We start from the raw sequence: 122,894 nt of genomic DNA on the forward strand, positions 1-122,894 counted from the left end.
CTGGCCCTGATATTTATTTGATATTGTAGGAAACCCTCAATCCTCATACGTGACATTACTTCAGAAATGATAATAATATCTGCAACAAATCATTAATTTTTGAGCCAAGCACCATTAATTGTAGCAGCATCCAATTTCTCTCATTATTTGCAATGCATAAATGGACAAGAATTAGTCATCATGCCCCAGGTGCAAATAAGAAGCAAACGTTCCTTTAATTTCTCTGCTTGCTTCTTAGCAAAGGCTGACTGAAGGATGTGCAAGTAAAATGCTGGTTTGAGGAATGAATTGAGCGCGATGGTTTTGTCCCTCTAACAGCCTCTTATTGTTATGAAAATTAACAAGCTGCTTCAGCAACGAGATTAGAAAGCATGTTATTTGCATGGATAATTCATTCTGTTCTGATGTATGCCTCTTCAGAGAACATGGTGCATCAAGATAAATTTTAATTTGGAAAATTATTATAAAATTGCCCTGTCTCCATGATTACAGCAATTACAGCCCAGAGAATAAACCCAATTCAGATTAGCTCAGAGCAAACAAGCGGCTGTGTATTTACAAACAGAATCTTTATTATTAACTGTTCATGTAACCAAGTAACCACAACAACTGCCCCTTCTGCCATTGGATGTCTGGTTCAAGCAGGGGTTGATCCTAATTGGAAAAATATTTGTGATGGACAGCCGATGTCTGAATGATTAAAAATCCATCACCATGTTGAATGGCCTCCAAATCAAGGTCATGGGAAAGGCACTCCCACCTGTGGAGTCTCTGTGTGTCCGATTATGGAGTGCACACTCTCTCCCTGTAGGGTCACCGTGTGCCCATTATAGAGTTACACTCTCTCCCTGTAGGGTCACCGTGTGCCCATTATGGAGTGTACACTCTCTCCCTGTAGGGTCACCGTGTGCCCATTATAGAGTGTACACTCACTGTAGGATCACCGTGTGTGTCCCATTATGGAGTGTACACTCTCTCCCTGTAGGGTATCTGTGTGCCCCATTATGGAGTGCACACTCTCTCCCTGTAGGGTCACTGTGTGTCCCGTTATGGAGTGCTTACTATCTCTCTGTGTCCCATTATGGAGTGTAGACTCTCCTCGTAGAGTCATCATGTCCCACATTATGGAGTTCACACTCTCTCCCTGTAGGGTCACCATGTGACTATTATAGAGTGCACATTCTCTCCCTGTAGGGTCACTGTGTGCCCCCTTATAGAGTGCACACTCTCTCACTGTAGGGTCACTTTGTGCGCCATTATAGAGTGCGCACTCTCTCCCTGTAGAGTTTCTGTCTGGTCCATTATGGAGTGCATACTCCCTGTAGAGTCTGTTCTGGGGCGACTGAACCAGTAGATGAAGATTCAGAGCTATTCTCCGCCCAAGAATGCAATATCTATGGATAATTTCAGAGTAAAAAAAGCCGTGCTAGAATTCCTGCAGCCATGTAACATAGACATAGAGATGACTGAAATGTTGAGATTAGTGCTGATTATAGACAGTACGTACTGAGTATTCACTGCTGGGCTAAGTGTACTGACTGCCCAAGCAGTCTATGGGCTGTACTTACTATTCAATGCACGGCTTGTACGTTCCGAACACTGCCACTTCAACAGATATACTGTCAGTCACCGTCATTCCCACAATAACCCAGATTCCTGTTTGCAAAGTTTCTTCCTTTTATTTTGTTTGTTCAAATATGTTTAATTTGTTTAAAGTATAACACAAATAAAGAATTAATACAGTTACAACATAATAGTAATTAACAAAAAAAAGCAACACTGAGCGAGAATTTCACATTACTCAGTGCTCAGTGAGGTACCACATGCATAACCAGAGGGTTTATAGAACAAGAAAAGATTTAGTTTTGAAAATATAACAATAAATCTGAACAATCTAATCATGGCAAATGCTGAGTATTAAATATCTCCAAGTAACGGGGGCAAGTGTAAACACGAGAGACACTGGACACAGAATGGAGATAAAGCAGAATTTAGTTCAGCTTCACTATATATGCAGTTTCATATCAAAGGACCGTATAATTAGCTGTTGGCTTGCAAAGAGAATTATTTTTATACTCCATTTTGTAATCAAAAGCACCTGATTCCACAAACGAACTGTAAAGGATTGTAACGCAGGCTTTGCTGGTGTAGGACAGATCACAGAACAGTGACTGTGACTTAAATCTTAATCTTCCAGATTTGCAATTCCTCTATCTTCCCTGCTCGACTATTAGTGTAAAGAAGTGAGGGAGAAAGCAATCCAAGGGCAGGACTTTTTAATTCAAGAAACAATATATCTGGTCATTTGATTATAATTTTACAGATGACTTCTCTTAACTCCATTTTTTTTCTGTAAAATGGAAAAGTACTTTGAATAAGAAGTCCTCTCGCTAGCTTTGTCATCCTCTTTAAATGTTTACGCTGGGACTTGCTCACATCATTCCAGTGAGCAGAGATTGGTATAGGATGAAAACGTGAAGATTAGCACTGCCATCTGCAGTCCAGTACCCACCCAGTGAGGTATGTCCTGCTTTTCACCCAGTGTTCATTGACACAATGTTGAATGAGGAGAGACAATATAACCTAAATGCTACTGTTTCAAAGGAGATCCAGGAGCAGAGAGACCTGGGGGTTTACGTACACAAATCTTTGAAGGTGGCAGGACAAGTTGATAAATCTATTAAAAGAGCATGCAGGATCCTGGGCATTAGAAACGGCGGCATAGAATACAAAAGCAATGAAGCTATGCTAAATAAGAAGAAACTGTTTCCACTGGCAGGAGGGTTGGTAACCAGGGGACACAGATATAAGATAATTGGCAAAAGAACCAGAGGAGAGATGGGAATATCTTTATACAGCAAGTTGTTGTGATCTGGAATGCGCTGTCTAAAAGGGTGGTGGAAGCAGATTCAATAGTAACTTTCAAAAGGGAATTAGATACTTGAAAAGGTGAAATTTGCAGGGTTGTGGGGAAAGAGCGGGGAGTGGGACTAATTGGATAGCTCCTTCAAAGAGCCAGCACAGGCACAATGGGCTGAATGGCCTCTTTCTGTGCTGCAAGATTCTTTGATTCGATGACTAAGGACTAATAGACCTTTACGCAGAAAAAATGTTGATCTGAGAATGTGCTGAAAATGTAGCTCCTAGTTTGAAAGTGATAGCAGGAAGGGATTGATCCAGGGATTGATCCAGGATGGGCTTGATCCTGGGTGGGTTTGATCCCAGGAAAGGTTTGATCCGGGATGGCTTTGAGCCCCCGGAGAGGGTTTGATTGAGCCCCTGGGTGGGTGTGAACCTGGGGAGGGTTTGAGTCCGGGAATGGTTTGTGCCCAGGGAGGGTTTGATCCTGGGGAGGGTTTGAACCCCCGGAAGGGTTTGATCCCTGGGAGAGTCTGATTTTTTCTGGGGAGCGTTTGAGCCCCCGGGAGGGTTTGAGCCCCCGGGTGGGTTTGATCCCGGGGAGGGTTTGATCCCGGGGAGGGATTGAGCCCCCAGGTGGGTTTGAGCCCTGGGGAGGGGAAGGGTTTGATCCCGGGAAGCTTTTGATCCTGGGAAGGGTTTGAGCCCCTGGGAGGGTTTGAGCTCCCGGGAGGGTTTGAGCCCCCAGGGTGGGTTTGTGCCTGGGGTTTGTGCCCTGGGTGGATTTGAGCCCCAGGTGGGTTTGAGCCCCTGGGTGGGTTTGAGCACGGCAGAACCGTTTATTCCACCTGTCTTGAGCTGCTGTTCTATAACTACACCTGCGCAAAGGGGTGAATGTCCGTGAGGTTCTCCTTCCCTCATCTGCCCTAACTTCAGCAGAAAAGCTGTGGATACTGTTTGAAAAACTGATTAAACGTCATTTGCACTATGGTTCTAAGGTCTCTTCATCTGAAGTTACAGGGGTGGGAGGAGTGGGGAGACTCCCACGGACATTCACTCCTGAATTATTGGACACCGTGCCCCCACCCCCCACCGCCGCACTGTCAATATTTAACCCAGCTCTACATAGGTTTACAGAAGCAGCTCAGCAACATTATTTCAAACCCCAAACCCTTCTCAGAGAGCAAAATTTACAGTGCTTGCTAGATCTCGGAATAAAGTGTTATTGCACCAGACTAAAGTTGTTCCTTCTGAAGGCTATGAGTTAGCCCAGTGTAGGAAACAATCAACCACAGGTATGTCATGAATGTGTACTCATAACATGGTCCCAGTGAGTTGGTAAAATTGTACAAACTGCAAGTGCCAGCAAAATGTACTGATGGTGGGGGGCTGTGTTGACAAACTCGATAGCATAGTAGTTTATGGTAACCTAGTGGTTATGGTACTTCACAATTAACACAGACATCAAGAGTTCCAATCCCACTCTGGCAAGTTGTGAAATGGAATTCAATAAACCAGAAAAGTGACGGTGAAGCTGCCAGATTGTTATAAAAACCCAACTGGTTCATTAAATGTCCTTCAGCAATGGAACCTACAACCTCTAGCCAGCTTGGCCTACACGTAACTTCAATCGTATACTATGGGGGTCCTTTCGACTTTGAGGGATAGTGTGAAATGGGCAATATCGATTCAGCTACAAGTTAAACATCCCTTCCCGTTTTTAATTTCCATTGAAGTCAGTGACATATAACGTGCAGCTGATTCGTGGAAACATAGAAAATAGGAGCAGTAATAGGCCATTCGACCCTTCAAGTCTGCACCGCTATTCAATATAATCATAGCTGATCCTCTATCTCAGCACCATATTCCCGCTTTTCCCCCATACTCCTTGATGTCTTTTGTGTCTAGAAATCTATCTATCTCCCTCTTAAATATATTCAGTGACTTGGCCTCAACAGCTTTCTGTGGTAGAGAATTCCACAGGTTCACCACCCTCTGAGTGAAAAAATGTCTCCTCATCTCGCTCCTAAATTTCCTACCCCGTATCCTGAGACTGTGACCCCTTGTTCTAGACTTCCTAGCCAGGGAAAACATCCTCCCCGCATCCAGTCTATCCAACCCAGTCAGAATTTTATACGTTTCAATGAGACCCCTCTCATTCATCTAAACTCTAGTGAATACAGGCCTAGTCGACCCAATCTCTCCTCATACGACAGTCCTGCCATCCCAGGAATCAGTCTGGTTAACTTTCGCTGAACCTATGGTAAGTATATCCTTTCTTAGGTAAGGAGACCAAAACTGCACACAATACTCCAGGTGTGGTGTCACCAAGGCCCTGTATAACTGTAGTAAGACATCCTTGCTCCTGTACTCAAATGTATAACTGTAGTAAGACATCCTTGCTCCTGTATTCAATATTGCCCGCTTTACACTATCGCCCAAAGTCAAACTTACTCTCATGTGACTCTTACAGCCCTTAGGCCAACTATGGCTGGGGAATAAATATCACCTCGTCCCCATTCCAAGAGCGATTTTTTTTTAAGTGTCAGTAAAATCTAAAAAAAGCCACGGCAATGTTTCTAATTCTGGCTGTTTTCCTTCATTAACTGAAGTTCACAAACCCGGGGAGAAGTTCCGATTTCTCCAGGTGTCTGGTCTCATGGTCAGTCTGTGTCACATCATGTCTGGTGGTGGAAGGTTCTGATTCAACTAATGATGTGCCTTTGAGGTAGAGTTCTTGTTCCTGCTCTGTCTGTCTGCCATGTAAGGCGAGTCCATTCTCTGAGTTTGGACTGTAAGTCTGTGAGTATTCACTGGATTGTAGTGATGACAAAGCTAGCTGGCTGTCAGCTTTCTGCAGGCAGTCACTCTTAGCTCCTGGGTGTCCATTGGCACTGACCTCCATAATGGAGAGTGGTGTGGTTCTGTTGCTTGGTGTCTGCACTATGGAACTTGCACCTGACTGTAAATAAAAGTACAATTAAAGCACTGTAGAAATTCTGGGCCTATAGTTTCTTGTTCCTTTCAGTTACCCGTCACCTCCCTGTATTTTCCTTTATGGTCATGGTGTATCTCAGCTCAGATTTGGAGTTGCAAATTCTTAGACATTGGAGTGGAGTATTTGTGGATTTCTCAGAGACATCTTAAATTCTCTTTCCCCGTTGATACTTACAAAACTTTTATTATAATCTCAGCAGAAATCAAAGAATTTATTCTAACACCGGAAATTCTTATCCATTTGTTTAGGGAATGTGAGACAAGATTCTGAAAATATACAATTCAACTTGGTACAGAAGAACTCAAAGGCTGGAACCCTTTCTCCCCTGTAATGGAATCTTTGGACGTCCTCTCACAGGGCATAAATCCTAACTGTAGATGAACTTGATCAAAGAAATTTGTGAGACTGTCCCAATTGTGCTTTCTCATGTATTATGCTTTATTTATATGCACTAAACAAAAATGGCAGCACTCTGCTCACTGTGGGCATTGGTGTTCCAGGGTTGTTCCAGAACAGTGGAATGTTAACATCCAGGAAAGGATGAATTATAAGCAGGTTCTGTGCTGATGATTCCAGTGATTTTTCTTATAGCCATATTGTAGTGCTAAAACCCTTCCCCTGGCCCCCCTGACCCAAAACATCCTGCTCATCTCCTGCAAGTGACTCTCTCTTTGGCTCCTGGGGACAGTGGGGATCCTGAATGTTCTTGTGGAGCCCGGGCAGGTACTTGTAGACCCTGGTCTCACGCAAGCTGGAGGGAGGGCCACAGAATGTTCTGTTTTTGCAGGCAACTTCCAAGGCCTGTTGCAGCCAAAAGCCCCCCTCCTCATTTTGGCAGGACTGCCTCACGGAGACAGGGAGGGAGTCTACCTCAAATATGGTAATGACCCTGGGGTGGAAATCAGCCAGGGAAAGGACCCATCTCTGTGGCAGGTGGAAGATACAGTCCACCAGAGACAAGCCCCCATTTTGATAGCAGAGAATCTAAGCTCCTGTCTCTCATGTATCACAACCTGCAGTAGCTCTAACTAGGCCAGGACTGCCACCTACTGGAATTATCTGGAACAATTTATAGGGGAAAGTTCTTTCACTGAGGACAGGAACTAAAGCTTTCATGTAATGTGTCTAAAATGATTTGTTCCTTTTTGGTAGAATTGTTTATAGCTGTAATTGAAGCCAAGCCTAAAGATTTTAGCTGCTTTTGGAAAAAGCCATACAAAACATATGTTTTTTTATTGGGCAAGTGATGCTGTGTTCTGTGCAAGTAGGGCTGGCAGGTACTCCTATCTTACTTTTGAAGGACTCCTGATGTCATCTGGCTCTGGCTAAACTGGTAATGTGTGGGAAGCAAAAAACTGCAAATGCCAGAAATCTGAAATAAAAACCGATTGAGTAGATTGGGCCTATATTCTCTGGAGTTTAGAAGAATGAGACATGATCTAATTGCAACGTATAAAATTTTTGGAGAGCCTGACAGGGTAAATGCTGAGAGGCTGTTTACCCTGACTGGAGAGTCTGGACAAAGAGTCATAAGGCGAGAACCTCCACTTTTTTTCCCTGCTTAACGCCCATTTAACCGCTGAAATAACGTATAATGCCCAGATAGTGCCCATTTTGGCACAAAATGGAAATTGACGGGCTTTTTTTTAGGAGACTTATCGCCGAGCGTTATTTTCCCCATGTGCTTAAAGCCGAGAAAAAATATTACCGCTCTCCCGCATTTTTGAGGCGGAATCAGCAGAATGGGCGATTTCAACAGCCATATTATCGCCCAGCGTAACTTTCCTCACGGACTTAACAACGAGATTCAATAATAACGCCCTGCGACTGTTTTTTGTCGTAAAGAGCATATTCACTCAAACTAGCGGCCATGGAGATCGCCCACCGTCAATTTTACCACCTCGCACACATATCGCCCAGAATATCGCCCGCTCAAAAAAACGTCCACAAAAAGTGGAACTAACCGGGACGGATGCCAGCGGTGTGGCTGGCATTTGTTAAATCCCACTCTTACATGAGGAGCTGATATTGGAAAGATTTGCCTGAAAGAGCGCTGATGTGAGTGACAATGCTGACACACTGCTGTGTGTGTGCAGCTCAGACATCAATGGTGCCCATCACCTTGGTGCCAGTTAAAGTTTACATTGATTGATGTAAAGTTGTATTTAACCCTTTCATGGTAAGAAATCACCAGTGTGTAACGGTCCACCTATCTGAGACAATGCGCAACAAGGTTATGTTCAGTAACAAAAGTTTAATACCAACATTAGTCTGAAATCATAAGTGACACAGCCAATAACACCCAACCCCCACCCACATCCCACTTTTTCCACCAATGACATAAATCACATGGTCAACATGTCCAGAATACAAAGGCAAAGCAGGAGCGTGGTCTCCAGCCCCCATACATTGCAACAAATTGCATACACCCAGATGGAGATATAACACAGCCATTACCTGCGCACATGCACCTCACTTTCCTTCCCCCCTCTCCCCACCTCTATCCCTTCCCCTCGTCGCTCCACGGCGCCTGGCCGAGAAGCTCCTCTGGCGGTGCCTCATTTGGGGGGATGAAGGCAGATGCGGTGGGTGCATGGGTATAAGAGTGGGGTGTGCCAAGGGAGCAACATTCTCTGATGCAGAAGCAGGATCTTGGTCCTTGCTCTCATCTGTCATTCGCAATAGTGGTGCGGAACCTAGGGGTGGAGTGCCGCGCTCAGGGACCACTGAGAGCCCTCTGCCACCACTGTTCCTGGCTACCAGCTCCAGGGTCTCCTCCATCCCATGTTAGATATTATTTGTTGGACAAAAACTTGGTGCCAACTATGTTCTTGGTGCTTAGTAGGCTTTTTGCTACTGGTGAATCTCCGTCGTGCCTCCCACAATAGCCAGACAAGCACACACCACAGCCACACACGCTTTCAGTGTCTCTGAGCTCCCCATCTCTCTGTCTCCTCTTCTGCGCATGATATGATGACCCTTGACCTCCTGAATCGCGGGAATCAATCGTCGCCATGCCGTTGCTAAGGACGGCCACACTTTATGGCAAAAGGTCAGAAAAATTTAACGCTACCGCCCATTTGATATCGTTCACGGTAACGCCCATTTTCAAAAATGTAAACTAGGTGTTTTGAGAATGGGCGCAAAGCCGGTGATCTGAAAACTATTTTTTACTGCCCACACCGGAAATAATGCCCATTTTTGGGCGATAAGCTCAAAAGTGGAGATTCTAGCCCATAGTCTCAGAATAAGAGGTCGGTCATTTAGGACTGAGATGAGAAGATATTTCTTCATGCAGAGGGTTATGAATCTTTGGAATTCTCTACCCCAGAGAGCTGTGGATGCTCAGTCATTGAGTATATTCAGAACAGAGATCGATAGATTTTTAGACACTAAGGGAATCAAGGAATATGGTGTCCGGGCAGGAAAGTGGAGTTGATGTAGAAGTTCAGTCTACTGCTCCTGCTTCTATTTATTATGTTTTTATGTTCTTAGAAAATGCTGGACCCACTGAGCAGGTCAATCAGCATCTGTGGAGAGAAGAGATAAGTTGACATTTCAGAATGTTTCATTAGGAGGGTCCACACCTGAGATATTTACTTCTCTGTACAGGAGTTCACTAACCTGCCTTCTCTGTTTTTATTTTTGGTAATGGTCTCTGGTGTTGTAATTATGCCACCAACTGAATGAAGTGTTTTGTGTTTAGTTTTCACAGATGATGAATACAGTATTGAAATGTTACCAGATACAGTGAGAGTTAAACAATTTGTTTTGACAATGGTTCACCACCGTGGATTTATCATTACCTGCTCTCACCTGTTGTACTGATGACATACTGTCTCCATTTTCATTTTTCTTCTTGATGCGTGGGTTCCAGTGACAGACCAGACTGTCATTCTGAACGCTGTAGTTCTTGTTCCCAATCAGCCAATACGTTTTCATTTTCCCCTTTCCCTGTCAGAGAGGCAGACTCAAGCCTATTAAAGGAAACTCCAAGAAAACAACTTGAAGCTCATATTATATATCACCTTACCAACATTCCTCTATTATTCCAGTATAACATGCCCCACTGTATTTTACATCACACCGCATTGTGTGTCTCACCCAAGTAGCCATTTTTCCTCCCTAAACCTAGGCAGTGAATGTTGGTCTATTTGAATGTGAAAGGCATCACAGCCAAGCTCAATCCCATTCTTGCCCAGTAGCAGATTTTGAATGGTAGTCAACAGCAGTAGCCGAGGCAAAGTGACAAGGGTTAGGGAAATGGAGTTTACCTGCACTGGGACAGACCTGGGCTTGGGAACAAGAACTACAGTCCTGGGCTTCAAGGTCAAATAAGGATGACACTGTGGGGCTGAAATTCAGGGTCCCAGGAAGGACCATTACCGCTGGTTTTCGGCAGCCATTCGGCAAAATCAACTAGCTGCTGCGTTCCGGTCGATTAGCCCCGTGGCGCATATTCAGCGTGGGAGTTTTTTGGCCGGTGTGCACTTCCGCTGTGGTATAGGGCTTGCGGCCGTACTGACGTCATCAGGGTGCGTGCCACTGATGTCATCAGGGTGCACGCCTGAGGAAGAGAGTGTTCAAAGATCAGGCCCTCAAATCTGCCACCAAGTTCATGGTCTACAGGGCTGTAGTGATACCCGCCCTCCTGTATGGCTCAGAGTCATAGACTATATACAGTAGACACCTCAAATCGCTGGAGAAATACCACCAACGATGTCTCCGCAAGATCCTGCAAATCCCCTGGGAGGACAGATGTACCAATGTCAGCGTCCTCAATCAGGCCAACATCCCCAGCATTGAAGCACTGACCACATTCGACCAGCTCTGTTGGGCGGGCCACATTGTTCGCATGCCTGACACAAGACTCCCAAAGCAAGCACTCTACTCAGAACTCCTACACGGCAAGTGAGCCCCAGGTGGGCAGAGGAAATGTTACAAGGACACCCTCAAAGCCTCCTTGATAAAATGCAACATCCCCACCGACACCTGGGAATCCCTGGCCAAAGACCGCCCTAAGTGGAGGAAGAGCATCCGGGAGGGCACTGAGCACCTCGAGTCTCGTCACCGAGAGCATGCAGAAAACAAGCGCAGGCAGCGGAAGAAACGTGCGGCAAACCAGTCCCACCCACCCTTTCCTTCAACCACTGTCTGTCCCACCTGTGACAGAGACTGTAATTCCCGTATTGGACTGTCAGTCTCATAAGAACTCACTTTTAGAGTGGAAGCAAGTCTTCCTCAATTTCGAGGGACTGCCTATGATGATGATGCGCACCGCTGCTACGTGGCCAAGCCACCCAAATTCACCATAAAAAAACTGAGCTTTTCTTTTTCCTCAGTGCCCTGCCAGTTTTTTGGGTCAGAGCACTTTGCCGTGCTACTCGACACCGCTGGAGGAGGAGAACAGAGGATTACCGCTATCGGATATTTCTGTTCATAACTTTTTTTGTTGCTTTCTGTGCATTTGGTAAATCTGCAGAGTACTGTTCATAAGTTTTGGAGAGTTTTGGAGATTTTTTAACTTTCAGTGATTTGTGGAGACCTGTAGGCCTCATTCTCTGCTCCACAGAGGCCTGCTTGTGAGGGTCCACCTTCTGAGACGCAGAGTGGCACGTAGGCCCGTGTTGGACCCAGCCGTGAACGCAACACTGAGATGTTGAGTGGCATCGAGCTGAAACTGCATGAGAGCTGCCAGTCTCAAAGCCAGCAGACATGACAGCAGTTTGTCGTTCCATGGCAGCAGTAAGACGCTCCGTGGCCTGTTGTCCAGAGTGCATAAGAACATTCTGAGCTTCCAGGGCTGCGGCCATCCTCTCCAATCCAGCACCAATGCGCTCGTTCCCTCGTGCTTGTGCTGAAATGGCAGCTGCCACATCACCTGCAGGTTGTGGCATCACAGCTGGATCCGCACGGACCATCTGGGAGTCCACCGTCACCTGCACATTGGCAATAATAGTCGACAGCTCTGCGCATACCATGGAGCCTATGTGGGAGGCAGACTCCACCACACTCCTGACTACTTCTGACAGCTTCCCTGGCACCCTTGCCAGTGCCCCCAACATCTGCGAATGCATGGCCTCCACCCTTCTCTCATAAGCCACAACATCGATGGCATCTGAGTCCTCCTCGGCAGAACTCCGGTGCAGACTCTCCCCCCAGAGAGAAGGCACCTGAGGTTGCCTAGCCCCGTCACCATGCTGCAGCCCGCTAGGCCCCAGTGCAAGACCCAGCGCAGACCCCTGTACTACCTCAACTATATCAGACCACGCACTCCCAGTATCTGAGCTGGCGCATGTGGGTGGAAGCAGTGACGTGTTGGTGCCATCAGTGTCCTCTTCTTCCTCATCCTCATCAGTCACATCCCCAAACAATGGAGTGCGCTCGACACTGTCACCAAGGCTTGACCCCTCAATGTCGTCACTGCTCTCATTTGACATCTCTGTAGGGATGTTGTGAAGGGTCTCATCCAGGCCTCCAGTTGGTCTGCGAGATCTTTCCTCGCTCTCCACTGTGCTGGGTGTGCTGCCACTGCTGCCACTCAGTGTCTCATCTGCAAGAATAAATGGGAGAAGAGCTGCCATGAGGGGGAGGTAGGGGATTGATGCATGGAGCCTGCAAATAGCAGACTTCCAGAAGGAAAGGCACAGTAGGCGCTGGCGCATTCAAGGAGAGCACACATTAAAGGAGGGCCTTCACTTACCCACATCGCCGTCAGCAGTACTGTGGCCCACAGGAAAGGCACCATGTCCACCCACGAGAGCCTCAACCCTCTCCTCCTGTGAGGACCTGGATCTCTGCCTCACCGCCACCAGTCATCCTCTGCTCCATGCGATTGTGAGCAAGTTTGACTTGCAAAACAAAGAATGGTTGGTGAGTACCACTGTGATGACGCATCAGAAATGAGTGCACAAGTGTTTGTCCCTGACATGCAGCTGTAAGTGTGAGATGAAAGGGAGCCTCCATTGCGAGAACACACACATATATATATATAGATAGATAGATAGAGGCATCAACAATGAAATGCTGCTAAACAGTGAGGGTGGGAAATAAGAGAATGTTGAAGGAGACGCTCGCAGATGCAAGGTCAGCAGTTGGTGGAACAGGTACTCACTTTCATAAGACGGATGATATCATTCAAACATTTTCTGCACTGCATCGCAGTCCGGCTATGAATGGAGGTCCCTGATTCCTCCCCAGCAATCTCCCTCCATGCATTGGTTAAGACCTCACAAGTGGGTCTCCCCACGTCTGGATAAATCATCTCTATTTGCCCTCGACAGCCTGCATGAGGGTTTCCAGCTACACATCAGTAAATCTGCTTGCCCTCTTTAGTCCACTAGCACCAGCCATCCTGCAACTCAAATCCCTCCCTCCTCAGGGCCTAACTGCAAACCCTGGCCTGGAGCAGCTGCATTGTTAACTACACATTAGCACAATGCTGAATTTCTCCATGGCGACACCGCTTCAATCAAGCCACCCACACCACTGCAACTGGCATTTCCAGCTGCTCCTTACTGCAAGACGCCATTTTTTTTGGCCTAAATTTCGATCAGGAGCTCGCAAAAGTCAAGAGGTGCGCCGGGTTTGTGGCGGCCCTGAATTTCGGCCCCTGTATCTCCTCTCTCTTTCTTATGGCTCAATACACTTTCTGATATCATTTAAATACCAGCTAAAGCTACAACACTGTAATGTGAGCTTTGTGTATGAATGTACCTTGGCCATACAATCCCGTCGTGCTGTTGTATGATATCTGCTCTTATTAAGAGTTGGTGTGTGAAATGGATCGGTCGTCTCTGCGAAATAACATGACTGAAAAAGGAACAGTTTGGGTAAACATTACAACAAACCCACAGATCTTCCCATATGAAGCAGAGCTATTGGGTTTTACCTTGACCTCAGTTTCACCTCGCAGTTCAATTTCATAGGCATCATCCTTCATCAGGGCAGAGAACGTAACTGAACTAATGTGAATTTTCTGAGCTGCAAAAGAAGAAACAGCACATGACATAACATAACCCACTGCACAGCATCGTGACACACCGCACAGCATCATGACACACCGCACAGCATCGTAACCCACTGCACAGCATCGTGACACACTTCACAGCATCATAACCAACCGCACAGCATCGTGACCCACCACACAGCATCATAACCAACCGCACAGCATCGTGACACACTTCACAGCATCATGACATGCCGCACAGCATTGTGACACGCCGCACAGCATCATGACGTACCACAAAGCATCGTGACATACCGCACAGCGCCCTGACACACCGTACAGCATTGTACACACCGCACAGAACCGTAAACCACTGTACAGAATCGTAAACCACTGCATCCACTGGGTACAGACAACAGTTCATAGGACAATCATCATTATAGGAGCTCCCTCGAACAAGGATGACTTGCTTCCACAAGAGTTCACAGATGTTTCAATGAAGGACCCGATGTTCCAGTCCTGAACTCCAATTGATGGGGTGTAAAATGCCTGCGGTGAATTTTTTTAACGTGTGGTGACCGTTGCACACCAGCCACCATACGGGCTTGACAGAGCTAGGCCTTTATCCAGTGGCAAGGGTTAACCAGGATGACTGGAGAACCACTCTGCTGCACGGACCTAGTGCGCACACATATCGCAGTGTGGGCAGGCCCGTGCTGCCCCATGGTCCTCGGCTCTTCTGGACCCGGACCCTCATTCGCTGCACCTTCGTCCAAGTGGTTCAAGGGCTCGGTGCTCCAGCTCTATTTATAGCCCCGTCCTGCGGTGGTGTTCTCACACAGGTCGGAACGGCCCACGATGTTCCAGGAAGACCATTGCAACGCTGGAGGACCAGAGTTTGCTCCAAGCCTGTGTCGGTGTGTCAGTGAAGCAGTTCTGGCAGCGTTCATACTGGCAGGGAAGAGGAGCAGCAGGTGAATCCGCCCCGGTACATGTCACTCTCTCTCTCTGTCACTGTCTCTCTCTCTCTCTCTGTCACTGTCTCTCTCTCTCGCTCGCTCTCTCTGTCACTGTCTCTCTCTCTCTCTCTATCTCTGTCACTGTCTCTCTCTCCCTTTCTCTCTCTCCCTCCCTCTCTCCGTCTCTCCCTCTCTCTCTCTCTTTGTCTCCTTTTCTCTGTCTCTCCCTCTCTCTCCATCGTTCTCTCTCTCTCTCTCGGATGATTGTTATTAATGATTGCCCCGTATTACTCCCAGTGGTGGGGCTGCTGTATTATCCACGTGTTGGGCCTGTAGCTCTGTGTTAACCTGCCATGGGTCCTGGTGCTATTTCCGTGTTGTACACTGAACTCCGCCTCACTCCCTACCTGACATAAACTCTCCCAGTGACAGTCCTCCCTCAGCCACGGAGAGCCAAGTGGGACCCAATTAACCATGTCCGTACACTGCCTGCCGTGTACCCACACCGTCAGACCCTTCCCACCAGGCCCATCTTTTCATCCCTCCTTGCACAATGTCCCCAAGACCCCCTCTCCCGAACATCACATTCCAGCGTAGCCCTCACTGACACGGTAAAGTGGAGCTGGTGAAACGGTTGTGGTGCTTGTCACTCTGGGAGGGTTCTGTCCCGGTGTGGAGACCCTGGTGTATCTCCGGAGAGCTCTCCCATAGGACAATAACAGACAGATGAAAACAGCGCTGATTGAAGGGTTTTACCGGGGGAGGGGGCTGGGATGGGGATGGGATGTGGGTGGATGAGATGGGCTAGGGTGTGGGGTGCGGTAGGATGGAGTCAGGGTGTGGGTGGGTGGGATAGGATGTAAGTTTCACTTGCAGCCGTTCTCCACATCAGGTCCTCAATGGCGGCCAAGAGCCCCGACTAAATGATGCAGAACTGCCCGGTTCTGGAAATCAGGCAGGGTCAGAGGCAAGTCACTGGGTAACACTTCTACCTTGACTAATGTGTGCAATGCTGCCCTGTGAGCAGCCTAACGTAACATTGTTTTAATAGGCGGCAGTGGTGACTTACGCATGCTGGTGGACTCCATGCGAGATGCAGTATTCACCGTATCTCCAAATAGACAATAACGAGGCATCTTATATCCCACGACTCCAGCCACACAGGGACCTAGAATACAGTGTTACTCACATCTCAACAACACCATCCTCCTCACGAGACGGCCTGAGGTTGCAAAAGGCGCTATATAAATGCAACTCTTTCTTTTTCATGGGTCTGCCTTGAACCTTTCTAGTCTCTCTTTGATTTTAGCACCCGTCTGTCCTACTGATCCTGCCTGCAATAATGTGGCTTTGAAGAAACAAGTATCGCAAATAATTGTCTTTTAGTGAAAGTAATGCAGTCCATAATACTTAAAAACATATTGAAAAGATCAAAAGGTAGCTTTAAAAGAACTTAAGCTTGAAGGGGGGAAAATAATGCATTTTTTTTGTTGTAAGATCTAGTTACTTGCGGGGGGCGGGGTGGGGGGGGGGGGGGGGGGTAAATGTAGTGTGGTCATACACAGCCTGGAGCCTCGCCAGGTCCGAGAGATTGGTAGGTAGCTCGGCACATACAGTACATGGGTCCTTATATACTGGTAGTCACAATTAATCATTAGTTTACTAAAAAAATCTTATGTAGATTGCTCACTGACTGTCCACAAACTGTACTTCCTGTTGTCACATTGTCCAACTCAGTGGGACTGCCCTCACTTGGTTCGACTCTTACCTGTCCAATCGTAACCAGAATATTTCCAACAATGGCTTCTCTTCAAGCCCTACCACCATCACCTCCAATCTATTCTTGGCCTCTCCTCTTCCTCACTGACATACTGCCCATTAGCAACATTATCCACAGACATGGGGTTAGCTCCCACATGTACGCAGATGACACCCAGCTCTACCTCACCACCGCTTCTACCGAACCCTCACTGCCTCTGTGTTATCAGCCTACTTGCCCAACATCCAATCCTGGATGAGCCGTAATTTCTTCCAAACAAATATTGGGAAAAACAAAATCAGTGTCTTCGGTCTCTGCCACAAACCTTTTGCCCTTGGCAACAACTTCATCCCCCTGCCCAGCCACTGCATCAGGTTGAATCAGACTTTTCACAATCTAATTGACCCCGAGTTGAGTTTCTGATTCCATATCCTCTCCATTACAAGGACCACCTATTTCCACCTGAATAACATCATCCGTTTCCGTCCTAACTCAGCCCATCTGCTGTTGAAACCCTCATCGATTTCTCAACTACGCTCTACTGGCCAGCCTCTCCCCGAGGGTTTCCAGCTCTAGTTGAATGGGGGTTTCATCACATGACCTCCTGCCTCTGACTGCCCCACCCCCACACTCCCACCTTTGTTTGCCCGACATGTCCATTCCCACGGTGCCCCGCCTTCCCAGCCAATTGGAAAGTGAAAAGACTTATTACCCGATTGGATGATTTTTGACTGTCAGTCAAACTGCCTTTTTTCCCCATCTCCAATATTTTTATAATTAATAAAGAGCAGTATTCAAAGAATTTTTTTAAAAGCACACAATGTTTTTAATGCTCCTATGATTTTTCTCCTGAATTCCTCGCAGCATAGTCCTGGAGATTAATCTTCAATTCCTGGAGACTCCAGACCAATCCTTGAGGGTTGCCTGCCCTACTCCCGCCTTAATAAGAACATAAGAACATAAGAATTAGGAACAGGAGTAGGCCATCTAGCCCCTCGAGCCTGCTCCACCATTCAATAAGATCATGGCTGATCTGGCCGTGGACTCAGCTCCACATACCCGCCCTCTCCCCGTAACCCTTAATTCCCTTATTGGTTAAAAATCTATCGATCTGTGACTTGAATACATTCAATGAGCTAGCCTCAACTGCTTCCTTGGGCAGAGAATTCCACAGATTCACAACCCTCTGGGAGAAGAAATTCCTTCTCAACTCGGTTTTAAATTGGCTCCCCCGTATTTTGAGGCTGTGCCCCCTAGTTCTAGTCTCCCTGACCAGTGGAAACAACCTTTCCGCCTCTATCTTGTCTATCCCTTTCATTATTTTAAATGTTTCTATAAGATCACCCCTCATCCTTCTGAACTCCAACGAGTAAAGACCCAGTCTACTCAATCTATCATCATAAGGTAACCCCCTCATCTCCGGAATCAGCCTAGTGAATCGTCTCTGTACCCCCTCCAAAGCCAGTATATCCTTCCTTAAGTAAGGTGACCAAAACTGCACGCAGTACTCCAGGTGCGGCCTTACCAATACCCTATACAGTTGCAGCAGGACCTCCCTGCTTTTGTACTCCATCCCTCTCGCAATGCAGACCAACATTCCATTTGCCTTCCTGATTACCTGCTGCACATGCAAACTAACTTTTTGGGATTCATGCACAAGGACCCCCAGGTCCCTCTGCACCTCAGCATGTTGTAATTTCTCCCCATTCAAATAATATTCCCTTTTACTGTTTTTTTTCCCCAAGGTGGATGACCTCACACTTTCCGACATTGTATTCCATCTGCCAAACCTTAGCCCATTCGCTTAACCTATCCAAATCTCTTTGAAGCCTCTCTGTGTCCTCTACACAACCCGCTTTCCCACTAACCTTTGTGTCATCTGCAAGTTTTGTTACACTACACTCTGTCCCCTCTTCCAGGTCATCTATGTATATTGTAAACAGTTGTGGTCCCAGCACCGATCCCTGTGGCACACCACTAACCACCGATTTCCACCCCGAAATGGACCCATTTATCCAGACTCTGCTTTCTGTTCGGCAGCCAATTCTCTATCCATGCTAATACATTTCCTCTATCTTCTGCAGTAACCTTTTGTGTGGCACCTTATCGAATGCCTTTTGGAAATCTAAATACACCACATCCATCGGTACACCTCTATCCACCATGCTCGTTATATCCTCAAAGAATTCCAGTAAATTAGTTAAACATGATTTCTCCTTCATGAATCCATGCTGCGTCTGCTTGATTGCACTATTCCTATCTAGATGTCCCGCTTTTTCTTCCTTAATGATAGTTTCAAGCATTTTCCCCATTACAGATGTTAAACTAACCGGCCTATAGTTACCTGCCTTTTGTCTGCCCCCTTTTTTAAACAGAGGCGTTACATTAGCTGCATTCCAATCCGCTGGTACCTCCCCAGAGTCCAGAGAATTTTGGTAGATTATAACGAATGCATCTGCTATAACTTCCGCCATCTCTTTTAATACCCTGGGATGCATTTCATCAGAACCAGGGGACTTGTCTACCTTGAGTCCCATTAGCCTGTCCAGCACTACCCCACTAGTGATAGTGATTGTCTCAAGGTCCTCCCTTCCCACATTCCTGTGACCAGCAATTTTTGGCAAGGTTTTTGTGTCTTCCACTGTGAAGACCTTGCACCCTCCGTAAACATCAGCTCATCAATCCTTGGTTCCCGTATTCTTTCCCGCACCAAGGTTCGTTCAGAAGAATAGAGGAAAAGTAGGACAGAAGTAGTGAGGGGATGGAAGACAAACAGGGCAAGTGAGCAATGGAGATGGCAACAGCGAAATGAAGGAATGTGGTACTCAGGAAACAAATGTGCAACAGGACATTAAACCGCCACCCTCTTCCCCTTTGTCTCTGGTACCACCCTGCACCCTCACCAATCCCCTCCCCTTACGGACCCAAAACCTACTGCAGCCCTTGACACATCCTTTATTATTTCCATACCCAAAAAGCTAGTCTCTGATCTATGCTAAATGCCCCTCCCCGTACATACCTCCTGTCACCTGCAATCCACAGCTCACCCTACCACTTGTCACCACAAAGCCTACCTGACACATGACCTATTAACTCATATTGTATTTAAATTTGTTCTCAGATTGTAGAATGTCTGGCAAGACCACATCCCTGAAGAGCTGAGTGGCTACCTTAGAAGCTGTGAAGAGTCAACCACAAGGTATCGAATTGGAGTACAGTCCCCACCACTTACACGGTCTCCACATATCCCGGATTGCCACCTATATCGGGTGCTAATCATTAACCAATACCATAAGGGTCAATTACAAAGGCTATGCTTATACCACAGCAGCTCTTCACATAATCTCTTCCTTTACCATCCCACTTATTCCCTATTTCCAACAAATTGAAATTAACACATTACAAACTTTTCGGTGACAAACATGAGAGATTGGACTCGGTCTATTTAACGCACCCTCTGGCTGTAACAAACAACTTGTAGTCCTGCACAACAGCCCTACTGCTTCCAGTCCCCCAGGATCTCCAGAACTCCTGCTAGCACTTCTTAACAGCTTGTTGAGCTCCTCGGTCATTGCAGGGGTTGCCTTCCAGCTCTAGGCCTTGACCCTTTCACACGGGCTTGAGGAAGCTGACCGCGACTCCGGCCCTGACACCAACCCTTTCATACAAGCTTGAAGACCCTGGCCCAAACCTCGACTCTCTGACATGGGCTTGAAGACCTCGACTCCAACCCCAAGCCTTTGACACGGGCTTGAGGACCCCAACCCTTTCACACAGGCTTTCTTAGTTACAGTGTCCACCATGTATAGCGGACAAACTGTACCCAATAAACTCCCTGGCTGTCTCCCTCCCCTCACCTGCCAGGTAAAAGTTCCTACCCAACCAGCACCCTGCAACTGTCATTAAAAAATAGACAGACATATGTATGAGACAAATTGCTTCCTGCAACTTCCCTTGGGAATGCCATGGAACATTCACTAATTTTCTTTTAAAGAATAATACTGATCAGGCAACCTATTCAGAAAGATAAGAATCTCAACCCTCCTACAGAAAAAACTGATGATTGCATTTATATAGCACCTTAACACATTGAAAACACTCAAAGCGCTTCACAGAACAAATTCAATGTGGGAAGCATCAATTATACTCGGAATAAATAGAAGGTAATTTTTGCTATCTGATTCTATACTCCAGAAACTGCAATGTAAACAACTGATGGGGTTCAAGCCACAATCTATTAGAAGCAAAATCTATTAGTCAAAGACACAATCCATAGGGAATGATGGGATAGAGTCAAAGACATAATTCAGAGGGAATTACGGGATAGAGACGCGATCAATAGGGAATGATGGGATAGAGTCAAAGACATGAACTAGAGAGAATGTTGAGATAGAGTCAAAGATATGATCTATAGGGAATTATGAGGTTGTCAGACATGAACTAGAAGGAATGATGGGAGAGTCAAAGACACAATCTATAGGGAATTACGGGATAGAGACATGATCTATAGGGAATGATGGGATAGAGTCAAAGAAATGATCTAGAGGGAATGATTGGATAGAATCAAAGACATGAACTCGAGGGAATGTTGAGATAGAGTCAAAGATACGATCTATAGGAAATTATGAGGTTATCAGACATGAACTAGAGGGAATGATGGGATAGAGTCAAAGACACAATCTATAGGGAAGTGATTGGATAGAGTCACAGGCACATTCTATAGGATTACTGCCAGAGTTGTAGACCTGTGTGAATGCCAGCCCGCAGCTGCAGTCTTTCTGTTGGCATGTGAGGAATTGGCACCTGTCGTACGGCTGCTACTAGATCTAGGGCCATCTTTGCAATCTCATCGGCATGCTTGGTCCCTTTCCGTTCGGGGAGGCCACTTACCACCATGTAAGCATCTCCAATAGTTTCCACCTTGATCAGGAAGAAAATTAAGTGAATACAAATGTGATTATAAAATAAATTGAGTTGTTGGTTATAATGCTGGTAAACACAGAGAGTACATTGGGAAACATGAAGGAGATAACACGAGGGCAGGGATGATGAGTGAGCAGGATTTTTTGCAGAGCATGATATGGACGGCAGAGTTTTGGATGAGTTTATGGAGGGTGGAGGATGGGAGGACAGCCAGGAGAGCATTGGAATGATCAAGTCTGGAGGTGACAAAGGCATGGATGAGGGTTACATCCATGGAGATGGACCAGGGAGAGAGCACCTAATCAGGTAATAAGGAAACAGCAATAAGGAGAGGGCATATGGGCAAACCTGGGGTAGCCTTTTAAGACTGAGATGAGGAAGATTTTTTTCACTCAGAGGGTTGTGTATCCTTGGAATTCTCTACCCAAAAGAGCTGTGGATGCCAAGTTGTTGAGTATATTCAAGGCTGAAATTAATAGATTTTTGGACTTTAGGGGAAATCAAGGTATATGGGGATCGGGCAGAAAAGTGGAGTTGAGTTCAAAGATCAGCCATGATCTTATTGAATGGTGGAGCAGGCTCGAGGGGATGTATGGCCCACTCCTGCTCCTAATTCTTATGTTCTTATGTTCGAACATTAATGAGATGGGCACAAGGGTAAACATTAATATCATTAGCATTTACAGGGACCACTGCTGAAATTAGTTTTGAGAGAAAAGGATCTTGGTGTTATTGTGCACAGATCTATCAAGGTTAATGATCAAAGCAGAGAATTTGTAGCCAGAGGAATGTAGAGATCTCGGAGGGTTGTAGAGCTGGAGGAGGTACAAAGATAGGGAAGGTCAAAGCCATGGAAGGATTTGAACATAAGGATGAGAATTTTAAAATTGAGGTGTTGCCGGACCGGGAGACAATGTAGGTCAGTGATGAGTGAATGGGACTTGGTGTGGGTCAGGATGCAGATAGCAGAGTTTTGGATGAACTGTATTATATGGAGGGTGAAAGATGGGAGGCTGGCCATTAATAAAAAGCACCATCAGCTGGCCATGGCTGCGGACTTGCTCCATGCTGGAATATGCTTGGCCATTTTAGACAGACATTCAGTGGTCACATGACCCTAATGATATCATGTAAAATATTGAGGAATTGTTACACAGATTGTCATGCAGCGATCACATGCTTGCTGGTTAGCTGAAAGAACATGCTTATCTGACAACCCCTCTCCCTTTAATTTACAGATACATGATCTCAAAGTTATCAACATTTTTAAAACTAATAACCTGATAAAATTGTTACAAAACTTGGGTTTATATTCATTCACATTTTAATGTCCTTCCCTAACTTTTCATCATATCTGTGGCACATTGGGTCTTTGTTTCAAGGAACCTGCATGTTATTTGCCTGATAATGGGCCAGGCTCCATCTCACCTCACTCCTGGGATTGGAGTCCAGCATCTTCATAAAGTCAGGAGTAGGTTATGGTCAGCCCCATGAATGGAGATATTCAATGTGCTCATGAATTTCCATTAGATATAGTGTACAATGTAAAATTGACTATGGTCTAGCCCCAGATCATTGCCTTAAATGTCTTGTGTTGGCATTAATGATTCTGACTTTAGTTATCAACTCTTGTTGACTTTGTACCTTGTATACGTCGTATGATTCGATCCTGGTGTCAAAACACATGTACAAGTTGTTCAACATCTGCACCACCTGTAGAGGTGTACATGAGGCAGCGATGGTAGTGAATCCGACAATGTCTGAGAAATAAATTGTCACCTGCCAATAATTTAAAACAAAATGTAAGTTTGTACAGATACTAAATTAAGAAGCTTATGTTATTTCCTAGTTCCACCTTGTACACACGCTATGAAGAATTGTCTTGAGTTGAGCCTGAACATCAGCAACACATCAATCTACGTTTATACGATTAGCAACATTCGCATTGTGGGAAGAGTAAAGGAGCCGTTCCCTGCATGGTTTAATTCGCAGAACACCAGCTACGGGTGGACAGTGCCCAAAATTGGACACATTACTCAAACTGAGGCCTCACCAGATTTATAAAGGTTTACTATAACATCATTGCTTTTGTACTCTATGAATCTATTTATAAAGTCAAGGACTCCATGGACTGGATTTTCGCTTCTGCTCATTTCGGGGCGGTAATGGCGGCGGGGCGGTAAGGTTTGCGCCTGGGAACAGTTTGTGCCTCAGTCGGCAAAATTCATCAGCTGGGCCCTGAGCGGGGTCAGAGCACTAAGGGAGGCGATACACACCTCTCTTAGGGCGCCAGGCTGGTGGAGGAAGCAAAAATCCCGAGCTAAACAGCGGCCTTGGAGCGCATAAGAGAGGCTCTGGGGGCAGGGGGTGGGGGGGAAACCTGAAAAAAACACCAAAAACATTCCCAATACATTACTCACGCCACCACAACATAAATTGCAAAAAAAATAATCACACTTACCTGAGGTCGACATTACTTACTGTGGCCTCTACAGCTCAGACCGCCAGCTTTCACAGGCGGTCCCAGTACTGTACAGTGCTACAGATCAGGCAGCAGCCAAAAATCGAGCTGGTGTCACAACCAGGGGCATTGCACACCGGCTCACCTCTTCTGGCCAGTAATAGGCCGCGCCCTATCGAAACCAGCACCAAAAGTCCCAGCGGGGCAGTGAAAGCTGGCCGCCCGCCCAGAAGTGCTTACCGCCGCCATTGCTGCCCCTCCGGGGTGCCAACAGGGGAAGCAGAAATCCGAAAATCCAGCCCCAGATGTTTTTATAACAGCCTTAATAACTTGTTCTGCCACCTTCAAAGATTTGTGAATGTGAATATGCTTCCTTTTTCTCTCACTATTACTGAATTTTGAGTCACTTAACTTGTAATCCAGCAAAAAGAGCAGGTTCATCACTGCACTGATACCAGTGTGGAGTGGGACCCCATGGGGCTTCAACGATTTCCTTTGACAGTACCCCTCATCTCCAGTCAGTGTTGCCTCGATCATCCTGTCCGTGAGAGAGAGCTGAGGATCTGAGGGTAATGATGGCAGTGTGCTATGTTTATGCAGCACCCACTAGCTGAGCTGTAACTGCAGCACCTTGTGTGTTGTTCCGGAAAAGTTAGAAAAATACCCGTCCCCCACCCGAGACTCCAGGATGGTATGTTGCCTCCCTGGTGCAAGGGTCAAGGATGTCTTGGAGCGGGTGCAGGACATTCTAAAAAGGGAGGGAGATCAGCCAGTTGTCATGGTGCACATTGGTACCAACGATATAGGTAAAAAAAGGGATGAGGTCCTACGAAACGAATTTAAGGAGCTAGGAGCTAAATTAAAAAGTAGGATCTCAAAAGTAGTAATCTCGGGATTGCTACCAGTGCCACGTGATAGTCAGAGTAGGAATCGCAGGATAGCGCAGATGAATACGTGGCTTGAGCAGTGGTGCAGCAGGGAGGGATTCAAATTCCTGGGGCATTGGAACCGGTTCTGGGGGAGGTGGGACCAGTACAAACCGGACGGTCTGCACCTGGGCAGGACCGGAACCAATGTCCTAGGGGGAGTGTTTGCTAGTGCTGTTGGGGAGGAGTTAAACTAATATGGCAGCGGGATGGGAACCAATGCAGGGAGACAGAGGGAAACAAAAAGGAGGCAAAAGCAAAAGACAGAAAGGAGATGAGGAAAAGTGGAGGGCAGAGAAACCCAAGGCAAGGAACAAAAAGGGCCATTGTACAGCAAAATTCTAAAAGGACAAAGGGTGTTAAAAAAACAAGCCTGAAGGCTTTGTGTCTTAATGCAAGGAGTATCCGCAATAAGGTGGATGAATTAACTGTGCAAATAGATGTTAACAAATATGATGTGATTGGGATTATGGAGACGTGGCTCCAGGATGATCAGGGCTGGGAACTCAACATCCAGGGGTATTCAACATTCAGGAAAGATAAAATAAAAGGAAAAGGAGGTGGAGTAGCATTGCTGGTTAAGGAGGAAATTAAGGCAATAGTTCGGAAGGACATTAGCTTGGATGATGTGGAATCTATATGGGTAGAGCTGCAGAACACCAAAGGGCAAAAAACGTTAGTGGGAGTTGTGTACAGACCTCCAAACAGTAGTAGTAATGTTGGGGAGGGCATCAAACATGAAATTAGGAGTGCGAATAAAGGTGCAGCAGTTATAATGGGTGACTTTAATATGCACATAGATTGGGTTAACCAAACTGGAAGCAATACGGTGGAGGAGGATTTCCTGGACTGCATAAGGGATGGTTTTTTAGACCAATATGTTGAGGAACCAACTAGGGGGGAGGCCATCTTAGACTGGGTGTTGTGTAATGAGAGAGGATTAATTAGCAATCTCGTTGTGCGAGGCCCCTTGGGGAAGAGTGACCATAATATGGTGGAATTCTGCATTAGGATGGAGAATGAAACAGTTAATTCAGAGACCATGGTCCAGAACTTAAAGAAGGCTAACTTTGAAGGTATGAGGCGTGAATTGGCTAGGATAGATTGGCGAATGATACTTAAGGGGTTGACTGTGGATGGGCAATGGCAGACATTTAGAGACCGCATGGATGAACTACAACAATTGTACATTCCTGTCTGGCGTAAAAATAAAAAAGGGAAGGTGGCTCAACCGTGGCTATCAAGGGAAATCAGGGATAGTATTAAAGCCAAGGAAGTGGCATACTAATTGGCCAGAAATAGCAGTGAACCCGGGGACTGGGAGAAATTTAGAACTCAGCAGAGGAGGACAAAGGGTTTGATTAGGGCAGGGAAAATGGAGTACGAGAAGAAGCTTGCAGGGAACATTAAGACGGACTGCAAAAGTTTCTATAGATATGTAAAGAGAAAAAGGTTAGTAAAGACAAACGTAGGTCCCCTGCAGTCAAATCAGGGGAAGTCATAACGGGGAACAAAGAAATGGCGGACCAATTGAACAAGTACTTTGGTTCGGTATTCACTAAGGAGGACACAAACAACCTTCCGGATATAAAAGGGGTCGGAGGGTCTAGTAAGGAGGAGAAACTGAGGGAAATCCTTATTAATCGGGAAATTGTGTTGGGGAAATTGATGGGATTGAAGGCCGATAAATCCCCAGGGCCTGATGGACTGCATCCCAGAGTACTTAAGGAGGTGGCCTTGGAAATAGTGGATGCATTGACAGTCATTTTCCAACATTCCATTGACTCTGGATCAGTTCCTATGGAGTGGAAGGTAGTCAATGTAACCCCACTTTTTAAAAAAGGAAGGAGAGAGATAACAGGGAATTATAGACCGGTCAGCCTGACATCGGTAGTGGGTAAAATGATGGAATCAATTATTAAGGATGTCATAGCAGTGCATTTGGAAAGAGGTGACATGATAGGTCCAAGTCAGCATGGATTTGTGAAAGGGAAATCATGCTTGACAAATCTTCTGGAATTTTTTGAGGATGTTTCCAGTAGAGTGGACAAGGGAGAACCAGTTGATGTGGTATATTTGGACTTTCAGAAGGCTTTCGGCAAGGTCCCGCACAAGAGATTAATGTGCAAAGTTAAAGCACATGGGATTGGGGGTAGTATGCTGACATGGATTGAGAACTGGTTGTCAGACAGGAAGCAAAGAGTAGGAGTAAATGGGTACTTTTCAGAATGGCAGGCAGTGACTAGTGGGGTACCGCAAGGTTCTGTGCTGGGGCCCCAGCTGTTTACACTGTACATTAATGATTTAGACGAGGGGATTAAATGTACTATCTCCAAATTTGCGGATGACACTAAGTTGGGTGACAGTGTGAGCTGCGAGGAGGATGCTATGAGGCTGCAGAGCGACTTGGATAGGTTAGGTGAGTGGGCAAATGAATGGCAGATGAAGTATAATGTGGATAAATGTGAGGTTATCCACTTTGGTGGTAAAAACAGAGAGACAGACTATTATCTGAATGGTGACAGATTAGGAAAAGGGGAGGTGCAAAGAGACCTGGGTGTCATGGTACATCAGTCATTGAAGGTTGGCATGCAGGTACAACAGGCGGTTAAGAAAGCAAATGGCATGTTGGCCTTCATAGCGAGGGGATTTGAGTACAGGGGCAGGGAGGTGTTGCTACAGTTGTACAGGGCCTTGGTGAGGCCACACCTGGAGTATTGTGGACAGTTTTGGTCTCCTAACCTGAGGAAGGACATTCTTGCTATTGAGGGAGTGCAGCGAAGGTTCACCAGACTGATTCCCGGGATGGCGGGACTGACCTATCAAGAAAGACTGGATCAACTGGGCTTGTATTCACTGCAGTTCAGAAGAATGAGAGGGGATCTCATAGAAACGTTTAAAATTCTGACGGGTTTAGACAGGTTAGATGCAGGAAGAATGTTCCCAATGTTGGGGAAGTCCAGAACTTGGGGTCACAGTCTAAGGATAAAGGGTAAGCCAAATAAGGACCGAGATGAGGAGAAACTTCTTCACCCAGAGAGTGGTGAACCTGTGGAATTCTCTACCACAGAAAGTTGTTGAGGCCAATTCACTAAATATATTCAAAAAGGAGTTAAATGAAGTCCTTACTACTAGGGGGATCAAGGGGTATGGCGAGAAAGCAGGAATGGGGTACAGAAGTTGCATGTTCAGCCATGAACTCGTTGAATAGCGGTGCAGGCTAGAAGGGCCGAATGGCCTACTCCTGCACCTATTTTCTATGTTTCTATGTCCTCCACCCGAGATACTCCATTCCTCACCCAGGATACATTGAGTTGTGAATACGGCTGCTGTCTGCAGACACAAAATGGAAACCTATTCAGTCTCCCAGAACAGGCATCTACATCTCCACCACATACAAAAGCAACTTATTAATCTGCTTTTGGACTACATCAAGGTAGCTGCTTATTTATCACTCCATACTCTGCTTTTTTTCTCTATTACTGAAATTGTTAATTGGCTAATTATTTGTAATTATTTTCTGAGAATGATGCCTATGAGCAGCTTTCAGATGCAAATAAATGCGCTTGTTTGGCCACACCTGACAGTAATTTAAAGCTCTAAAAAGGAGGTTTGGGCCTGCAATTAGAAACGGCTCCTCCAGCTCACTCCGTACAACTCCTGCACTCTTCAAAACTGAGCTTCTTTCAGACTGTGCTCCAGAACTGAGCCCCTTCTTGTCCCCATGAATTATGTTTTACTTTCCAGTCTCTGGGAGATTTAAAACAGCAACTTTATTTAAAAATTGCCAAACACTTTTAGAAATTCAGTAAAGATTCAGTATGCTAGTCACGAAACATTTATGTATAATTTGTTGCCAATGCTTCTGGTGTTTTGGTTGAGGTGTCTTTCCAGATATTGTCGAGATATTACTAAAGTTGTAGATAAATTACATTGGGTTGGGACTTCAGCGTCCACTCTAAGCCTCTTCATAAGGACACGGAAATGAAAGTATAACTGGATCCTGAAACACAGCAACCATAGTCTGTGTCAAGGTTCCTGAAAATATCTCCACCAAGGGTCAGATACCAATTCTACCTAATCATCCTAATTAAGTAGATTCATTCTCCTTCCAGGTGAAACAGCGATTTACTTGCAATTTTTTCAATTTAGTTTATTGTATTCACTGCTCATCATGTGGTTTCCTCTACATTGGGGTGATGTGTAATGAGAAGGGACTAATTAGCAATCTTGTTGTGTGAGACCCCTTGGGGAAGAGTGACCATAATATGGTAGAATTCTTTATTAAGATGGAGAGTGACACAGTTAATTTAAAAACTAGGGTCCTGAACTTAAGGAAAACTAACTTCGACGGCATGAGGAGTGACTTGGCTAGAATAGACTGGCAAATGATACTTAAAGGGTTGACGGTGGATAGGCAATGGCAAACATTTATAGATCACATGGATGAACTTCAACAATTGTACATCCCTGAATGGAGTAAAAATAAAACGGGGAAGGTGGCTCAACCGTGGCGAACAAGGGAAATTAGGGAAAGTGTTAAATCCAAGGAAGAGGCATATAAATTGGCCAGAAAAAAGCAGCAAACCTGAGGACTGGGAGAAATTTAGAATTCAGCAGAGGAGGACAAAGGGTTTAATTAGGAAGGGGAAAATAGAGTTCGAGAGGAAGCTCGCCGGGAACATAAAAACTGACTGCAAAAGCTTCTATAGATATGTGAAGAGAAAAAGATTAGTGAAGAAAAACGTAGGTCCCTTGCAGTCGGACTCAGGTGAATTTATAATGGGGAACAAAGAAATGGCAGACCAATTGAACAAATACTTTGGTTCTGTCTTCACGAAGGAAGACAGAAATAACCTGCCAGATGTACGAGGGGACCGAGGGTCTAGTGAGAAGGAGGAACTGAAGGATATCCTTATTAGACGGGAAATTGTGTTGGGGAAATTGATGGGATTGAAGGCTGATAAATCCCCGGGGCCTGATTGTCTGCATCCCAGAGTACTTAAGGAAGTGGCCCTAGAAATAGTGGATGCATTGGTGATCATTTTCCAGCAGTCTATCGACTCTGGATCAGTTCCTATGGACTGGAGGGTAACTAATGTAACACCACTTTTTAAAAAGGGAGGGAGAGATGAAACGGGTAATCATAGACCGGTTAGCCTGACATCAGTAGTGGGGAAAATGTTGGAATCAATTATTAAGGATGAAATAGTAGCGCATTTGGAAAGCAGTGACCGGATCGGTCCAAGTCAGCATGGATTTATGAAAGGGAAATCATGCTTGACAAATCTTCTAGAATTTTTTGAGGATGTAACTAGTAGAGTGGACAAGGGAGAACCAATGGATGTGGTGTATTTGGACTTTCAAAAGGTCTTTGACAAGGTCCCACATATGAGATTGGTGTGCAAAATCAAAGCACATGGTATTGGGAGTAATATACTGGCGTGGATAGAGAATTGGTTGGCAGACAGGAAGCAGAGAATCGGGATAAACGGGTCCTTTTTGGAATGGGAGGCAGTGACTAGTGGAGTGCCGCAGGGCTCAGTGCTGGGACCTCAGCTCTTTACAATATACATTAATGATTTGGATGAAGGAATTGAGTGTAATATCTCCAAGTTTGCAGATGACACTAAACTGGGTGGCGGTGTGAGCTGTGAGGAGGATGCTAAGAGGCTGCAGGGTGATTTGGATAGGTTAGGTGAGTGGGCAAATGCATGGCAGATGCAATATAATGTGGATAAATGTGAGGTTATCCACTTTGGTGGCAAACACAGGAAGACAGAATATTATCTGAATGGCGGCAGATTAGGAAAAGGCGAGGTGCAACGAGACCTGGGTGTCATGGTTCATCAGTCATTGAAAGTTGGCATGCAGGTACAGCAGGCGGTGAAGAAGGCAAATGGCATGTTGGCCTTCATAGCTAGGGGATTTGAGTACAGGAGCAGGGAGGTCTTACTGCAATTGTACAGGCCTTGGTGAGGACTCACCTGGAATATTGTGTTCAGTTTTGGTCTCCCAATCTGAGGAAGGACGTTCTTGCTATTGAGGGAGTGCAGCGAAGGTTCACCAGACTGATTCCAGGGATGGCTGGACTGACATATGAGGAGAGACTGGATCAACTGGGCCTTTATACACTGGAGTTTAAAAGGATGAGAGGGGATCTCATAGAAACGTATAAGATACTGATGGGACTGGACAGGTTAGATGCGGGAAAATGTTCCCGATGTTGGGGAAGTCCAGAACCAGGGGACACAGTCTTAGGATAAGGGGTAAGACATTTAGGACTGAGATGAGGAGAAACTTCTTCACTCAGGTTGTTAACCTGTGGAATTCCCTGCTGCAGAGAGTTGTTGATGCCAGTTCATTGGATATATTCAAGAGGGAGTTAGATGCCCTTACGGCTAAAGGGATCAAGGAGTATGGAGAGAAAGCAGGAAAGGGTACTGAGGTGAATGATCAGCCATGATCTTATTGAATGGTGGTGCAGGCTCGAAGGGCCGAATGGCCTACTCCTGCACCTATTTTCTATGTTTCTATGTTTCTAAACGCAATTTGGGTGACTGCTTTGCGGAACACTCTCCTGTCCTGTGACAGTTGGAACTGGTGCTCTCCACTCTCCCGTCCTGCGACAGTTGGAACTGGTGCTCTCCACTCTCCCGTCCTGTGACAGTTGGAGCTGGTGCTCTCCACTCTCCCGTCCTGTGACAGTTGGAACTGGTGCTCTCCACTCTCCCGTAGGAGGGAGGGCTTTAGTTTCCTGAACAATTGGGACCGCTTCTGGGATAGGTGGAATCTGTACAAGTCGGACAGCTTACACCTCAACAGAGACGGGACCAATGTTCTCGCGAGTGGTTTTGATGGTACGGTTGGGAGGGCTTTAAACTAGCTTGGCAGGGGAATGGGAATCCAGGAGAGGGCTTTGAGCTAGTTTGAGTGGGTGAGAGCTCAGATGAACAGAACCCCAAGAAAGAATGCAAAAGGCAGGAGGCAACAGAGCAGAGTAGCACTGGGGTAAGTGTAAACCACAAGGTGATAGGAAGGGACAATATGTATGAATATAAAAGGGCTGCAGGAGAGGTTGAAACTAAAAATCATGGTTTAAAAACTAGTATTAAAACACTTTACCTAAACGCACGCAGCATTCGAAACAAAGTAAATGAGTTGACGGCACAAATCATTACAAATGGGTATGATTTGGTGGCCATTACTGAAACGTGGTTGCAGGGTGGCCAAGACTGGGAATTAAACATACAGGGGTATCTGACAATTCGGAAAGATAGACAAGAAGGGAAAGGAGGTTTTAATAAAGGATGATATCAGGGCAGTTGTGAGAGACGATATTGGCTCTAATGGACAAAATGTTGAATCATTGTGGGTGGAGATTAGAGATAGTAAGGGGAAAAAGTCACTGGTGGGCGTAGTTTATAGGCCCCCAAATAATAACTTCACGGTGGGGCGGACAATAATCAGGGAAATAATTGAGGCATGTGAAAAAGGAACGGCAGTAATCATGGGGGATTTTAACCTACATATCGATTGGTCAAATCAAATCGCACGGGGTAGCCTTGAGGAGGAATTCATAGAATGCATACGGGATTGTTTCTTAGAACAGTATGTTACAGAACCTACAAGGGAGCAAGCTATCTTAGATCTGGTCCTGTGTAATGAGACAGGAATAATAAACGATCTCCGAGTAAAAGATCCTCTCGGAATGAGTGATCACGGTATGGTTGAATTTGTAATACAGGTTGAGGGTGAGGAAGTAGTGTCTCAAACGAGCGTACTATGCTTAGACAAAGGAACTACAGTGGGATGAGGGCAGAATTGGCTAAAGTAGACTGGGAACACAGACTAAACGGTGGCACAATTGAGGAACAGTGAAGGACTTTTAAGGAGCTCTTTCATAGTGCTCAACAAAAATATATTCCAGTGAAAAAGAAGGGCGGTAAGAGAAGGGATAACCAGCTGTGGATAACCAAGGAAATAAAGGAGAGTATCAAATTAAAAACCAATGCGTATAAGGTGGCCAAGGTTAGTGGGAAACTAGAAGATTGGGAACATTTTAAACGACAGCAAAGAATGACTAAGAAAGCAATAAAGAAAGGAAAGATAGATTACGAAAGTAAAGTTATGCAAAACATAAAAACAGATAGTAAAAGCTTTTACCGATATATAAAACGGAAAAGAGTGACTAAAGTAAATGTTGGTTCCTTAGAAGATGAGAAGGGGGATTTAATAATGGGAAATGTGGAAATGGCTGAGACCTTAAACAATTATTTTGCTTCGGTCTTCACAGTGGAAGACATAAAAACCATGCCAAAAATTGCTGGTCATGGGAATGTGGGAAGGGAGGACCTTGAGACAATCACTATCATTAGCGGGGTAATGCTGGACAGGCTAATGGGACTCAAGGTAGACAAGTTCCCTGGTCCTGATGAAATGCATCCCAGGGTATTAAAAGAGATGGCGGAAGTTATAGCAGATGCATTCGTTATAATCTACCAAAATTGTCTGGACTGTGGGGAGGTACCAGCGGATTGGAAAGCAGCTAATGTAACGCCTCTGTTTAAAAAAGGGGGCAGACAAAAGGCAGGTAACTATAGGCCGGTTAGTTTAACATCTGTAGTGGGGAAAATGCTTGAAACTATCATTAAGGAAGAAATAGCGGGACATCTAGATAGGAATAGTGCAATCAAGCAGACGCAACATGGTTTCATGAAGGGGAAATCATGTGTAACTAATTTACTGAAATTCTTTGAAGATATAATGAGCATGGTGGATAGAGGTGTACCAATGGATGTGGTGTATTTAGATTTCCAAAAGGCATTCGATAAGGTGCCACACAAAAGGTTACTGCAGAAGATAAAGGTACGCGGAGTCAGAGGAAATGTATTAGCATGGATAGAGAATTGGCTGGCTAACAGAAAGCAGAGAGTCGGGATAAATGGGTCCTTTTCAGGTTGGAAATCGGTGGTTAGTGGTGTGCCACAGGGATCAGTGCTGGGACCACAATTGTTTACAATATACATAGATGACCTGGAAGAGGGGACAGGGTTTAGTGTAACAAAACTTTCAGATGACAAAAAGATTAGTGGGAAAGCGGGTTGTGTAGAGGACACAGAGAGGCTGCAAAGAGATTTAGATAGGTTAAGCGAATGGGCTAAGGTTTGGCAGATGGAATACAATGTGGGAAAATGTGAGGTCATCCACCTTGGAAAAGCAACAGTAAAAGGGAATATTATTTGAATGGGGAGAAATTACAATATGCTGCGGTGCAGAGGGACCTGGGGGTCCTTGTGCATGAAACTCTTTTTGGAGATCCCAAAAAGTTAGTTTGCAGGTGCAGCAGGTAATCAGGAAGGTGAATGGAATGTTGGCCTTCATTGCGAGGGATGGAGTACAAAAGCAGGGAGGTCCTGCTGCAACGGTATTGGTGAGGCCGCACCTGGAGTACTGCATGCAGTTTTGGTCACCTTACTTAAGGAAGGATATACTAGCTTTGGAGGGGGTACAGAGACGATTCACTAGGCTGATTCCGGAGATGAGGGGGTTACCTTATGATGATAGATTGAGTAGACTGGGTCTTTGCTCGTTGGAGTTCAGAAGGATGAGGGGTGATCTTATAGAAACATTTCAAATAATGAAAGGGATAGACAAGATAGAGGCAGTGAGGTTGTTTCCACTGGTCGGGGAGACTAGAACTAGGGGGCACAGCCTCAAAATACGGGGGAGCCAATTTAAAACCGAGTTGAGAAGAAATTTCTTCTCCCAGAGGGTTGTGAATCTGTGGAATTCTCTGCCCAAGGATGCAGTTGAGGCTAGCTCATTGAATGTATTCAAATCACAGATCGATAGATTTTTAACCAATAAGGGAATTAAGGGTTATGGGGAGCGGGCGGGTAAGTGGAGCTGAGTCCACGGCCAGATCAGCCATGATCTTGTTCAATGGTGGAGCAGGCTCGAAGGGCTAGATGGCCTACTCCTGTTCCTAATTCTTCTGTTCTTATTATGTTCTTACGGCTAAGGGGATCAAGGGCCATGGAGAGAAAGCAGGAAATGGGTACTGAGGGAATGATCAGCCATGATCTTATTGAATGGCGGTGCAGGCTCGAAGAGCCGAATGGCCTACTCCTGCACCTATTTTCTATGTTTCTAACACCTCCGTTCAGTCCTCAAGTGTGACCCCCCAGCTTTGGGTCACCTGTCACTTTAATTCTCCGCTCCACTCCCACTTTCTGTCTTTGGCCTCCTACACTGTTCCAACGAAGCTCAACATAAGGTCGAGGAGCAGCACAACCTCATTCGATTAGGCACTTTACAGCCTTCGGGACTCAACATCGAGTTCAACAATTTCAGACCATAACCCCTGCCTCCATTTTTTCCCATGACAGCTGTTGATGATTCTGCTATTCCCTTTTACACCTCTTCTAGACCCATCTTTTGTTTCTTTACTTGTCCCATTACTATCTCTTTTTGCCTTGCACCATCATCACTTCTGTCTTTTAATCACTTCTGCCTTCCACCTTATCACAGATCTTCCCTTTTGTCCTTTCCTCCTCTCCCGCTTTCCCTGCCTCTGCACTTGCTTAAAACCTGTTATATCTGTATAACTTTTTCCAGTTCTGACGAAGGGTCATCGACCTGAAGCATTAACTCTGTTTCTCTCCCCACAGATACTCTCTGACCTGCTGAGTATTTCCCACATTTTCCGTTTTTATTTCAGATTTCCAGCATCTGCAGTATTTTGCTTTTCTAATTATCCTACTATTTCTTTTAGCCAATTGCTAAAACATAATTTGTTTACGATGATCTCGATACGGCTGGCAGACTGTGTCATTTAATGACCTCTCAGAGAACTGAAGATTTATAATTTCCTTCTTGCATACAGCAGTGTACTGTCTCCCAGCCATCACCTGTAATTGATGCCGAGGTTTCTGAAGCGAAAGTATGGGTGGCCAATTCGCCCTGTAGCTGTAACAATGAACCCGCCCTCGGCACAGACGCCCTGCTGCTCGGAGCTGCTCTGAGCACGGGGGAGGAGCCGGCCATGTCCCGGGAGTCTGTATCTGGGTATGAACAATCGAGCTCCGGCTCCAGCATGGTGCTGCAGGAACAGCCAGGTGTGTGAACCAGAACGGGCTGGTGACTACCTGCTGTGAATATCCTTGAAGCCAGCAATGGCTTGCCACGTGCCAACACTAGCTGTGCCGAGGGCAGTATAACTCCAGTCTATCCCAACATGTACTGACTTCAAACAGATACCTATAGTGGAAAGAGACGGAATTCGCTTCCTAAAGCCCTTCGTGTCTCCATTTTAAAAAACCTTCTCAACCCCAGCTCTTTAAGCAGGGTTTTAATCGCCAGCACCTCCCTCCACCTCTCTGTTTTATGGGCTGTTTTGTAAAAGTGATTATGTGTGTGCCCTGGACTAATTTCATCCAGTGATTGAGTGTTTAGAGTGTGCGTGTGCCTGTGTTCTGAGCTGTGTGCACGCTCAGTGGGCTGTGTGCGCGCTCTGGGGATGAGGGGTGACAGTCGGGCCGGACATCCCAGCGACACACTCGGCCCCAGCTTCAGTGGGGAGACTGCGGCAGGCTCGGGGTTTCTCTCTGTGGGGAGGGCGCGGGAGCTCCAAAGGAAGGGCTGAGCAACTGAGCTTGGACCCAAACTGACTCCAATCAGCTCGGGTTGGGTGTCGGATGTCCCCCTGACATCGGATTCAGGACACATTTAAACCACCACAAGCCCGGGGGTCACCCCTGCGCCACCTCCTGAGACCTGAGAACATGGTGGAGTCTGTAGCACAGGAGAGCTGGGTGCTGTGGGTCTCCAACTTCGACTCCGACCCCACCGCTCCTCGACTCCAACACCGCCGCTCCTGGGCCACGACCATGTGGTGCTGGAGTCGAGGAGTGGCGGATTCGTGGCCCAGGAGCAGTGCTGTCAGAGTCAAGGAGCGTCAGGGTCGGAGTTGAGGAGCCCAGCAGCGAGGCAGAGGCCCAGGAGCGGTGCAGCGTATAACAACAGCGGGGTCGGGATCCAGTGAAGGTGCAGCACGGGCCAGCCCATACTGCGATCTATGGATAGTAGGAGTGTGTGCGCGTACTTGGTCTGTGCAGCAGAGCTTGGTCTCCAGTCGTCTTGTTTAACCTTTGCCAATGGACCAAGACCTAGCTCTGTCAAGCCCATGTGGTGGCTGGTGTGCAACGGCCACTCCACGTTAAAAGAATCCACGCACAGGCATCTTCCATCCTTCAAGATGTAGTTCGGGACCTGGAATGTCAGGTCCCTCATTGAAACACCTATGAACTCATCCCTTTTTGGTGTGGAAGCAGGTCATCTTCCACACCAGGGACTGCCTAATACTATACTATGCATCATGCGCTGGTCCTGTGGGGCAGGCAGAAGAACCAGATGGTCTTTTCATGTCCGGGTCAGAATTGGCAAATTGCTGGCATGAACCGTATGATATTCAGATTGAAACTGGGAGCCAACCCGTTTAAAGTGAGGCATTGCTACAGGATGGCTCCATCTGGTCAAAGGCTCCACTGATGGGATTTCCCCGGGAGCAATCCTACAATTTACCAACTGAACCTTCACTGGTAAGTTCAGGTCAGAGTTCCATGAATTCTCTTCTGATTGAGAGCTGTTTACAGAGAGCCAGACACGAAATACCCAGAGAAATGCCACCCAGCCACTCTGCTCTCACCTGTTCGTAGCTCTCCGCTTCCACGTGTTCGTGTTTCCGCAGCTGTTTGGCCACCGATTTGGGCAACATCTGGTGAAGGAGGTCTTCGGCCAGGCGCCGCTGCCGCTTCAGGTCCTCAGTGCGGTCCCTCAGGCTCCGCGCATAGTTCTGGATCCATTCCGTCATCTGTTTGAAGGACACGAGCACAATTGGATAAATGAGACAGGCCGCGGAGAGCAGGGTGATTCTTAAACTCACGGCGGACAGAATATCCCTGGATTTCCTTCTCATAGAATCGTTGCCCTTCCGGAGCAAGCAATCCTGAAGAACACTGATCTGATGGACATCGCCAAGTATCTCATCCCTGTCAGAAGCTTGAGAAACAAAATAAGTCGAAGGTTTGAACAGACAAACTCCTTCAAACTGAGTAAAATGTAAAGAGAGGTTCATGTTCTTCCTGCAGCATCGCTGCATGTTTTCCGACATGAACAGAGCGTGGTTCAGGCTGGTTATTATCTGATGCCAAGTCATCTGATGGTCACCTTGCACAGAGCGCTGTGAGGAGGTTGTGACCTGTGACCTGTACATCTTGAAGATGGCCTCCTTGACCCTAAGTGTCAACTGGAGTGACAGCACATCTGCCCAGTCCTGGTTAGACCTGGCCAGGCTCATGTCTCTCTTTGGCTCCCCGAGGGCGCTCAGCAGATTGGAGACCATGGAGGAGGTCAGGGTGTCCACCTCCTCTTCATCAATCGGCCAGTTTGCAGGGAGGCTCTCTGTGCTTTCATTGACAAATTGACGACAGGTGAATTGTGTCCCCAAACACCCATATTGGCCACTCTGCCTGTTGAGCTCCAACTCATTGCACATGACGTTGATCCGGTCCCTGACTTGCACCGTGTGGAAGAGATTAGTGGGGGTCACCGAGGATTGGTTCTGATCCCACCAGGCGGAGCCGCGTTCTTCCTGGAGCCACTTGATCAAGTGAAGGCGAAGAATGTTTCTGCAGGAGACCAGAGCCTGAAGCGCATTTTCCGTCTCTCTCCACACTTCCAGGCTGTTGTTCAGGTCAAGGGAGATCGATCCCAGCAAGGCGGCCAAGGACAGCAGACAGGCGACTCCAATCCGGCGGACAGTGCGGCTTCCTCCAGCTGTCGGAGGGGCCGTACACCTGGAACACAGTGAACAAGATCACGAACTGCTGTCATTACACTTACCGCGCACTGGGCTGCACTGGCCTTTCACTGGACCCCACTGAATCTTCACTGAACCTACACTGGGCCTTCACTGAGCCCCACTAGACTTTCACTGAGTCTAAACTGGGCACCACTAGACCTTCACTGGGCCCACTGAACCTGCACTGGGCCCCACTGAACCTTCACATAAGAACACAAGAACATAAGAAATCATCCAGTCATAGGAAATCACTCGAAATCGAGGAAGATTTGCTTCCACTCCTAAAGTGAGTTTCTTTGGTGGCTGAACAGTCCAACACGAGACGCCAACAGGAGTAGGCCATACTGCCCCCCCCCGAGCCTGCTCTGCCATTTAATACGATCATGGCTGATCCAATCATGGACTCAGGTCCACTTCCCCACCCACTCCCCATAACCCCTTAATGGTTGAGAAACTGTCTATCTGTCTTAAATTTATTCAATGTCCTGGCTTCCACAGCTCTCGTCTTGGACTGTTCAGCTACCTAAGGACTCATTCTAAGAGTGGAAGCAAGTCTTCCTCCATTCCGAGGGACTGCCTATGATGATGAATATTTCCATATCATCCATGTGAACGTTCAGTTGAGTCTTCTGGAGGAAAGCTGTTTTGTACAGTAGCTCCCTCTGTTGGAAATAAAGGAAAGGAAGTTTGAAATAAAAATCAGAAAGTGCAATTTTATTAAAGTGCCTGCACAATTACAGCATACATAGTGAAATAAAATTCTGTTATTAACTTCCAAGCCAGGGGAGAGCGCGAACGCAGTCCCCCACTACCACAAATTTTGCAGTCGAGTATCCCGCATTTGGGGACATCGCAGGCGTCAGCACACCCGAAGTGCAATGGGCTAGCCTCGTCCTGGGAGAACCACCTTCATGATCATGGTTGCTCCCCTGCCAGGTAAGTATGCTTTGAATGGGCTTAAAATTGCTATCCAATCCCAATCATTACTCCTTAACATGACGGCAAGTTACAATTTGATTAGTTTAATTTCTCTTTTCCTCGTAAAACATACAGTTAAATGTAAGGCTGATTGTTTTTTCTTCTTCATTTGATTAAATACGTTCTGAGGATTCCACTGTATTTCTTTTCGCTGTAATATTTGCATATCATCCATAAAATGAAACAGCGCCACCAATCGTCGCACGGAACGCAGCAGTCGTGAAAACTGACCTCACGGAGTCACTGTGTAGGCGGGGCCAAATGCTTCAAAAACTAAATGTAAGCTTGTGCCTGCGAAGCAAGTAGATGCTTCCTGTCCAGTCCCTCATGTCGAGTCAGTACCTCTGCAGCCCAACATTATGAGAACGTAGACTAGGCTGGTATTCGCATGATTAAGAAGTGATCTAATTGAGGTGTGAAGAATAATTAAAGTGATTAAGTGTCAGCTATGGCTCACTTGGTGGTATTCTCGCCTCTGAATCAGCAGGTTGTGGGTTTATCGTCCCATTCCAGAGACTTGAGCACAAAAATCTAGGCAGACAATCCAGTGCAGTACTGAGGAAATTATCCTCAAATCGTTATCACTTAAAAAAATAGATTAGTCAGAGTCATTACGGCACAGAAGGAGGCCAGTCGGCCCATCGAGTCCATGCCGGTTTTTAAAAAATATTTTATTTCATAAGAACATAAGAAATAGGAGCAGGAGTAGGCCATATGGCTCCTCGAGCCTGCTCTGCCATTTAATAAGATCATGGTTGATCCGATTATGGACTCAGGTCCACTTCCCCGCCCGCTCCCCTTATCCCCTTATCGGTTAAGAAGCTGTCTATCTCTGTCTTAAATTTATTCAATGTCCCGGCTTCCACAGCTCTTTGAGGAAGCGAATTCCACAGATTCACAACCCTCTGAGAGAAGAAATTCCTCCTCATCTCAGTTTCAAATGGGCGACCCCTTATTCTAAGATTATGCCCCTTAGTTCTAGTCTCCCCTATCAGTGGAAATATCCTCTCTGCATCCACCTTGTCAAGCCCTCTCATAGTCTTATACATTTCGATAAGATCACCTCTCATTCTTCTGAATTCCAATGAGTAGAGGCCCAACCTACTCAACGTTTCCTCATAAGACAACCCCCTCATCTCCAGAATCAACCTTGTGAACCTTCTCCGAACTGTCTCCAAAGCAAGTATATCCTTTCGTAAATATGGAAACCAAAACTGTACACAGTATTCCAGGTGTGGCCTCACCAATACCCTGTTCAACCGTAGCAAGACTTCCCTGCTTTTATACTCCACCCCCTTTGCGATAAAGGCCAAGATTCCATTGGCCTTCCTGATCACAGTACCTGCAAAATAACCTTTTGTGTTTTATGTACAAGTACCCCTAGTGTACTGCAGCACTTTGCAATCTTTCTCTATTTAAATAATAACTTGCTCTTTGATTTTTTCTGCCAAAGTGTATGACCTCACACTTTCCAACATTATGATCCATCTGCCAAATTTTTGCCCATTCACTTAGCCAGTCCAAGTCCTTTTGCAAATTTTTTGTGTCCTCCTCACACATTGCTTTTCTTCCCATCTTTGTATCATCAGCAAACTTGGCTACGTTACACACAGTCCCTTCTTCCAAGTCGTTAATATAGATTGTAAATAGTTGGGTCTCAGCACTGATCCCTGCCGCACCCCACTAGTTACTGGTTGCCAACCCGAGAATGAACCATTTAACCCGACTCTCTGTTTTCTGTTAGTTAGCCAATCCTCTATCCATGCTAATATATTAACCCCAACCCCATGAACTTTTATCTTGTGCAGTAATCTTTTATGTGACACCTTGTCAAATGCCTTCTGGAAATTCAAATGCACCACATCCACTGGTTCCCCTTTATCCACCCTGTTCGTTACATCCTCAAAGAATTCCAGCAAATTTGTCAAACATGACTTGCGCTTCATAAATCCATGCTGACTCTGCCTGACCAAATTTTGCTTTTCCAAATGTTCTGCTACTGCTTCTTTAATAATAGACTCCAACATTTTCCCAACCACAGATGTTAGGCTAACTGGTCTATAGTTTCCTGCTTTTTGTCTGCCTCCTTTTTTAATTAGGGGTTACATTTGCAGTTTTCCAATCTGCTGGGACCTCCCCAGAATCCAAGGAATTTTGGTAAATTACAACCAATGCATCCACTATCCCTACTACTACTTCTCTTAAGACCCTAGAATGCAAGCCATCAGTTCAAAAGGATTTATTGCCTTTAGTCCCATTATCTTACTGAGTACCACCTCCTCAGCACTGAACCTACACTGAGCCCACTGAACCTAAAATCGGGCCCCACTGAACCTACACTGGGCTCCACTGAACCTTCACTGGGCCCACTGAACCCTCATTGGGCCGCACTGGTTCTTCACTGGGCTGCAGTGGGTCATTCAGGTCGACCCTGCAAACTCCAATGGTAACTGATTGAAATGTAGATTAAAATAAACGAATCTCAGAGAGACTAACACAAATGTAACTTTAATATATTATTGAGAAATCTGATGCAGGGACAAGAGCTTGGTGAGATTGGAGGGTCTGTATCGAAACAGACCCATTGCCTGGTTCAGAAACCCTGTATATCCCGTCTGCAATCGGGCCAGGACGCTGCATCTGTACTTTCTGCATCACTCAGTGTCTGTCTGTCTCCCTACCTGCGAGTCTGTGTTCCTATGACACATAAAAACATAACATCATAGAATCATAGAAATTTACAGCACGGAAGCAGGCCTTTCGGCCAATCGTGTCCGTGCCGGCCGACAAAGAGCTATTCGGGCACGGACTGCTTGTCTGTCTCTCTGCTTTTTTGAATGCTTGTGGGTCTGGGTATCGCTGTCCGTGTCCGGGTAGATTTTAACTTTGTGCGATAGAAGGTGTGATTGTGAGTCCAAATCCCATTTTAAATCTCATCGACTTCAATGGAAATAAAAATAGGGAGAGCTGTAACACGGGCGGCCGGTTCACAGCAGTTCTGACCGAAGGCCATCGACCTGAATCGTTAACTCTGCTTCTCCCTGAACAGGTGCTGAGTATTTCCAGCGGTTTCTGCTTTTATTGTCACCCGTTCTACACCATCACAGAAGGTATCTCTGTGTGCCTGTCTCTGGAGATCCTATTAAATAAACTCTGTGAAACTATAGTTCTAGTGCAGTCTGTGATTGGGATTGAGCGACAGTAAGGGTTCACACCCGGTGCTGGACTCACTCCGGTTCTGACGGGCAATGTGAGACTGGAGATCGGGCAATTCCCTTTTCGTTCAGTTCACACCCGCGGGAAATACCGTTCACCTGTAAATGATCAATTTGTGTCTTTTTTCCCAGCCCTGGGGTTTGATTTGAACGAGTTACCCTCCTGGAGCCGATGGTCCCGGAGAGGATCCGGTAAGCAGTAATCGCGGCCGTGTAACCACATACTTTCAGCTGTTTATAGAGCTCAGATTGCAGGTTTATTTCAAGTGAGAGAGGACTAATTCTGTGTGAGGTGCAGAGCCGCCTCCGCGGCAATAGCCTCTCAGATTCTGTCCGCCGTCTCTCCCTCGGCTCTTTCCACTCGCTTCCCTTTCATCCCTTTACTCTTGCCGCCAATTTCTGCGATCCCCTGGATTTACACTTGCAGATTTCGATATTTTACTGGATATTTTGATTGTGTGACCAGATTCAATCTGTTACCCGGCTCATTATTGCTTATTCCCCGATTCATTTCCAGCGGGGCCCAGTCTCGGCTCCGTTTATTCCGTTAAGGAACGGAATCTATGCAGGCGGGTTGTCCGGGGAGTTGGGTCTGGTATGTTGTCACTTTGTACCGGCCGGTGACCCCGGCGGCCGGTGATCCCGCCCCGCCCGTTCGCTGCCTGGTGCTGGGCTCTGATGGGATCCCACACCGTGTGGGGGTGACCGGAGCCGGTCCCCAGCTCACCCCCGGGGCCTGTTTCGTTTCCCGGTGTCCCCACTTTACACAGAACGAATTTTCGATGTGTGCTGGGATTTGAGTGTCCCGGACAATTGATTCAAATCCCAGTGAATGTTGTACCGTTTCGTTAACCTGACGGTTAAAATTCGGTCCTGTGAATGTCGCGTTAAAGCTCAAACAGAAGAGAAATACTGCTGGAAATCGGAAATACTGACAGGGACTGTTGGAAATACTCGGCAGGTCAGGCAGCATCAGTGGAGAGAATCAGGGTTAATGTTTCAGGTCTGCCTGACCTGCCGAGTGTTTCCTGCATTTCCTCTTTGTATTTTCGTTCAATCTCCTGCGACCTTCACGCTGACCATCCTCGGCTGGCCTGTAGTGGGCTACTGATCCGCCGCATTCGGTTAAGCCGGCTCTTCTTACCTGTAAATGTCACAGAGCGCGTCTGACGCCGAATCCTCACCCTCCCATTCCCCCGGTCTTTGCGGCCGCTGCGGTTTCCGAGCACCGACTGTGGGCAACTTTCCTCTCCCCGAGGAGGAGGGCTGGGCTCCCGCGGAGAAACCGACCTTGTTCCTCCCGCCGGCTGCAGACATCAGCAAACACACACCGCGAGAAAGGACGAACTGCCAGACAGCGAGATGTCACCCAGCGCGCAGTCCGCCCACAGCCTGGTCCGAGTCTCCCAACTCCGCCTAATTCCGGGGAGGGCATGCAGCTGGTGGAGATAACCAGCCAGGGAAAGCGGGCTCGGCGAGGGTGGGGAGGGGAATCCAGGGGCCCCGGAGAGGCAAGGGTTAAACGAGCAGGGTGTGGAGATGGTGAAGATGGAAGGACCTTCCGGAGAGAGAAATGAGGGAGAGCGGGAATGGTCACCGAGGGAGAGATGGAAGAATCTACACTCCAGCTTCCCAGCCGCTTGTTCAGCCCACTCAACCCCCTCTCATTCCCCAGCTTCACAACATCCCAGCCAATGGAAACCAAAATCTGTCTGCAACCTGCTGCAGTTTGACCTGTTTTAATCAATCAACTTTTGGTTTGGTGAGGAGACTAGTTCTGTTTTTGTGTTCTGTGAATTCGGGGCCCAGTACCAAGCTCCCTCCTACCCGGGAGATCCTTGTGTTTAGTTCCATGTATGCCGATCCAGTCTAATTTCATTGGGGATCTATCTCTGGTTCTTGACTTATCAGCAGTCTAGAGAGAGTGGCCGGCTGCTCACTTTCTCTCGCAGCATATACAGTGACCTCTGAAGCGGACCTCTTTTTGTCTGTCTCTCTCGGTTTCGGCCCTCAGTCTCTCTATTGCCCAAGTTCACATCAGTTGCCTCCCACCTTGTGTTGTTTTAACTTGTTCCGATTTCACTAACCTGTCTTCCTGGCGAGAGTCGTTCAGTCCTGTCCGTCACACCCGGGCCTCCACAGTCAGTATTGGAGGTGATGCTGGGGATACAGTTAGTGAAACCATCTCGAGGCCAATGTAGTCTCCCCAGTGGCCCCGATTTTACCCTAGGTAGATTCCCCGCTCAGGCCTGAGTTAAAGTTACAGTCGGGTCTCAAGGATGTACCCCGCCGAATGATGATATGTAAAGAAGCCTCCAGACATCTGTCCTTGTTCATTAGAGCAGGTTAAAATTGCAGATGTTGTGATCATGGCAGCTTTCAGACGGGTAAGAAGAGCCAAAGCAACATATGAGCCGTCATTGAGTTGATAAACCCTCCTTCATAATTTAAAAAAAAGCATCTATAAATCTCCCCTTAGACTTGCTCATCCCTACATTGTAACAATGGCTGATCATGTACACCCAGAGAATAAATAACAAATTCAAAAGTGGAATCTAATCGAGAAGTTTGGGTAGTTTATATGTAGAATAACAGATACCCCGGAGAGTGAGGTTCCTAACCATAACATTGTATGAGTGTTTACTTTTAACTTCCACTTGTCTCTCTCTCGCTCTCTTTGTTTCTCTGTTTCTCTCTCCCCCGTCTCTCTCTCTGTCTCTGCCATGACACTTGAATTGACACAAGCATACTTGAGATATATTCTCTAACTCCTTTGATGTCCAACTAGAGAACAAAGAAAATCAGGTAGGTATCTCTCCTACCCGCATCAAGCTGACAAACACCAGCATGATACAACAGGTAGTGGCTGAGCCTCTCGCTGGGTAACTCAGGACACGGCCCAAATTCTAAAGGCTGCAAGTAAACATTCCACTGGGAAAGTATATCGTTAGATGCACCGGATCAAAAAGTTATTTAATTTCTGGTAGAAACATCCGATTGTCCCTTTGGGGTGGCAGTGAACAAATGCAGCAGATAAATAAGAAATAAAGACTTGCATGTATATAGCGCATTTCACGACTACCGGACCTCCCAAAGTGCTTTGCAGCCAATTAAATACTTTTTAAAGTCTAGTCACTGTTGTAATGTAGGAAATATGGCAGCCAATTTGAGCACAGCAAGCTCCCACAAACAGCAATGTGATAATGACCAGATTATCTGTTTTGGTGATGTTGATTGAGGGATAAATATTGGCCGGGATACCGGAGATAACTCCCCTGCTCTTCTTCGAAATAGTGCCATGGGATCTTTTAACGTCCATCTAAGAGAACAGACGGGGCCTCGGCTTAAGGTCTCATCTGAAAGACAACACCTCTGACAGTGCGGCACCCCCTCAGCACTAAACTGGAGTGTCAGCCTGGATTTTTGTGCACAAGTCTCTGGAGTGGGACTTGAACCCACAGCCTTCTGACTCAGAGGTGCGGTTGCTACCCACGGAATAAGAATTCTGTTTAAGTCATTACATATTAATAACCCCTCATCTCCAGGGGATGTGTTGTTTGTGTCCTGGGTTATTGTTTATCAAATAGATTGCGTTATTTTTTTTAAGTGAACTTAATTTTAACCCTTAAGGTACCATAATAAAAAGACAAGCAAAGAATAATATGCCATGGGCAAAACACTGCCTCTCACAGCAATCGCAACACCAGAATGAAATGATATACTTATAAGATACATACATACATATATTGAATTCATTCAGTTGTTATATTCACTTTGGGCCCTTTCTTGTAAGTGTCACAGCAGAGGCTGAGATCCAATACACCTGAGCTATTCCGATTATAGAAACATAGAAACATAGAAAATAGGTGCAGGAGTAGGCCATTCGGCCCTTCTAGCCTGCACCGCCATTCAATGAGTTCATGGCTGAACATTCAACTTCAGTACCCCATTCCTGCTTTCTCGCCATACCCCTTGATCCCCCTAGCAGTAAGGACCTCATCTAACTCCTTTTTGAATATATTTAGTGAATTGGCCTCAACAACTTTCTGTGGTAGAGAATTCCACAGGTTCACCACTCTCTGGGTGAAGAAGTTCCTCCGCATCTCGGTCCTAAATGGCTTACCCCTTATCCTTAGACTGTGACCCCTGGTTCTGGACTTCCCCAACATTGGGAACATTCTTCCTGCATCTAACCTGTCTAACCCCGTCAGAATTTTATATGTTTCTATGAGGTCCCCTCTCATTCTTCTGAACTCCAGTGAATACAAGCCCAGTTGATCCAGTCTTTCTTGATAGGTCAGTCCCGCCATCCCGGGAATCAGTCTGGTGAACCTTCGCTGCACTCCCTCAATAGCAAGAATGTCCTTCCTCAGGTTAGGAGACCAAAACTGTACACAATACTCCAGGTGTGGCCTCACCAATGCCCTGTACAACTGTAGCAACACCTCCCTGCCCCTGTACTCAAATCCCCTTGCTATGAAGGCCAACATGCCATTTGCTTTCTTAACCGCCTGCTGCACCTGCATGCCAACCTTCAATGACTGATGTACCATGACACCCAGGTCTCTTTGCACCTCCCCTTTTCCTAATCTGTCACCATTCAGATAATAGTCTGTCTCTCTGTTTTTACCACCAAAGTGGATAACCTCACATTTATCCACATTATACTTCATCTGCCATGCATTTGCCCACTCACCTAACCTATCCAAGTCGCTCTGCAGCCTCACAGCATCCTCCTCGCAGCTCACACTGCCACCCAACTTAGTGTCATCCGCAAATTTGGAGATACTACATTTAATCCCCTCATCTAAATCATTAATGTACAGTGTAAACAGCTGGGGCCCCAGCACAGAACCTTGCGGTACCCCACTAGTCACTGCCTGCCATTCTGAAAAGTACCCATTTACTCCTACTCTTTGCTTCCTGTCTGACAACCAGTTCTCAATCCATGTCAGTACACTACCCCCAATCCCATGTGCTCTAACTTTGCACATCAATCTCTTGTGTGGGACCTTGTCGAACGCCTTCTGAAAGTCCAAATATACCACATCAACTGGTTCTCCCTTATCCATTCTACTGGAAACATCCTCAAAAAATTCCAGAAGATTTGTCAAGCATGATTTCCCTTTCACAAATCCATGCTGACTTGGACCTATCATGTCACCTCTTTCCAAATGCACTGCTATGACATCCTTAATAATTGATTCCATCATTTTACCCACTACCGATGTCAGGCTGACCGGTCTATAATTCCCTGTTTTCTCTCTCCCTCCTTTTTTAAAAAGTGGGGTCACATTGGCTACCCTCCACTCCATAGGAACTGATCCAGAGTCAATGGAATGTTGGAAAATGACTGTCAACGCATCCACTATTTCCAAGGCCACCTCCTTAAGTACTCTGGGATGCAGTCCATCAGGCCCTGGGGATTTATCGGCCTTCAATCCCATCAATTTCCCCAACACAATTTCCCGGCTAATAAGGATTTCCCTCAGTTCCTCCTCCTTACTAGACCCCCCGACCCCTTTTATAACCGGAAGGTTGTTCGTGTCCTCCTTCGTGAATACCGAACCAAAGTACTTGTTCAATTGGTCCGCCATTTCTTTGTTCCCCGTTATGACTTCCCCTGATTCTGACTGCAGGGGACCTACATTTGTCTTTACTAACCTTTTTCTCTTTACATATCTATAGAAACTTTTGCAATCCGTCTTAATGTTCCCTGCAAGCTTCTTCTCATACTCCATTTTCCCTGCCCTAATCAAACCCTTTGTCCTCCTCTGCTGAGTTCTAAATTTCTCCCAGTCCCCAGGTTCGCTGCTATTTCTGGCCAATTTGTATGCCACTTCCTTGGCTTTAATACTATCCCTGATTTCCCTTGATAGCCACGGTTGAGCCACCTTCCCTTTTTTATTTCTATGCCAGACAGGAATGTACAATTGTTGTAGTTCATCCATGCGGTCTCTAAATGTCTGCCATTATCTCAGTGCGCAACGGTTAACGAAAGTATTATAATTCATGTAATTTTAAGGAGTGATAATAGCTGATTATCAGGCGGTAACACAATTAGTTCACATAATATAAGAAATAATGCTTACATTTACAGAGTGCCTTATCACATGGAACATCTCAAAGCAGCTCAGGTACAATATTAGGATACAGGCAGCAGAGTTTTAGATGAGCTCAAGTTTATGGAGGGTGCAATGTGCGAGTCCGGCCAGGAGAGCGTTCACAATCATTCTAAAGATGTAGTGTTAATCTGGACTAGGAGCCAGACCTGAATCGGGACGGAAACACCAACCCAGCTCAGTACTGCAAATGCACCCAGTGTTCAGCAAGTGATGGGAAGAAGCTGTTATTTTCGGCAACAGATAGAGGGAGCGGATACATAGCTGAGAAAAAGCTGGGAATATGGGAACAATGTTTCCTATCAGCAGTGGTAACAAAAAACTTGTCATAACATAGCAAGGCTCTCTGCTGAACTTGTGCTTTTATTGGTTAAATCTGCAAAGTGGACTAATCCTCAACCACTTAATTAATTCTGTACTGTATAATGACCCACCCACTGCATCACTCGCGATCTGTTTGTTGGCCCTTTCTATCTGGGACTGCATATTCATGCTGCTCTGCAATTGGAGATCAGCTTGTTTGTTCTAATGATGCAGCATTTTATTAGAGATCCTTTTGATGTTTGGAGATGGAGAGGTCCAGGAACAGACAGTCCAGCTGAGACACACTCAGATTCTGAACTAGGCAACTAGGCAATGTGCTGCAGCACAGGGAGATCTGGCGGAGCAGGTTCGAGGGGCTAGATGACCTACTCCTGTTCCTAATTCTTATTAACAGTCTAACAGACTAACAGTCCCTTGCCCAATTCCATCATTTGCTCTCTTACACAGCACCTGAGCACTGAGCTAAGCAGCTTCCCTGCCAAGAATCCTGCTGCAAATTGCACGACCTGAGTCAGACCCCAGCTGGCGTATTGTGTACACTTTGGGCCCCCACTGTAGGACGGATATAAAGGCAAAGGGGTAAGTGCAGTGGAGATTCACTGGGATATTGCGAGGGATGAGCAGTCACAGTGATGAAGAGGAACTTGAGAAGTGTGATTAGGTGTGTTCTGAGGGAGGATTATCAAGGAAACAGCGAGAGATTGTTTCCACCAGAAATTAAAGGTGATCACAAAAATAAGGGGAGTTTAAAAAGCACAGAGAGTGTTTAGAATGTAGGATTCTCTGCCACAAACACTTGTTAAAGCACAGTTCAGCAATTCTTTTAAATGGGAATTAGACAGTTGCTTGAAAATAAGAAATATTAAAGGGTTCGGTGCATGAGCAGGAGAGTGGAATTAACTGGGTGGCTCAGATTTTTAAAAAGTACACCAATGAAGACTTGATGGGCCGAATGGCCTGTTGTTGTGCGGTAACATTTTATGGGGGTGAAATAGGTTACTCGGGTAGCATGAAACGGGCACGTATCGGATTAGAAGAGGATTTCCAACCCACCCGGCAGTGGCATAGACAGTGATGGTGAACAGTGACACAATGATAGTGAACAGTGACAGTGATGGTGAACAGTGACACAGCGATAGTGAACAGTGACAGTGATGATGAACAGTGACAGTGATGGTGAACAATGACACAGTGATAGTGACACTGATGATGAACAGTGACACAGTGATGGTGAACAGTGACACAGTGATAGTGACAGTGATGGTGAACAGTGACACTGATGGTGATCAGTGACGGTTGTGCCTGATGGTGTCCTTCCTGGATACATGTTTTATTGTACAATTCTAGGTTCCTAGTTCACACTCAGCACAAACCTGCTCTCGTTGTTCATGGGCTTTATTTCTGAATTCTATAGAAACAGGAGAAAATGAATCTCCGCCCCTCAAATCTAAACGGGGGCGTGTCGGTCGGATTATTATTGACATTTATCCCGGAATAAGATTTCCTTTGAGTCCCGGAGAAATACTGCGGCAGCGTCATCACTGGTAGCCGCTTAAATGTGACGGATCCAATGGGCGTGGACCCAGCGAGAGCCGGCGTACAGCCTCTGGGTGTAGTTGAGTTGCACGCAGGTCACCGTGGAGCAATCCTGGCCTCTGGCGGCCTCAACAAGCACCAGCCCGCACTCTGTGCACTCAGATTCTCACACGTCCTCCTCATTCGGTACCCTCTGCGCTCAATACACACTGAACTAGTTACTCAGGAACATGTTTGTGTGAATAAATCTTTAATTCCATTTTCTGACTATAAAATGTCTCACTCTCCCACGGGTCACGTGACAACATTACATATTTCTCATGTCCATTACTTTTAATTATAATTAGACTCTTTAGTTTTCATTACAAAGAGATGGATAATGAGAGTAAAAAGTGATCATGTAATCCAGCTTCAAATAATGTCCTTACACCCACGATCTTCATGATTTAATCTGAAGTCCTTGATTTAATTCCAAATTCATAATTGACTCTTAACTTGTAGAGTTGGATCTCACTGTGTTTGGTGTTTTAATATTTTATGGTGACAGTTTTAATCTATCTTACACATCCCATCAGGTTTTAAAAGTTTCAGTAACAGATAGATAATGGACAAAAAAATGGCAGTAAATGTGAGGTGGTATGTTTTGGTAAAAAAATAAAAGTAATAATGATATTTGTATGGGGAAAGCTGGGTGATGTGGAAGAGCAGAGGGATTTGGGGATCAGATTCACAGCATTAAAAGCAGTACTTCAATTGGATAAGGTCAGAACACGCTAATGGATTACCGGGTTTAATGGCATATAAAAGTTGGGGTGTAATGGTGGATCTATCTAAAATCTCAGCAAGACCACAGTTGGAGACTGTGTGCAGTTTTGGTCTCCACATTACAGGAAGGATGTTGAGGCTTTAGATTTGTATTTATATTTACTTATACCGGACAGCATCGTAGTGAATCTGTGTTATACCCTCGCAAATCTCCCAGGTACAGCATGGGCTACAAATTAAATCTTCTTCTGCACAGTCCCATCATTGCTGACTCTCAATGGGGTACTGGTACATGGGTGCTGACACTCACTGGGGTACTGGTCCATGGGTGTTGACACTCACTGGGGTTCTGGTCCATGGGTGTTGACACTCACTGGGGTACAGATCCATGGGTGCTCTCACTGGGGTACAGATCCATGGGTGCTGACTCTCAATGTGGTACTGGTACATGGGTGCTGACACTCACTGGGGTTCTGGTCCATGGGTGTTGACACTCACTGGGGACAGATCCATGGGTGCTGACTCTCACTGGGGTGCAGATCCATGGGTGCTGACTCTCACTGGGGTACTTGTCCATAGGTGCTGACTCTCACTGGGGTTCTGGTCCAAAGGTGTTGACACTCACTGGGGTACAGATCCATGAGTGCTGACTCTCACTGGGGTGCAGATCCATGGGTGCTGACTCTCACTGGGGTACTTGTCCATGGGTGTTGACACTCACTGGGGTACAGATCCATGGGTGCTGACTCTCACTGGGGTGCAGATCCATGGGTGCTGACTCTCACTGAAGTACTTGTCCATGGGTGCTGACTCTCTCTGGAGTTCTGGTCCATGGGTGCTGACTCTCACTGGGGTACTTGTCCATGGGTGCTGACACTCACTGGGATACAGATCCATGGGTGCTGACTCTCACTGGGGTACAGATCCATGGGTGCTGACTCTCACTGTGTTACTGGTCCATAGGTGCTGACTCTCACTGGGGTACAGGTCCATGGGTGCTGACTCTCACTGGGGTACAGATCCATAGGTGCTGATACTCACTGGGGTACTGGTCCATGGGTGCTGACTCTCACTTGGGTACAGATCCATAGGTGCTGATACTCACTGGGGTACTGGTCCATGGGTGCTGACTCTCACTGGGGTACAGATCCATGGGTGCTGACTCTCACTGTGTTACTGGTCCATAGGTGCTGATACTCACTGGGGTACTGGTCCATGGGTGCTGACTCTCACTGGGGTACAGATCCATGGGTGCTGACTCTCACTGTGTTACTGGTCCATAGGTGCTGATACGCACTGGGGTACTGGTCCATGGGTGTCGACTCTCACTGGGGTACAGATCCATGGGTGCTGATACTCACTGGGGTATTGGTCCATGGGTGTCGACTCTCACTGGGGTACAGATCCATGGGTGCTGACACTCACTGGGGTACTGGTCAATGGATTGGACATCCCCTTGTTACCTCGTCCAAGTGTGATTATTCATTGTGAGTTTAGGCTGAGTGGTGACAGGTTATTACATAGAAACATAGAAAATAGGTGCAGGAGTAGGCCATTCGGCCCTTCGAGCCTGCACCTCCATTCAATAAGATCATGCCTGATCATGCAACTTCAGTACCCTATTCCTGCTTTCTCTCCATACCCTCTGATCCCTTTAGCCGTAAGGGCCACATCTAACTCTCTTTTGAATATATCTAATGAACTGGCCTCAACAACTTTCTGTGGTAGAGAATTCCACAGGTTCACATTTCTGAGTGAAGAAGTTTCTCCTCATCTCGGTCCGAAATGGCTTATCCCTTATCCTAGACTGTTAACGCTGGTTCTGGACTTCCCCAACATCGGGAACATTCTTCCTGCATCTAACCTGTCCAATCCCGTCAGAATTTTATATGTTTCTATGAGATCCCCTCTCATTCTTCTAAATTCCAGTGAATATAAACCTAATCGATCCAGTCTTTCTTCATATGTCAGTCCTGCCATCCCGGGAATCAATCTGGTGAATCTTCGCTGCACTCCCTCAATAGCAAGAACGTCTTTCCTCAGATTAGGAGACCAAAACTGTACACAATATTCAAGGTGTGGTCTCACCAAGGCTCTGTAAGACCTCCCTGCTCCTATACTCAAATCCTCTCGCTATGAAGGAAAACATGCCATTTGCTTTCTTCACCACCTGCTGTACCTGCATGCCAACTTTCAATGACTGATGCATCATGACACCCAGGTCTCGTTGCACCTCCCCTTTTCCTAATCTGTCACCATTCAGATAATATTCTGCCTTCCTGTTTTTGCCACCAAAGTGGATAACCTCACACTTATCTACATTATACTGCATCTGCCATGCATTTGCTTACACACCGAACCTGTCCAAGTCACCCTGCCCAAGTCACCCTGCAGCCTCTTAGCGTCCTCCTCACAGCTCACACTGCCACCCAGCTTAGTGTCATCTGTAAATGTGGAGATATTACATTCAATTCCTTCCTCTAAATCATTAATGTATATTGTAAATAGCTGGGGTCCCAGCACTGAACCTTGCAGCACCCCACTAATCACTGCCTGCCATTCTGAAAAGGACCCATTTATTCCTACTCTCTGCTTCCTGTTGGCCAACCAGTTCTCTATCCACATCAATACATTACCCCCAAAACCATGTGCTTTAATTTTGCACACTAATCTCTTGTGTGGGACCTTGTCAAAAGCCTTTTGAAAGTCCAAATACACCACATCCACTGGTTCTCCCTTGTCCACTCCATTAGTTACATCCTCAAAAAATTCCAGAAGATTTGTCAAGCATGATTTCCCTTTCATAAATCCATGCTGATTTGGACCGATCCTGTCACTGCTTTCCAAATGTGCTGCTATTACATCTTTAATAATTGATTCCAACATTTTACCCACTACTGATGTTAGGCTAACCGGTCTATAATTCCCTGTTTTCTCTCTTCCTCCTTTTGAAAAAGTGGGGTGACATTAGCTACCCTCCAATCCATAGGAACTGATCCAGAGTCCAGAGAATGTTGGAAAATGATCAGCAATGCATCCACTATTTCTAGGGCCACTTCCTTAAGTACTCTGGAATGCAGACTATCAGGCCCTGGGGATTTATCGGCCTTCAATCCCATCAATTTCCCTAACACAATTTCCTGACTAATAAGGGTTTCCTTCAGTTCCTCCATCTCGCTAGACCCTCGGTCCCCTAGTATTTCCGGAAGTTTACTTGCGTCTTCCTTAGTGAAGGCAGAACCAAAATATTTGTTCAATTGGTCTGCCATTTCTTTGTTCCCCATTATAAATTCACCTGATTCTGACTGCAAGGGACCTACATTTGTCTTCACTAATCTTTTTCTCTTCACATATCTATAGAAGCTTTTGCAGTCAGTTTTTATGTTCCCTACAAGCTTACTCTCATACTCTATTTTCCCCCTCCTAATTAAACCCTTTGTCCTCCTCTACTGAATTCTAAATTTCTCCCCGTCCTCAGGTTTGCTGCTTTTTCTGGCCAATTTATATGCCTCTTCCTTGGATTTAACACTATCCCTAATTTCCCTTGTTAGCCACGGTTGAGCCACCTTCCCCGTTTTATATTTACGCCAGAGATGTACAATTGTTAAAGTTCATCCATGTGATCTTTAAATGTCTGCCATTGCCTATCCACCGTCAACCCTTTAAGTATCATGCGCCAGTCTATCCTAGCCAATTCACCTCTCATACCATTCTTTCTTTAAGTTCAGGACTCTAGTTTTTGAATTAACTGTGTCATTCTCCACCTTAATGAATAATTCTACCATATTATGGTCACTCTTCCCCAAGGGGCCTCGCAAAACAAGATTGCTAATTAATCCTCTCTCATTACTCAACACCCAGTCTAGGATGGCCAGCTCTCTAGTTGGTTCCTCGACATATTGGTCTAGAAAACCATCCCTTATACACTCCAGGAAATCCTCCTCCACTGTATTGCTACCAGTTTGGTTAGCCCAATCTATATGTAGATTAAAGTCACCAATAATCACTGCTGTACCTTTATTGAACACATCCCTAATTTCCTGTTTGATGCCATCCCCAACCTCACTACCACTGTTTGGTGGTCTGTACACAACTCCCACTAGCGTTTTCTGCCCTTTGGTGTTCCGCAGCTCTACCCATACAGATTCCACATCATCCAATCTCATGTCCTTCCTTACTATTGCGTTAATCTCCTCTTTAACCAGCAATGCTACCCCAACTCCTTTTCCTTTCTCTCTATCCTTCCTGAAAATTGAATACCCTTGGATGTTAAGTTCCCAGCCTTGGTCACCCTGGAGCCATGTCTCCGTAATCCCAATGAATCATATCCGTTAACAGTTATCTGCGCAGTTAATTCATTCACATTATTACGAAGGCTCCTCGCATTGACACACAGAGCCTTCAGGCTTTTTTTTATAACACTCTGTCCTTTTAGAATTATGTTGTAATGTGGCCCTTTTTGATTTTTGCCTTTGATTTCTCTGCCCTCCACTTATCTCCTTTCTACCTTTTGCTTCTGCCCCCATTTTACTTCCCTCTGTCTCCCTGCATAGATTCCCACCCCACTGCCATATTAGTTTAAACCCTCCCCAACAGCCCTCTCCCAGGACATCGGTTCCATTCCTGCCCAGGTGCAGACCATCCGGTTTGTACTGATCCCACCTCCCCCAGAACCGGTTCCAATGTCCCAGGAATTTGAATCCCTTCCCTCCTCTTGCACCATTCCTCAAGCCACGTATTCATCTTAACTATCCTGCTATTTCTACTCTGACTAGCACATGGCACTGGTAGCAATCCTGAGATTACTATCTTTGAGGTATTCAACTGCAGGGTGCTTCACAGCTGATTCTGACTTAATCCAACATCTAAATACATACACTTTCTGGCCGGAGGTACTAAGTACTAATCAGGAGCAGGAACCTTGACTCACTTTCCCGTCCCTTATCCAGGGGTACAGAACCCAACTCTAGCCCCAGAATTGGTGCCCTGGCCAAGATAAGCTGACTGAGTGTGAACCAGGGATAGAACTCAGCACCTCCAGTTAATGGCTCAGCTATTGAGGAACCAGGAGCGGCTCTCTCAATGTCCATAAATGGCATTGATGCCGCAGAATAAATCGATTCATAGCGGGGGTTAAAATGAAATAGGTTTGGGAATTAAACCAATGTTTGAGGTTCTAGAAATAGTGCAAGTGGTGCTAGCCATTGTACCCGAGCAATCCTCACACACACTGGACCAGGAGCCACAGCCTCAGGAGCTAACAGAAAACGGTACCTGGACACTTTCTCCAGTGTCCCTCACTGAAATACGTAATTAATACTGAAAGGGAAAATATATCATATTTAAAAGCTATCAGTGCTGGTAATCCTGCTAATGAAATATTGCAAGAAGCCACCAACATTGGGATATGTGACCAGTTCTCAATAAATCCAGAATCGAACCAGAAATCATTTTTTGAAGTGATGGTGTTTATTTCAAACTCTTAACAGCGTTATTAGAAAATCACCCAGAAATTTCACCCCAAGCAACATTTGCATCGGATCAAAAACTATTCCCCACAATTCTCTCCCTATGTAACAATTTTGAATCTAGCAAAAAAGGTCACACGGCCAATTCAGAAAAGGATTCTTTCACCCAGCGCAAGGAACTGCACAGCCCGCATCATGCTGGAAAATGTGAGGCGACTTTCACTGGAGAGAAGGATGAAGCCGAGATTTTCAGGTGGATTTGTGTCAGGAATCCCAGTTCAATCTCTGCTGCAATGATCAGTTAATGCCACACGACAGCTACAAGCGACAGCTTTGCTGCAGTTCTCCAACATCCAGTGTCTAATTCAATTTCACATTTTTTCAGCAAATAAATTAAAAGCAGTGCTCTTCATTTATTAAAAAAGGGAAAGAAAGGATTGGCTTGTAGATGCACTCTCACCCGCTGCCGATGGCCGCATCACCCTCCAATCCTCTAAACCTACAGATGTCAACAGCCACACGGACATAGGAGGTGATGATGAAAGGGGACAGGAATCATTTCATCAAATTCTTAGGATATCCTGTTTAATTGACAAAGAGAAAACTGTAACCAACAGACATGGAAACTTGTGAAACTATCAGACAGCAAAAAGCAACTCAGAAGCCAGTGTCCAGCAGGGAAACAGATCAGACAGATAGGGGACAATGTATTACACTGACTGTAAGTCCTCAGTAAAAGTGATCAGGGCAGTACTAAAACAGTGCAGTAACAACAGATGGCACGTACAATTGGAACAGTAACAATGGATGGCATTATCAGGTTAGTAATATGGATAGTACTAACACCCAGGGTAGTAACAATGGACGGTACTAACATTCAGGCAATTACAATGAAAGGTACTAACAATCAGAGGTGCAACACTGGATGGTAATAATCAGGGGAGTAACAATCGGTGGTATTAACAATCAGGGAAGTAACAATGGATGCTGCTAACAATTATTTTTGGTCTGGTTTTATATTCTAATTTGAAAATATATTTTCCACCACACAGCATTCCACAGCCAGGAGCTGTCTGAGCCAAGCTGCTCCCAGGCTCTGCGGATGCTGTCTTGTAAACTGGCACAAGTGGGCACAGTGGGGAAAGGTGAGCGAGAAACTGTCCGCTTGATTGTCCCTCTAGATGGGGACACGCTTCATTTGCGCTTGGCAGCTGCCTAAAGTGCGGGCTGAGGGACTGGAGCCAGTGAGCCCCGGGACTGGAGTCTCAGCCTGGGCTCTGGGAGTGGACAACGTGGGGACCAAGGGCCACACACTGCTGGGCAGAATGAAGATCGTGCACCAGCTGTGTGAGTAAACAATCCTTAGGCACTAAAGTGGAAGATAATAAAAGTGAATAACATCCCTCCTGTAAATGAATCTCAGGGCTGGCTTGATGGTTAGTTTGTTTCCATCTACTCACCAACTGCTGCTAAATGAACAGGGTCAGTAACATGAAACATTTTGTTTAAACGAGTCTGATCTGAAGTGTGAGTAGTAAGTCTCTGTATTTCACAGAGCTCAGGGTGTCTCCAATAACAGGGCCAGTAACACAATGCACTTCCCCACGTACCTGCTGGACGGAAACCATTGGCTGCTCTTGGGCAGACACATAGCCTTTCACTCCATGGTTAACAAGAGGCTATTTATAAAGCCACACGGCAGAGCATGGCTCCATTTATGTTCTAGAATAACATTAACTTCCGAGCAAGGATTACTAATGCAGTAATGGAGTGTTTGGGATATTACGTCTCTCGGTCTGATTATTTACAGCTGATTGGGTTGCGTTTGTAGGACACTCAGGAAGCCTCTGTGAAATACAGTGAATACGACATACGGAACATTCACACACAAGCACAGTCCGTAAATCAGCAAAAGCTCACTCATAGTCGAGTATAGCAGGTAAAAATCATTCATCTCCACCCCAAGAGCCCCCAACCATTCCTGAGCAAAGATCAGCGAAAGGGGCAGTGACTCCCTGATATGGGTGGGGCTTGGGAGGGGGGGTGGGGGCACCGCACTGATCAAAGTCATCGTCACATCGCAGTTACTGCTCTCAACCACCCCCCCCCCAAACTCTGATCGGGTACAGTCCCATGAACATTGGCAGCCCTCTGGTACCTCATCCAAGTGCCCATTTACCTATTGTGAATGGCATCAGGCTCACGCATCATAAAATATAGCAGAGGAGGCTGGCTATTCAATAGTGGGGGGGTATCTCACGCTGAGCCAGATCCTGTTACCTCCCATTAACCACAATGACAGCAATCAGGAGCAGGAATCCCTGGGGTTGGAGACTGAACATGGGAGCCTATTGGTCCCCGTGTCCTGGCAGCTCACTCTCCGACACCCAGTACTCCCACTCTCAGTGTAACCGGTCCAGCTGTTGCCCCATTTCACAGCACAGTTTCCTTCAGTAAATGGCAAAGTGCAATGTTTGGGATTTTCTGATGTCCGATTCTTTGATCATGTACGAAGGATTATGCACATGGTCCACGGTCCCTGTACCAGTCAAAAGCCTCCAATCTATAAGCCCCACCAGCGCTCTGTTTAGTGATCAGCCACAGGAGCTGTCCATCAGCATACTCCCACCTGCAGAAAATAATGGAGCAAGATCCCGTCCGCTCCGCTTGCTCACGTTAGAGAGAACATTGCGTCTCGGGGATCATGCCGACATTGATTAACTGCATCAGTTTACTCTGCCAGTTTATATAAAACATTAACCTGGTCGATGGATTTGGTGAAGTTTGACTGAATCTCAACTCAGCAGAAAAAGCAGGATCCCATCAGATCAGGCTGAAGCTGTGAGTATCTGTGGCGGATCAATCACAGACCCCCGCTCCACACCCTCAGACCCAGAGACCCCCGCTACACACCCACAGACCCAGAGACCCCCGCTCCACACCCTCAAACCCACAGACCCCCGCTCCTCACCCTCAGACCCAGAGACCCCCGCTCCTCACCCTCAGACCCCCGCTCCACACCCTCAGACCCTCAGACCCCCGCTCCACACCCTCAGACCCAGAGACCCCCGCTCCACACCCTCAGACCCACAGACCCCCGCTCCACACCCTCAGACCCACAGACCCCCGCTCCACACCCTCAGACCCACAGACCCCCGCTCCACACCCTCAGACCCACAGACCCCCGCTCCACACCCTGAAACCCAGACCCCCGCTCCACACCCTCAGACCCAGAGACCCCCGCTCCACACCCTCAGACCTAGAGACCCCCGCTCCACACCCTCAGACCCAGAGACCCTCGCTCCACACCCTCAGACCCAGAGACCCTCGCTCCACACCCTCAGACCCAGAGACCCTCGCTCCACACCCTCAGACCCAGAGACCCTCGCTCCACACCCTCAGACCCAGAGACCCCCGCTCCACACTCTCAGACCCAGAGACCCCCGCTCCACACCCTCAGACCCAGAGACCCTCGCTCCACACTCTCAGACCCAGAGACCCTCGCTCCACACCCTCAGACCCAGAGACCCTCGCTCCACACCCACAGACCCAGAGACCCCCGCTCCACACCCTCAGACCCCCGCTCCACACCCACAGACCCCCGCTCCACACCCACAGACCCCCGCTCCACACCCACAGACCCCCGCTCCACACCCACAGACCCCCGCTCCACACCCACAGACCCCCGCTCCACACCCACAGACCCCCGCTCCACACCCACAGACCCCCGCTCCACACCCACAGACCCCCGCTCCACACCCACAGACCCCCGCTCCACACCCACAGACCCCCGCTCCACACCTTCAGACCCAGAGACCCCCGCTCCACACCCTCAGACCCAGAGACCCCCTCTCCACACCCTCAGACCCAGAGACCCCCTCTCCACACCCTCAGACCCAGAGACCCCCGCTCTACACCCACAGACCCCCGCTCCACACCCTCAGACCCAGAGACCCCCTCTCCACACCCTCAGACCCACAGACCCCCGCTCCACACCCTCAGACCCAGAGACCCCCACTCCACACCCTCAGACCCAGAGACCCCCGCTCCACACCCTCAGACCCAGAGACCCCCACTCCACACCCTCAGACCCAGAGACCCCCGCTCCACACCCTCAGACCCAGAGACCCCCGCTCCACACCCTCAGACCCAGAGACCCCCACTCCACACCCTCAGACCCAGAGACCCCCGCTCCACACCCTCAGACCCAGAGACCCTCGCTCCACACCCACAGACCCCCGCTCCACACCCTCAAACCCACAGACCCCCGCTGCACACCCTCAAACCCACAGACCCCCGCTCCACACCCACAGACCCACAGACTCTCGCTCCACACCCTCAGACCCAGAGACCCCCGCTGCACACCCTCAAACCCACAGACCCCCGCTCCACACCCTCAAACCCACAGACTCTCGCTGCACACCCTCAGACCCAGAGACCCCCGCTCCACACCCTCAGACCCACAGACTCTCGCTCCACACCCTCAGACCCAGAGACCCTCGCTCCACACCCTCAGACCCAGAGACCCTCGCTCCACACCCTCAGACCCAGAGACCCTCGCTCCACACCCTCAGACCCAGAGACCCTCGCTCCACACCCTCAGACCCAGAGACCCCCGCTCCACACTCTCAGACCCAGAGACCCCCGCTCCACACCCTCAGACCCAGAGACCCTCGCTCCACACTCTCAGACCCAGAGACCCTCGCTCCACACCCTCAGACCCAGAGACCCTCGCTCCACACCCACAGACCCAGAGACCCCCGCTCCACACCCTCAGACCCCCGCTCCACACCCACAGACCCCCGCTCCACACCCTCAGACCCAGAGACCCCCTCTCCACACCCTCAGACCCAGAGACCCCCTCTCCACACCCTCAGACCCAGAGACCCCCTCTCCACACCCTCAGACCCAGAGACCCCCGCTCTACACCCACAGACCCCCGCTCCACACCCTCAGACCCAGAGACCCCCTCTCCACACCCTCAGACCCACAGACCCCCGCTCCACACCCTCAGACCCAGAGACCCCCACTCCACACCCTCAGACCCAGAGACCCCCGCTCCACACCCTCAGACCCAGAGACCCCCACTCCACACCCTCAGACCCAGAGACCCCCGCTCCACACCCTCAGACCCAGAGACCCCCGCTCCACACCCTCAGACCCAGAGACCCCCACTCCACACCCTCAGACCCAGAGACCCCCGCTCCACACCCTCAGACCCAGAGACCCTCGCTCCACACCCACAGACCCCCGCTCCACACCCTCAAACCCACAGACCCCCGCTGCACACCCTCAAACCCACAGACCCCCGCTCCACACCCACAGACCCACAGACTCTCGCTCCACACCCTCAGACCCAGAGACCCCCGCTGCACACCCTCAAACCCACAGACCCCCGCTCCACACCCTCAAACCCACAGACTCTCGCTGCACACCCTCAGACCCAGAGACCCCCGCTCCACACCCTCAGACCCACAGACTCTCGCTCCACACCCTCAGACCCAGAGACCCCCGCTGCACACCCTCAAACCCCCGCTCCACACCCTCAGACTCTCGCTCCACACCCTCAGACCCAGAGACCCCCGCTGCACACCCTCAAACCCTCAGACCCCCGCTCCACACCCTCAGACCCAGAGACCCCCACTCCACACCCTCAGACCCACAGACTCTCGCTCCACACCCTCAAACCCACAGACTCTCGCTGCACACCCTCAGACCCACTAAGACAGGCTAGTGTCACAAGGCAGCTCTTCAATTTGGACACTGCTTCAAATCAGTCGGAAATTATATATTGTGCTCTTCCTACCCCTTACATCAATCCCCAAAAATGTAAACTCCGCGGAGCAGAGTATCGGCTTCACCTGCAGTGTGTACACCACAAACACTCAGAACGAGCGGGAATAAAGCTACTGCATTAAGTAACTTGTGTTGGTTCATTTTCTAGTGGGTTATAATTGAGTCAGGCACACACACACTCACACAAACACAAGCTCTGATTTTGCTTAAATTTAAAGTTTGTGGTGCAAACTATAAAATTGATTTACGTCACTCAGGAAGTGCGCTGTTCAACTTTGAATCAGGGTATTGTGCTGGTGAAAGGGTTCAAAGGTTTCACCAGAAAAGAAAACCAACTCCCGCTTAGCACCACAGACTCAAAGTGTCCCCATCTCAGAGAAAGATTGCAAGAGTCAGAATGTAGCATCACTCCCAGCTAGCAAGAGACAGGGGGTCCCGCGGAAGAGTTATACCTTGCTCCTGAATATGGGCTTGGCACCTGGGCCACAGTATTCGTTGTAGATGAGTTTGAAGAGGAAGAGGTGGAACAGGGTGATGAGCGACGCCACGCTGAACCAGAAGAGGAAGGGGAGGCCGGGGTACTGTTCCGCCATGTGATCCTCATGAGCGAGGATAGCCTTCAGGTGCAGCGTGTGCCTCAGTGCCTGCAGGTGAGTCAGGTCGGTCGAGATGTATAGCAAGGGGGTGATGGGCCGCGTTACCATGACAGGAAACGTGTGGCCTTTCAGTTCGGAGGTCAGCTCCACCGGGTCGTTCATGCAGCCTGCCTCACAGCCGTAGAGCTTGACCTGCTTGTCCTGAGGTTTGACGGAGACGTGGAGAAAAGGCTTCTCCTCTTCGTCCAGCAAGACGGCCAGGTTGATCAGGTCCTTGTTGTAATGAATCCCCCGCAGCAAGTAGCTGTTGTGCAGGACAGAGGGATCGGCCTGGAACTGGAGGTGGTTTTCGGTAAACTGGAGGCCCCCGAAGCTCATCACCATACCCTGGACCATGCCGTGCGAGCCGGCAGCCACCAGGCTTTTGCAGCCCCGCTTCTGCAGCGTGAGTCTCCACAGGTTGGAGAGCTGCAGCAAGTGAGCGACGTCGGAGATCCGCTCGGGCCATAGGTTCTCCGCGTGCATCGTGGCGTGCCCGCTGAAACAGTGGTCCGCGTAGTTCAGGCTGGCCTCCAGCTTCTCCCGCTCTTCCGCCCCGCTCCACGGGTCCAGGAGAGGAGCCGCTGATGTGGCAAGAACGTAGAAGAGCGTCCTGTTCACCGTCACGCTGGAAGGGGTGTGCGCGTCCGTGATCTTCTTCATCTCCACACCTGCAACAGAAAGCGGCAGCTCACAGCGGGCACACGTCACCCACATCCCACCAGTCCCATGTCACATGAGGAACTGACGCCCACATAAGCTAGTGCCCCCCAGCCAGCATGACCCAGACTGTTTGGGGGGGGGGCGGGGGGGGAAAAGAGAGGCGCCCCAATCCCGAGTTCTACCACTGCATGGCATCGAGCAGCTCTTCAGGTTTCATGCCAGTTCCTGTTTTCTTCGCCCCCCCCCTCGGTGCTCGAGTGTCGGCTATTTAACTGCAGAGGGCATCACACCCTACATGGCAGTCGGGAGCCCGGAGACTCCGAGCCCAAACATCAACCCAGCTGAAAGTAGCTGGATCAGCACAGAGCAGGAGGTGAATCTCTGAGCGGTCCCCGGCCGCTGAACCCATCACATTTACATCCTGGGTCACCGGGGAAAGACTCAGCCCTTCACCAAATGTCCACGGGTCAAAGAGGGGGCACAATTAAACAACATGCCTGAACCTCAGCTAAGGATGAGTGAGGCAGGCTGGGGGAGGGGAGGGGAGGGGAGGGGGGGGAAGATGGGGTGGACACAGGCTGGGGGTGGGCTAACTCCTGCTTGCAATCTTTGAAGCAAGTTGACTGACCAGCCTGAACACCGGGTGGCAGGCACCGACTGTGCCCTCGGCAGATTTACCAGCTCCCAAACTCAGGCCCTATTTGTCAGTTACACCTCGAAATGTCACAGCGCTACATTTTGCCTCATTGCTTCCCACATGAGGAAGAGCTGTCTGGATCAGCATCATTAGCTCACTCCAACATGTGGTTGAAGGACGGGTTCACTATTCAGCAGAACTGAGGAAAACCCAACTCCAACTGGCCTTTAACAGAAACTAACAGGCTGGACTGAAACCGATCAATAGCTAAATGAACCCTGTATCTGCAGAAAAAAAATATAAATCAGATTATGGGAGAGGGAGAGTGGGCGTCCCACGCTGGCATATGGGGTTACGGTCTTACTGTGCAGGTTAGTACAGAGGCTCCTGGCCCTTTTCTCATGAACATTGTCCCTCTTCTCCAGGGGCACAATGGCTGTTCTACACAAAACTCTCTTCTTTGGCAGCACCTCCCAAACCCACGACCTCTACCACCTAGAAGAACAAGGGCAGCAGGCGCATGAGAACACCATCGCCTCCAAGTTTCCCTCCAAGTCACACACATAGAATCATAGAAATTTACAACACAGAAGGAGGCCATTCGGCCAATCATATCTGTGCCTGTTTCTGTTCCTGACTTGGAAGTATATCGCCGTTCCTTCATCGTCGCCAGGTCAAAATCCTGGAATCCCTCCCTAACAGCACTGAGAGTACGCTATTTTGTCTTTTACATCTCCCTTCCCCCAATCTCCTCTCCTTTAACTTGGAAGGGAATTTCCCTCTTTGGTCTTTGGTACCCCTGGCCAGAATCAGCAGAGACTAGTGATCGAACCTAGGGCCTTTCTGGTCTTTATGGCTCAGCACTACCCAAGGCAGTGCACTTACCTACCGAGTCACTTTTTAAAAATTCGTTCATGGGATGTGGGCGTTGCTGGCCAGGCCAGCATTTATTGCCCGTCGCCAGTTGCCCTGGAGAAGGTGGTGATGAGCAGCCTTCTTGAACTGCTGCAGTCCGTGTGGTGAAGGTACTCCAACAGTGCTGTTAGGGAGGGAGCTCCAGGCTTTTGACCCATCGACAATGAAGGAACGGCGATATATTTCCAAGTCAGGATGGTGTGTGACTTGGAGGGGAACTTGGAGGCGGTGTTGGTGTTCCCATGCGCCTGCTGCCCTCAGCCTAGTTAATAGGGGCCCAAGAGAGTCGTGAGTTCGGGGCCAGAGCCCGTGGCAGCAGTGGCCAGCCCACACTGCGATATGTGTGCGCACTAGGTCCGTGCAGCAGAGCAGGTCAACAGTTGTCTTGGTTAATCCTTGCCACTGGACCAAGACCTAGCTCTGTCAATCCACGCACAGGCATCTTCCACCCTTCAGGAGGTAGTTCAGGAGCTGGACTATTCGGTCCTCCTTTGAAACACCTGTGAACTCATCCTTTTTTTGGCGTGGAAGCAAGTCATCCTCGTTTCGAGGGACTGCCTACGATGATGATGATGGGAGTACCTTTATCACACGGACTGCAGTGGTTCAATGCAGCGGTTCAAAGTGGCAGCTCACCACCACATACTCAAGGGCAATTGCCAGCAACGCCCACATCCTGTGAACGAATATAACGCATGTCAGCAGGTTAATGAACAACTGGAGGTGTCACAGTGGAGCCCAATCTTAGCCACATGCTGTAGCTTACCTGACATGATTAAATCGCCCCACACCTTCTGATGCTCATGGTACAGTTCTTCTGCTCCCATCCTCAGCAGCTCGAACATTTCTGCTTTTGCCGCCTCTCTCAGTTTACTGAACGATTCTTCCACCTTTGTTGCATCTATTAATTCGAGTGCGTGAACCACCGAAACCACGTGTTCAGTAAATTCGGACTTTGCTGCCATCTGCAGCCTGATGGTCATTTTTTGTGTGGCCACCACCACTAGAATGGTCTCTCTTTTCTCTGTCAGTACTCTTCCCGATAAGAGGACAAACTCCTGGTCATTGTGCTTCTCCAGGCTGGAGGCGAATTTGTTTCCAATAACGGGCAACTTGCTGTTGGCTTCAAAGACTGCCCTCCTGTCACTGGGGTTGGAGATGTGAATCCTCTGCAGTATGAGGTGGGGCCTGCTCCGATGCACAATCACATCCTCACGGAGGGTGACACACTCCCGGGACTTGTGGGATAATCCAATCTGGATACACTGCAACAGCCGAACCAGACCCTCCTGGAAGTGGATGAGTGCAGCTCTGGACACCGAACGGGCGCTGAGTGGTTTCAGAGCTACCAGTGGCACATAGTCCGTCAGGTGGATGGCAGCTAGGCCCGAGGCAGGGGACAATGCCACCCAAAGCTGATTGGAGAGAGCGTCCACCACCAGATGGCCATTGCCAACCACAGCTGGGCCAGATAACTGTCCCTGGTCTTCTCCATCAATCTGACTCATCAGGCCATTGCTGTGGTCTACAGCTGACTTCCATCGTTGGGTCTCTACCTGAAGGCAACTGTCTGTCACTGTTTTGGGATCGGCAGAGCCAGGGAACAGCCTGAACCCACCTTCTGAAGCCAGGTACCAGTAAAAGATCAGCAGGATACCCAGGCCTGCCAGCATTCTCCTGGCCCAGCTGCTGGAGAGCAGCATTGGTAACCCCTTCAAACGCTGCTGCAGCCACATCCTCAGGCCGCTGGCCCCTTCCCCTCGTCCTTTACCTTCCAGCCTCTAATCGAAACTATCGACAGGTCTTGCAGTGTCTCTCTGTCAGCTCTCAGGAGAGGTCAAGAGCACAGGAGAAAAACATATCAACACAGCTATCTTCTCTCTTTCTATCTTGAATATTAATCGTACCCCCTCTCCTCAATATGGCGATTGTGCTGCTTGCACTTACAAGGACACCTCAGTAATATCACCTTCAGTGTTTATCGCCCCTTTATTCTTCTCTTTTAAACTGGTTAAGTCAAACTAATCCTTTCTCTGGACTTGTAGTTACAAGACACCAAGCTCTCAGTCACCCAAACTTAGTGACTTTTTAAGTCCTGATCTATCTTTCTCCAATACGTTAGTCTCTATCTCTATCACTCTGGACACATAAGGAAAAACTAGTGCAGAGGACCAAAAGCTTGCTCTCTCCCTCTCTCAGTCTCTGCCACTCTCTCTCTTCATCTCCCTCTGTCTCTCTATTACTCTCCCCTCTTTCTCACTCTTTGCCTCTCTCCCTGTCTGTCTCTCTCTCCTTCCCTCTATGTATCTTGCTCTTGCTCTATCTCCCTCTCCCTCTCCCTCTCCCTCTCTCTCTCTCTCTGTCTGTCTGTCTGTGTCTCTCTCTCTCTCTCAGTTTATCTCCATCTCTGTTGCCCTCAGTTTCACTCTCTGTTTCTCCACCATTTCTCTCCCTTCTCTCAGTATCTCCAGTGCCCGAGTTCTCCTCGCCTCTGTTCCTCAGTAATACAGTGACCCTGTCCTATTTTCGTCTTTATATTTATTTAATCTTATTTCTCTCTCTGCCCTTGTCACTCTCACATGACTCTGCCGGATGAGTTGCCGTCGGTGAGATTTACCCGGAAGTGTCGCGTTGTGTTGCGACAGCACGGTTCGGCCTCGGAGCGAATGGCAGCCGGAAACAGCCGAGTGTGGCGGCCCCGCCCACACAGGAGCCCCGCCCCTAGCCCGACACTGGCCCCGCCCCTGATCCTGCAGCGAGGGATACGATCCGGACCGGCACCTGGTCCAGGGCTGCAGGGAGATGGCAGGACAGCGCAGCACGGACCCTGCGCACCAAGAGAATAGCATCAGAGCCAAACTGAGCTTGGTTCTCCCGCCACTTTCCTCACCTGAAGATGTTGATTCCTGCCGTGCACAGTTCCCCACTGCCCGGGCTCACTGGGCAGTGATCAGGAGCAGGAACTCTGGCTGATTTCCTCCCTTTTGCTAATCCAGGGGTCGCCGGGCAGTGATCAGGAGCAGGAACACTGGCTGATTTCCTCCCTTTTGCTAATCCAGGGGTCACTGGGCAGTGATCAGGAGCAGGAACCCTGGCTGATTTCCTCCCTTTTGCTAATCCAGGGGTCGCCGGGCAGTGATCAGGAGCAGGAACTCTGGCTGATTACCCCTCTCTCTCTAATCCTCGGTCACTGGGCAGTGATCAGGAGCAGGAACTCTGGCTGATTCCCCCTCTCTCGAACCCAGGGGTCACTGGGCAGTGATCAGGAGCAGGAACCCTGGCTAATTCCTCCTCTCTCTAACCCAGGGGTCACTGGGCAGTGATCAGGAGCAGGAACCCTGACTGGTTTCCTCTCTCTCTAACGTAGGGGTCACTGGACATTGATCAGGAGCAGCAACCCTGGCTGATTTCCCCTCTATCTCTAACCCAGGGGTCACTGGGCAGTGATCAGGAGCAGGAATCCTGGCTGATTTCCTCCCTTTTGCTAATCCAGGGGTCACTGGACAGTGATCAGGAGCAGGAATTCTGGCTGATTACCCCCCTCTCTCTAACCCTCAGTCACTGGGCAGTGATCAGGAGCAGGAACCCTGGCTGATTAACCCTCTCAAACCCAGGGGTCACTGGGCAGTGATCAGGATAAGGAATCCTGGCTGATTTCCTCTCTCTCCAACCCAGGGGTCACTGGGCAGTGTTCGTGAGCAGGATCCCTGGTTGATTTCCTCTCTCTTGCAAATCCAGAGGTCACTGGGCAGTGATCAGGAACAACAACCCTGCCTGGTTTCCCCTCTCTCTAACCCAGGGGTCACCGGGCAATGATCAAGAGCAGGAGCCCTGGCTGATTTCCCCTCTGTCTAACCCAGGGGTCACTGGACATTCATGAGGAGCAGAAACCTTGGCTGAGTTCCCCTCTCTCTAACCAAGTGGTCACTGGACATTCATCAGGAGCAGAAACCCTGGTTGATTTCCCTTCTCTCTCTCTAACCCAGGGGTCACTGGGCAGTGATCAAGAACAGGAACCTTGGCTGATTCTCTCTCTCTAACCCAGCAATCACTGGACAATGATCAGGAGCAGGAACCCTGGCTGATTTCCCCTCTCTAACCCAGCAGTCACTGGGCACTGATCAGGGCAGGAAACCTGGCTAATTTCCCCTCTCTCTAACCCAGGGTACACTGAGCAGTGATCAGGAGCAGTAACCCTGGCTGATTTCCCCTCTCTCTCTAGCCCAGGGTACACTGGGCAGTGATCAGGAGTAGGAAACCTGGCTGATTTCCCCTCTCTCTCTAACCCAGGGGTCAATGGGCAGTGATCAGGAGCAGGAAACCTGGCTGATTTCCCTACTTTCTCTAACCCAGGTGTAATGGGACATTGGTCAGGAGCAGGAACCCTGGATGATTTCCTCTCTCTCTCTAACCCAAGGGTCACTGGACAGTGATCAGAAGCAGAAACCCTGGCTGATTTCCCCTCTTTCTCTAACCCAAGGGTTACAGGGCAGTGATCAGGAGCAGGATCCCTGGCTGATTCCGCCTCTCTCTAACCTAGGGGTCACTGGGCAGTGATCAGGAGCAAGAACCTTGGCTGATTTCCCCTCTTTCTCGAACCCAGGGGTCACTGGACATTGAGCAGGAGCAGAAACCCTGACTGATTAACCCCTCTAACCAAGGGGTCACTGGGCAGTGTTCAGGAAAAGGAAGCCTGGCTGATTTCCCCACTCTCTAACCCAGGGTTCACTGGGCAGTGATCAGGAGCAGTAACTCTGGCTGATTTCCCCTCTCTCTCTAACCCTGGGGTCAGTGGGCAGTGATCAGAAGCAGTAACCCTGGCGGATTTCCCCTCTCTCTAACCCAGGGGTCACTGGGCAATGATCAGGAGCAGGAACAAAAGCAAAATACTGCGGATGCTGGAAATCTGAAATAAAAACCGAAAATGCTGGAAATACTCAGCAGGTCAGGCAGCATCTGTGGTGAGGGAAACAGAGTGAATGTTTCAGCTCGACCTTTTGTCAGAACATGTATCCTGGCTCATTATCCTCTCCTTAACCCAGGGGTCACTGGTCAATGATCAGCAGTAGGCCATTTGGCCCTTCAAGCATGCTCCACCATTCAATGAGATCATGGCTAATCTTCTATCTTAACTCTACCTTCCCACAGTATCCTGATATCCATTGATTTCCTTTGTATCCAAAAATCTATCGATCTCTGTCTTGAATATACTCCATGATTGAACATCCACAACCCTCTGGGGTAGATAATTCCAAACATTCACAACCCTTTAAGTGAAGACATTTTTCCTAGTCTCAGTCCTAAATGGTCAACCCTTTATTCTGAGACTATGGCCCCTAGTTCCAGACTCTCCAACCAGAGGAAACATTCTCCTAGCATCTACTCTGTCAAGCCCCTTAAGAATTTTATGTGTGCAACTGCATGTGTATAGGAATGGCAGTCTTTGTGTATAGTGTGTGCGGTGTGTATATAGACTGTATGTAGTGTGTGTGTACGTGGGCCGGGGGAGCAATCGTGCGATTAGCCCAGGAAGAGGGGCAGGTCTGTTGAACGTGACGCGCTGATGTGTTGCTGTTACTCCGGACCCAGTTTAAGCTCTGACAAGGAAAGTGGTGCGGGAGAAGAAAGCAGGAGTGCAGAGACGGAGGCTGCGATGGATTGCACGCGGAGAGTTTGTTCGCTGTTCCTGGCCCTGCCTATCCTAACTCTGATTTTACTCTCCCAATGTTCCGGTTCTAAAAGTGAAACTCGGAGACATCCGATCCCGAAAGGTAACTGCGGGCGGGGGAGAGGGAGGAGGGAGAGGACAGGGGCCATGGAGAGAGTCGGGGGCCCGCATGGATCAGATACCCAGGGGAGGGGGTAAAAGTGAACCCTGAAATGGAGGGGAAAGTGAGCCAGCGTTCGTCAGTAAATAAACCGGGAAATGGGCTTTGTAGCGGGATGGGGGAGGGGAAATAGGGGAGGGGAGGGGAGGGGGAAATGGGGAGGGGGAGATGGGGGAGGGGGAGGGGGGAGATGGGGGAGGGGGAGATGGGGGAGGGGGAGATGGGGGAGGGGGGAATGGAAGAGGGGAGGGAGGGTCAGGTTTTAGGTTTCAGCGCAGGAATGTGTGTGCCCTGAGCTGGGATTGTGTTACATAATCCGAGTGATAGGCGGGTGTTGGGAGGATGTGCCAGATCAGAAGTACCCAGCTGCAGCAACAATGTAAACTTTATACCAGGAGCCACCTCGACTTTCAACACAAAGCCCACAGACACTTGCAACATTTGCTGCACCTGGGGAGGTCAGCGAGAGGAATTCGAAAACTGGGACACGGTCAAAACTGTTTGGGTTTACAGATGTTTCTCTGGGAGGACAGAGGTGCTGACGTGGAGCGGGTGGGGTGGGGGAGGGAGTTAGCCAAAAGGCTGAGTGAGTGAATGGGTGGGACCCAGCTGTAATAGAGGCTGGAACCGAGAGCGGCTCTCCCTGCCCCGGCGCCCCCTGTCTCTGCCCCGGGCTGAGGTTGGAGTGAGCGCGGTGGTAAGCCGCAGCAGACATTTTGTGAAGGATCCCGAACTCTCAGACTGCCTTCCAGCTTCAATTCACTCACCGGGGCTGGGATTCCTGAAGATCCTGCAGCCCGATCCGACTCCCGAGTCCGTTGTCTCCCAGTCTGTGATGGGATTTGATATATTTGCGGAGCATTTATTAATTAACTCTGTTTCTATATAAAATCTTATTTCTCCTCCACCAACTAATTAGCCCGAGGTCTGTGGTTCACCTCATAATCACCCAGTCCAACTCGCTCTCCCCGAACCCCCAAACGCCCTCACCCCTAACGCATTTCCCTCTCCCCTAACGCATTTCCCTCTCCCCGTATCCCCCAAGTCCTGACCCCCCCCCCATGTCCCTCTCCCCGAACAGCCCCAAGTCCCCAAACACCCCCGTCCCTCTCCCCCCATGTCCCTCTCCCCTCTCCCCACAAGTCCCTCTCCCCTCTTCCCCCCGCACCCCCAGACCAGAACCCCCCCCAAGTCCCGACCCCCCCCAAATCCCTCTCCCAGAACACCCCCGTTCCTCCCCCCGCCCAAGTCCCTCTCCCCGAACCCCCCCCAAGTCCCTCTCCCCGAACCCCCCCCCCAAGTCCCTCTCGCCACTCCCCAAGTCCCTCTCCCTGAACCCCCCCAAATCCCTCTCCCCAAACCTCCCCTAGTCCCAACCCCCCCATCCAAGTCCCTCTCCCCAACCCCCACGTCCCTCTCCCCAAATCCCCCCAAGTCCCGAACCCTCCTCCCCAAAACTGCCCCATTGAATACTCCTTCTCCAAGCTCTCCCTTTACCCAACTCCCCCAGTGAGCCAGACTTGCTTAGATGGTTTAAGAAACAATTGGATGTAATAACTTGACCATTTTAAAAGAAGTGAGTGAGGATATGAAGTGTGTCAAGCTCAGATATTGGGGCTGTGACGATGGATTCCTAGTGTAGCTCACACTCCACTGGGCTGGTCTCTGAGGAGAGATGGGTCTGACTGGGGGAAAACCTTCAGTCACTCGAGAAAGTCACCAGATGTTGGCCCTCCTCTCTCCTTGTCTGTGTGTGTGGGCCTTCACTGAACTCACACTATTCCTGCATAAGTCGGCTTCAGAGCCAACTGAAATTGCCATGACCATAAACGCTAAATCTAATGTACATAGAAAATGTAAATACAAGAGATGCTGTTTGTCAGACAAATACAAGCTCCTTTCTCATCAACAAACCTGCTCACCAATCCACAGCACAGTATGGGCTGTGAGCCGGTGTCGGGGGTACAGTGGGGAGGGGAGGGGAGGGGAGGGGAGGGGCTGTGTCGGGGCTACAGTGGAGAGGGTTGGGCTGTCGGAAGTACAGTGGGGAGGGTATGGGCTGTGAGTGGGGTACAGTGGGGAGAGTATGGGCTGTGTGTGGGGTACAGTGGGGAGGGGAGGGGCTGTGTGTGGGGTAGAGTGGGGAGGGGAGGGGCTGTGTGTGGGGTACAGTGGGGAGGGGAGGGGCTGTGAGTGGGGTACAGTGGGGAGAGTATGGGCTGTGTGTGGGGTACAGTGGGGAGGGGAGTGGCTGTGTGTGGGGTACAGTGGGGAGGGGAGGGGCTGTGTGTGGGGTACAGAGGGGAGGGGCTGTGAGTGGTGTACAGTGGGGAGGGTATGGGCTGTGAGTGGGGAACAGTGGGGAGGGGAGGGGCTGTGAGTGGGGTACAGTGGGGAGGGTGTGGGCTGTGAGTGGGGTACAATGGGGAGGGGAGGGGCTGTGAGTGGGGTACAGTGGGGAAGGGAGGGGCTGTGAGTGGGGTACAATGGGGAGGGGAGGGGCTGTGAGTGGGGTACAGTGGGGAGGGGAGGGGCTGTGTGTGGGGCACAGAGGGGAGGGGCTGTGAGTGGGGTACAGTGGGGAGGGGAGGGGCTGTGAGTGGGGTACAGAGGGGAGGGGCTGTGAGTGGGGTACAGTGGGGAGGGGAGGGGCTGTGAGTGGGGTACAGAGGGGAGGGGCTGTGAGTGGGGTACAGAGGGGAGGGTTTGGACTGTGTCAGGGGTACAGTGGGGAGGGTGTGGGCTGTATCTGGTTACAAACTCTCCTTTTTTTCATTTGCTGTAGAAAATCTCTTGGTTTTCACTGTTGCCACGAAAGAGACGGATGGATTCAAGCGATTCATGAGATCTGCAAATTTCTTCAATTACACGGTTAAGGTGAGGCAATTTGTAACCGATTGCTCATCAACTAACACTAACAACCAATGAGACGAGTTCAGCAACTGGTGTCAGAGGTCGGCCAGGCTTGGCTCACTAAAACAAAATGTTTCTCTGTCAGACTAACACTTGCCAGGGTAACTGAGGCTGATCTTTCAGCAGTGTTATTTGTATAAAGTTTCTGATCAGAAAGTTAATGTTCTGACAGTGTCCAAGCTACAGGCTGTCACCATCCCAGCTGCTCACTCGATGTTTGAGGTTAGATTGGCTAGTTTGCTATGTTTGACTGTTCAGGGATTGGATGGGAAAGGGATGTTCTCAGTGCTGTCACATCATTGGTGGATAAATCCTGGCTCCAAACACCGGGACCTGTTAGTTTCAGCGAGTCGAGGTGTGTGCAAATCGCTGGAAGCAGGGATTTAACTTTATGAGGACAATGAGGAAATCTCGGCCAGTGGTCAGGGTATCGAGAAATCACGGGCATGCTGTGGAGAATTTCCCGTTGATTTATCTTGTGTGTTGGGCGCGGGTCAGGTCTCCATTGGAACTGAGTACAATACTCCAAAAATAAACCCTTGCATCCTTCCTCCACCTGACCGAGGGTCACGAATAAAAAAACTCAGACACCCCCTCCATTCGGGGGACAATATATAACAGGTCCACACAAAGGCAGTGTCAGAATGCTTCCATTAACCTCTGCTCAACACGCAATCCCTGCTCACTCTCAACACTTTCTTCCTAATAAGCAGGATAGTTCCTTCCTGGCCTCTCATTCGGAGGCAGTTTAGCTGTTGCTTTTTTTATTCGTTCATGGGATGTATATGTTGTTGGCAAGGCTAACATTTATTGCCCTTCCCTAATTGCCCTTGAGAAGGTGGTGGTGAGCCGTCTTCTTGAACCGCTGCAGTGCTGGTGGTGAAGGTACTCACACAGTGCTGTTAGGGAGGGAGATCCAGGATTTTGGCCCAGGAACGGCAATTTACGTCCAAGTCAGGATGGTGTGTGACTTGGAGGGGAATGTGGAGGTGGTGGTGATCCCATGTGCCTGCTGCTCTTGTCTTGCTAGGTGGTAGGGTTTGTGTGTTTGGGAGGTGCTGCCGAAGAAGCCTTGGTGAGTTGCTGCAGTGCATCTTGTAGATGGTACACACTGCAGCCACGGTGCGCGTTGGTGGAGGGAGTGAATGTTTAAAGTGGTGGATGGGGTGCCAATCAAGAGGCTGCTTTGTCCTGGATGGTGTCGAGCTTCTTGAGTGTTGTTGGAGCTGCACTCATCCAGGCAAGTGGAGAGTATTCCATCACCCTCCTGACTTGTGCCTTGTAGATGGTGGAAAGGCTTTGGGGAGTCAGGAGGTGAGACACTCGCCGCAGAATACCCAGCCTCTGACCGGCTCTTGTTGCCACAGTATTTATGTGGCTGGTCCAGTTAAGTTTCTGGTCAATGGTGACCCCCCCCCCCCCAGGATGTTGATGGTGGGGGATTCAGAGATGGTAATGAAGTTGAATGTCAAGGGGCAATAGTTAGATTCTCACTTGTTGAAGATGGTCATTGCCTGGCATTTGTGTGTCGCGAATGTTACTTGCCACTGATCAGCCCAAGCCTGAATGTTATCTAGGTCATGCTGCATACGGGCGTGGACTGCTTCATTATCTGAGGAGTTGCGAATGGCACTTGTCCCAATTCTGGGTGTTTATTTAACTGTTGAGGTTGTTCCTCTTTGTGTTTCTAGGTGTTGGGTCTGGGCGAGGACTGGACAGGTGGAGATGTGTCTAAAACTTCAGGAGGAGGGCAGAAAGTTCGGCTTATCAAGGAAGCCCTGAAACCGTACGCCACCGCAAAGAAGCTGGTCATTTTGTTTGTGGACAGGTACAGTCTGGTCGTCGGACTCTCCCGGCATAGGGTGGGGTTCTCCCGGCACAGGATGGGTTTACCTAGCACAGGGTGGGTTCACCTAGCACAGGGTGGGTTCATCTAGCACAGGGTAGATCCCGTCTGCCCTCTCGGATGGCTGTAACTGATCCCAAGGCACTATTTTGAAGAGGAGTTCTCCTCGGTGTCCTTGGCCAATATTTCTCCCTCAACCAACATCACTAGAACAGATTATCTGGTCATTATCGCAGTGCTGTTTGTGGGATCTTGTTGTGTGCAAATTGGCTGCTGCGTTTCTTGCATTACAACAGTGACTACACTTTAACAGTACTTTATTGGCTGTAAAGCACTTTGGAACATCCTGAGGTTGTAAAAGGTGCTATATAAATGGAAGCCTTTCTTTCTTTCACTGCCTGATCCTATGATGTTTTGCAGCTATGATGTGATATTTGCTTCAGGGCCTGAAGAATTATTGAAGAAGTTTCATCAGGCAAACCACAAAGTGGTCTTTGCTGCTGAGGTCTTTGTTTGGCCCAATCGTCACCTTGAGGTCAAGTACCCCCATGTACGGGATGGCAAACGATTCCTCAATTCCGGAGGTTGGTTGCAGTGTTTTTGCTGTACAGAGTACAGCCTCTGGGTGTAAAAGGCACAGTCGAAGGTTTTATTTGTGTGTGTAAAGCAGCTTGTCTGTGTCTTTGTGTGGTATGTCTGTGTCTCCATAAAACAACTCGTGTTTGTATGGAAATGTGTGTGCATGCACATGTGCATGCAATGTGTAAATGAGCATGTGTGTGTTTGTGTGTATCTATGTGTAGGTGTCTGTATTCATGTGTATCTGTCTTCGTGTGTGTTCCTATGGGAGTTTGTGTCTGTGCGGGCGGGCGGGTGAGCGTGTGCGTGCATGTCTGCGCGGGTGTGTCCCACTTGTAAAGTCACTGTGCTGTGCTACTTTGTTCCTATCTCTCTGTAATATTCACTGGAGGCAGAGTCAGGATTACAGTACGAGGGTGTGATGCAACTTCATCAACTTCACTTTTCTGGGAATTTCAGGATTTATCGGCTTTGCTCCTAATGTTTACCAACTTGTGGAACCCTGGGATCTACAGGACAAAGATGACGATCAGCTCTTCTATACAAAAACATACCTGGAACCGGAGAAGAGGGTAAGGAACCAAAGGGAATTCTGAAAGAGTGTAGAATTCAATGGATATGTAATAGTGGAAAATTATAGTAAGGTTTCTATGAGATAACTCTCTGTTCATTCACACAGTAAGATCCTCCTGTTCTCATTTACCTTCTTTCCACTTTTTCTCCAGACGAGTTTGAATATTACCCTGGACCACAGGTGTCGGATGTTCCAGAATTTGAATGGAGCACTGGGTAGGTGAGGGTTGGGATCCTGTCCCAGCTCACTATGTTCACAGGGTTTGCTGAATCACGGTCAGGAGTCACACAACAAGGCATGCAGTCATTGAACCCAAACAAACAACCTGTGTCCCAGCTCTGAAAAATAGTCTGTGGGTTCGTACACCGATAATCTCACCTAATATTCGAGGCCAATTCCGCAGTGGGGTGAGCCCCTGACCAGTAAATGTCACTAGGAATGTGTTCAGGGGGTGACCTCTCACCGGTAAAAGGCATTGTGGCGGCCTGAGATGGTGGAATAAAGGTTCGACGTGCTGGTGAGGTTAACCACTCCGGGAAGAGCTGTCACAGTGCCCATCAGTGTCATCATCATCATAGGCAGTTCCTTGAAACGAGGATGACTTGCTTCCACACCAAAAAAGGATGAGTTCACAGGTGTTTCAATGAAGGACCTAATATTCCAGATCCTGAACTACATCCTGAAAGGTGGAAGATGCCTGTGCGTGGATTTCTTTAATGTGGGGTGGCCGTTGCACACCAGCCACCACACGGGCTTGACAGAGCTAGGTCTTGGTCCAGTGGCAAGGGTTAACCAAGACGATTGGAGACCTGCTCTGCTGCATGGACCGAGTGCGCGCACATAAGTGTACAGAGAGGTAACAACAGAAAACGCTGGAGATATTTACTGGGAGAGAGCGGAGAGGTTAATGCTTGAGGTTCTCCACACACACTGATCTTCTGAGTGTTTCCAGAACTTTGTGTTTTTTAGATTTTGCTCATCTGCACTTTTCTGCCTTTTGTTTTAATCTCCGAGACGGTGACTTTAATAATGTACCTTCAAGGGAAGTAAAAAAAAAATATTGTTTAAGAGTGAAAGTTCCTGCTGTAGCGAGTGTTAATCTTGGGATCTAGTTGTGCACAGGCAGTCTCTCAGCCGCTGGTCTCTCTCACTCTGATTGGCAGATGAAGTGGTTCTGAAATTTGAGGATGGGCAAGTGAGGGCACGAAACGTGGCGTATGATTCTCTACCCGTCATCATCCATGGCAACGGCCCCACAAAGGTAGGCATGGCACTGTGATCACAAGTTCATTACCGATCAGGAAGGCCAATTCCGCCCATCTACTGAGAGTCTAACATCCCCTTTTGTTCACTCCATTTCTATTAATGATTTATACCCCATGATTCACACGATTTAAGATGGGGACAGGGCTGCTAAAGGCTCAACGAAATAAAATCACAGGAGGTGATACTGAAATGGGAAGGATAGTTTGCCTCAGTTTTCTACCAGAGATGAAATTACAAAATTCAAGAAGAATATTACAACAGTTAGGATAGAAAGAAAGGTGATACCAGACAGACTTAAGGAGGACAAGGCCCGGGTCCAGATGGATTGCACCAGCCGAAACTCAAAGAAGCTAGGGAGGAGAGAGTAGAGGCACCAGTGTCATATATAAATATTCAATAGAAATGGATTAGTGCTGGAGGACTGATGAACAGCAAATAATATTTCTACCAGTTAGTTTAATGTCAGTGTTGGAAAAATCTTTTCTAAAAGATGAAATATCAAAACATCTAGGGGCCACAATTGCCCCTTTTTTGCGTCCCATGAACGCCTCCAATGGCCTTATCGCCTGGGGGCGGGCGGCGGTATCGCCTCAGGTGAAATTGCCCCTGAGATTTTGGGGACGATTTGCTGGTAGCCATTTTATTTTGTTGGCCGACTCTTTGTTCGGCCTGACAATGGCAGCCCTCGCCCCAACTGGGCCGCCATCATGCAGCCCGGCACTCCCTTTTGGGTGCCACTGGCCCGGTCGAGCGCATCTCCGGTAACCCAGTGGCGGCCACCAAAGAGCCTGCAGAATGCACAGCGGCCCTCCCCTTTAACTGAAGGGGAGGAGCGTTGTATCACGCGAGCGCTACACGGAACAACTTCCGTGTAGCGCTGACCTCATCAGCGTGGCCCTGAACTCGGCTCGGTGCTGTCGCCCCAGGAGCGCCCCTCCCAACGAGGCAGAATGCCTGAGACTGTGCTCCGCCTCATTTCAGGGATGTAAAGCCCAACTGCAACCGCGGTGGGACTTCTGTCCTGTACGGTTAGAGCCTGGAAGGTTACCGCCCCCAAACGGGGCCCGGGGCAATTTCAGCCCCCTGGACTCAGACAATACAATAAATAATAGTTGGTGTGGATTTCTAAATGGAAGGACATGTTTAACCAATTTTACTGGATTCTTTGGAGGAGTAATAGCGTAGACAAGAGCAATGCAGTGGATGTGGTATACATGGACATTCAGGAGACCATATAAGGTGCCACGTAAGAGATGGGTCAGGAGCCTGGTAACAGAATGGATTAAAGGACGGTTACAAAACAGAAGTTAGGTAGGAGTTAAAGGAAATTTCTCAGACTGGTAGAGTGTCCCACAGGGATCTGTGCTGGGACCACATTTGTTTACCATATACTGTACCTAAATGATTTGGACTTGAGAATTGGAGGTATAGTGTCAAGATTTGCAGATGATACCAAATTGAGGATGGGGGGGGATATAACTCATCATTAGGAGGCCCTTTCTGTTTCTCTCAGACTATTTTAACTGTTTGAATTCTTTACTTTTAAGGTGCAGCTCAACTATATGGGGAACTACATTCCAAAGGTTTGGACCTTTGAAACCGGCTGCACAGAGTGTGAAAAAGACACAATAAGTTTGGCAGCAAAGAAGGTGAGAGACTAAGGGCCCCTTCTCTTTGTTACACAGGACAGCTCTTGGTCGGCCGGCGTGGACACGATGGGCCAAAATGGCCTCCTTCCGTGCTGTAAATTTCTATGATTCTATGAATTTCTAGGTGCAGCTGAGTGAGCTGGGATAGGGAGTGTTTCCTCCTCCCCACAGTGACTGTACCAGCCACGGCTGGGCCTGAGCCTGACCGTATCGACACTCCTCGGCTCAGTGGTCTGGGGCAGAAACATGGCTGAGCTCTCCCCACATACCCCAGCTCTCGCAGATATATCTAGCAATGAATTGCACTCGCTCAGGATCTGCAAACAGAGTTGTTGATGATTGTGCTAACTAATGAATCGTTTTATTATTTATTTATTCGTTGTGCTTCGTGTGTTTAGGACACCGAGTTTCCCACTGTCCTCGTTGGGATCTTCATTGAGCAGCCGACACCCTTTGTAGAGGAGTTCTTTGAGCGTTTAGTGAATTTGAATTTTCCAAAGGAGCAACTCCGAATCTTCATCCACAATACTGTGAGTGCGGGGGACGGATGGGTGGGGGTGTGGGGGGGGAGGGGGGGGGGGAGGGAGAGGGAGGAGTGCCGGCCTTGCTGACTCATATTCTGATTATTTACTTTGTTGTTGGGGTCTGTACCTTGCTGGAGAATGTGCAGAAAATTCTAAATCCCTCCTTTGTTTGCGAGATTAGTTCAGTAACATTTTTTAACTGTTCCCACTAAATGTGATTGATATTCTGAGTGGTGCTGCCTCAGACAGTGGAGGTGTTGGAGGAGGTTAAGCATGGGGGCTGGAGTGCAGCTGTCTGATTTGGATTTGATGCATTATACTGAGATGTGCCCTCTCTTTCTCTGTGTTAACAGCAAACCCACCATGAGCAGCATGTGCGGCAGTTCATAGAGCAACACAGGGCCAAGTACCACAGTGTGAGAGTGGTTGGACCAGAGGATGAGACTGTCAATGCAGATGCTCGCAACATGGGGCTGTGAGTAACAAACAGGACAGGAAATAGACCAGAGTCCCCTATCATCCAGTGATAACCACACCGTGTCTGCTGGGGCTCGGTGGGTAGCACTCTTGCCTCTAAGTCATGGGTTCAAATGCCACTCCAAAGACTTGACCCCATAATCCAGGCTGACATGCCCAGTATAGTTCTGAGGGAGTGCTGCACAGTCGAAAGTGCAGTCTTTTGGATGAAACATTAACCTCCACCCCCCGCCCCCCCCCTCTAGTCGATTTCCAAGAGCAGGGGAGTTCTCCCAGGTGTCCTGACCAATATTTATCCCTCAACCAACATCACTAAAACAGATTATCTAGCCATTATCTTATTGCTGTTTGTGGGTGCCAATTGGCTACATTACAACAGTGATTACACTTCAAAAATACTTCATTGGTTGTAAAGCACTTTGGGATATCTTGAGGTCATGAAAGGCGCTATCGAAGTGAAAGTCTGTCTTTCTTTATGGGGCAACTATTGGCCTCACTGTACACAGGGAAGTGAGAGTGTGTTTATTTAGTTGGAGTCTTTGATAGTTTATTTTACTGAGCTCCTCCCATGTGTGTGTTAATGGTTTGTGTGCAAGCAAGCATGTGTGCTCATATGGTGGCTTCATTGTATGTATGTGTGTATATGAGTTTGTGTCTTTGTATGCGTGTATGCATGCAGAAATATGCATTGATGTTCTGTGTGTGTGTGTGTGTGTGTATACATGTGTGACCAATTCTGGCCTCCCCCACTCGCTTCGCCCCAACATTGGTGGCCGAGCCTTCAGCTGTCTAAGCCCTAAGCTCTGGAATTCCCTCCCTAAACCTCACTACCTCGCTCTCCTTTTAAGACCCTTCTTAAAACCTACCTCTGTGACCAAGCATTAGTCACACCTCCTAATATCTCCTCGTTTGGCTCGGTGTCACATTTAGTCTGATTTACGCTCTGGGAGGTGCCTTGGGATGTTTTACCATGTTAAAGGTGCGCTATAAATACAAGTTATTGCTGGCGATGGTGCACCTAGATGTTGTTCCAATTGTGTGAAGTTGAATTGCTATTTGTCAAGCCTGTAATATAATTGTCTGCGATTGTCTGACTGTCTCCCTCAGTGACCTATGCCGGCAGGATGTGACGTGTGACCATTACTTCAGTGTTGATATTGAAGTTGTACTGCAGAATCGTGACATCCTGAAACTCCTCATTGAGCAGAACAGGTCAGAATGAATGCTTCACACCCAGCCCTTTGTATGTTGCTCTATGGTTGATTTCTGTTTGGGAAGGACAGGTGAGAGATGTGTTAAACTAAATAAAGCAAGAACATTAAGTGGAAAGACTGAGTGGCCTCGTTCCAGCTCCTTGCACAGGTAGAATTAAAAACCGCACCTTGTAGGAGATCATCAGGAATCACTTTATCACGCTCCAAACAGAAAATCTATATCGACTACATCTGGTGTACAGTTCTGGGCACTGTACCTTAGAAAGGATGTATTGGCCTTGGAAGCATGAGATTTACCTGAATATTACCAGGGCTCCAAGGGCGAAATTATGAGGAGAGATTACATAAACTGGTCTTGTATTCCCTGGAATATAGAAGAATAAGGGTGATTGATTGAGGTTTTTAAGATTTTGAAAGGAATCGATAGGGTAGATAAGGAGAAACTTTTCCACTGGTGGCGACTCTAGGATAAGGCTCATAACCAGGCCATTCAGGAGGTAAGTTAGATTGATTGGCAGCCCATCCACCACCTTAAACATTCACTCCGTCCACCACAGGCGCACCGTGGCTGCAGTGTGTACCATCTACAAGATGCACTGCAGCAACTCGCCAAGGCTTCTTCGGCAGCACCTCCCAAACCCGCGACCTCGACCGCCTAGAATGACAAGGGCAACAGGCACATGGGAACACCACCACCCCCAAGTTCCCCTCCAAGTCACACACCATCCTGACTTGGAAATATATCGCCGTTCCTTCATCGTTACTGGGTCAAAATCCTGGAACTCCCTCCCTAACAGCACTGTGGGAGTACCTTCACCACACGGACTGCAGCAGTTCAAGAAGGCGGCTCACCACCACCTTCACAAGGGCATTTAGGGATGGGCAATAAATGCTGGTCTTGCCAGCAATACCTAGATCCCAGAAACGAATAAATATTTTTAAAACACATCTTGACGCAAGGGCGGTAGAAGTGTTGAACTCTCTGCCATAAAAAGCAGTAGATACGAGCTCAATTAATATTAAATCTGAAATCGATAGGGTTTTGCTGGACATGGGTATTGAGGGATATACCCATGTCCAGACTCAAGGGGCTGAATAGCCTCCTCCCTGTTCCAATGTTCCTAAATATACCTGGTCCAGGCAGCTTCTCGCACCTCCAAAAAGGCTGATCGAAAGAAACCCAAACTCTCTTGTGACCAACCTTGGCGATCAATAATTATTTCTGTTGTCCATGTGGATGGGAGGTGATGAGAGGCGTCATTCTCGAGGGCTATAATATTAATGGGTTAATGGGAAACATCCTTCTAAAGGCCTATAAGATACTCAGTGGAACAGAAGTGGATAATCTTGACACTGTGTCAAGTTGAACCAGGACAGAAGGACTGGGATTGGTGTTTGCTGCTATAACCTGGGCTGCAGATAAACCAGATAAAAAGAGTAAGAATTAATACTAAAACACAGCACATTCGGTTTAAAAGTAGATTTGGAATTGGGAGCCACATTCCCTCAGATTCAGGAGTTTATTTGTAGTAATCATTGAGGAATTGTAAAGGTGGTTTTGTGTGGCGGGAACTGTATAATTGATTGTTATTAATGATCTCGGTCTTTGCAGATCGATACTAGCGCCTTTGACCAGTCGCCACAAGAAACTGTGGTCTAACTTCTGGGGGGCACTGAGTGCCGATGGATATTATGCACGGTCAGAGGATTATGTGGATATTGTTCAGGGACAGAGAATGTGAGTGTCAACTTTTCAACCCTCTTGTGCTCAGAAACTTCACATTCTTCACATGCCTTTTGTCAATCAACCCACGAATAGTCCAAAGTACCTCAATACGCTGAAAAGCCCTGTGTCTCCTCTCCCAACATGTCTTTACGATAGCAGCACTATTTACTTTGTGTGATTGTATTTTTGGATAACATTTTGTTCTCATTGAGTTGACGGTTGCTGAAGACTAGAACCTATTGCACATCGAGCCCGCCTGGGTCACAGACTCTGACGCAGGGTAACGCGCCCTACACTGTTCGAGCCACGTGGCTTTATCAATCCAATAATGGGTTGAAAGTTTGCAGCATCTGTCTCCTTTAGGGCTATTGTGGGCAAGATTGCTGCCAATTACTCCCAGACACGTGGGCAGCTCACGCTATAGATCCATCCCCACTTACAGCTGGATTGGATCCACTCCAAACCTGCTCCTCATTGGATCATTGCAGCTGGATTGAATCCACTCCAAACTTGCTCCTCATTGGACCATTGCAGCTGGATTCTCTTCCCATGATTCTGGGCTGGATTTTAGCCCAAGTCCCAAAGATGGACATATCAGTTTGGACTGATCCTGCGGATGTTGGTTTCACTGTTGCTCTGCGGTGAGGAAATGGGGCATTTTCCCAGTGGGACAATGCTGTTAGCATTTGCAGCACAACCATCGTTCATAGAAGCTCTGGGCCAGCCGAGGGCACCAGACAGGAGCTGATGTTGGGACTCGACACTCGTGTACCTCTCAGTAAGGACAGTGAGCTGGGAAATGTGACCAGGTTTTGAATTGTTGCTCTGTTTCTGTGCAGTGGTCTCTGGAATGTTCCGTACATCTCCAGCGTGTACCTGATCCAAGGCACATTGCTGCGGTCAGTTCTGACTGAGAAAGATCTCTACCACTTTAGTCGGCTGGACGCAGACATGGCTTTCTGTCACAACATCAGGGATCAGGTGAGAGTACAGCTTCTCCCAGGATAGAGCGATTTGTCGGAGAGTTTCCCGGGGGGGGAGAGGGGAGGGGAATTTCCGGAAAGGGGGGGGGAACGATGGAGAGTCTCCCTGGGGGACGGAGCGCTTCCCTGGGGAGGGGAAGAGGGAAGAGTTTCCCCGGGTGGTGGTGATTACCGGAGTGGTTTCCCCGGATGAAGAGTCTCCCCGGGGATGGAGAGTTTGTGTGGGAGAAATGCTGACGGATCCTCTCTCTGCTTGGCTTGGTGTCCTCGAGTGTCGGGATTAATCCGCTCTTTGTCTCTGCAGGGAATCTTCATGTACGTCAGCAACAGGCATGAGTTTGGGCGCATTGTCTCCGTGGCAAACTATCAAACCGGTCACCTCCACAATGACCTGTGGCAGATCTCTGAAAACCCACAGGTACCTTAGCAGGGGACTCGGGCCAAGGAAAGAGCCAGCGCGAGATAGACCTTTGACCCCGAGGCAGGGCGACGGGATGGGCTAATTAATATTGTGGCTGGTTCAATGGGTGATGCATGAAGTGTGGGACTGAGCCCTACAACTATTTTAAGTTCAAACCATAAATCAAGTGTCCCCTTATTAAAGGGGGGCACTAAAACTGACACAAATTAAAATTTGATTACCGGGGTGATGATGCACCCCAGACCCTCCGGTGCCCACCTCTCGCAGAAGGCCGCGAGCGTATCAGTGGACACCGCGTGCTCCATCTCCGGGACACACTGGCTCGGATGTAACCATGGAAGAGAGGAAGGCAGTCGGGCCGAACGGCCCCCTCGGCTGCCCGCTGCCTAGACTGGTTAATGGTCACCTTGGCCATGCCCAAGAGCAGGCCCACGAGGAGGCCTTCTGACCTGTCCGCTCCCCTCTGCACAGGGTGCCCAAAGATCAGGAGTGTGGGACTGAAGTGCAACCAGAATTTGAGGAGCAGCCCCTTCAAATATTTAAAGAGGGGCTTCAACCTTACACATTGAACATATACGTGGAACACGGACTCCTCCAGACTGCAGAAATTGCAGGCGGCATGGGAGTCCGTGAACCGACTTAAAAACTGATTGCATGGAACTGCTCCGTGCAACACCCTCCAGGCCAAGTCCCCAATAAATAAAGGGAGGACTCTCGCGTAGAGAGCACTCCCATTGGGGACCCCCGCCTCCTTCGGATGGCAAGATGGTGCACCATGGCGCAGAACTGAAAGGCACGGAGGGGATTTCCCGGAGGAGGCTCAAGTTGTGAGACACCAGCTCCCGAGGGAGGTTTCGGGGCTTGGATTGAGCCCGACATGCCTGGGACTCTCGGCCTGGACCGCCTGAGCGAAGTGGGGTACTGCCCCTGGTGTGACTCACTGCCTCTGGGAGAGCAGGGGCAAGGAGAGAGAAGCAAAATATTCCAAAGTATTGTTTATATAGTTGTACTGTAATTACTGCAATGTTTGTGCAATTGCACCTAGAAAATACCAATTAAAATCTAAGTTAATCAAAAAAAGATGGAAAAATCAGGACTAGCTTCCTCCCTCGGTTTAGTTTATTGATACGTGGCTGATAGCTCAGGACAGATACTCACGTCTGACACACGGACTAAGGGGGCGGGGGTGAAACGTCGGGAGAGGGAGCAGGGCCACAGGAAAGCACGGCGTCCCATTCATTCTCCTTTATGCTGCATTGCAGGATTGGCAGGAGAAGTACATTCATCAGAACTATAGCTCAATCATGGAAAAGAAGATCCTGTTGCAGGTAAGGACCAGCTGTGTGAGTGAGTGAGGGTTTGGATCAGTGCAGGACCAGCACCCTGGACTGTGGGCTCTGCCTGATCCAGCTAGTGAAAGAAGCTGGTCAATGAAGTTGCTGTAAAGCGGGGTGTCCTTGGGGGGGGGGGGGGGCGGGCAGGGCGGCGCGGGGGGGGCGAGTGGGGGGGAAGCGGGGTGTCCTTGGGGGGGGGGGGAAATGGATGCAACGAGAACCACTTTCACCCCCAGTTCTCTGCTCTATGCTACCCTCTAATATCAGCAATTGGAGCCGCCAGCCCATAGCTAATCCTTAGTGTTGCAGCACGCTTACAGAGGCCTTGTACTTTTTTTTAATTAAGTGTGACGATAGCATGTAATGCTCATGTGTGACAGTCATGTCTAACGGCAGTGTGTGACGGTCATGTGTGACAGTAAAATCTGTGCAACGCCGGGTGTGCATTCCAGCAGTGACGTGTTGGTCTGGTGAGGGCCGCTGTGTAGCGATGGCTACAAGTTCCATATTGTTCTCCATTGTTACATATGATCACATGACAGATTTGAGATGATCCAGCTGGAAGGACACTGCTTGCCAGGGTCCAGCTGTGCACTGCGCGCAATGGTGCAGGACCGGACTGATTGACAGGATTGCGAGCGGGCCCATCGACAGGGGACCAGCTGCACAGTACAGATTCCAAGCATTTCAAACACATTTTCTTCATGTTGGTGTTGTTTTACAGCCTTGTCCGGATGTTTACTGGTTCCCTATTTTCACTGAACGAGCCTGTGACGACCTCGTTGAGGAGATGGAACATTTTGGACAATGGTCAACCGGAGGCAATCAGGTGAGAACGTCAGGAATCAAAGGTCATGTGAGAGCTCCAGGGGTCAAGGGTCAAGTGGCACTGCGGACTCGCGTATCACTGCTGCGTAGCTGCAGCACAGCTCCCAAATGTTGCATAAGAACATAAGATAAGAATTAGGAGTAGGAGGAGGCCATTCGACCCCTCGAGCCTGCTCCACTATTCAATAAGATCATGGCTGATCTTCTACCTCAACTCCACTTTCCTGCACTGTCCCCATATCCCTTGATTCCCTTAATATTCAAACATCTATCGATCTCTGTATTGAATATACTCAAAGACTGAGCATCCCCCGCTCTCTGGGGTAGAGAATTCCAAACATTCACCACCCTCTGAGTGAAGAAGTTTCTCCTCATCTCAGTCCTAAAATGGCTGACCCCTTATTCTGAGACTGGCCCCTGGTTCTAGACTCCCCAGCCAGAGGAAACATCCTCCCTGCATCTACCCTGTCAAGTCCTGTAAGAATTTTGTATGTTTCAATGAGATCACCTCTCATTCTTCTAAACTCTAGAGAATATAAGCCTAGTCTGCTCAATCTCTCTTCATAGGACAATCCCCCCCATCCCAGGAATCTGTCTGGTGAACCTTCGTGAATGTTCTAAACATTTTCTCCATCTCTGTCCCAGGACACACGTATTCAGGGTGGATATGAAAGTGTGCCAACAATCGACATTCACATGAATCAGATCGGATTTGAGAAAGAATGGCAGAAGTTTTTAAGAGAATATGTTGCACCTTTAACAGAGAAGATCTACCCGGGCTACTTCACCAAGGTCAGTCCCGCTGTCCAGCTCTGCATGCTCTCGTCCACTCTGATTCCTCCCTCGGCGCTGGGGTTACACGGCCACCAGCATTAACATCCACTCACACCCAGTGATCGCGAGACGTTGGGTCCCCTTTAATAACACCCGGAGACTCGCATTGTTGCAGGAACATCAGTCGCCAGGCCAAGATGGAGTCTATGGTTTCTCTGCCATTAAAATCAGGGAGGAGTGCCGCGATCTCGGAGGCTGGTAGAGCTGGAGGGGATTGCAGAGATAAGTAAGGGGAGGACATGAAGGGATTTGAAATGAAGGACAAGAATTTTAAAATAGAGGGGTTACTTAACCAGGAACCAGTGTAGGTCAGTGAGCACAGGGATGATGGGTGAACGGGACTTGGTGCGACTGAAGATACGGGGAGCAGAGTTTTAGATGGAGGGTAGAAGTTTATGGAGGGTAGAAGATGGGAGGCTGGCCAGGAAAGCATTAGAATAGTTAAGTCTAGCGGTAACAAAGGCATGGATGAGGGTTTCAGCAGCAGAAGAGCTGAGGCAGGGACGGAGACAAGACAATGTTACGGAGGTGGAAATAGGCGATGGAGCAGATCTGGGGTCGAAAGATCAGCTCGGGGTCAGATAAGACACCAAGGTTGCAAATGGTCTGGTTCAGCCTCAGACAGTGGCCAGAGAGAGCGATGGTGTCGTTGGCTAGGGACCGAAGGCACTGACGTTGGTCTTCCCAATATTTCGTTGGAGGAAATTTCTGCTCATTCAGTACAGAACGTCGGACAAGCAGCATGACAAATCAGAGACAGTGGAGGGGTCGAGCGAGGTGGTGGCGCGATAGAGCTGGGTGTCATCAGCGCACATGTGGAATCTAATGATGTGTTTTCGGATGATGTCGCCGAGAGGCAGCATGGAGATGAGAAATAGGAGGGGGCCAAGGATTGATAAAACATTTTTTTGTGAAGCTGATCGACAGGTGATGTTGACAGGCGACAGCGGCAGGTGAGGTGGCTTAATCGACTGCACTGAAGGGGCTGCTCCTGCGCTTTAAACATGGTGAATGTAACTTTGAATAAATAATGCGTGAGCTTGTTCCTGCAGAGACCAGAGAGACTGCCTGTCGATTATTTCTGGGGGTTTGGCAGCCAAGAGAAGTGAGTTGGAGGATAAAGAGAATGAAATGTGTTGATTCTGTTTAAAACAGTTTCCAACCTGTTCATTAACAGCACCAAACAGTGTTTGTTTATAAAAGTGTGACTAATAGAATCACTGGCACCCAGTGGAAAATCTTTTGGTTTCAGAGTTAGCTACTGACCTTAATTCTTCACATCAGGCAGTGCAGACACAGACTTGGAGGTTGAGGGCCGAGGTTTGAGCATTAATTGAAACCTGTTACAGCAAACCTTCCCCAGGGATGCCAGCTCTGGTCAGACATATTCCTCGAGGTTTGATCCGTATGATCTCTGGACTCCAACCACCCCACCTGGTCAAACAGCCTTTTCAATCTTCAATATTTTTATAATTAATAAACAAGTTTTCAAAGAAAATGAAAAAAATAGAATGCCCCTGTGATTTTTCTCCTGGGTTTCTCATAGCAGATCAAGAGTTTATAATCTTCAATCACTAGGGGTACAGGGTCAGCCAGAGAGAATCTGGGAATCCTTCCCTCCTCCTACACACTCAGCGACTGGGAATTCCCCATCTCCCCTCACACAGTGGGTGACTGGGGCTCCAGCTCCTGATCACTGCCCCGTGACCCCTGATGGAAACTGTGTATGTGTGTGTGTGTGTGCGCGCATCGGCTGAGGTCAGGATCGGACTCTGCTCTGATGCCGCCACAGTTGAATAGCTTGCCAACGTTCTCTGCACAGGGTCAGGTACGGAATGTGGATGTGGTAGCAGAGGCCGCAGGATCTGTGGAACCGAGCGCAAGAGGCAGAGAGGAGAAAGAAACCGTAAAATTAATCATTATCAGACCATTCCAGTTTAGTAATAAACATAATTATTACATCAATAAACTAGTGATTCAGGACACAAACCTATAAGAACAGGGACCAAAATGAACATCCAAAAGACTGTTATAAAACGATTATAAACTGTAATGACCGATGACTGTTATCACCATGGTTACTAATGCTGGTTTTGTTTCTTCCATTTTAAATTTCTGCCTCCCAGGCCCACTCGTTTCTGAACTTTGTAGTGAGATACAAACCTGAGGAGCAGCCCTCGCTCGAACCCCACCATGATGCCTCAACCTTCACTATTAACATAGCTCTAAACAGGGCAGGAATTGATTATGAGGTAAAACCGGTTCAGTCTCGCTGGAATACAGCAGGAGGATTTGCCTGGGATGAAGGAGAAACCTGAGGCCTAGGTGCTGCTGTAATACAGGAGAGGCACAAAAGGTTGTCATGACAATGGAGGTAGCTGAGGCCTAGGTGCAGTCACAGCCTGGGGACCTAGGGCTTTATAAGGTGGGATTTGGTCCTCCCTACCTAATGTCTGCTCTGTAATGGGTGCTGCATGGTATTGCTTCACGCCCCTCTTCTTTCTTGCAGGCGCTCTTTGACCTGGCCTTTGTAGTTAGATATAAACCTGATGAACAGCCATCTTTAATGCCACATCACGATGCTTCTACTTTTACTTTAAACATTGCACTCAACAAGGTTGGAATTGACTACCAGGTAAGTTGTATGTCTGGTGCTTGGGGACGGGCTGGTCTGATTCACTCTGCTCTCGAGTAAGGAGCGGGTTTCATGGGCTGTTCCACGGGAACCTGCACTGGGATTTGACGCATGGCTCTGATATTTACACCAACCTTTACTGTGATGGTTCTCCGCAATGTCCTCAGAATTTGGTAAATCTATTCTTCCTCTTTGTTCTGGTCTTGCATGTTTGACTTTCTGAAGATGTGTTTGAGCTGTGGAATGTTCCGAACTCAGCAGGTGCATGGTCCTTCTAACCATTAACGGTCACATTGATGTTTGATAGTTCAACTAATGATGGGCTGTAATGCTGTGGGGAAGGTAAGGATGTGTCAGGACTCTGATTTAGCCCAGCTGAGTTTCACCGGCTTGTTGATAATGCTGGATTTTCACGGGCGGATGTTTATATATTTATTTCGAATAAGATTTATGATACTCTGACACTCTATGGCAGAACAGTCTGAGTCACAACTCCTGATACCAGTTGTGATTTTTGGTGTCGTGTTGAGCTGATCTCAGGATGTCTCCTCACGATGGGCCGTGTTACTGACCCCAGTGTGTGTGACTTGTTTACGTGCAACGTTTGATTTAGTTACGACGTTTCTCGGTTAGTCTAAAAACAAAACTCTTTGTCCATCCGACTCTTCCCTTTTCACTCACTCCTATAGTTTCCTCAGTCAACGTACACAGCAAGAGTCCAGACGGACTGAAGTCAGACGGCCAGACTGGATGTCCACCCTGTCCCCCTCGAGACGAGACAGATCCTGGGGACTAAAATGAATAAAATATTTATTCCTGATTTTCATTCCAATATGTTGTTGTTTAACTCGATTGTTAAGGGTTCAATTTGTGCGTTTCAGACAAGATCACAAAACACCTGTCTGTCTCTATCTCTGTCTGACTCTATCTCTGTCTGACTCTATCTCTGTCTGTCTCTATCTCTGTCTGTCTCTATCTCTGTCTGTCTCTATCTCTGACTCTATCTCTGTCTGACTATCTCTGTCTGACTCTATCTCTGTCTGTCTGTCTCTGTGTCTCTCAGTTTGTTGATCTGTCTCTGTCAGTTTATTTGCCTCTTGTCAGTGAGTCTCTGTCTGTCTGTGTGCCTAAACCTGCCTGTCTCTCTGTTTATCCTGCCACCTTTACTGAGGCGATTATTATGGACAGAAAGTAGGACCCCCCCCCCCAGAAATGAAAATTGAGACTGAGGATTAAAAAAAATTGTGAAAGCAAAAACCCCAGCGGTTCACTTTACGACAGGCCCAGTTTATGAACCAGAAACACTAGTAATTCTAAGTTGAAGGATAGCTGTCCCAATATAATGCATGTACTCCATCTCACTCAGGAGATTGCCAACCTGCTTTATAATTGATCATATTTATGTTTTCTCAGTGAAAGTGACCTCTCGAGGAGAATGTTAATTTATGGCTTTTAACAATTGCCAATATGGGATGTGACGAGGCGGCACTGGGTTGTGTGCACGCGATTGGATGTTGCTTTGTTGGGGTAGTGCGGCCCACATTCTGAGTCTACTTGGCCCCGTCACCACTTACCTTCACCACAGGTGGGTGGGAAATGGTGTTCATGGTCACTCGTCAGACAGTCCTGGGACCAGACGGAAGATATCCTTTCTCTGACATCAGCTCATTCACCTTTAGAGGAAACTGTGAACTCTCGGTATGGATCAAGTGCGCTGCCTCAGGTTTACAGAACTGTTCGTGCAAACAACTCAGGCAGTGCCCAGTGCCAAGACCCCAGCACTCCGCTCCCAGCCCCAAGTACCCAGTTCTCCAAGCACATTCCCCAGACCCCAGTGCCTCTGCACCCAGTGCCCTGTGCCCAATATCAAACCCCCGCTGTCCTGTGTGTGTTGTGGAAGGATGTAATATCAGAGCCATCTTTACAGTCAGGTCTCTTTTCATGTTGAATGTTAAATATTACTTTTCTATCCTTTTATTCCATGATTAAATGTATTGAGGTGCCTGAATACACTTTTTCCCAGGTTGCCCTCATAGCTGACAGACTTTATCCAGTCAGTAGCAGAGACACGATGACCAGAAAGGGTCCAGTTTTGATTTACGTGTGTGTGGAGTTAGCTGACAGCAGCACTGAATGTCTGTGTATAACAGAACTGAGTATGTGTGTGACAGGATTGAGCATCCCAGCACTAGCTGTGTGTATAATAGGACTGAGTGTCCCAGAACTGAATGTATGTATAACAGGACTGAGTGTGCGTGTGACAGGACTGTGTGTATAACAGAACTGAGTGTCTCAGCACTGAGTGTATGTATAACAGGACTGAATGTATATATAACCGGACTGTGTGTCCAATCACTGACTGTGTGTTTCCTGCAAATCCACTGGGAGGATAGACACACCAACGTCAGTGTTCTTGCTCAGGCCAACATCCCCAGCATTGAAGCACTGACCACACTCTACCAGCTCTGTTGAGTGGGCCACATCGTCCGCATGCCAGACACGAGACTACCAAAGCAAGCACTCTACTCTAAACTCCTACATGGCAAGAGAGCCCCAGGTGGGCAGAGGAAATGCTTCCAAGGACACCCTCAAAGCCTCCTTGATAAAGTGCAACATCCCCACCGGCACCTGGGAATCCCTGGCCCAAGACCGCCCTAAGTGAAGGAACATCCGGGAGGGCGCTGGGCACCTCAAGTCTAATCGCCGAGTGCATGCAGAAATCAAGCGCAGACAGCGGAAGGAGCGTGCGGCAAACCAGACTCGCCACCCACCCCTTACTTCAACCACTGTCCGTTCCACCTGCGACAGAGACTGTAATTCCCGTATTGGACTGTACAGTCACCTAAGAACTCATTTTAAGAGTGGAAGCAAGTCTTCCTCGATTTCAAGGGACTGCCTATGATGATGATGATGATGATGTGTGTATAACGGGACTGTGTCCCAGCACTGAGTGTATGTATAACAGCACTGACTGCCCAAGCACTGACTTTGTGTATAACAGCAGTGAACACTGGTACATTTCTCCTCATGTTTCAGTATCCTGTCTACAAAAAGTGTGCTTTAAACTAACGGCTTCCCAGTCTCAATGAGATTGGGTCATTGTATGTTTAGCCTTTGCTCCTATGTGTCAGACCGTTGTTGTTTAAGCTGAAGGTTGTTCTGTCTCTTGCAGGGAGGTGGCTGCAGGTTCATCAGATATAACTGTTCCATCAAGGCTTCTCGGAAGGGCTGGACCCTCATGCATCCGGGGCGACTGACCCATTACCACGAGGGTCTTCCAACCACCAGTGGTACACGATATATTGCTGTCTCTTTTGTTGACCCTTAATTAAAGTGCTTAGCATCTGAGTGCAGCAGTGGAAGCTGTAAAACATTTAAATGCTATCGTCCTCAGACAATTAGTGTACCAGTTACTTTGTTTCTGTCCTTCCCCTGAATATTCCAGCAGGGACGGCCCCAGTTCTAACTCTGTATATAATGGTTCATAGAATTCTCTAAGTACTTAGTACAAAGGGATAGTTACAGCAGGTGTATTTATCTGTTGTGAAAGTTAGTACGAGAGCAACCAAATCCCGGCCAGACCATATGTAACCCTCAGATTCTAGAGATACAGGACTTCCCTATCCCATAATAACCAGACCGTATGTAACCCTTAGATTCTAGAGATATAGGACTGCCCCATCCCATAATGACCAGACTGTATGTAACCTGGGGACCCTGAAGGTACACGCCTACCCCATCCCATAATAACCAGACTGTATGTAACCCGAGGACCCTGGAGGTACATGCCTACCCCATCCCATAATAACCAGATCGTATGTAACCCGGGGACCCTGGAGGTACATGCCTACCCCATCCCATAATAACCAGACCGTATGTAACCTGTGGCCCTGGAGGTATACTGATACCTCATCCTATTTTGGTTTGAGTTGGCCGGATGCAGTAGTTTCGGGGGGTAAATCATGCTCCGATCTGTTCAAGCTCCGGATTTTGATCCCCAGTCTGTGCTGCTGGCCCATTGCAGCCAGGGTGACAGCAGCTCCTGCGATTGGCTCCGTGCCCTGTGCCAGGACGAATCCCACTGTGTGCGTGTGTGGACTGTAGCTCAGGACAGGTTGAGCTCAGCTGTGATGGTTCAGTTACCTGCCAACACTCTCACTCGCACACCTGTGGAGTAGAACCCCTCGAAATGTTGGTGTCCTTGGGAGAGGAGGCGAGGAAAAGATGGGAAAAGCAAACAAAAAGGTTCAGTCATCGAGGTTTACTGGAAGGGATAGTGAGGGGATCCGGCTACGAATCACACTGTCCCTGCAATTAACTGGTTGTGAGCATTTTAGAATTTGAGCTAAGCTGGCAACCAGGGAATCCAGGAAAAAACTCTTCACACAAAGGGTGTGAGAATGCAGAAACACTGCCCTATGGGGCCATTGATGCAAAGGGTTTAAAGGGAAGCAAGTTACTTGGGAAATGAAAGTCATAAGGGATGTGGAGAAAGGGCAAGGAATTGGCTGAGTGGTTCCTCCTGTCTCTATGAACTGTCAACACCCTGCTAACTATCCCTCACTAGAAGCTGTTGGTATTCACTGCCTGTAGAACAAACCTGTGAACTGTCGCTCAGTATTAGTACAGTTTGCGAATACATTGTGCATTTCACACATCCTGCCACATATTTGTTCCTTCTTGTTTTTGCCAGTTGATCTCCAACCTTTGTGCCGTTTATTGCAGTCAGAGACTCACTAACAGTCACCGCCCTTTTTGGAGTTTATTCCCAAGATCTCCCATCATAAAAACCAAAGGTACTTTCTCTCCGAGCAGGTGGCGAGTGTCAAAAACAGAGTTACAGACTCCTCGTGTCCCACAGAAATGTAAAAAGCATCTCTCTGCTGTGCTCACAGCTCCAGTATTCATGCAATAAATGCACAGCCTGACCGAGCAGTATTAGCAGTGCTGGGAATGCAGTAAATGGGACTTGGGAAGAGCAGGGAGAATCGTGGCCCCATCAGAAAACCGACAAGTTTAGGAGAGTAGGAGTGGATTGGGTGGGGGAACGGTGACAGACTAGGGTTACTCTTAGGATTCATAAGAACAACGTCTCTGAGGGTCAATAGGGTTAAAGACCCCAGCCCTGTCCCTGTCCCTGTCCCTTCCCAACTCCTGTGGCCAGTTTTCAGCACTTTGTGTTTTTAAGGTTATTTTTCATTTCCTACTGTTTTCTAGTTTGCATTCGCAAAGCATAGTGTCCCAGCCCAGATCTGGGCTAAGGTTGACAAACATAGGCAAAGTATTTTGATAAGGCATGCATCTTGCTGCCGGCTCCGGCAGAAGGTGGGGTCGTGTGGCCTCAGCACATAGCACAAACTGGCCGTGTGCTGAAACTTGCACACTGGATGCTCAGCAGTTATAGAAGTCCCATAAAGTCCGGTTTGTTCTGGAAGGTTCTCTACAGGAAGATGTACAGAGGGAAAACAGATGAAAAGGAAGATTCGAGAGCATGTGGAGTTCCTAATCCTCTTATTCATATTGTGTCAAAATAAAATCTTTTCGGATTAAACATTTTCTGTGGTTTTTTGCTGGTACAGTACTTGTGTGCAAGTTGTATTGTGTTCTCTCTCGATTCAGGAACCATTCCTTTAGATTGGAAAATTGCGCATGTAAGTCCACCATTTAAAAATGGTGAGGGGGTAAACCAGAGAATTATAGACCAGTTTGCCTAATGTCTGTTGTCAGGAAATTGCTCGAGTCTATAATTAAGAATAGGGTGACTGAATTCCTCAAATCTTCAGTTGATCAGAGAGAGCCAGCGTGGATTTGTGATTTGTGAAAGGTCGGTCATGCCTGATAAACCTGATTTAATTTTTTGAGGAGGTGACTAAAGTAGTGGACAGGGGAATGTCTATGAATGATATTTATATGGACTTCCAGAAAACATTTGATAAAGTCCCACATAAGAGGCTGTTAACTAAGATAGAAGCCCACGGAATTGAGAGCACATTATTGACCTGGTTTGGAAATTGGCTGTGACAGGAGATAGGCAGTTAGGACAATGGGTAGGTACTAAAATTGGCAGGAGGTGACTAGTGGTGTCCTGCAGGACTCTGTGTTAGGCCTCAACTATTCACAGTATTTATTAACAACTTAGATGGCATAGAAAGTCATATATCCAAATTTGCTGATGACACAAAGATAGGTGGCATTATAGGCAGTGTAGTAGGAAGTATAAATTACAAAGGGATATCGACAGATTAAGTGAACAGACAAAACTGTGGCAAATGGATTTCAATGTAGACAAATATCTAAATGATGAAAGTCTAAAAACAGTGGAGGTCCAAAGAGACTTGGGGTGGTCCAGATACATAGATTATTGAAATGTCATGAACAGGTACAGAAAATAATCAAAAAGCCTACTGAGATGCTGGTCTTTATATCTAGAGGGCTAGAATTCAAGAAGGTATGTTGCGGCTGTACAAAACCCTGGTTAGACCACATCTAGAGTACTGTGAGCAGGTCAGGGTACCACACCTTAGAAAGGATATATTGGCCTTGAACGGAGTACAGCATATGTTTATCGGAATGACTCCCAGACTTCAAGGGTTAAGTTACAAGAAGCTATTACACATCAGGGCTGTATTTGCTAGAATTAGAATGTTAAGGGGTGATCTGATTGAAGTTTTCAAGATATTAAGGGGAACAGAGAGGGTAGATAGAGAGAAACTTTCCCCTGATTGGGGATTCTAAGACTAGGGGGCAGAGTCTAAAAATTAGAGCCAGACCTTTCAGGAGTGAAATTAGGAAACAATTCTACATACAAAGAGTGGCAGAAGTTTGGAACTCTCTTCCGCAAACGGCAATTAAAGCTAGATCAATTATTAATTTTAAATCGGAGATTGATCGCTATCTGTTCACCAAAGGTATTATGGGCCAACGGCGTGGGTCTCAGATCAGCCATGATCTCTTTGAATACAGGCTCAAGGGCTGAATGGCCTACTCCTGCTCCTATGTTTCTCTCGCTCGCAGTGATCGGCAGTGAATGTGTTAGTGTCATTGAGGGACCGTGCAGTCCTAGGCTATTATTGCCATCCTAATTACCCTGAGTGGCTGACTCGGCCATTTCATCGCTGTGGATCTGGAGGTACACATAGGCCAGACCGGATAACAGCAGATTTCCTTCTCTGAAGGACATTAGTGAATCAGATTGTATTTTTACTTCAATCCGATGGTCACCACTTATTAATACTAGCTTATTCCAGATTTATTTAACCATGGTGGGATTTGAACTCTTGCCCTTGGATAATTAGTCCAGGCCTCTGCATTACTAGTCCAGTAACATAACTACTATGCTACCATTCCCTCGCTTCGATCACTGGCTGTGGCTTGGAAAGGCATTTTTGAAGGTGGGCAATGTGATTTATTTAATGCCAATTTATGTTTATACAACATGGGTAGATCCCAGCAATGGTTTGCCTCTGCTATTCTGTTGTCTCATCTTCCAGCTTTGAGCTCATCTAAACCCTCCTAAATGGGCAATTCAGATATTTGACATCTTCCTTGGTCACCAGCAGACTTGGACATATCCTCCCTCTATTCCCATATCTCCCAATTTCCCCATATCCCACTTATCCCCCGTGATGTCACCATTCCAGTCCCTGGTTGATGACGGTCTGTGTCGCGGGTTGATGACGCGGGGTGCAGGCGGCGGGCTGGCGAGTCTGGCGGAGCTGCTTCGGCCGCAGCGGGAGCGCAGCGGCTGCGGATCAGGCAAGCCCCCGGCTAGTGTTCCCGCGCGTAGGCCCGACCCCGGGGACAGCGACTCGAGTTTTGAGCCCAACAGCGGCTGGAGTGCGGAGCCGGGCCGGGTGGGTCGTGGGTCAATGCCGCGGCGCAAGGTCACTGGCCTCGGCCGCCTAGAGCCGCGCTTCGCATCAGCCCAGAGCGGGCACTGACCCCGGGCTCTTCGGTCAACGGGGCCCAGTGGCGAGGGGAGTTGCACCGGAGTCCCCGGGCTCAGCTGAAAGGGCCAGCGGGCGCCCCCACCCCCTTCCCGGATACCGACTCTACTCCCCCCCCCCCCCTCCTGGGTACCGTCCCTGTACACCCCCCCCCCCCCCCGATACTGGTCACCCCCCTGTCTTCCTGGGTACTGTCCCTCCCCACCCCCCCTGTCTTCCTGGGTACTGTCCCTCCCGGTACTGCTAGTCGTGTCCCCCTCCACTCCAGCATAACAGAAATCTTCATTCTCCACCGACGGTTCTCCCGTTAAGATGATGCTATTTGCGAAGCTCCTGGTGACTGCGGGAATGGGAATGTGGGGGTCGCGGGTATGGAGAGCCCGGGGGGGGGGGGGGGGGGGGAGACGCGCGAGTGGCGAGCTTGGGGGGGGCGGGTGGGGAGTCGTGTGAATGTGGAGCAGGGTGTTTCTTTCTCTCTCTCTCTCTCTCTGGTTCACATGACTCTCTCTATTTCAGTGCCATGTCCCTGATGTTCTCCCGCTCACACCCAGTTGTAGTTGGTAAGAAAGACAAGCGCCTGATGGCCGAGGTTAACGCTTCCCCGCTCAAACACTTCGTCACGGCTAAAAAGAAGATCAATGGAATCTTTGAGCAGCTCGCAGCCTACATAAAGGAGAGCGCCGCATTCCTCAAAGGTGGGCTGTGGTCTTCGCCGGGGCAGGGTGTGGGCAGCACGTGCATGACTGGCTGGCCAATCCCGGCTGTGAATGGGATATGGAATCCGTTCTCCTGGGGAGGTGGCGGTTACTCTCTCAGCTTTACTTCACCTGTGGCATTCTCCTGTCACCTCGGGGAGGTAACACTCCGCTGTGTGCAAGCTAACCAACCAGGTCAGAAAACAGAATGGCATCGTGCAATAATCAAACCTGCACAATATAGAAACCTGGCAGATTGCTGAACCAGAGATGCAGATCGACTCCCACAAACACGCAGCTTTTTCCACCAATCTTGTGATCTCCGGTGGTCCCAGGACTGCACTGTCGATGGACTCCTGTGGTCCCAGGACTGCACTGTCGATGGACTCCTGTGGTCCCAGGACTGCACTGTCGATGGACTCCTGTGGTCCCAGGACTGCACTGTCGATGGGCTCCTGTGGTCCCAGGACTGCACTGTCGATGGACTCCTGTGGTCCCAGGATTGCACTGTCGATGGACTCCTGTGGTCCCAGGATTGCACTGTCGATGGACTCCTGTGGTCCCAGGACTGCACTGTCGATGGGCTCATGTGGTCCCAGGACTGCACTGTCACTGGTCGGTGGTCCCAGGATTGCACTGTCGATGGACTCCTGTGGTCCCAGGACTGCACTGTCGCTGGTCGGCAGCGGTCTCTGCCTTGTGGGATGGTTTCTCGGGGAGCTCCTATTCCACACCTCGAACAGAAGATAAACATCCCCATCCCTCTAGGGTCTCTGAATTGCATGGGGTGGGAGGGGGGGCCTTGCTTTTATGCAGATTGACGTTAATCAGATTGATCATCAAATAACACTGCTGCATTACTTGAGATGACATGGAACATCTTGAATCACACTTTACAATGTCTCGGGGATCAGGGATTGTGCATCTGTCTGGGACCCCGATTGTTAAGCTGTGTACATTCACACATGTTCCCCAGACATCACAGGAACTGCTCACATTTCCAAACGCAAGCACTTTCGGGTCTGAATTTCATAAACAGGATGCCATTGTTTGATCGCGGTTCCTTCTCCCATTCCACAGAAACATACCAGGATGGAAAGCTGGACCCGATCACCACAGAGGAGCAGGTGCTGGAGGTGACGGGTTACCTCTCGAAGGTCGGAGGGATCAGTGAGGTCCTTGCACGGCGTCACATGAAGGTGGCATTTTTTGGCAGGTAGGTCACTCCCCACACCGCTGTGCATAATCCATTGCAAGTACTGTCCCTGCCCGATCGGTCCCAGGCCTGTACTGTCCCTGGCCCCTCCCACAAGTCCCAGGCCTGTACAGTCCCTGGCCCCCCATCAGTCCCAGGCTTGTACTGTCCCTGGCCCCCCATCAGTCCCAGGCCTGTACAGTCCCTGGCCCCCCATCAGTCCCAGGCTTGTACTGTCCCTGCCCCGCCCCATCAGTCCCAGGCCTGTACTGTCCCTGCCCCCGCCCGCCCTCCCCATCAGTCCCAGGTCTGTTCTGTCCCTTGTCTCTCCTGCAGATTGCTGATGGTGTCCCCGTAAATAGCCTGCGTCATGAGTTCTGCACCTTCCTGGTGAGGTTCAAGTTTGTTTGGTGTTACTAGGTTTGTTTGAAATGCCGTTCACTCTATGGTGTGGAGCCCACTCTGACATTAGTTTTATGGTATGGTGCCCGCTCTCACTGCCGCTGGTTCTACGGCGCAGTGCCCGCTCTCCCTGCCATTAGTTCTATGCCTGCTTTGCCGTGTTTCCGCTGAGTTGAGTGTGTTTATTTACAGGACGAGCAATGGGAAAAGCAGTGTGATCAATGCCATGCTGTGGGACAAAGTCCTGCCCTCGGGAATCGGCCACACCACCAACTGCTTCCTACGTGTAGAGGGCTCGGACGGGAACGAGGCCTATCTGCTCACGGATGGGTCTGAGGAGAAACGGAACATCAAGGTTAGGCGGCAGTTTGCACCTCAGTGCAGTTAGTGTGGGATGGGGAAACGTGAAGCAGGCTGAAGGTTTGGAGCGAATGTCCGGGAGTGGGTCACATAATGGGCATTGGGGAACGATGCAGGGGTGGTTGAAGTTTTCAGTCACACTGTTGTTTGAACATGACTGTGAAAGAATTGCTTTGAACTCCTCTTTTTCTGCCTCTCTGCCCCAGTTGTTACATCCCCACACCCTCTCTGATGGCAGCGGTGCCACAGGAAGGAACAGTGTGGGTTTGCTAATCCACCGCACCCACCACATACTGGGTGTTTGACCATGGCTGTGGTCCAGTGATGCCAAGGAGCTCTCTGGGCCAGTCTTGAGCATCTCTCTGACCAGCTGAATCAGCTCAGGGACACCGTGGAACAGGTCAGCTGACCCATCAGCAACTCCTGCAGCAGCACCGAATGTCCCAGTGATGTCAGAACAGGGCGATGATGTGAGATGGGCTCTAAAACCCAGGCCCAGACCCTGCCCCCAGGCTCAGGGCTGAGGCCTAGCCTCTGGTCCCAAGTAAGGAGCTGAAGATTGTGTTGCAAGGCACCACCAGGAATAGAAAGAGCAATGGGGCCATGGAATGAAGGAAGTCATTTCAGAAGCTGCCATTAAAGGGTATCTTGTGTCTCCTATAGACGGTGAATCACTTGGCTCACGCGCTTCACCAGGACGAGCAGCTCACCGCTGGCAGTCTCGTTTCCGTCATGTGGCCCAAGATGAAGTGCACTTTATTGCGAGACGACCTGGTGCTGGTGGACAGGTATGAAAGGGTGTACTGGGGGTAGACCTCAGTTCAACTCAGACCCACTCTATTTACTGGGATCCTGTCCCGTGCTTTGCAATTACTGGGATCCTGCCTTATGCTGTGCTACAACTGAGATATTCTCCTCTTCTGTCTCTCCCAGTCCCGGGATTGATGTAACCACAGAGCTGGATAGCTGGATTGATAAGTTCTGTCTGGACGCCGATGTGTTTGTGTTGGTGGCGAACTCTGAGTCAACATTAATGCAGACGGTGAGTGAGTGAGACTCCATCCTAGACAGGCAGACAGTGTGAGTGAGATTCTGTCTCAGACGGACGGACAGACAGTGTGAGTGAGACTCCATCCCAGACAGGCAGACAGTGACAGGCAGACAGTGTGAGTGAGATTCTGTCCCAGACAGGCAGGCAGTGTGAGTGAGATTCTGTCCCAGACAGGCAGACAGTGTGAGTGAGACTCCGTCCCAGACAGACAGACATAGTGTGAGTGAGACTCCATCCTAGACAGGCAGACAGTGTGAGTGAGACTCCGTCCCAGACAGTCAGACAGTGTGAGTGAGATTCTGTCCTAGACAGTCAGACAGTGTGAGTGAGATTCTGTCCCAGACAGGCAGACAGTGTGAGTGAGACTCCGTCCCAGACAGACAGACAGTGTGAGTGAGAGTTCGTCCCAAATAGGCAGACAGTGAGTGAGACTCCGTCGCAGACAGTGAGTGAGACTCCGTCGCAGACAGTGAGTGAGACTCCGTCGCAGACAGTGAGTGAGACTCCGTCGCAGACAGTGAGTGAGACTCCGTCGCAGACAGTGAGTGAGACTCCGTCGCAGACAGTGAGTGAGACTCCGTCGCAGACAGTGAGTGAGACTCCGTCGCAGACAGTGAGTGAGACTCCGTCGCAGACAGTGAGTGAGACTCCGTCGCAGACAGTGAGTGAGACTCCGTCGCAGACAGTGAGTGAGACTCCGTCGCAGACAGTGAGTGAGACTCCGTCGCAGACAGTGAGTGAGACTCCGTCGCAGACAGTGAGTGAGACTTCGTCACAGACGGGGAGTGAGACATTGTCCCAAGCAGACAATGAGTGAGCGAGTCGCCACCGTAGTTAGACAAATGCAAGCGAGCGAGACATTGTCCGAGACAGACTGAGTGAGTGAGACAGTGTCGCAAAGGGACAGTGAGTGAGATGCCGTTGCAGACGGTAACTGAGCACAGGGCTCCCGCACCAGGTGGAGTTCAACCCTTTGTTTTCTGTCTCAGGAGAAGCAGTTCTTTCACAAAGTCAACGAGCGATTGTCACAACCCAACATTTTTATCCTCAATAACCGCTGGGATGCGTCTGCGTCAGAGCCTGAATACATGGAGGAGGTGAGCGGTGTGGGGAATGGGGGCTGGTACTTAAGCGGCTCTGTGATTGGCTGTGTGGGGCTCTGAGCACACCATGTGGACGTGGCATTAGCGGGGGTGGGAGACTCTGGGCTTCATTCTGTTGCACAGTGAAACCGGATGCATTGGGAGCTACTGAATCATAGAATCATACATTTGGCCCATTGTGCTCTCCACTGCTCTTTACCCACAGCCCTGCAAACTTCTCCTTTTCAAGTATTTATCCGATTCCCTTTTGAAAGTTACTGTTGAATCTGCTTCCACCGCCCTTTCAGGCCGTGCATTCCACATCAGCACAATTCGATGTGTTTAAAAAAGGATGTTTCCTCATGTCGCCTCTTGGTTCTTTTGCCAATCATCTTAAATCTATGCCCTCTGGTTAACCCCTTCTGCCACTGGAAACAGTTTCTCCTGATTACTCTATCAGAACAGCTCTATCACATCTCCCCTTAACCTTCTCTGCTTCAAGGAGAACAAGCCCAGCTTCTCTGAAGTGGCTTCCTGGCAGCAGATCTTGTACTTCGAGCAGCAGCTTGAAGCTCCTTCCCAGGGGAGTTGCCACACACGGCTCAGCAGAGCTGACTGATGGCCTGCCCGTGCCAGGGGAGTGGAAGAAGAGACGTATGTCTCTGAAGCGTGTTGATGTCTGTGTGAAGTGTTGCTGTGTGTGTGACTGACATTGGACCCCGTGCACGCTCTGCAGTGAAACCTCAATGATTACACGCTTGGCTGGGGCCTCGTTTATTTTGGTGCTTTTCTTCCATCAGTGACTGGGCATTGTTTGAATGTAATGTAAATGAAGCGAAACTTCTTTCCACATCAGGTGCGTCGGCAGCACATGGATCGCTGCACTAGTTTCCTGGTGGACGAGCTGGGGGTGGTGGACCGGGCTCTGGCTACTGACCGCATCTTCTTTGTATCGGCCAAAGAAGTTTTGAACGCTCGGATCCAGAAAGCACAAGGGATGCCTGAAGGAGGTACGAGGGAGACTGGTGAAAGGTGCATGTTTATACTAATCCTGGGCGAAGAGGTCTAACTGTAATAAGCTGCTTATACCTGACTGGTAGAATCTTAGAAACATAAAAAATAGGTTTAGGAGTAGGCCATTCGGCCCTTCCAGCCTGCACCGCCATTCAATAAGTTCATGGCTGAACATTCAACTTCAGTACCCCATTCCTGCTTTCTCGCCATACCCCTTGATCCCCCTAGTAGTAAGGACTACATCTAACTCCTTTTTGAATACATTTAGTGAATTGGCCTCAACAACTTTCTGTGGTAGAGAATTCCACAGGTTCACCACTCTCTGGGTGAAGAAGTTTCTCCTCATCTCGGTCCTAAATGTCCTTAGACTGTGACCCCTGGTTCTGGAATTCCTCAACATTGGGAACATTCTTCCCGCATCTAACCTGTCTAACCCCGTCAGAATTTTAAATGTTTCTATGAGGTCCCCTCTCATTCTTCTGAACTCCAGTGAATACAAGCCCAGTTGATCCAGTCTTTCTTTCAGTCCCGACATCCCGGGAATCAGCCTGGTGAACCTTCGCTGCACTCCCTCAATAGCAAGAACGTCCTTCCTCAAGTTAGGAGACCAAAACTGTACACAATACTACAGGTGTGGCCTCACCAAGGCCCTATACAACTGTAGTAACACCTCCCTGCCCCTGTACTCAAATCCCCTTGCTATGAAGGCCAACATGCCATTTGCTTTCTTAACCGCCTGTTGCACCTGCATGTCAACTTTCAATGACTGATGAACCATGACACCCAGGTCTCGTTGCACCTCCCATTTTCCTAATCTGTCACCATTCAGATAATAGTCTGTCTCTCTGTTTTTACCACCAAAGTGGATAACCTCACATTTATCCACATTATATTTCATCTGCCATGCATTTGCCCACTCACCTAACTTATCCAAGTCACTCTGCAGCCTCATAGCATCCTCCTCGCAGCTCACACTGCCACCCAACTTAGTGCCATCCGCAAATTTGGAGATACTACATTTAATCCCCTCGTCTAAATCATTAATGTACAGTGTAAACAGCTGGGGCCTCAGCACAGAACCTTGCAGTACCCCACTAGTCACTGCCTGCCATTCTGAAAAGTACCCATTTACTCCTACTCTTTGCTTCCTGTCTGCCAACCAGTTCTCAATCCATGTCAGCACACTACCCCCAATCCCATGTGCTTTAACTTTGCACATTAATCTCTTGTGTGGGACCTTGTCGAAAGCCTTCTGGAAGTCCAAATACACCACATCAACTGGTTCTCCTGTGTCCACTCTACTGGAAACATCCTCAAAAAATTCCAGAAGATTTGTCAAGCATGATTTCCCTGTCACAAATCCATGCTGACTTGGACCTATCATGTCACCTCTTTCCAAATGCGCTGCTATGACATCCGTAATAATTGATTCCATCATTTTACCCACTACCGATGTCAAGGTGACCGGTCTATAATTCCGTTTTCTCTCTCCCTCCTTTTTTAAAAAGTGGGGTTACATTGGCTACCCTCCACTCCATAGGAACTGACCCAGAGTCTATGGAATGTTGGAAAATGACTGTCAATGCATCCGCTATTTCCAAGGCCAACTCCTTAAGTACTCTGGGATGCAGATCATCAGGCCCTGGGGATTTATCGGCCTTCAATCCCACCAATTTCCGCAACACAATTTCCCGACTAATAAGGATTTCCCTCAGTTCCTTCTTACTAGACACTCTGACCCCTTTGTGTCCTCCTTAGTGAATACTGAACCAAAGTACTTGTTCAATTGGTCTGCCATTTCTTTGTTCCCAGTTATGACTTCCCCTGATTCTGACTGCAGGGGACCTACGTTTGTCTTTACTAACCTTTTTCTCTTTACATATCAAAAGAAGCTTTTGCAGTCCATTTTAATGTTCCCTGCAAACTTCCTCTCGTACTCTATTTTCCATGCCCTAATCAAACCCTTTGTCCTCCTTTGCTGAGTTCTAAATTTCTCCCAGTCCCTGGGTTCGCTGCTATTTCTGGCCAATTTGTATGCCACTTCCTTGGCTTTAATACTATCCCTGATTTCCCTTGATAGCCACGGTTGAGCCACCTTCCCTTTTTTATTCTTACGCCAAACAGGGATGTACAATTGTTGTAGTTCATCCATGCGGTCTCTAAATTTCTGCCATTGCCCAGCCACTGTTAACCCCTTAAGTATCATTCGCCAATCTATCCTAGCCAATTCACGCCTCATACCTTCAAAGTTACCCTTCTTTAAGTTCTGGACCATGGTCTCTGAATTAACTGTTTCATTCTCCATCCTAATGTAGAATTCCACCATACTATGGTCACTCTTCCCCAAGGGGCCTCGCACAACGAGATTGCTAATTAATCCTCTCTCATTACACAACACTCAGTCTAAGATGGCCTGCCCCCCTAGTTGGTTCCTCGACATATTGGTCTAGAAAACCATCCCTTATGCACTCCAGGAAATCCTCCTCCACCGTATTGCTTCCAGTTTGGTTAGCCCAATCTATATGCATATTAAAGTCACCCATGATAACTGCTGCACCTTTATTGCATGCAGCCCTAATTTCCTGTTTGATGCCCTCCCCAACATCACTACTACTGTTTGGAGGCCTGCACACAACTCCCACTAATGTTTTCTGCCCCTTGGTATTCCGTAGCTCCACCCATACCGATTCCACATCATCCAAGCTAATGTCTTTTCTTACAATTGCATTAATTTCCTCTTTCACCAGCAATGCCACCCAGCCTCCTTTTCCTTTCTGTCTATCCTTCCTAAATGTTGAATACCCTTGGATATTGAGTTCCCAGCCCTGGTCACCCTGGAGCCATGTCTCTGCGATGCCAACCACATCGTATCCGTTAACTGCTATCTGCGCAGTTAATTCGTGTACCTTATTCCGAATACTCCTCGCATTGAGGCACAGAGCCTTCAGTCTTGCCTTTTTAACACACTTAGACCCTTTAGAATGTTGCTGCAAAGTGGCCCTTTTTGTTTTTTGCCTTGGGTTTCTCTGTCCTCCACCTTTACTCATCTCCTTTCTGACTTTTGCTTCTGTCTCCATTTTGTTTCCCTCTGTCTCCCTGCATTGGTTCCCATCCCCCTGCCATATTAATTTAACTCCTCCCCCAACAGCACTAGCAAACACTCCTCCGAGGACATTGGTTCCAGTCCTGCCTCGGTGCAGACCGTCCGGTTTGTACTTGTCCCACCTCCCCCAGAACCGATTCCAATGCCCCAGGAATTTGAATCTCTCCCTGCTGCACCTCTGCTCAAGCCACGTATTCATCTGAGCTATCCTGCGATTCCTACTCTGACTAGCACGTGGCACTGGTAGCAATCCCGAGATTACTACTTTTGAGGTCCTACTTTTTAATTTATCTCCGAGCTTCTTAAATTCGTCTCGTAGGACCTCATCCCGTTTTTTACCTATATCGTTGGTACCAATGTGCACCACGACAACTGACTGTTCACCCTCCCTTTTCAGAATGTCCTGCACCCGCTCCGAGACATCCTTTACCCTTGCACCAGGGAGGCAACATACCATCCTGGAGTCTCGGTTGCGGCCGCAGAAACGCCTGTCTATTCCCCTTACAATTGAATCCCCTATCACTATCGCTCTCCCACTCTTTTTCCTGCCCTCCTGTGCAGCAGAGCCAGCCATGGTGCCATGAACTTGGCTGCTGCTGCCCTCCCCTGATGAGTCTTCCCCCTCAACAGTACTCAAAGCGGTGTATCTGTTTTGCAGGGGGATGACCGCAGGGGATCCCTGCACTACCTTCCTTGCACTGCTCTTCCTGTTGGTCTTCCATTTCCTATCTGGCTGTGGACCCTTTACCTGCGGTAAGACCAACTCGCTACACGTGCTATTCACGTCATTCTCAGCATCGTGAATGCTCCAGAGTGAATCCACCTTCAGCTCCAGTTCCGCAACGCGGTTTGTCAGGAGCTGGAGGCGGATACACTTCCCGCAATCGTAGTTGTCAGGGACACCGGAGGCGTCCCTGATTTCCCACATAGTACAGGAGGAGCATAACACGTGTCCGAGCTCTCCTGCCATGACTTAACCCTTAGATACACTTAAATTGGCAACAATGCTAAAAGTTACTCACTGATAGAGAAAAAAGAAAAGCTACTTACCAATCACCAGCCAATCACTTACCCCCTTGGCTGTGACGTCACCTTTCTATTTCTCTCGACTACTTTTTTGCCATCTCCCTGTAGCTGCACAAGCACTCCTCCTCCTCGACGCTGCCCAAATTCCTGAACTCGCAGCCTTTTTATAGGCCTCCGACCCCGGACTGTCGCCTCCTCCTCTTACAGCACATGAGGAGGCCATTCAGCCCATCATGACTATGCCGGCTCTTTGAAAGAGCTATCCAATTAGTCCCACTCCTCTGCTCTTTCCCCAAGCCCGACAATTATTTCCCCTTCAAGTATTTATCTAATATCCGCCCACATTTGTACATGGCTGATTTTCCACAGTAAATAACCTGACGTATCATCAAAGGTCAGCAGGCACTAAACTGGAAATGTAAAATGGACTAAAGCTGGACAGGGGTCCCCGTATGTCATGTTTGATTTTAAGAACTTTATGGAGTCTTGTGAACACAGCTTGGCCCGCCTGTTCTCTCAGGCTCATGTTCAGATGAGCGGAGCATATGCTGGCAGGCTATTCCACCTGAGGAGGGTAGCACTATCAAGCCTGATCTGTCCTCATCCAACACACATACAAACATAGGAGTCACTAGGTCCGGATCATCCCCTCCCGAGCCCAGAGGTACTGAGGCCGATTGCTAACTCAGCCCAGACCTGGGGTGGAATTGGGATCGAGACAGAGCTTTGAAAATTGAAAATGTTAATTATTAGACTGAAATAATTTAGATTAAAAGCAGCTGTCTGATGACTCAGCCCTGGGTCTGTCGAGTTGTGGATCTTTTCCCAGTTCTGACTGCCAGTTTAAGCTGTAATGTGCGAGTCTCTGAGAGAAGTGGTGCAGCTCATGCTGTTGTGTGTTGTGAACAGGTGGAGCACTGGCTGAGGGGTTCCAGGCGAGAATGTTCGAGTTCCAGAACTTTGAGCGCCGGTTTGAGGTTAGTTTGTGTTGAGTGAAAGGGCTGCAGTGTGGCTGCTGATTTCCAGCTTTCACTGAAGGCCCTTCTGTTCTGTCAATTCGTTCAGAAAATTCTAATAACTTTGATCTTTAGTTTTTTTAAATCTGTGTAAGGATCCTTCTGACCAAAGCCCACTTCCCTATAAGCTATTCTTGGTGCGGGGTTTAAACTGACTCCTCCGTTTGTCGAATGTTTCCTGCAGGAATGTATCTCACAGTCAGCAGTGAAGACCAAGTTTGAGCAACACACAGTCCGTGGCAAGCAGATCTCCGAGGCCTTGCGGCGAATCATGGATTCCGTGCACGTTTCTGCCACGGAGCAGAGGTGTGTACAGAGGGCAGGGCGTTCGCGTATGTCAAATAATGCTCAGTAAGTGATGGTGCTTCAACAGGCTGCCCGTTTGTAACCCCAACCCTCTCCCTCTGATCGGGGCTGTACCAATCGATAGGGGAGCGGGGGGGGGAACGCCGGGAATATAAGGAACCAAAACCTAAAATGGAAACCACTTTGTACAATAGACTAGCGCAGTGTCCTCCAGACACTCATCTCCTTATACTGAGTATAGCTGAGGTTGGTACTGACCTTTAGCCTTGTTGCAGGGTGCATTGCCTGAATCAGAGAGAGGAGCGAATGGATCGATTGGAATTTATAGACAATCAGCTGGATTTAGTGACCCAGGACTGTAAAACCAAGATCAAACAGATCACCGAGGAGGTGGAGCGGCAGGTGAGAGTGTGCACTGTTGGGCTAACTTCGCACTGGGGGTGGGTGAGTGTGCGATTTAATGTTCACTGGTGTATTTCCTCTGCTCCAGGTTTTTGGACTTGCATCTGAGCAGGGTCTGGCTGCTGTTTGATGCCATTTCCTGTGTTTCAGGTCTCGAATGCAATGGCAGAAGAAATCCGCCACCTTTCCATGTTGGTGGATGATTTCCAGATGGACTTTCACCCCTCCCAGGTGGTGCTCAGAGTCTACAAGAGTGTGAGTATTGGTGTAAGAGGGTGAGCAGAATGATCCCTGGGCTCATCCTTCTAGCATCGGAATCACCCTGTGCCCCTCGGTGAATTCGGGCGCCCCCAAGTGTGTTCGTTTGTCTTGACGGAGGGAAGGGGAGGGGTTTCCACAGTTTTGACGTCTTTGGAGTAGGAGGATGCGATGAATCTTGATTTTGTCACAGTGAGGGTGCAGGAAGGAGGCAGTGTGTGGTGCGAGTAGAGCGGGGGATCAGAACCTTGAAAGGAACTAGAGGAAAGTTCAGAGGAATACTGACCTTAACGGGATCAAATCGGGAACCAGTGTAGCGGAAGGGACTCTAATAAACTGACTGAAAGGATCAGGAAAATAACTGCATTCAGGGGGGTGCGGGGCGGGGCGGGCGGGGGGGTGCGTTGCAGGGCGGGGGGGTGGATTTGAGCTATTGGGTCCCTAGGGCCGGATGTGAAGGACTTTCTTCACCAGGGTTTCTGTAGGTTGTCTTTTCTTTCTGTCCATTTCGCCATCTTCCAAACATCATTATCTTTCTCTTCCCCCTTTTTGCAGGAGCTTCACAAGCACCTTGAGGAAGGACTTGGGCGCAATATGTCTGAGCGTTGCTCTGTCACCATTACGGCCAGCCTGCAGAATACGCAGCAGGAAATGATCGGTCAGTGCTGGACACTCCGTTCTTTCACAGTGCAACAATGTGGAGAAATGTAACCAGCTTCAGATATATGTCAGTAAATAGCATCGAACTAAACTGCAATCTGCGGCTTCGGGGCTGTTTGTGCTTTAATTTCCCCCAAGGGTGAAGGAGTCTCCACTCCTGCATCCTCTCCATCGCCCGGACTCCTGTCCTCCAGCAGCTTGTGTTCCCACAACTACCGCCCCAGGCCAGCTCAAAAATCGAGACGGGAGGGAACGGGGAGCGGAGACCAAAGGGTGGGTTGAAAAGGTTTTTCAAAGAGAGAGAAATGGGGACACGGAGGGAGTTTGGGGGGTGGGGGAGGGGCGAAGCTGCGGAAGGCCCTCCCGTCGATGGCAGGGCAAAGGGAGGGGGCACAGACAGCCAGAATTGGCGGACTAAGCGCCCCGGGTTGAGGGTGGGGATGGTGCAGCCTGGTGGTAGATCCCTGTAGAGGAGGTTGAGTGATTTGAGACATGACATGTGTCGTGTGCTTCAGAGGAACAGACTTTGGGCTTATGGTTGCCTATGTTCCTATTGAGGATTTCATGTGCTCGGGAGGGGGCAGGGGGCAGTGTGGGTGGGGCTAATGGATGAATGGAGCCTGGTGCATGGGTGGAATATGGGTGGTGCAGGGCCTTGTTTCCCCCCCACCCTGGGCACCCCGGCTGCGTGAGTTCAATATTTTTCAATGGATGATTCTTTTCAATGGATGATTTTGTGGTGATTTTTCTTTCCCCCCTCCCCCTTGCCAGACAGCCTCCAGCCCCTGCTGCCACCCACAGAGAGAGGCCAAGTGGATGTCCCGGTCCCCCGTCAGCGCTTCAGCCTCAGCTACGACCTGAACTGCGACCGGCTGTGTGCCGACTTCCAGGAGGACATCGAGTTCCACTTCTCTCTCGGGTGGACGATGCTCGTCAGCCGTTTTCTGGGCCCAAAGAACAGCCGCAGGGCGCTGGCCGGATACAACGACCAGGTAAAGCAAAGAGGGAAACGCGGCAATCAGTGCGTGGCAAGACCCCACAAACAGCAATGTGATAAAGGCCAGATGATCTCTTTTTTTTTTTTAGTGAAGTTGGTTGAGGGATAAATATTAGCCAGGACACCGGGGAGAACTCCCTGCTCTTTGAAATAGTTCAATGGGATCTTTTACATTCACCTGAAAGGGCAGATGGGGCCTCGGTTTAACGTCTCATCCGAAAGATAGCACTCCCTCAGTACTGCACTGGGAGTGTTAGCCTGGATTATGTGCTCAGGTCTCTGGAGTGGGACCTGAATCCGCAACCTTCTGACACAGGTACGGGAGCTGCCACTGAGCCACGGCTGACACCAGTGAGATTGCTGGTGATTGGTTCCACCGCTGCTTTTCTGTAATCTAACTGGTGCATTGGGTAATATCAGAGGTTAGCAGCTGGTTGTATACAGTCTGATTTCCAGTGATTCTTGGTCTCAGATCTTGGTCTCCTGTGTCTCTAGGTGCCACGGCAACTACCCATTACCCCAATCAGCACCAGCTTACCACCCTTACCCCAGGGTTCCATGACCCAGGAAGAACTCATGGTTTCCATGGTAACAGGATTGGCATCATTAACCTCGCGGACATCGATGGGCATAATAGTGGTCGGGGGTGTGGTAAGTGACAGCTGCTTACCAGTCAACATCTGGTACGGTGACCTCTGGTAGCTCATACAGTCGGCAGCTGGGGGCGGAGCGATGGAGGTCTGAGCAGGACAGTGTGACAGCCACTCTGTATAACTGCATCTACTGTAACCAGTATTGATTCACAGGGCACGACAGTGTGACATTGCTGAAACCATGAGGGGGATGAAGTGGAGTAGGTGCCAGGTAGCTAAAGTAGAAACTAGAACTTGTATTCATATCGCACATTTTTACAGCCTCAGGACATCCCAAAGTGCACCAGAACCAATGAAGTAATTTTGAAGCGCAGTCACTGTTACGTAGACAAACACGGCAGCAAGTATGTACACAGCAAGATCCCACAACAGCACACGAGGTGATCAGTTAATTTGTTTTGGTCGTGTTGGATTGGGGGAGGAATGTGTCGCGGAATTTTGTTACCCAGGTAGACAGGACCTCTGTTTAACGTCTCATCTAAAAGACGACACCTGTGACCTCTGATGCTGTATTCCCTCAGTTCCCGTACTGCAGTTTTGGTCTGGACCATGTGCCAATGTCCCGTCTGGAAGCTTGAGCCTACGGCGTTTGGACTGGGGTGGAGAGAGCGCTACCACAGGGCCGAAGCAGCACCTGGAAAAGGCTGAACTCTCGAGTGTATTGCAACGCTGGGGGTGCTCCACAGTTTAAAGGCCATATCTCCTAGGGCCCTCTGGCTGACCAGCTCCGTAGTGGTTGGTTAGAGCTGGAAGGTTACTCGGTGACCTGATGGAGATCTGTTGTGAATGGTTTTGTCTGAGGTAAATGGTGATGGAATGTTTCCATTTCATCAGTGAGCGGGTAACAAGGGCACAAACAGAATAATCTCAAAGAATGAAAGGGGGCAGTTAGCTGCAAACTCTTCTAAAAGGGAATTAGACAGTTGCTTGAAAATGAGGAATATATTAACGGGTACGGGGAGCAAGCGGGAATAGGATTAGACCAGGTGCCTCATGGAGACAATTTGGCACAGACATGATGGGTATCAGTGCTGCAACATTCCTATGGTCCACGACCTCTGGTCAGATAGTGGGCACTGTGTGTGAACCCGAGCACTGTATGATTTCTCACCCTCGCCTCGGGCTGGGTGCCACTGCACGAGCCCCATTCATTCTTTATCAAGCCACGTGTCTAGTCCGTGCCCAGCTAGTAAACCTGCCTCTGTTCACTATAAATGAGCAGAAACACTGCTGCTGTCCTTGAGATATTGGCGTTGAGTCCCAGGGACTAGGGCTGGAATGTTGCATGGAGATAGAGAAGTCTAAATTTATTCATGTTGAACAGTGCAGGAAGACGTTTGAAGAAACGGCAGGCATTTCCCCTGACTGGAGAGTCTAGACCTAGGGTCCTAGTCTCAAGATAAGGGGTCGGCCTTTTAATTTCTTCACTCAGAAGGTTGTGAATCTTTGGATTTCTCTACCCCAAAGTGCTGTGGATGCTGAATCATTAAGTATATTCAAGGCTGAGATAGATATTTGGACTCTAGGGGAATCAAGGGATATGGGGATAGGACAGGAAAGTGGAGTTGAGGTTGAAGATCAGTCATGATCCTCTTGAATGGCGGAGCAGGCTCGAGGGGCTGTATGACCTCCTCCTGCTCCTATTTCTTACATTGTTAAATGTGACCCCTTGTCTGATTGTCAGGTGTGGAAAGCGGTGGGCTGGCGGCTGATTGCATTGAGTGTGGGGATGTATGGCCTCCTCTATGTGTACGAGCGCCTGACGTGGACGACCAGAGCCAAGGAGCGAGCTTTCAAGCGTCAGCTCGTGGAGTATGCTGGCGAGAAGTTGCAGCTCATTGTCAGTTACACCGGCTCCAACTGCAGCCATCAAGTGCAACAGTAAGTGGGGTAACGGGGTGGGGGGGGGGGGGTGAGCAGTGTTGGGAGTCAGTGAAGCCAATGTGGAGTAAGGCCCCTCTCCCCTTCTTCATACACACCCTCGCATTCCAAACACAGGCTGCTGTTGTCACTCTTCAAAATGATCCCCCTCTGATTTCTTAATACCGGCCCTGAAGTCACCGACTCTTTCTGGGGTACGATGACCCAGTATCACCAGCCCCTCACCCCAATATCCCAGTGTCACCGGGCCATCAGTCCATCACCCCAAGACTATTCTTCACATTTGGGACTAGACAGTAAATCTTGGTAGGATATTCCACTACAGCAGGCATCACAGTGAGGCCTGATGCCTTCACCTGACATCCCTGCTTGTAGCTTCCAGGTGGGGACAGTGGATAGTGATCAGCGGGAGGACCCTGACTGACTTTTCTCATCCATTCTTTCCCCACCCCGTGATAGTTTAAGTTATTGTCACAGTAAATGTCTAGTTTTGTGTGTCTGTATCTCCCTTTCACGGTACCTCTGTCTCCATTCCTTCCCCTGCAGGGAGCTGACCGGGACCTTTGCCCAGCTGTGTCAGCAGGTGGACATAACGCGGCAGAACCTGGACGAGGAGATTAAAGACCTGAATAAGAAAATTGAACAGCTGGACTCACTGCAGAGCAAAGCCAAACTGCTCAGGTGGGTGCCCACTGTGTCGGCAAAGCCAGGGGCAGAATGTTGGCAGTTCTGGGCCCAGGATCTGATGGTCAGAAGCATTGTGCTCCGTGCAAAGCTGTTCCAATGGGCCCAGTGTGTTGGTATTTGCATTAATGTGAGCCGGGACTGTGATGCCCCTCATGGTGGATTCATGACTCCAGCAATCAGTCTTGGGAGCAGGGGCTGAGCTTCCTCCACTCGGAGAGGGAAAGAGCACAGAAACCCAAACGCACGCCACACTCTCATAGCTTTGCATGATGAAGGTGGCAGTGTAGAGTTCCTGGGAGCTGTCACCTGCGTGACCTTGGTTGAGGAATGAGGTGATGCAATGGCTGGGTTCCACCCGGGGCTGTGGGCAGGTATCCCTCCCCCCCCCCCCGCCCCCCCCCCCGGAGGCGGTGGGCCGATAGCGGTGCTTTGGGTTCCCGGTGTCAGTGTGCCGATTCCCCACTCTGTACTTGCAGTAATTGAGTGTTGTTCTTTGCAGAAACAAGGCCGGCTGGCTGGACAGTGAGCTGAACATGTTCACTCACCAGTACCTGGAGCAGAGCAGATGAGAGCGACTGGCAGGTGTGAGATTGAGGGATGTTTCCACCGCATGGGCCACGAGTTCAGCGCTGACCGCCAAGCCGGGGAGGGGGGCATCGCCGCGATCTTAATTTCTTGCGCAGAATAATTTATAAACACTTTAAAGCTGCTGGGGGCTGAATTAATGACCAGTGTCTGCTGTATAACGCATGGCACGCCACAGGACAGAGCAGCCAGCAGGAGACCTGCTTCCTATTATGTCTTTGGTTCAGAACACTAATCAGTCCAGGTTCATCTTGCAGTTCAGGCTTGTTGATTGGCACTGGACACACTGAGCTTGTCACGTTTCAGGACAGGTCGCCTCAAACTTTTCTGTAACGGGGGGGGCGGCGGTGGGGGAGAGGAGACTTCACTTGATCCACAGACTGCTCACTAACTATGGACAAAACATGGGGTCCTTGCACAGTTGGGAGGTGGGAGTACTTTTGAATTTTGACTGGAGAATAAACAATTTACTGGAGATGGGGAAAGACCCTCCTTTGATTCTTCTCTTTTCCCCCCCCCCCCCCCCCCCCCACCCTTTCCATAGGTGATCTGATCATTTTATACAAATCTTTAATACAAAGGTTCAGTTGCCGTTTGACCCGGGCAGGAGTGCTGACTGAATCTGGTCAGGGCGATTTATGACATTTCCTCGAGCTAATCATTTAAACCACATGTCTTTACAGAGGAATAAAGAAGCCAACAAGTCCTTTTATAACCCCCAGACACACTCTCATAGCGTCTGCAGCTAGGGCACTTGACACCAACTTGGAGCTCAGGAGATGGTGTCTGGCTCACAGTTCCTCATGATGTTACAATATGAGTTCTAATCCTAGATTTCAGAGATAGGTTGCTGAGGATTTAAACTTCACTCCACAAACTATGCCATCTCCCGAACCCCTCGATTAGATTCCAGCCTGTAACTCACTCCCGGGTATGTTATTCTATAAATAAACCACCCAAACCCTTTGATTAGATTACAGCTTGTAACTTACTCCTGGGTGTCTGTTCTATATATAAACCACCCAAGCCCTTTGATTAGATTCCAGCCTGTAACTCACTCCTGGGTAGCTAAACACCCTGCACCCCACGATTAGACCCCAACCTGTAACTCACTCAGTTATTCTAGATTTGGTGTTCTGTTTTTAACTGATCTGTGCCCTAAAGATGAGCAGTTACTGGTGCTGAGGTTTGTATGGACAGGGGGTGGGCACAGTGCTTGAGCCCTGTCCTGTCCTGTTATGTCATGTAATGTTGTCCCCAGTGTCTCAATCAACTGTACAGAGAAGCCAGCAAGTAACAAGGACCCGGATAATGAGCTTATACATAAAGAGGGGGAAGATTAATGCTTTATGAGGAAAGATTTACTACGATTTAACACTAGATATGGGAAAGTGGTAAAAGAGGGTTCAGGTGAGACTATCTGGGCATTAGTACAGAGCTAATTCTGATTTAGTGCTGATTACGGTGAAGTTTCAGAAGATAAAAGGGATAGCTTTGACCATGCCTGCCCTGCCCCCGCCCTGACTATCTTCCCCCACCCCCTGCCCTGACTATCTCTACCTCCATGCCCCAGACTGGAGAATAGCTGTCTGGAGATTGAGTAAGAAAGTACTGAAGGGTGAGAAGCTTTCTGCATTTCACGAGTTGCATTTACGAACGGTTTGGCCATTTGCCCATCAATGTAAATATAAAGACCAAGGATGCTGGGGACCCTGTGCTGATAGATTGTGCAATGAGCTGCGAGGTATTTTATTGTTGGTTTGGCGGCTGCATCCCTTGCACAGACTGTATTGGGGCATCGACTCCACACACTGTCCCAAAGGGAGGAAGAGCCTTCAGAACTCTGCCGTGTTGTCATGGTGGTCTTGTTGCCCAGACTTTACCGAAGGAGGAAATCCTTTACCCTGAAAATTGGTAAATGCTGTGTTTTAAATTCTGCCGTGTACTGAGAGTGTCGAGAGCTGCATTCATTCTGAACTCGCCCCGTTCTAATGAGGGTTAAGATTTCTGACTGGATGAAATGACTTATGTGCATCATGAATAACAGTTTGACTGTCGACCATGTCCCCAGGACCACAATCCTGGCTCTGACTCCTGATCACTTGCACGGAAACTTGTGTATTTAACATTTAATGTAATATGTTTTGTGTTTAAACACCATCTTGGTTGAGGCTTATATTCATAGTTTTATGGATTTTAAACTGTTCTCATTTAAAGATATTGGAAAGAATAAGATGGAATAAGAACTGAAAATTCTGGCAATACACTAGTCAGCATCTCAAAGAAAAGACTGGTTAATGATTGAGACCTTAACCTGCCTTATTTTTCAGATGCGAGTCCACTTGTTGTCTATTTCTGTTTATCCCTAAAGAATGAAGTGAGTCGTCTTGCTTGACCTCATTTCCAGTTCTGTCAGGTTTGAGGCGTTTCACTGAGTAGTGACTGCTCGGTACAGATGATGATCAGGGAGCTCAATTTTGATGCTACCGTATAACAAGGCTCTAAATCTCGGTACTCTCAACGGTATCTATTCACTTGGATTTTGTTGAAAAATTTCAGTTAAAATGCACTTTATGTTTCTGCTGCTCGAGGTTATTTCCTTATTCTAATGAAGTTTTTTTTTTTGGAATGTATTTTTTGGTTAACATTTAGGCAAAGCTCCCTCTATGACTTGTACTGTTCTCCTTGTGTTCTGATAACAGGTGTAATAGGCTTGTTTAAAATAAATGGAAAAATAAATTCATTTGTAAAACTTCCTCTGTGTCCAGTTGTCTGTGATGCAATCTTTGATCAAAATTATTTCCTTGCATCACAAAATTGGCACTGAATTACCTGTAGGTGCAGTGCTGCGAGATTGCTGGGTGATGGGCAGGGAAAGCAATCCTGGGCACTGACAGCTGCTCAATGTGGAGAAATTCTGTAAAAAGTGCAAAAAAGGCAGTCTGTTGGAATAACCCCAGCCATGACTGCAGTGACTGGACTGGTTGCATGGGCCACAGTGACTTATTCACAGACCACAGTAACTGGCTCTCTGTGCTTGCAAACATCGCACCATCACACCTACGCCATGAATATGCAGTCTCCAGAGAATCATCATTATAGGCAGTCCTTCGAAATCGAGGAAGACTTGCTTCCACTCAAAGTGAGTTCTCAGATGGCTGTACAGTTCAATGCGGGAATTACAGTCTCTTAACAGGTGGGGCAGACTGGTTGAAGGAAAGGGTGGGTGAGGAGCCTGGTTTGCCACATGCCCCTTCCACTGTCTACGCTTGATTTCTGCATGCTCTCGCCGACGGGACTGGAGGTGCTCAAAGCCCTCCCAGATGCTCTTCCTCCACTTTGGGCGGTCTTGATCAAGGAGGCTTTGTGGGTGTTTTTGAAGTGTTTCTTCTGCCCACCTGGGGCTCACTTACCGTGTAGATGTTCCGAGTAGAACACTTGTTTAGGAAGTCTTGTGTCGGGCATGTGGACGATGTGGCCCGCCCAACAGAGCTGGTCAGGTGGTGCTTTGATGATGGGGATATTGGTTTGAGCGACAACACTGACGGTGCATCTATCCTCCCAGTGGATTTGCAGGATCTTGCGGAGGCAGCGCTGGTGGTACTTCTCCAGCACTTTGAGGTGTCTGCTGTATATAGTCCACGTATCTGAGCCTTATAGGAGGGCAGGTATCACTACTGTCCTGTAGACCATAAGCTTGGTGCCAGATTTGAGGGCCTGATCCACGAAACCTCTCATCCTCGGGCAACTGAAGGCTGTGCAGGGGCACTGGAGGCGGTGTTGGACCTCGTCATCGATGTCTGCCCTTGCTGATAGAAGACTCCGGAGATAGGGAAAATGGTCCACATTGTCCAAGGCTGAACCGTGGATTTTGATAACCAGGATGCAGTGCAATGTGGTGGGGTCAGGTTGGTGGAGGACCTTTGTCTTACGGATGTTTAGTGTAAGGCCCATGTTTTCGTACGCCTCGGTGAAGGTGTTGACGATGGCTTGGAGTTCGGCCTCTGAGTGTGCGCAGATGGAAGTGTCAGTTCGATGACTGAGTACGGGACGATCTCTGATCTAGCCTGGAGGCGACGTAAGTTGAATAAGTTCCCATTGGTTCTATAGTTTAGTTCCACTCCAGCGAGGAACTTGTTGATAGTGAGATGGAGCATTGCAGCAAGGAAGATTGAGAAGAGCTTTGGTATGATAACTCAGCCCTGCTTGACCCCGGTCCGGACGTGGATTGGATCTATGGTGGATCTGTTGGTCAGGATCACGGCTTACATGATGAAGGTGGCAGAGTCTCGGTCAAGGAGTGCTCCTTCCAGCGGGCCCTGACTCCCTCGGTGTCCTTAATGAGTGCCTCTCCATTCTTGGCCAGCAGTGTGGTGGGTACCTTGGGTGCTTGGGCCGTAGGTGGCCTTGACTGCGCTGAAGAATCCTCGCACGTCATGGTTGCCAGCCAGCTGCTGGATCTGTGCTTTCTCCATCCACCATCTATTCTTTAGGTCGCGAGGTTTTTGTTGGACCTCGGCCTTCAGCCGCCTGTAGAGCTGCTTTGCTGCTCCCGAGTTGAGTTGCTGCTTTAAGTTCAGAAGTGCCTTGCACTTATTAGCTCCTGGATCTCCTGTTTGTTCTCGTCAAACCAGTCTTGGTGTTTCCTGGTTGAATGACCGAGCGTCTCTTCGCAGATGCTGGTTATGGAGGCCTTGAGGGCAGAGCAGGCACTGTGGGCACTCTGCGTCTCAGGGTCATCGAGTGTCGCCAGATGTTAGTGAGGCGCTCGCTGTATCGGGCTTTCTTAACTCGGTCTTTGAGTGCCCCGGTGTGGATTTTTCTGCGGCATTATTTCTGTTGCTGTCGCTGCTTTGGGGCTATGTTGATAATGATGGAGCGGATTGGCAGTGCTCCGTCTAGTAGTTGTCGCTCCTGTCATGGCACGGATGATGCACACATCCTTGCGGTCCCTCGCTCGGACGATGACGTAGTCGAGCAGATGCCAGTCCTTGGAGCGAGGGTGTCGCCATGGTGACTTGTACTTATCCCTCCTGATGAAACAAGGTGTTGGTGATAACAAGGTCGTGTTCTAAGCATTTTGTTAAGAGCAGGGTACCGCTGGAATTGGTTTACCCTACCCCTTCTCTGCCGATCACGCCGCCCCAGAGGTCTGTGTCCTCACTGACTCTGGCATTGAAGTCGCCGAGGAGGATCAGGTTGTCGTCCGTAGGAATTCGGGACAAGGATTGTTTGAGGCTGGAATAAAATTCATCTTTGGTCTCCTCTGTTGCGTCGAGTGTTGGGGTGTACGCGACGTTGACTGGCACAATGGGTTCGGGATAGGGTAAGCTGGAGAGTCATGAGACGTTCGCTTATCCCACGGGGCGTCTCTGAGGCGAAGCCAATTCCATGGAGGCGGCGTTCTTCTGGTTTACCTTTTCAGAGAAGGTGTAACCACCACCTTTTACTTTAAGCTGGTATTCCCCTGCCTGCTGGGTCTCACTTAAGGAAACGATGCCAACGATGTCAGTGTCTGAGTTCCTGGGCAACGATAGCAGTGCAACGTTCCGATCTGCTGACGTTGGGGTTGTCCATGAGGGTCCTGACGTTCCTGGTCCAGAACTTCATTTTGAAGGGTGGATGATGCCTGTGCGTGAGTTCTTTTAATGTGGGGTGGCCGTTGCACCCAAGCTACCACATAGCTTAGTAGAGTGGCAAGGGGGTCTGAGACGATTGGAGGCCAGTACATAAATGTATCAATATGGCGTCCGGGATGGCAGCTCCATTTTCACCCATGGCCATCCGAGGCCCTCTTTCCACCCCCCACCCCCCAACCACCTACACCAGGTGCCTGTGAAGCCTACCAGCAGGAACCCCGGGTCAGGATGTCAGGAAGAAGCTATGGTCACTCATGGACCGCTCAGGTTTGAACTCGGCGTCCCTTCGGCCCTCCTGGGACCGGCGACTCTGTATCCCTTTGGCCCGCTTGGAACTTGTGGTGTGGTTATTGGCAGCGGCCTTCCTGTCCTCTCCAGCAGCTCACCAAGAGCGGGGTGCAACCAACAAAAGCAAACAGGGCCTCAGTGCCTCTCACTCTCCACACCTGGGGTCCTTCACCACCTCTCCTGAAGGTGCTGCTCAATGCCGAGCTTACAGTTCACATTTCACCATAGGTAACTAGGCCCATACAGTTCAGCCTGGCCTTTGTATT

The 122,894-nt window shown here is 48.5% G+C and overlaps 3 protein-coding genes and 1 non-coding gene across 9 annotated transcripts; 2 read left to right on the forward strand and 2 right to left on the reverse strand.

Annotated features, from left to right (window-relative positions):
- Positions 1-39,477: 39,477 nt before the first annotated feature.
- On the reverse strand, positions 39,478-39,641 carry LOC139229559 (U1 spliceosomal RNA). Its single transcript, XR_011587758.1, has one exon. It is a non-coding gene; the product is annotated as a U1 spliceosomal RNA (small nuclear RNA).
- Positions 39,642-57,084: 17,443 nt separating this feature from the next.
- kiaa2013 (KIAA2013 ortholog) lies at positions 57,085-68,357 on the reverse strand. Its single transcript, XM_070860372.1, has 3 exons — positions 66,518-68,357; positions 63,354-64,207; positions 57,085-57,686 (listed from the first exon to the last, which is right to left on the reverse strand). Exons 1-3 carry the CDS (start codon positions 67,485-67,487, stop codon positions 57,669-57,671), a joined length of 1,842 nt encoding a protein of 613 aa, XP_070716473.1. The 5' UTR covers positions 67,488-68,357; the 3' UTR covers positions 57,085-57,668.
- Positions 68,358-71,273: 2,916 nt separating this feature from the next.
- On the forward strand, positions 71,274-96,933 carry plod1a (procollagen-lysine, 2-oxoglutarate 5-dioxygenase 1a). Of its 2 annotated transcripts, none has more exons than XM_070860374.1 (19): positions 71,274-71,522; positions 74,365-74,456; positions 76,184-76,320; positions 76,759-76,922; positions 77,377-77,489; positions 77,643-77,706; positions 78,655-78,752; positions 80,305-80,406; positions 80,805-80,936; positions 81,284-81,405; positions 82,515-82,619; positions 84,234-84,359; positions 85,187-85,328; positions 85,635-85,748; positions 87,014-87,079; positions 87,810-87,914; positions 88,559-88,705; positions 91,257-91,382; positions 94,555-96,933. In XM_070860374.1, the coding sequence occupies exons 1-19, from the start codon at positions 71,315-71,317 to the stop codon at positions 94,708-94,710; spliced, it is 2,319 nt and encodes a 772-aa protein (XP_070716475.1). In that variant the 5' UTR covers positions 71,274-71,314; the 3' UTR covers positions 94,711-96,933. The 2 variants fall into 2 exon arrangements, with proteins under 2 accessions (XP_070716475.1, XP_070716474.1); XM_070860373.1 differs by lacking the exon at positions 91,257-91,382 and adding an exon at positions 90,874-90,999 and having other exon boundaries at positions 71,275-71,522.
- Positions 96,934-99,040: 2,107 nt separating this feature from the next.
- On the forward strand, positions 99,041-119,456 carry mfn2 (mitofusin 2). 5 transcript variants are annotated; one of them, XM_070860375.1, is made up of 18 exons: positions 99,041-99,137; positions 99,845-100,023; positions 101,104-101,239; positions 101,813-101,975; positions 102,644-102,768; positions 102,914-103,022; positions 104,021-104,128; positions 104,970-105,123; positions 110,166-110,233; positions 110,457-110,578; positions 110,854-110,980; positions 111,131-111,235; positions 111,794-111,896; positions 112,670-112,890; positions 113,391-113,546; positions 115,233-115,429; positions 115,976-116,110; positions 116,616-119,456. In XM_070860375.1, the coding sequence occupies exons 2-18, from the start codon at positions 99,849-99,851 to the stop codon at positions 116,683-116,685; spliced, it is 2,274 nt and encodes a 757-aa protein (XP_070716476.1). In that variant the 5' UTR covers positions 99,041-99,137; positions 99,845-99,848; the 3' UTR covers positions 116,686-119,456. The 5 variants fall into 5 exon arrangements, 3 of the variants coding, with proteins under 3 accessions (XP_070716476.1, XP_070716478.1, XP_070716477.1); XM_070860376.1 differs by having other exon boundaries at positions 99,052-99,235; XR_011587635.1 differs by lacking the exon at positions 111,794-111,896 and having other exon boundaries at positions 112,674-112,890.
- The last annotated feature ends 3,438 nt before the right edge of the window (positions 119,457-122,894 follow it).

The sequence above is a fragment of the Pristiophorus japonicus genome, chromosome 18 (assembly GCF_044704955.1).
Source record: "Pristiophorus japonicus isolate sPriJap1 chromosome 18, sPriJap1.hap1, whole genome shotgun sequence".
Taxonomy (NCBI): Eukaryota; Metazoa; Chordata; class Chondrichthyes; family Pristiophoridae; genus Pristiophorus; species Pristiophorus japonicus.

Bases quoted from the DNA above. Each gene is read 5' to 3' on its own strand.
- mfn2 (XM_070860375.1), top strand. From the start codon at position 99,849: ATGTCCCTGATGTTCTCCCGCTCACACCCAGTTGTAGTTGGTAAGAAA. The intron at 100,024-101,103 runs GTGGGCTGTGGT...CCCATTCCACAG, and splicing joins GAGCGCCGCATTCCTCAAAG to AAACATACCAGGATGGAAAG. The intron at 115,430-115,975 runs GTAAGTGGGGTA...CTTCCCCTGCAG, and splicing joins TGCAGCCATCAAGTGCAACA to GGAGCTGACCGGGACCTTTG.
- plod1a (XM_070860374.1), top strand. From the start codon at position 71,315: ATGTGTTGCTGTTACTCCGGACCCAGTTTAAGCTCTGACAAGGAAAGT. The intron at 74,457-76,183 runs GTGAGGCAATTT...TTGTGTTTCTAG, and splicing joins TCTTCAATTACACGGTTAAG to GTGTTGGGTCTGGGCGAGGA. The intron at 85,749-87,013 runs GTACCTTAGCAG...GCTGCATTGCAG, and splicing joins AGATCTCTGAAAACCCACAG to GATTGGCAGGAGAAGTACAT.
- kiaa2013 (XM_070860372.1), bottom strand. From the start codon at position 67,487: ATGTGGCTGCAGCAGCGTTTGAAGGGGTTACCAATGCTGCTCTCCAGC. The intron at 64,208-66,517 runs GTAAGCTACAGC...TTTCTGTTGCAG, and splicing joins GGGCGATTTAATCATGTCAG to GTGTGGAGATGAAGAAGATC.